The sequence below is a fragment of the Crotalus tigris genome, unplaced genomic scaffold (assembly GCF_016545835.1).
Source record: "Crotalus tigris isolate CLP2741 ecotype Arizona unplaced genomic scaffold, ASM1654583v1 scf7180000023829.5930981, whole genome shotgun sequence".
Taxonomy (NCBI): domain Eukaryota; kingdom Metazoa; phylum Chordata; class Lepidosauria; order Squamata; family Viperidae; genus Crotalus; species Crotalus tigris.
In genome coordinates, this window is record NW_024100213.1 from 3,161,956 (window position 1) to 3,305,024 (window position 143,069).

The 143,069-nt window shown below is 38.5% G+C and overlaps 3 protein-coding genes across 10 annotated transcripts; 1 reads left to right on the forward strand and 2 right to left on the reverse strand.

Annotated features, from left to right (window-relative positions):
• The first annotated feature begins 1,081 nt into the window (after positions 1–1,081).
• IGFBP2 (insulin like growth factor binding protein 2) lies at positions 1,082–74,375 on the forward strand. Its single transcript, XM_039321854.1, has 4 exons — positions 1,082–1,550; positions 58,703–58,893; positions 67,684–67,824; positions 71,645–74,375. The coding sequence occupies exons 1-4, from the start codon at positions 1,148–1,150 to the stop codon at positions 71,810–71,812; spliced, it is 903 nt and encodes a 300-aa protein (XP_039177788.1). The 5' UTR covers positions 1,082–1,147; the 3' UTR covers positions 71,813–74,375.
• A 6,706-nt stretch (positions 74,376–81,081) lies between these two features.
• On the reverse strand, positions 81,082–84,999 carry RPL37A (ribosomal protein L37a). The gene is made up of 4 exons (XM_039321782.1): positions 84,917–84,999; positions 83,375–83,503; positions 81,747–81,829; positions 81,082–81,412 (listed from the first exon to the last, which is right to left on the reverse strand). The coding sequence occupies exons 1-4, from the start codon at positions 84,917–84,919 to the stop codon at positions 81,349–81,351; spliced, it is 279 nt and encodes a 92-aa protein (XP_039177716.1). The 5' UTR covers positions 84,920–84,999; the 3' UTR covers positions 81,082–81,348.
• A 2,400-nt stretch (positions 85,000–87,399) lies between these two features.
• SMARCAL1 (SWI/SNF related, matrix associated, actin dependent regulator of chromatin, subfamily a like 1) lies at positions 87,400–121,275 on the reverse strand. Of its 8 annotated transcripts, none has more exons than XM_039321786.1 (18): positions 121,115–121,275; positions 120,519–120,641; positions 117,163–118,146; positions 113,499–113,549; positions 112,576–112,836; positions 112,293–112,343; positions 110,182–110,365; positions 109,922–110,072; positions 108,791–108,949; positions 107,045–107,110; positions 99,545–99,685; positions 95,396–95,614; positions 93,185–93,255; positions 92,068–92,170; positions 91,214–91,396; positions 90,109–90,209; positions 89,641–89,740; positions 87,400–87,790 (listed from the first exon to the last, which is right to left on the reverse strand). In XM_039321786.1, exons 3-18 carry the CDS (start codon positions 118,100–118,102, stop codon positions 87,599–87,601), a joined length of 2,973 nt encoding a protein of 990 aa, XP_039177720.1. In that variant the 5' UTR covers positions 118,103–118,146; positions 120,519–120,641; positions 121,115–121,275; the 3' UTR covers positions 87,400–87,598. The 8 variants fall into 8 exon arrangements, with proteins under 8 accessions (XP_039177720.1, XP_039177719.1, XP_039177721.1 ...); XM_039321785.1 differs by having other exon boundaries at positions 121,066–121,275; XM_039321787.1 differs by having other exon boundaries at positions 121,148–121,274.
• Positions 121,276–143,069: the final 21,794 nt, after the last annotated feature.

The window sequence follows — 143,069 nt, forward strand, 5'->3', positions numbered from 1 at the left end:
TATATATCATCTCAAGAAAGGACTCAGAATTACTACCAGGTCTGTCCTTGTCAAAGGATATCAGAGACTGTGCTCAAACTGTTTGATTCTGCCACCATCCCTTTAATCTCCTACATGCTGTTGTGGTGGGGACATCACCATAAGAAGCGTATAGTTTTCCAATGTAAGCCACCGAAGGTTACAAAACATATCTACAAGCTGGTAACAACCATTATTGTGTTTATGCTCATTTCCATCAACTGACTGGGGCCAAGGCTCCAAAGTGGTTTAGGATTTCACATTTTATAATCTCATAAATTACCTCTTGATGGCACTGTTCCTTAAAGGAGGTAAAAGCCCAGCTCAAATGAAGATAATGATGATGAAGATGATTATGATGACAACTAAGTTTTTTAAAAAAATGTATTTCCTCAAAAAATTAAGTCCTACGTAGACCCCCCCAACCAGAGTAAATCCTAACAGCACAATGCAAAACAAAACAACAACAAAAAAAGAGTAAGCAAGAAGCTCTTCTTTTAGTTCCCCAACTAAATATATTTATTTGCACATTTATTTGATAACCGGGATTTACAAGTAGCTTTCGGTCACTTTATTTCCATGGGGATGCTCTGAAGGTAGACTACATAAATTTTGTAGGAAAGCACAGTAAATGAAATCAAAACTTCAGACTAGCAGAAGATGAGCGAATATCTGGGTCAATCCCAGCTCGAACGGCCAACAGGCGACAATAGCTTAATGAAACGGGTATAGGAACCGGGGTCCCAATTCTCCTCCGGGGACCTCTTTGGCGAAACTATTCTCGTCATGCCCCTACGTGGGAGAACCAGCCGAACCTGGAAGAAACTCCCGGGGGAAAGCCCGGATATACTATATAAATGGTTGTCTCGCTTGTGGAATTGATGCCTGCCACGTAGGTGGAGGGGTGGGGGAGGGTTAGGGTTAGGGTTAGACAGGAGCACGCGAGGAGATGAGCCGGGGGGAGGGGGGCTGCGAGGGCGCGGCTCCCTCGGCAGGCCGCACCAGCTGAGAGGGTGGAGCGTCGCCCGTCCGCCTGCCTCTAGGACCCAGCGGTGCCGGGCTCCCTCCAGTCGCTCGCTTAGCAGCACCTGCCCAGCCGGCATTCAGTCAAGCGGTTGCCGCCGCCAGGATGGTGCAGCTGCCGCAGCTGGTCGTCGCCTCCTCCTACTTGTGGCTCGGGCTGGGCTGGTGGGCGTCTTTGCCGCCAACCGGACTGGCGCTGCCCGAGGTGCTGTTTCGTTGCCCGCCTTGCACCGCCGACCGCCTCGCCGCCTGCCCTGCCACCGGACTCGAGACCGCCGCCTGCCTGGAGCTAGTGCGGGAGCCCGGCTGTGGCTGCTGTTCAGTTTGCGCCCGCTTCGAGGGGGAACCCTGCGGGGTGTACACGCCACGTTGCGTCTCCGGGTTCCGCTGCTACCCGAGTCCCGGCGCTGAGCTGCCCCTTCAGGCGCTGGTGCAGGGACAGGGCACCTGCGCCCGATGGAGCGACGCGCCCGAGTACGGAGCCACCACCGTCGAGCACCCCGGGGCGGGTGAGTGGAGGGTCTCCGCGGGGTGGACTAAGGCTAAGGCGGGCTTCCGGGGAAGCGAGCGAGGAGCACCTTGAGGTTAGGGACCCTTGGCTAAGAATGACCCTTCTAGTCCTGTTTCAACTCAGGACTGGCTTTCTGAGTATGTGCCAAGTGCTTTCTCCCAAACTGGAAGGATGAAGGGTTTCCAAACTCTTAACTATTCCCCAAAACGACTTAGATCCGGACTAAACAATGATAATTTATTGAACCAAGTGTCAGGGCTGAGTAATCTCACTGTCCTCTTCTAAGATTGTAGGTAAGAATTTTAAGGCAAAATTGAGAGCCTCAACATCTCCGGAGGTAATTAAGTTAAATTCTAAGATTAATTACATGGGAGAATTTCCCAAATTTGGACTTGACATTAGGAAAAGCAAAGTGACTTGCCTGCCAAGGTGTATTGTAATTATTTAATACTGCAATTCCAGAGCTCAAGGTTGCAACAAGACTTTTTTCTTAACATTTGCAGTGTCAGATGAAGCGAAGAAAATATTCTCTGAAGACCCTGATGATGTTTTGGATTTTGCATTGTTGTGTCTTTCTTGATACAGAAAATAAATTATGGGGAGCTGGGCAAAAGTTGAGAATAGATCAGTTTAGTGGGACCTTGAGAATTATATCAGAGTTTTTGTGGATTTAAGTTACTGCATGGTTGAGCAAAAAATGAGAATAGAGTAGTTTGGTGGGAACTTAAGAAACATATCAGAGTTTGGGTGGGAATATGAATAACGTACTTCTTTAAGTACCAGAGACTACAAGTGGCTCAAGCAAGCTGGCTTAACTGAGAAGCAACTTGGGTGAGGAATTTAGGAGTGTGTGTAGAAGAGACCTCTGGAGCCTGTAGATAGAAGTCTGGGAGCAAAGAATGGTGATTGGATCAATAATGTGAATGTGGGGTTACTGACTGAGAGAACAGAATGGAAAGCAGGAGGGAAAGCCAATCTAAAACGAATAGGAGAAGAGAATGGAAGAGGAGATTCTAAGGAACAGGGCACAGTTAGCTAATGAGAGGATTATAATTGATGCAAATATTCAGGGAGAATTTGGTTTAAAAAAAAAAAAGCCCGGGAGTAAATTAACTGAGAATTTAGATGTGGTGTTAACTGTACAAATGGAAATAATTGAATGGTGAGAACTAAACAAAAATAATAGGGATTTGAAGAAGAGATATGTTTTGCTGGGAGACTGCAAGTAAAAAGTAAGGAAGTAGGAAGTTGGATTAGATAAGATACATAAGATAAGATAACCTTTATTGTCATTTTTTTACTGTGGGCACAACGGCACACATCAAAAATGAAATTTAGTTGCCCGCTCTCAAAGTGAAACACATACATGACACTCACCTAAACATACTATGAACAACTTATGTACAGACCCACATCTCTACATACCATATACGTAGCAAATAAATATTAAATACTGTCCATCTTGAATGTATAATGGAAGGAGGAAGCAAGGAGATTGATGATAAAATGGAAATTGGGTTTCTAATCTGAGAGTGCAGAGAAACAGATGGACATAATTATTTTATTTGTAGCTCTTTGCAGAGTTATTAATATTTTCACTTGCTTAAAATATATGTTTTTAGTGGGTCTTTAGAGTTTTTTCTGCTGTGGGGTCCTGGACTTCAATCACAAAGCCCTCTTCTGATGACAGCACAGATGCCATTTTGTGGATACAGCTTGTATGTGTGGATGCAGAATGAAATAATCGAATTCTCAACTATATCATGCTTGGCTGGAGAGCACAAGATTCTGTTTCAGAGAGGTCCTTTGTAAAATATTGCAATGAATTGCAGAAATGCTACATAACATTTTTTTGAGATGCTGGTTTATTATGCAGCTTTTTAAAAAACTATTCTCAAGAAACTGACAGTTTGAAATTCAGGAATCAGAATTCTGAACTGGGTTTCCAATACTACCCTTGTAAGTCCTTTCCCCTTGTAATACTTTTAATGATAAGAGCATTAAAAGAACGCTTCTGTAGTATTGGAAACCCAGTTCAGAATTCTGATCTCTGAATTTCAAACTTTATTTTAAGTTTCTTGAGAGTAATTTGATAATTACTTTATAGTGTTTTTGGTGTCAGTATATATTGTAGATGTGCTGAAGAGACATAGGGAGCCATGGTTTGCTAACTTATATCCCCAGTGGTATTTAAGGACATTTTTAATAGATTATGGAAAACACACTGTAAAATGATATATCCATGTCAAATTCAACTGCCTCATGAACTGTCTTAGGACACAGTGTACATATTTAATTGTTTGTAATCTCCAAAATCCATTGTGACCAGAGGGCACGGCAATTTACCATTTAAAAGCTTATCTTGACTGTCTTAGCTTAAAGCCTTTCAGCTCAAATAGTTAATTATAGTGAAATTAAAACTTATTCTGCCTGAGGTAAAGAAAGAAGAATGCTATTATGGCTAGGATTAGAAGAAACTCTGTCCCAAAACTATCCAGGCCCCTTAGTTGTATATACAGCATTTCTTTTACAAAATATTTATTCTATGTAATTCTCAAATTCTTCTTAAACTCTATATATCTATGTGACATACGGTATGTTCCTATGTCTCCATGCTTAGTCAAAAAGGATTCCTTCTAAATTTAGTGGGCCTTAAAGTTAGTTAGTCTCTTTCGGGTTACAGGTATAAAGGATATAACAGGTATAAAGGATAGGTCTTATGCGAATTAGGGGACTTTCAAAAAAATCAGCATCAGAAAGGGATCTAAAGGGAATTTCAAATATAGTTAACACTTGACTGAAATAATTCTTCTATAATCAGTGTTTTATACCAAACTATTTCATCAACATAGCTTGGTAGGAGTTTTTAAAAATACTTTTGTAATAATATTTACACTTGATTTTTATGACATAACTTTTGCATGTTTGCTGTTATTTTTTGTATTGTGTCAAGAGGTGATTGAAGAAGACACACAACATAACTTTAATAGTATTGCATTGCTTTAAAGTACAAACATTTAGAGGAAAGCACAGCTTGCTTAATTTTTTTTCCTGAGGAAATAGGTTAATAGATAATCGGATTATTTAAAAAAATTTGAGTAAAGAGAAATTTCTAAACAGAAACCATCTTTATTCATTACACATTCCAAAATAATGCTTGCAAAAGATGAACTAGTGATGAGAGTTTTTCTGTTATAAATGGATTGGAAGAATGAGAAGGAACCACTTTTGCTGAATTTGAATTTCAGTGTAAGACACAGAGGTTTAAGGTCCTTCTTTCAAACTGGGGAGAAATCAAGTTGAATTTAATATAATCTGAATTGAACATACTTTGGCAAGAGCACCCTTATCTGCCAAAATCCAGATGCTGATTTAAAGCCTTGAGTATATTCAGAATAAAAAAATAACAGAATTAGAAGGGACCTTGGAGGTCTTCTGGTCCAACTCCCTGCTCAAGCAGGAGACCCTATACCATTTCAGACAAGTGGATGTCCAGTCTGTTCATAAAAGCTCGTAGTAATAGAGCACCAACAACTTCTGAAGGCAAACTGTTCCACTAGTTCCGTGGTGGCGAACCTATGGCACGCGTGCCACAGGTGGCACGCGGAGCCATCTCTGGTGGCACATGAGCCATTGCTGGGCCAAGCTGCTCCCTCCTCCTCTCTGCGCATGCGCAGTCTGGGAATAGGCGAGAGGCTATAAAAGGAGCAACTTTTGGTGGAAGCAGAATTTGCTGCAGACAGTGAGAGAGTGAGCACGAGTCGGACTGGACAGCAAGCGAGCATGAGCTGACAGCTCGTGGCCATGCCCACTCAGTAGCCATGCCCACCCGGCACCTGGCAATGCATAAGTGGGTTTTGAGTTGCAGTTTGGGCACTCAGTCTCTAAAAGGTTCGCCATCACTGCACTAGCTAATTGTTCTCACTATTAAATTTTTTTCCCCTTAGTTCTAGGTTGCTTCTCTCCTTGATTAGTTTCTATCTATTGTTCCTTGTCTTGCCTTCTGGTGCTTTAGGTTGACCCCTCTTTTCTTTGTTGCAGCCCCTCAAATATTGGAACACTACTATCATGTCACTCCTAGTCCTTCTTTTCACTAGACTAGACAAACTCAGTTCCTGCAACCGCTCTTCATATGTTTTAGCCTTCAGGCCTCTAATCACCTTGATGCTCTTTCCAGAGTCTCAACATTTGTTTTATAATGAGGCGACCAAAACAGAATACAGTATTCTGTGGTCTGAGGCTTTATAAAGCAGTAGTAAAATTTCACATGATCTTGATTCTATCCTTCTGTTAATGTAACCTAGGATGGCATTGTCTTTTTTGGCTGCTGCCGCACACTGCTGACTGATATTTAAGGACTCCAAGGTCTCTATCACAGTTACTGCTATTGAGCCAGGTTTCACCTAATCTGTGCCTGTAAATTTGGTTTTTCTTGCCTAAGTGTAAAACTTTATTTTTCTCTCCATTGAATTTCATTTTGTTAGATAGGGCATAGTGTTCAAGTCTGTTGAGATCAGTCTGGATCTTGAGTTTATATTCTGGGGTGTTAGCTATTTCTGCCAGTTTAGTGTTGTCTGTAAATTTCATTAATTCCTCTTCTATTCCTTCATCCAAATCTTTTATGAAGATATTGAAGAATGTACTAGGTTGGAATTTCTCATTTTGTAGGTTGAGTTTTAGAGTGGCTAGAGTTGCCTCTAGACCCTTTACTTTTTCTTCCAGTAATTCATTTAGTTTATATTTGGTACATGTGTTGTATGTGGTACATGTTTATCCCATGGATTCTTGATTATTTGTACTGTATAGAGAAATTCAGGAGGAGTGAGCCTTTTCTTAATTGAGGACAGGAATGCAATTCCTAAAATAAGGAGTGAGTAGCTCATTTTATCCCTGATGAGAGTCAGGAAAGTTGCAGGAATCAAACAAGGAATAAGAGTGAATATGCATCTACTATGGGCTTTGGGGTTGTTTAATCTTCTACTAAAGCCTGTGCAATCCAGTCAAGCTTCATGTAGGAAGAAATGCAAACAATCTGTGGAAAGAATAAATGCCACTTACAGTCCAGGAGTATTCTCCTGAACTGTGTAATAGTTGTGGGAATCAAAATAATGGTTCAAGTACAATTATGACCCTTGGGGTTAAGATTTATAAAATTGTGAATAATTCATCTTGCTTCATAAAAGTACTTAATTAAAACTAGACTAACTTCAACAATCCCTAATTGGTGTTTAATTGGAGTTCTTGCCTCAGTTCTATTAAGTCAACAAAGATGACATTCTATTTACTGCCTCAACCCATGTCTATAGTCAAACACTGCCAGCTGGTCTCAATGTATTCTTCCAAATCCTCTGTGAAGTGACTTTGTGAATTTTATTCCACTTTTTTTAATAAGATAAATTTTAAATTGACCCCATTTCATAAAGATTTGCAATTGTCTTCCTATTGATATGAAAATATTTCCATTGTTCCTATTTCTAAGATATGTCTTCATACTCTAATAACTGTATACAAGTAGTTCTGAAAGCTCTTAGTAAAGAAATTGCTACAGTTATGTACATGGGCACTTGGGTCCACTAAGCTTAAAAACCCTTAACTGTTTATTGAACTGTCAAGATACTATGACTGTCAGCATTCTCATAAACATATTTGATGGAATTGCTTAGCATTTGAAAGAGAATGACATGCAGTAAACCTAAAAATCTTCTCCCAAAAAGTTTCTTCTACATACCATCTGGCATTTTTACCTTGTTTTTCCCATTTTTATTCTCTTTAGTCTTATTTTGTTAACCTACTGTACTTCAGTTCACTATCAACGGTGTGCTTTGGCTATCTGACAAAAGGAACCTACATGATTGCATGCTACAACAAATCTGATGTTTGCAAAGTGTCCTGGGACATTAGCTTTATTATCCTTAGTGCTAGTGAGTCTATAAAAGTTTGGGTTTTTCTGACTTGATTTTTTCCATATTTTTTTAAACTGCCTAATAACCTGAATATCACTGGTCATTTAATACTTTGCCAAGTGGATTATTGGCTCATCTGTCATAAAAATTGGACTTATCAGGCAGCCCATTTTACTTCCTTCCCCCATGTGACCAAAGAGAAGGGGTGGGTAGAATGGCTACTACCTTTAAGAACTAAATAATAATTTTGATAATATAGAACTACTGAATTACTAATACACATAAAGTAATGAATTTTATTTAGAAGTTATGATTTGTGTATTTCTCTTTTTCTATGGGTGATGCATGTTTGAAAAGCATTTACATACTTAAAACAGAATTATACTTCTAACATGACATGTGCTGTACAGGTACATAGCTTAGATTTAGAAAGAGTGGTTAAAGTGATCGCCTGCTCACTCTGTCCCTTTGGTCACAACAAAACAAGAATGAGTTTATGTTCTGAGCAGGAATAATATCAGGGTCAGAGGTCTGAATCTATAGTTCATTTCAAGAGGAAACAATTACAGAGTGCTAAGGAAAGATTGCAGAGGTTTGCTCTTCATTCTCCTGGGAAATAAAGGTGGAAGACATTTTCTTTGCAACCTTCAATCTCTTCTGGAATGAAGTGGTAGAAAAGTTGTGACCTTCTCTGGAATTTAGCCTTTGGCCTGATGCTACATTAGCTTTCAACTCAGAGGATTTTACAACTTCTGCTGATGTAGACTCCAGTAATTGCAGTGCCCTGTTCCATCAGATTCATGTTACAAAGCATGTTTAGACTCGGACTGGGTAAAGGATTGTTCATTTCTTTTAAAGCTGAATGGTTTTGGAAGCAAGATGGAAAATCCCTGAGTAAAACTTTGAATATAAGTTAGATTGCAATTTCGTTATTAAAATTAAAACGGGATTAAATTTAAAATGGATATTAGAATAACCTGTATAGAGTCAATATCGTTTCTTCCCGGAGTTACCCTGTGGTAAGATGGGCAGCCAATACATTTTATGAATAAATTATAAATAAATTTTGGATTTAGTATATGACACTTTACAGAAACCAAAACAGTATCTTCTTATCCGATCATCATTATATAAATCCCAGATATTTTAGGTCTAGTTTTTAAAATTGCTATCCATTTAAATAATAATTTAAACAGACTGGTAACACTAGGTAGAATTTTGACATCTTTTTTATTTTTAAGCCAAATATACTTCCAATTCTTTATCTTAATGTTATGTCCCCGATAGCTGTTTAAGTCACAACTACACTCAGTGATTCTCAGTTACATTACTCTTTATTTCCCCTATGCCAATTCTTCTACCTAGTTCCATGCACATCAAAATACTGTTTAGTCTGTCCATCTAATTGATTTTTATGGTACTCTAAGAACACAGTTATTCAGTTTGATATTGGATGTTCTTACGTATCTAGAAGCATTACAAAATTTAGTGGCCTTTAAAAAAAACTGAACAGTGAGTCTCTACTGTTGTGTCTGGAGAAAAGTTTTCTTTTTTATTACTTGGATTTGTGAATTGATCGAATGAGTTTATGAAATATACTTAACTACTGAATATACTCCAATTATATAGTACTATGAAAGTATAGTTATTGAGGGGCTTCTTTTTGTTTAATATATAAATTGCTTGGAAAGGGCAGCACTAAATGCATTTTGTGAGAGCAAATAGTGAATTGCTATTGAATTAGATGGAGCAAAAGGACAGCTCTAGCCACAAATACACAGACAATTGACAATCTGAATATAAACAGTTCCCACAGCAGTTTCAGTGTATAATTGGGCAATTGTATGCAGCATATTTGCAGGAGTCCCACAATGACATATAAATTCTTTCTTGCATTGATGCATTTCTAAACTGATATGCATTTTTGAATCAGCATCTTTCGCTGATTTGTCTGCCATGGCTATAGCTAAACGGAGATATAGTGGAACTGCTTTCTCCCAGGTAATATTTCATTTAAAGTATAATAGTGCATTGAGCCCATATTTAAAAATAAATGGCTATAGCATCATTTCCCATTTCATTACATTTATTTAATGATTAAATTTTAGGTGGTCCATAGCTTGCCTTCAGAAGTTGTAGGTATTTCATCGCTGGAGGTTTTTAAGAAAAGACTGGACAGCCACCTATCTGAAATGGTATAGGGTCTCCTGCTTGAGCAGGGGGTTGGACTAGAAGACCTCCAAGGTCTCTTCCAGTTCTATTCTGATTCATTATTATTGTGTAGACTGTTACAGTGATTTCTATGGCCAAATTATCTAAACTAACTGATTCTCTGAATAAGCTAGTCAAGCATCAAGAATTCTCATACAACTGTGGACTCTCTTGTATGTTTTTATTTTTTTACATGACATGTAAAACTGGTCTACCACGCCACGGTTGACAATTTCCAAAAGGTTAAAGACCACAACTCTTGTCCTATTGGAAAGCTGCAGAAATATACCCACTGATGAGACAATATCACCAGAAAGAACAGAGGTAATGTTCTGGCCCATTTTCTCTAAGAGGGAAGAACTGGTGTTTTAGAGGTGTAAATAGAATAGGGAGTCTACCTTTAAATCCCTAACATCCTTCCTCTAAACCAGTGGTTCTCAACCTTTCTAATGCCATGACCCCATGATACAGTTCCCCATGTTGTGGTGACCCCCAAGTGGGTGTGGCCACCAATAAGAGGGAGTAGGACAGCTAGGGAAAAGGGAAAAAAATGGCAGACAGCGTGGTTTGGCGACCCCCGTGAAATGGACCCCCCACAGGTTGAGAACCACTGCTCTAAACAGTCTCAAACTGCACTGCTGCAATAAATCCAGCTGTTTCAATGCCAGATTTCAGTGATATGAGCTGGGCTTAGTTTAGGAAGTTTATAGTGCTCTTTTAACAGTAGAAATGTGAAAGATTTCCCTCCCAGAAGTCTTCAATTCCCATTGCTAAATGTAGAAGATAAAATTATACTTCTAAAATTTTGTCATTTTCTGCTGAATTTCTATAGCAAAACCTTGGCTTGCAAGAATGTAGTAAATGTGGTTTTGGAAAGTGCATGTCTTGCTTATTCAGTGTCATGCATCTGATCCACCTAATGCCTTTGATCCATCTGATTTCAAATATCTCTGCAAGCAGTATTGGCATAAAGTAGCCTGGAGTGTGAAAAGGAAGAGAAAAGATCTCTTCTGAGAATGATTGACAAGAGATTACTCCTGCAGGAATGCATCTGTCAAAGAGAAGAAGTGTTCAGCCTTACCTATCAGATTTCCTATTGACTTCTAGTTTCTTATTGATCTAAAATATTTAATATTTCACATCTTCTGCCTTCTAAACCTCTCAACTATCACAGGACTGTAGATTTCAGCTCGGTATTCAAAACCATCATTCCAGATAGTCTTCACACTAAACTAAATCAGCTAGCTGTGTCTAACCACACTTGTAAGTGGATCATAAGCTTTCTAACAGACAGGAAATAGCAAGTGAAGCTAGGCAAAATCACATCAGATATCAGTACACAAGGCCCCCCCCAGGGCTGTGTGCTCTCTCTCCACTTCTCTCTATATACCAATGACTGCATCTCAAAAGATCCCTCTGTTAAAATACTGAAGTTTGCAGATGATACAACAGTGTATCATTGTCTCATTCAAGACAATGACCAATCTGCATACAGACAGGAGGTTAAACAACTAGCCTTGTGGTGTGGCCAGAACAATCTTGAATTGAACACACTCAAAACTGTAGAAATGATAGTAGATTTTAGGAGAAACCCAACTATTCTACCACCTCTTACAATACTAGACAACACAGTATCAACAGTAGAGACCTTTAAGTTTCTAGGTTCTATAATATCTCAAGATTTAAAATGGTCATCTAACATAAAAAATGTCATCAAAAAAGTACAACAAAGAATGTTCTTCCTGTGCCAACTCAGAAAGCTCAGACTGCCCAAGGAGCTGCTGATACAGTTCTACAAAGGAATGAATGAGTCTGTCATTTGCACCTCTACAACTATCTGGTTTGGATCTGCAACCCAACAAGACAGACACAGACTTAAAAGAAATGTTAGAACTGCAGAAAAAACAATTACTACCAGCCTGCCTTCCATTGAGGACCTTTATACTGCATGAGCAAGAAAGAGGGCTGTGAAAATATCTACAGACCCCTCACACCCTGGACACAAACTATTTCAACTTCTTCCCTCAAGATGACACTATAGGGCATTGCACACCAGAACAACTAGACATAAGGACATTTTTTTTCCCCATGCCTCTGCTTAACAACTAATTCCTACAACACCGTCAAACTACTTAGTAAAGCCGCATTACTATTATTCTCCTCATCTTTCCTATTACCTATTCTTATCTTCTTATGACTATAACTTGGTTGCTTGTATCTTACAATTTATATTGTTTTTGGTATCCTAGTATGATTTATGTTGTTTGCTTAGCTAGTATTCTATGACTATCACTAAGTTGCATCTTATGGTTTATGATGAAGTGTTATATTTTATGATTTATGATGAATGTATTTTCATGTTTATGGTCATGATTTATCACTACAGTATTACTTATATGTACACTGAGAGCTTATGCATCAGAGACAAATTCCTTGTGTGTCCAACCACACTTGGCCAATAAAAAATTCTATTCTATTCTGTTCTATTCTAAACCTCTCAACTATCACAGGAAGATAAAAAGTCTTCTCCTTTCTCCAAAATGAGTTCAATAGCAGACAAGTTCATATATGGCATCACTTTACTTTTGTGATAGTTCAGAATAAAGATCACTTTTCTGATATTGATAAGAGCAGGATAAGCACTAAGAAAAAGATAGAACAAGTTTTTAAGGACATTTTAGACCAGTGGTTCTTAACCTGGGTGATATCGCCTCCCAGGGGGCGATTTCATTTTTCAGGTGGGGCGAAAGAACGAAAAGGGGGCAATAAGGGGGCGATGGAGCAAGAAGTTTTGGGGATACATTTGAGCCTTCCCCTGCGGCTCCAAGCCTCCTCTGCCATTTGCAGAGAGAGACAGAGACAGAGAGGCACTTGTGCCTCCCTCCCTCTCTCTCTCTCTCTCTCTCTCTCTCATGCGGATTTGCCCCCTCGCAGGGCTCCTGATTGGCCCTGTACCCGGGTGTCTCGCCCTCTGGGAGAAGTGTGGCCAGGAAGTCCCTTTCTCTGGCTGGCCCCATCCGAGGTGCACATGGCCGGGGAACCGCGTGGTGAAGCCCCGGGATCCCCACTGGGAGCAGCCCATCAGAGCCTCAGCTGAGTGGGCCAGCCTTCCCGCAAGCCATGGCCAGAGGGAGAGCAGCCCTTGTGATCCCCAGCTGCAGGACCGTTGGCCCAGCTGGCCGGAAAGGCATGCCAGAGTCGCGGCTGCTTTGTCGGCGACGAATGTGAGGTGAGCAGAAGATGGGAGGAGAGAAAGGGAGGGGGAAGGCATTTTCCAACCAGCAGCAAAAGAGCCCTGGCCGGACTCATGGAAGCGCCTCCTCCTGGGGCCCGGGGCCGGCTTCCTTGCCCTCCTCCTCCTCCCCTTCTTCCTCCTGCTGCCGCCCAGGTGGCAGTCCCGGCTGGGGCGGTGGCATCGTTCCCTGAATGACGCTGGTGGGTCACGGATTGCTGGGAGTGCCGTGCGGTGCAGAGTGGCCCCAGCTCGACAGACCTACTGGCAGCACGGGAGGCTCCAGCATTGGTCCTGGCGGGAGGCAGATCATTGCTCCGGTTCCGACTGAGGATGCCGGAGGCATGGGAGAAGGTTTGGCGATGCAGCTAACAGAGAATGTTCTGCAAATGCCCTGCAACTTAAGCCTGGGGACGCCAGTGGCACGAGGGGAGGCTTGGTGATGCAGCCGATGGGCGGGGCATTCCACAGATGCCCCATGGCCTTGACTTGAGCCTGGGGACGCCAGCGGCACGTGGGATGGCCTGCCAATGTGACCGTGAGCTGGGGCGTCCCCGCAGTCCCAGCGGGCAGTGGAGCTGGGTGCCTCCAGTGGCAATAGGGGGTCTTCTGCTGCCTCCTGCCCCCCTCCCTGCACCTTTGGCACCCTCTGCCTTTCGTTCTCTCTCTCTCTCTCTCTCTCTCTCTCTCTCCTCACCTGGAGAAAGAAGGAGGAGGGAGAGGAAAGAGAGAAAGAGAGAGGGAGAGGGGAAAGAGAAAAAGAGAGAGAAAGAGAGAGGAAAGAGAGAGAGAAAGCGCAAGTGCCTCTCTCCCTCCCTCCCTCCCTCCCTCTCTCTCTCTCTCTCTGTCTCACACACACACACACACACACACACACACACACACACACTGAATGGGGAAGAGGACTGGCAGACCAAGGACAGAAAGAGGGAGAGGGAGGGAGGGAGGGAGAGAGAGAGAGAGAGAGAGAGAGAGAGACCCTTTTGACATCTAAAATGAAGATAACACTTCATTTTACCTTTATATAATAAAGGTAAAAAAAGGATATATGCAGTGTTATCTTCATTTTAGATGTCAAAAGGGTTTTGCGGCTCCCAGTGTTTTGTTTTCAGTGGTCATTACATTTAAGTGTCTTGAATAAATAAGATAATAATGAAACACATGTATTACGAAATTTGGGAATAAAGTGACGGGTGGCACTAAAATTTTTCACACAGTTGAGATATGGGAAAAAGATTGGAAATAAATTATTTGCATCATATGTCCTGATGACAATTTTAAAGAAAACAAAAAATGTGTTTGCATTATTTCCTATGTTGTGATTGAGAGGTTATGTTGGGGGAGGGGGGCGGTGACAACTTCCTCATTGGCTCAAGGGGGCGATTTGTTCAAAAAGATTAAGAACCACTGTTTTAGACCACTACATATTTTTCTAAATATTTTAATCTTTTTTTACTTATATAAACTAAATTTGGGTGCCAAATAACATGTGTAACTAAATTAAATCCCTTTTGCTGAATTATTATTGTTGCTTCTTCCAACCTTTTGAGTAGATAGGATATATGGGCAAATAAAGAGGCAGGCTTTATGTATAGCACCATTGGTTCTGGGTTGCACTACAGCTTGGTCCATAGTGTCTATTGAAGAAATCTCTTGGGTAAATAAACATAATGCTATTCCAAAGCATCAGTTGAATCAGAAAAGATCCCCCAGACTAAAAGATATAGCTAATTATTTTAATATCTATAGTGTAATCATTAGCTGAAGTGATGCAATCAATTTCTTAATTTAAGTCTACTGAAGCCAAAAATAAATCAGGTATCTGAGATACATCCTCTCATGCATACCCTCCTCAATGTTTATATGCCTTCTTGAGAGGTTTTTTTTTTTTAACTTGGGAAATAACTTATGCTACAAACTTATACAACATGTACATATTATATGAACATGATATGGCCTCCTGGTCAAAATCATGACTGACTAAGCCATCTCAAATTGTCTTATTTATTTGATAGACTTGTGTTCTATCTTTTCTCTAGGAGCTCAAGGCAACTTACAGGTGGTACAGTATTCCTTTTTGATCCTGATTCTGATCAAAGTAACATTTGATGAAAGGAAAGCTACTTTGAATTTATTCTCTATGTAAATTTGAGAAGTAGATGATTCCTAGACTATATGAATATTAGAACTGAATCTATCTGAGTAATTTTCCCTGCACAGTGTAGCTTGCCTCCAGAGCTCAAGGAAGTTTCACATTCTATGAAACACATGGCAGTCCACCCACATCCCTCCTCCTCCTCAGAGAATGTGCTCACACCTTGCTCTATTTAGTTGGCTTTCCACTCTTCATCTCCATCTGGTGCCTTTCTATTCCAAGTCTGGCATTGGGCCACTTAGAAACAAAAAGGCAAGTCATCGTAACAGGAAAGGAATGTTTAAAAAGACAGCTTTAGCACCCTCAGTTTGTCTTTATAAAAATCATGCATCCGGGACAACTCTTAAATCTTCCTTTATCATATTTATGTGGCTGCCCATCTCATAAGAGCATGACCCTGGGCAGTGTACAACAATGAATTAAAAATAAAAACAGTCATAAGTTATTAAACTATTAAAGTCATAAGCTATTTAATTAAACTATTAAAAAGAACACGAGCAAAGAGGATGATGTTAACCTAGTAAGGGAGCCATTGCAGGATCTTCCCAGTCCCCTGGGACATAAGCAGGTCTTGAGAGACTTGTGAAATGTTGAAAGGAATGAGGCTAGCCTCACCCCAAGGGGAAAAGATTCCATAATGTAGGCACCTCGATTTAGAAGGCCCATTTTCTGGTACTCATCAATTGCAATTCCCTATTAGATGGAATCTGCAACATGCCTTCTCTGCCAGATCTGATGTGACAAGCAAATATAGTTGGGGAGAGGTAGTCCCTCAAGATAACTTGACCCCATGCCATGAAGAGCTTTAAAGGTCAAACCAGCACCTTGAATTGGATCCAAAAGCACAATGACAACCAATGCATCTTCTAGAGCAGACATAATGTGTGCCCTTTTAAGGGCACATATAACTGCCCATGTTGCATCAGTTGAAGCTTCTGGATCTCTCTAAGAGCAATCCCATGTAGAACACATTACAGAAGTCTAACACTTTTTCAGTTTTACTCTTTCTGCCTTCAGCTAATCATCTTTGATTCTTGCTGTTGGTGAAGGTTTTGAGATGCTTGCTCCCACTTCAAGTGAGAATGTGTTGAAATATGCAAGCACAAATACACATACATACATATATAATCGATTTACTATATATATATCCATTTCATCCAATAGATTTTAAGGTAGTGAAATTCTGTTTCTATGATGCTAACAGGTTTTTTGAGGATAGACCTATGCCTTTATATGAAGTGTATAGCTCTACAGACAAGCCTTCAATAGCATGCTGTCTTTCTGACATGCTTCTATGATATATTTTGTTTGTTTCTTTGTTTTTGCCTGCATGTTGCCAATCCATATATATGTCCCTTAAGTAATAACATAGGCTGCCCTTGTTAGATTTGCATACCGTAGTCACCCATAGTCATTTTGAAAGCTAATGCCAAAACATATATTTTCTGTTAAATGCTTCCTGCAAAGGGTTGGGTGTTTTCTCTTCCTAAATCTGCACCAGATTAAAAAAAAAAATACAACAGCAAATCTGTAACTTTTTAATTTGATTAAAATAGAAGTGGTTTCCGCTAAAGGAGTAAATCACATGTTTCTGTACACATTTAATTAAAACAAATCTTTTATGCAGCTGGGATCTAATCCCAGAATAACTTTATAGTTAAGTATGTTGCATTTTTATATTAATTTCCAAGTTTACATCTATAATATTTATTTCTATATACCGATTTTATCCAGAGTTCTACTTCGTTAATGTGTTTGTGAATGTGAATTGCACCATGGGGAGACAGTTATTAAATTTTCATTGACCAAAACTTAGCTTTCAGTCTGCCTCTAATTCATAATGCATGATAATCAGGTTTGTTCTTAGGTAGGAAGGACCCTTACATCATCAAGTACAGCCTCCAGCATCCAGAATAAAGTATCCAAAATAAAGTATCATAGACTGATAGCTGTTCAGCCTCTGACTGAATCCAAATAAGAGGACTCTACTAGCCCTCTAGGTCAGGGCTTTTCAATCAGTGGTACGTGTACCACCTGTGGTACATTAGCACATGGCAGGTGGTACGTGGCCCTGCCCCGCCAAGTGTGGTGGGGGAGGGAATGAGCCAGCACAGTGCAGGACTTACTGTGAGAGAGTCCTCTGGAGCTGCAGAGTGACTGGGGCAAGGAAAGGCCCCAGGCTCATTTCCAGCTCACCTGGATGAAAAAGGAGGAGGGGGTGGAGAGGCTACAAAAGGAGGCAGTTTGGGCAGGAGAGGGAGAGAGAGAAAAAGAGGCAGCCTTGGGAGGAGGCAGAGTCAGCTCAGCTGCACCAAAGGGAAAGGAGGAAGAGGGTGGGGGTAGAGGAGAGGAGATCCAAGCAGGCTGACCATGAGCCGATCTACAACTTCTGTGGCAGCCACCTGTGCTGGCAGCAACAAACAGGCAAGAAACACACCAGAGGAGTGGTCGCCCTCCATGAGGAATGAAGAAAGGCAGCAATGAAGAAAGGCAGCATCAGCACAGAGGGAGGGAGATGGAGAGTGGAAGGATTCTTATGTGCTTTTGTGACTTTGAAGTTCTGGGATTTGTGCAATGTGGGCTTTGTGTTCTTAAGGAGTGTTTGGCAATTTCTATTTGGCTAATGGCTGATGTCTGGTGCTAGCGTCTATTGTTCTGCTATTGTTAGCTGTAAGTTTTGCTGCAAGGGATTTTGAAGTATTTTTCTCCTGAATGAATTTTGCCTGTAGCATTCCTTTACTTATGAATGGAGCAATTTGGGAAGGCTGCCTTAGCTGGCAGCCAGTACTTACTACATTTTTTTCTTCCTTAATTTTACAATAAAATAATCTGCCTCTCCCACCCACCCACAGCCCCCCCCCATCACCCTCCCCCCTCCTTCCCAGAGCTGAATACAGGGTTAATAAAAACTAGAAAAAACCTTACAACTTAAATAGACATCAAACAATTATAAATACATTCAAAGAAGAAAATTTTGAATACTTTAACTCCAATATATAAAAACAAAACAAAACAACAGTTCTAATCATTACCTTAAATATAAATTATTCAAAAGCTAAATAATACTTTCTAATCATATTTGAGCTGTATAAAATTCACCCATTTTTTCCACACCATAAAATATTTCTCTTGCGATTGATCTTTCAAATAAGCCGAAATTTTTGCCATTTCAGATAATTGAGAAACTTTAAGAATCCATTCCTCTAAAGTAGGCAAAAACTCCTTCTTCCAGTATTGCCCTATCAGCAGCCTTGCCGCCGTAATTAAATTCAGCATTAAAATAATTTCTTTATCATCACAATCAACAATAATGCCTAACAAAAACAATTGTGGTGTGAATTTTATCCTTCTATTAAAATTTTTTTGAATATTCCACCAAATCTTAATCCAAAAAGCCTTTATATTTTTACATGACCACCAAATATGATAGTACGTTGCATCCAAACAACCACATCTCCAACATTTAGGCTGCAGATTTGAATACATACGTGACATCTTTTGTGGATCAAGGTGCCATCTATAAAACATTTTGTAAAAATTTTCTCGTAAATTTTGAGCTTGTGTAAATTTAACATTCCTCACCCAAGTTATCTCCCATATATCTAATAAAATCGGCTCTTCAAAATTTTGAGCCCATTTAACCATACAATCTTTAACTAATTCTGTTTCTGAATCCAATTCCACTAAAACACCATAAATTCTTTTTATATGAGTTCGACTTTGATCTTTAATTTGTTTCAACAAATTCACATCCTCCCTAATCAAACCCACTTTTTGATCTATCCTCCACCTAGTTGCCATTTTTTATCCTGCTACTTTCAGCTCAATTCTGTAAGCTATCAAGATCATTTTAAAATTTATTTTCATCTTCTAGTGTTTTAGCTATCCTATGATTTTTATATCATGTCTTCATTAAAGTTGTTAATAAAATATTGAAGAGTAGAGAACTCAGGTCAGATTTCAGTGGAACCCAATTTAATATTAGTTTAGTTCATAGATAAACATTCACTGGATAAGATCTTCAAGCCAGATATTTATCTAAATAGATATGTTATCAACCCATGCTTAAATAATTTACTAAACAACATGTCATGGGGTACTTGTTAAATGCTTTGCTGCAGTCAAGAAATATAATGTCTTTGGCATTCTCCCAACCTATTAAAGAAGTTCATTTTATAAAGGCTTAAGATTAGATTGACAATATATTTTCTTCACAAATCCATGATAATGTTGGTATTGTTCCATTATTTTAAAAACACTTACAAAGCTATACAATCTTTACAGTTATCAATACGCAACTGATTAATGTACAGTTTGTTAGATCTTCATTTTCTTTATTTGATGCTAGGAACAACATAGGTCAAGGATAGGTAATCCTTTTGTGCCTTCCTCCACTTCTGAAAGAGAAAAGTTACAAGACAAGTCAGGAATTTCCTGGAAGGACCATACTTGTTGTTAGAATAGGCTTCCCAACATATGTCAGAATAATTAAAATGTCCTGTCACTACATGCTTCTTTGAAAGACCTATAGTTTGCTTTTGAAAGATATCATTTACACTTTCCTCTGGGAAAATGATGATAGAGGAATAGTATTATGTTCATTTGTTCTTCCATTTAATGTAATCTAGATTATAGTGTTACCAAGTTTTTTCATTTGAATTTCAGAGCAAGAATGGATATTTTTGGCAGGCACCTCAACACTTCAGTTCTTCTGTTCCTTTTGAATAAATACTTCAATTCTTTGTTCTAGTCATAGGAGGCTTCCAGCTATGTGTCTGTTTTACATATTAAATTATACTTGCTGTTCTGTATTAGAAATAGAGACTCATTTTTATATTCTGAGCATTGGTACAATCTTATTTGGAAGTGACCTCAGAAGTCATGTAGTCTAGCTCCTTGTTCAGTGCAAGACCCAGTACAACATCTTTGACAGAGGACCATCTGCCCTATGTCTGAAGACATCTAAAAAGGGAGAACTCACCACTTACTGTGATAGCCTTTTCTTAAAGCGAGGAAGGTCCTTATGTCTAATTTGAACTTGCTTTCTTACAGGTTCAACCCATTCATTTTGACACTGCCTTCTGGGGCAATAGAAATTAAGTCTAATCCCTCTTGTAGATTGTAGACTTGTAAATTACTATCATGTCCCTCTTTGGTTGTTTCTTCTGTAGGCTAAATATTCACAGATTCTTTAATGGTTTCTCTGGATCCTTCAACTTAGTAGTAGCCCACTTCTGAACCTGCTCTAATTTATCACTATCACTATTTTCCAATTTTAGTCTGACCAAGCAGAGTAGAATTGAACAATTAGATAGAATAGAATAGAACAATTTTTATTGTAAATCTCTCTCACTTAGATGAGATGGGTGGTGTAAACAATAGTGGATAGAAGATAGATAGGCAGGCAAGCAGGCAGGCAGAGTCCCATGATCTGAATTCCTAATTAAGTACCCTAAGACAGCATTTTCCACTTTAGCAGTTACATCACCAAGCTCTTTATAAACAAATGTTATTTCTGATTTAACAGTGTGATTTATGGGGACTTATTTCAGCAGTACTCCAACTCTGTATAATGCACAAGTGTTTATGTGAAGTCTCCAGTGTTCTGAATCCTCCCCAAAGGTTTTAAAACCCTACTAATAAAGTTCATTTTTGGCCACAATGTATCTTTACAATTCCTGGTACAGCTTACCTGGTTCCAACAGTCCAGTATATCAAGATATCACAATAAAAATCCCCCATTGGTTGAGGTTTGAAAGCCCAGAGGAAGAGAATGATTTTAAGCTTCCTCCTAAATGTCACCAGGAGACTATACTTATTTCATGGAGGGTAGACTCTTCCACAAAACTAGAGAAGCAACAGAAAAGATACTTTCCTTATACCCAGCCCTTTAGTTGCACAAAGAATAACATACCTGGCCAACACAAACATTAATGAGCATCTTCAACCTGGAGTAGACAATTCTATAGATTATGGAACCTAACATTAAGGGCTATATAGATGATAACCAGCACTTCGAATTGTTCCTGGAAATGTATCAGTGCAGTGACCAAAGCAGAGCTGTTGCTCTGCTTAATCCATTTTCACCAAACAGAATGAGCCATTGCATTTAATATTATTCTGAATTGTCATCCAAGCACAGCATGTTGCTGTATTCTTCATGTGAGGTTGTGAGAATATGAGTACATTCAGTTCAAGGAACATTTGCTGCAGGAGTTACATTTGTTACATTTGCTGCAGGAACCAAAGCTGGACAAATGTCTCCTGCCCTGACTTCCAGCTGCTGATCCATCAGAAGCCATGAAATTGCTGCAGTTTCCTTGTTAAACACAAAATACAAGGACTAGAGGCTTATGATCTCTCTTTTATATACAAGAATCTCAGCTAGTGAAGCCCACAGTGGGTGGAATGTCTGGCATCTCAACAATCTATATACTATTAAAACTCTTTTGTCTCTCTATTTGTAACCTTCAATTGGGTAAAACAGTTTTTGAAATAATGTAGCTTAAATGGGCTAACTTACAGAATGTGTCCAAAATGGATGGAAAATAAAGCAATGGATGGAAACAAATCAAAAAGAGAAGCAACCTTGAGCTAAGGAGAGATTTCCTGACAGTTAGAACAATTAATCAGTGGAACAACCTGCCTCCAGAAGTTGTGAATGCTCCAACACTGGAAGTTTTTAAGAAGAGACTGGACAGCCATTCATCTGAAATGGTATAGGGTTTTCTGCCTGAGCAGCGGGTTGGATTAGAAGACCTCCAAGGTCCCTTTCAACTCTATTATTATTATTATTATTATTATTATTATTATTATTATTATTATTACTATTATTATTATTATTGATCGCACAGTCAGCCAGATGTTCAGACTGGATTTGGCATTTTTGTCTACCTATCGAGTCCTTACCAAGGACCTGGGATAGGCAGATGTGGATGTTTGATGGTATTGCAGATATCGTCGCAAGATGGAAGCAGTTCCTAGTAAGGCCGCCTTTTGCAATTGACTAATGGCGAATTTGTCAATGCCAATGGTGTTCAAGTGGTGCTCCAGTTGTTTTGGGATTGCACCCAAGGCGCCTATTACTATTGCTTGCCTTTGCCACAGTCTTTCTATTTCTATTTGCAGGTCTTTCTATTTTGTTATCTTCTCCAGTTCTTTCTCATCTATTCTGCTGTCTCCAGGCACTGCCACGTTCACTATCCAGACTTTTTTGTCTTTCTTATCAACAATTGTTAAGTCTGGGGTGTTATGTTGTAGGTGCTTGTCTGTTTGAATTCTGAAGTCCCAGAGCAGTTTAATATTATTATTATTATTATTATTATTATTTATTGTTATCATCACCATCATCATCATTATTATCCAGGACCCATTATTCCCATAGGATTGAAATTTGGAAAATCTGTGACTGCTTCAGCACTGTCTCCATGCTTAGTGGTAGTTATATGATTGTCATTTCCAATGCAAGCTGGCAGAAAGTCTAATCTTAGTTATGATTATTGATGTTTCCTGCCAGATTCCCACAAGGAAAGTCATTGGGGAAGCCAGTAGTAAGTTTCATGTCCAAGGTCAGCAGACAGGTAAGTGGTTGCTGCTAGGTGGGGGAGAGGGTGTGTGAAAGAGTGTGGTAAGGGCACACTGGTGTAAGAGGCCCGGTGAGAGTCAGGGAGGGTACACAAGGGTGAGGCACAGGTCAGGGAGGGTGTGTAAGGAAATTGTGCAAGTGCACAGGGTACACAAGTGGCCAGTGAAGCACAAGCACGGACTGGAGAAGGGTACATGGGTAGAGAAAACTTACCTGACAACTTGCAACTTTCCCTGCTGGCTTCCCTATGGACAGCTTTAAAGCATAGAAAGTTTTTAATTTGCCCAAAAGCTTAAACCACTACTTAGGTTCAGGAGGAGGGGGAAGAAAAAAAAGTTCCACTCCCTCCCTAAAAGTAAAAGGCATGCTCTCAAGCTGTAAAGAAGCTATTTGCCAAACAGGAATCCACTTCCAGTGAGAAAGGAAAAGTATTCTTACCCAGCTCAACTTTTTGCTATCAGTCTAAGCTTCTTCTTCATCTCCAATGATCAGCTGGCAATGGCGGACTGGATAAATGCGGTCTGCCTTTCTTCTGCCGATTCCAGGGGCTCCTTTGGCTCCAGCAAGCCAGCTATCGCCAACCTGTGGTCCCCAAAACTTCACTACTTGGTGACCACCTCTCTGGGGCGGCTTTCAGTCCAAATGGACCCACCAGCAGGCGAAAATCGGACCTGGGGAGAGGAGAATCTTTCCCTTGGGTCTATTCTTCAGCTACGTCACCGGAAACTCCATGAGATTCTATTATTGTGAGGGACATTGCCATACTTCATAAGCATTCAACCTAGTATCTCTTTTATGGTTACATGAAAGTAAGTGCAATTTATTGGGGATTATTTCTAAGTAATTATACATAGAATAATAAATTTAATCTGGTCCAGTAAAAGCTGAACAAATAATTTAATAACTAGATTTCTTGGGGTTAAATTAAAGGCAGAATAAAAAAAATATTAAGGAATCATTTGTGAAATCCCTCATCTTGTCTAATTGAATGATATGATTCTAATGGATTTATAGGAAAACAGTATTTGTTTAATGTATAACTGCTTCTTGTTAGAGGGCTAGATTCAGCCATACTTTGAATAGATTCATAAATAGTTTAAGTCCATCAGATTTTGATGGATTTATTTTAGACATGACAAAAATCTGTATCCAACCTACTGTTTTCTATATTTGTTAATACAGTAATAAATTAAAATTTCCAACATATTTTCCACTGTCTTACTCTTCTCAAACAATTGCTAAATTAAGACATTAATTAAGCAAAGGCATTTATTTTAGCTGTCACATCCTACAGAAGCTTTCTCTATGTTTATGACCATAGCTGCAAGTATGTTTTTGAATACTACCCTCCCATCAGTTTTTAACCAATTCATCTTTTCATTATTCTCTCAATGCATGTTAGAACAGGACTTAAGGGGTTTAGTCAGTGCTGCATGACTGCCTATGCAGAATGAAGATACAACTGGTGAAGCTTTAGGTCATGTGGTTAATTTACAGCAAGGGCAAGTAGCTTTACCTTGCCTTCGGGCCACATCTTACCTTGATGTTGAAGAAAGGCAAACAGTATCCACTGTGAATCTGGAGCTGAGAAACATGATTCAGTGTGCAGATATGCCTCTAATGAAGTATATATATATATAGGTCTTTGGTTATTTGGGTTTTCTCCCACGTAAAATTGGAAGTGTCTTGTCGATGTTTCGACGAAGTCCCATTCGTCATCATCAGGCTGGTGTTTTCAGCTTCGTGCTTTGTGCTTCGAGGAGCATGAAGCTGATTGCTCCTGATTGCTCCTCGAAGCACGAAGCTGAAAACACGAGCCTGAAGATGACGAATGGGACTTCGTCGAAACGTCGCCAAGACACTTCCAATTTTACTGCGGGAGAAAACCCGAATAACCAAAGTCCTATATATATAAATAAATAAATAAATAAAACTTTTGGTCTTTTTATATATGAGAAAGTGCCTTATGTTAGCTGTTTTCAAATAAGGTAGTGGATTGTCTGTTTGTTTGGAAGATTTATATGGCCACCCACTCACTTTCAGTGACTGAGCAGCTTACAAATAATAAGTCCTTCAAAATTTAATTCTATGTATCTTAATTCTGAAATGTATTATCCTACATCCATCACATTCTCTGCTTGCCTAACTTTATTCACAATTCCTGTTACACATTGCCCAATGGATAGATTATGTTAGTATTCTCAGTATGAGAAAGAGAGGGAAACTCGGCCTTTCTAATATTTTTCTTTCTTTCTTAACAACCTGGTGGGTTTAATTGCAATTTGCACAATTCAAAAAGCCATGCTAACTAGAAATTGTATTTAAAGCTACCTAGTATGCTTTTCCACCAGATAATTTTCTCATAGAAATGTTTACAGAAGGATTCCTAAACACTTTTCAAAAGCTTTCAAATACATAATGCAATATGTCACAAGTCTAATAAATGCCAATTAAGTAGCCTTTTTCAGCTCTTTTTATGAAGCTGTACAGAATCTATTAATTGAAGCATATTTATTTTTCTTTTGCTATTCTAAGTTTGATTTGATGTTTTATGTATAAAGCAAAATATACTATTGTGTGCTCAATCCAATGTTTGACAAAATGTATTTAGAGTTGTCATCCTTAGTATTTGTTCAGTTTCATAGTTATATGTGCTCCAAGTTAAGCAAAATAATCCACAAGCTAATATGCTGTTCAACCACTGATTTGTTATTGATATATTTAATTCTGAGAAGAGTTTGCTTAAACTATGAGGTTTTTCCCTTCAACCTCCTATCCCAGTAGCAGTAGCAACACCAGACGTTTGCCTGCTGTTGAAATAGTTCAAAAACAGCATGGAAGTAAAAAGCATAGAAGTAAATATTTAACTTCCATTTTTGAATAGCTTTTTCTTTATGAGGAGAACAGGGTAGCAGGTCAGCCTCAACTATGATTATTTTTCCTTCTTTTGTTATAGTCAACAAAGATTAATTTACAGCAGGCATGTCAAACTCACGATGTCACGTGGCGTCGCGTGACGTATTGGAGCTTTTTTGCCATTGCTGACAATGGGGTGGGCACGGCTCAGGTATGATGAAATCTATTATAATCCCAATAGAAAAGCTGAAAGGTGTATAAAGAGCAGTTTAGATTTTATTTCACTAATAACTGCCCTTGGAGGGTGTCTCTGTATGTGCATATGTGTCCATCTGCGCACATGTATGCAAATGATATTTCCTACAGAACATTTAATCTAAGAAAGGTTGTTGAATATCACATGATTTTAACATACACAAGTTAAAGACCTTTGGCTGTGTCCAAGGTCATGCAAGTGGACATCTCTTGTTTTCCATGTATTTTCCAGGAAATCCCTCAACTCTCCAAAGAAGGCATAGAGATATGCAGAGTTAGGAAGCAGGAATCCTTTCTTTATAACAGTTTCTATTTTGCTGGTGAAAGAATACTAAATACAATCCATCATTACGTAGTGCTAAATGTATATTTGAAGGGGATACAACTTCTTAAAATGTACTTTTCCTAGTACACTTTGGAAAACCATCACAGAGAGTTTATTCTTGATTAAACTGTTCTCTGTGATTCTGCATTAGACCTTATATTGATTAATAATATTTGTTCACTTCTAAAAGGGTGTTCAGAAGTAACCTATTTGTAAAAGAATGATCCCTACAAAATGGATGAAGCTCTAGAGATCTCCACCAAACTCTGCTCCCCAAAGCTGCTTACATTAGGGTGTAAATAGGAGGCCTGGAGCAAATGATTTTCCAGCAGAAAACTGCAAATGAAGCTCTAATTTAAATGTTGAACTCTTCTCTGGCTGTGGCTGCTTTTACTTTAGAATAAAATGTCCCAGGTTAAGCAAGCTGTTTGACAACATGAAAATTGTTAAATATAGCTCAAACTTCAGTCATTTTAACAGGTATTCTGTACTGTTTATTGATTAAAATCTCAAGTTATAAAAATTATAAATATTTTCTACCGCTGCTTGAAATTTTCACTTCAGTGTCCAGCTTCCTTTGACTTCTTGATTTGGTTTTCTTATTATTCATATTCATTAAATACTTTATTATTCTTTTTCTTATGTATTTTTATCCAATCTAAATATTAATCTATTAAACATGAACTTTTAAAAATATATCGGTTATATTTGGCTATCAAAATAGTATCAATCAGAAATAATAGTGTAAGGATTAGCAGCTACCCGAAGAACCTGAGGTTCCAAAGGTCAAATCAGGAAACTTCCAAAGGAAACAGCACTTTATTTGAATGAGTGAAGTCGCTGGGTGGAACACTGTCTGAAACACTGGCAGCAATTGCGTTCAGAAGTGCCACACATTGGTCAGTCAGACATTTCTTTATATAGGCAGAACCACCCAATCACAAAGTTACGTATGTCAGTACACATAGTATCAACCAATCACATTTCATTCCTTTCCCGCTCTTTTTCTTGTCTCTGGGTCTGTGTACGTGTTCTTCCTGCCTACATGAAATGGCGTTGCTAATGCAAGCTCAGTTTACAGAAGCAAAATGGCAACAGTTAACAAGAAGAATAATTTTTCACCCATTTTTACAAACCCTATAATAGTTTGTAAATTCCTCTGCATTGTGGGTGCATCATCATATTTGTCCTGGCTGCTCCTTTTCACTGGAAATAAATGGGATCCTGGCTGAAACAAAGTCTGCATATGTACAGGATTGCGTCTAACACCTATATGTCTAATCCTTATGCTAGGCATACTTTATATCTCCCACTGCTCAGATTGATAACAAAAATAGGCTTTGCATTCAATTCAACCATTGGAAAGAGAGTTATTGTCAAAAAGGCTTTCATCTTGTTTCATAAATGGGCTTGACCGGAATTGTATTTGTGGGTGTAATAGTTCCTTTGTGTTATTTTTGATTTAAGAAATGTTTTCATTCTTAATAGGGTAATTCTCTACATGTCTATTATTTGGAAGCCCATGTTTCATTTACTGAAGAAACTTATTGATGGACTAGCCAGGTTTTTAATGTATTAGTAATAAGAAATCTTAGCAAAGTGCCAAGAAGAACAAATGTTGTTCCTATTTCCCAAAAATGAAAAGAATAATAATTCAAGGAATTAGGGGCCAGTCTGTCTGATCCATATATTGGATAATTCTAGAAGAATAATTTAACCCGTCAACTATTTTTGTCCAGAACAAGTCTTCCCAGATTAATTCCTTTCTTAAAACCTTTTAACTGGGAATGCTGCATGGCATTCTGATTAGCTACCTTTATTTGTTTGTTTTCTAGCTGCACCTCTCATACATATGACTCTATATAAGTGTTGATTGAATAGCATGACAATTAAGTGGCTATATAGCTGGCTTAAGAACTCTACTCAGGTATTCATCCATCTAGAGTGAGGTACCTAGGGTGTGCACCACTTCTAAGCCCTATATTCTTCAATATTTTTATGAATGGCTTAGATCAGGGGTAGGCAACCTTGGCTCTTTTATGACTCGTAGACTTCAAGTCCCAGAATTCCTGAACCAGCCATGCTGACTCAGGAATTCTGGGAGTTGAAGTCCACGAATCATAAAAGAGCCAAGTTTGCCTACCCCTGGCTTAGATGAAGAGATGCAAAATGCTTATCAAATTTGCAGATAATACAGAATTGGGTGGGATGATCATTATTCTATAAATAGAATTCTGAATGAACTTCAGAAGTAGAATTCTGAATGAATATTCAAGTAAATAGGCTGAGAATAAAGGAAGGAAATTTGTAAAAGATAGGATATGAGATATCTGGTTTGGTAATGGTACCTTTGAATAAGGCTTTAGATTAGTAATTGATTACTACTACTACTACTATTACTGAGATGTATGTGCACTGTACTGTATGTATATGTATATATATATTGTTTTTTTATAACACTAAAAATGCGAATCCTGGATGTGTTAGCAAAATTAAAAGGAAAAGCGAACACCAGGATAGGAATATAAACAAGACTGTTTAATATAAACAAGCCTGTTAGTAAAAAAAAAAAAATCACTTAGCTTTCATCGGCCAGACTGCTGACGTCATCAGAGTAAGGATAAAAGGAGATCTGAGAGTTCGCTTATATAGCTACTTGCTTCTGTGCTCTACTTCTTGAGCACGTCATCGGTCCATTCATTTCAATCGGCTGTAATGCATTGAGTCATTCTGCGCTTGTCAACCTGTCTGTGGATTCGAAAGTTATTTGTGTGTGTGTGTGTGTGCATAATAAAGTTTATATAAAGTTATAAAACAGCTATAGTTGTTTCCAAAACTTCTCTCATATTCATCCTCAATACAAAAAGTATGTTATATGTGTGCTCAATTGCTGCTAACTTCACAGCAAGTGATATGCCTTACTTTCAAATCTATATAAATAAATATGTAAATGTTAGTTTGTTCAAAATCTTAAATCTCTGAAGGTTCTTCACCGATTGCTTTGAAATTTTGACACAACATTGCATTTGAATATGTGCATGTTTTTATATACCTAAATTATATAGATGTCATACCTGTGACAGGTAAAAACATGCTTTTTTTGAAAAACAGATAAAAACATGCTTTTTTGAGAAACAGCGCCATCTGTTGGATGTAATCTCTATATCTGCACACACAATGGAACAACAAAAAATATTGTATACCCACAAGCATTGTGAAATTAAACATATTACAAACGTGCGCTTTCTCTTTTCTTCCTTGAGCCACAGCAACGCGTGGCTGGGTACAGCTAGTAAGAAATGTAAGTTCAAACAGACAATATTTGATTGGTAACTTGAAGGTCAAGTTAATTATGTAAAAGCATGTAAGGGTGAAGGTTGTTGTGTCTGTCTTCCTTACTGTCATTGTCATCATCTTCATCATCATCCTCTATAGTCTATCCATTTATCATCTATCTGTCTATCATCTATCTAATCAATCTGGGAGCAGTATGGTGGATTTCCGCCCAAAATAGGAATAAGGGGAAAATACAAAAGTAACTTTTTGAATGCCATCTGGATTTGTTCAAAGATTTGTGCCCCAATAGGAGCCATATTATGCACTTAGTTGTGAGTGAATGGATAGCTAAAGAATGTTTCCAGGCCTATTACCCATCTTGTTGAATTGCACTAAGAAACCTAGTTTAAAATTATCATACAAAAAATGAAGCATATGCTAGCCTAGCCTTCTTCACAGAATTGTTGTGAACCTAAAGCTACTATAGGGTGAAATTTCTTGAACTACAGTATAGCCCATACTTCTTGTAAGGAAAGTGGGGTTGAAAAAGTGTTACAATCTGGTACAAATAACATTTCCTTGTTTATTGGTATTTTTTGTAGCTTCTTCTCTTACTTAAACCATCATGCACATGCATTCATTAGATAAGATTATGATCTTTTGTGTTCAGGTTGTTTATAATGCAGTTTGTGTTGTTTTCCTGTTTGGAATCTTTGTTGGATAAAATTGTTTCTTTTTACTAGTGGTGAATGATTTAGAGATATGAGTGTGATGAGTTTCCCTTGGTTTTGAGAAAAAAATAACAAATATTTCCTTTTGTACTAAACAAAATCAGGAAATAATAAAAATAATAATAAGGAAACAAGGGTTTCTATTTCTACAAAGGCCCATGAAGCATCGCATTATGAAACTTATTCAAACGTACCTTATTAACCCTAAAAATTCCATTTTTCTCCTCCCCCATACACAGATAGAGATCTAATTTTCTTCCTTCTTAGTTTCTGTGTTCCCTTAATAGCTGTATGCAGTGTGTCCTTGATATGAGTGTAGATTCTTACTTTTTGCTGAAAATACTTCTGCTCCTAATATATAAATAATAGCCTTGAAAAGCAGTAGCAGTGGATCTGTGGAATGTGATGAAATTTAACCATTTTCCCTGCTACAACTCCACCCTATCAGCAACTTTGCACGGAAAAGGGGGGAACTTCTTTTGCTACCAAATCTTAGCATGTCCTGAGAAAGATTTTTTAGCAGTTGCTGTGAGGCTCTATAGTGAGGAAAATGATTCTGCTGAACTTTATCAATGGAACATTTTCATTTTGTTGTAAAACTACTTTCAACAAAGGACTCTCCGATGAGATGGTGATGCAGGAGGTTGCACATATGTGATTATAATTTTAAAATTTATTGTAAAAATATTGGGTAGGAGTTGTTGTTTTTTAATTGAAGCACATGCTGTCAGTATCAGCTGTGGTCTGATGGCAGCAAGCCAATTTTACTGACAAGCTACCTTTACTGAAGAAATGTGGTATGCCATTAACAAAGAGTGCAAACCAAAGGTGGAATTCCAGTTCCAATTCCAAAATAAAGGACTCTTCCTCACAGTCATGTGCTTTCCTCCCATCCTTGAATCATCACCTAAATTGCAATTACAACCTTTCTTTAGCATATTGCAACAGTGTGGCTGCATTAATTACTACAGGGTTGCTTCAGGACAGGGCGGGTAACTGATTCAAAATACAAAGCAGAGAAGCTCTTAGGTGTATTGAGCCTTTGGATTTTTCTCTCCTTTCTTCCTTCTGAAGCCAATTTCCCCTGTGAATCAATTTTAATCAGATAAACAGTTCCTTCTCCACCCCAGTTCCACATTTGTATTTATGTATGAGAGAATCTCATGTGCTTTCCCTACTTTACACTATACCCAGCACACACCTGAATGCATAACATGCATGCTCACCAATAGCAAGATTCATGAGTGACAGACCTATTGATCTTTGGGAGTTGGCTCTTCTAGTATGAAGAGAGGAAAAGACCTGGTGACCGGTCTCTCTTTCAGTTGAAGTCAAAATGGCCATGGAAGTGCAGTACCCAGCAACTGAACTGAAGGGGGCATTTTGCAAGAGATTGCTAGGCCAGATGGAGCTGAGCAGATTACTGGCTATGTCATCTCCAAGTTTATTGCTAAGGTGCCCTAGAAGTTTGTCTTGAGAGAAGAAAGGAAATAACACTTCCAATTTAGAATAACTGAAGATAGCTTTAGGCTGCCTGAGCAATAGACTGAGGATAAAATGGAGGTGATGTCCTGAGGACATATCCCTCCAAACATAGTTACTAAAGTATCAAAAGGATACCGTGAAGCAACTACATGGATATTTCTGCACTAAGGAAACTAACCATGGAATCCTTGATGCTCTCTGTGTCTAACGAATCAAATTAAGGGTAGTTTTTTCCCAAGCCCATACAATTTCTCTTGTACACAGACAACATCTTGTACATGAAGAGCTGTTTCCTACTAAATCGGACTATTTGTCCATGAACCCTTCTAATTATCTCTGGTTGCTTTTGGCTCTCCAAAGTCTCTGACTAGAATATATATTTAACAGGAGTAAATATCATCCATTGGGATTTAATTCTGAAGGGTTTAGGATTGTATTGTCAGCACTGATTCTAGGGATATATGGTTTTGCCTTCTTCCCAGTTACATTCCTGCTTCCCCAAAAATGATTCAAAAAGATTCCCACTCCCAGGACCAGTGCTTTTTTTCTAAAAAAAAAAAAAAAAAAAAAAGATACTGGAACTAACACACATCATACAACCCGCCTTGCCTACCCTACAAGGTTCCATTCAAAAAAGGTGCCGGAACTCCATTCTGGGCGTTCTATAACAAAAAAAGCCCTGCCCAGGACTATTAGTTGCAGTCCATAAACATAAACTTAGTGAAAAAAAATTGATACAGCCAAAAGAGGGAGTCAAAAGGTTCAACACAGATGGCTGTTATGAGTGTAGTTAGAAGCCAGGATATTCCAGAACTGTTGTGGAGTTCAAATTAGAAGCTGGGCTAGATCAGTGGTTCTCAATCTTCGTGTGACGCGCGGCGCGCATGCGCGGTGCCCCCCCATGCGCGTCACGCATGCACGCCGCCGCCCCATGCATGACGCACACACGCGGCAGCACCCCCATGCGCGGTGCGCACACGTGGCGGCGCCCCCTGGGGGGGAATGGCGGATCGCGTTGTTTCGCGACCCCTGTAAAATGGTCGATCGACCCCAAATGGGGTCACGACCCATAGGTTGAGAACCGCTGGGCTAGATGAAGGGAGCAGATTTTTCTCATGCATTCAGTTTATTAAAGTGATGCAGTTGTGCAATGACTGTTAGACTTAATCTATGGAACAAAATGAATATGGGCATTGATATAAGGCAACAGGCTTGTATTTACGTTTTATTGAGATTCTTGGATATAGAATTTGCTTTGCTCTTTTTTTCATCTTCCAAAAACCTTTGTGCCTTAGTTTTTGCAGAAACTTGCACAGAAAAAATATTGAACAAAGTATGTGAAAAAGAAGCCTTCAGTGGGGTTATTATCCACATGATACAAGTTTCTAATAAGATGGAGAAAGTTTGGACCAGAATATATTTCTAATCTGGAATGTTAATTGTATTTATTTCTGAACATAGGATAATCAATTATTCTGTATTCATCAAAAGGTGAAATTGCAAAACAAACTGGTAGTTAACAAACACCATCACCACCATTGTGCAATGCTTCCCTGGACTTTGCACTTTTTTTTTTTTGCTTGCCTGATTATCAAACCTTATAAAATTAACTTAATTTAGGGGTAGGCATAGGGTTGCATAAAATTATTTGGGGTTAAAGGGCAATAAAAACATTGCTTTGGAAATCACAACAGTTCCGGAGATTGTGAAGTTCTGAGAGTACAGAAATTTTGCTTAATCTCAGTAGCTGTGTTGATGTCCTTGAGTCTGGTTAATTATTTCATTCAGCAATTATTTTTCTTAGAAGGCTGTAGAATAAGCAAATAGTAACAACTTCATAGGAGCTGATTTTTCTATGGTATCTCAGATATCCCTGTGAAGTTTGCAGTGTTCTTTCAGTGGAAAGTATAATAACAGAAATGGTTTAAAAGTACACATATTTTATTAGTAGCTGGATATATCTGCTATCTATTAAGCTTTTTCATGCCTTGCTTTGCTTATTCTCTCCCAATTTCCACTGCTCTAGTTGTGGACTAAACTGCAAATGAAGTATGTTTCTCTATCCAGAGCTTACTATAGTGACAGCCTTTTTTTCAAGTTACAGAAATTCAGGAACATTGGTCCATCACCACCACACACAAACTTACAAATCTGGTATTGCTGAGATCACTGCAAAAATAAAAAACTTAACTCTTAGGTATCTTTGTTGCAACTGACTGCTAAGTTTTGCAAAACTGGTTATATACAAAACCTAAATGTTCTGATGTTGTCCATGAAAGACACAGCATATATACAAAATGGAATTTTGTTTTAATAGGCCAATGTTAGGTCTATGTTTTTATCCTTCATTCATTAGAAGGCTAATCTGGTAATAGCATTCATCTATCAGTTATGTACGATTATAGTGTCCACATAGTAATAAAATAATATTTTTCTCTTATGTTTAACAGTTTAGGCTAACAATTTAGAGCAGGTTTTCAAATAATATATGGCAAACTCTTAACTATTTATGGCAAAAACTCTTAAAATTATGTACTATCAGTAATTGGCTGCTATATCATGAAATGTTAAACATAAACCGTCGCCGTTTATGTTCTATCACCCACTCTTTAAGGCTAAGAAATTCAGTCTTCACTGATCGAAAATAAATGCTGTCCTGTTTTGCAGTTAAAAGTATTTAAATACTTTCTTCTTTTATATGAGATATTTTATAAATTCTCACTCCTTTGGTTTTCTGGTAATCTTTAATTAAAATAGAGGACAATAATTGAAAATATTAATGTTTTTAAAATGTTACTTCATACAGTACTTTAAATAAATCTGACTTTTATTTTGTTGGATATCAACATAATTTGTGAATATTTTTCTTCTTGTAATATCACTTTCATAGATGTGGATAAATGTATGAGAGTATACTATATACATTTTCCTGTAAGCAAAAGGGAAGTCCAGAAGACTAGAATAAATTGATGATATAAATGTCCCATTGATGATATAAAATACCAAACTAAAAAGTTTTTACCATGCTGATATGTTTGTTTTTAACATATATTTTGCACCAAACCTGTAGGCTGTTTTCCATTTAAATAGAGATATTTTCCTTTAACTTGAATTTGGCTTTTGATGATACCTTTATGAACACATCCATGCAATCTTTTTGACGTTAGTATGGCAGCTGTTTGCTATTGCTTTCTCATTTTTACTTAATAGCATCAAGCCTACAGTTTTGATCATGTTGGATAATATCCAAGTTCTAACCAGTAGCACCCCTGCCTTATTGCATAGAATATGTAGGATCTGTCACCTACTAAGGCTCCATGTTACTAGTTTTATAAGAGCCAAGATGGTGCAGCAGTTAGAGTGCAGTACTGCAGGCCACTTTAGCTGACTGTGTTCAACAGGTCAGCGGTTCAAATCTCACCGGCTCAAGGTTGACTTAGCCTTCCATCCTTCCGAGGTAGGTAAAATGAGGACCCAGATTGTTGGGGGCAATGTAAAATATATATACATTGCTTACTGGTGTACACCGCTTAGAGAGTGCTTGCACTTAAAGCGGTATATAAGTCTCATAAATAAATAAATAAATAAATAAAATGTCATTGCTTGTTTATTTTTAAACATAAGGGCCCTTCTTCATCTGCCATTCAAGGTTGTTATTCTTAGATTTTCTAAATAATTATCCATAATACATGTTTTGCTATGTTCAAATATTACATCAGAAATTCTTAAAGTTGTCACTGTTTAGATTAATTAACATTAGTCAGTATTAATTAACATTAGTCAGTATTCCAAGGAAAAAAAATAATGGCACTCAGATTATTTCAACTGTCATTGCAGGTGCAAAAATACTTTGCAAGGAAAGGAAATTACACATTATTCCCAGCACAGTTGCTTGACAGGAAGTGAAAACTACGACATACATTTCAAGCTTACTAACAGGTGGAGACGTATGATGCTTCTTTCCCTCGTGAGAGCATGCAGGTTCTATTCCATACAGTTGCCAAGGATATAGAGTAATATCCCAAAGGTGCTTTATTGCTTTGGATGAACAGTATGGTTGCATTAGGCTATAATCTCTTGGTTTTGGTTTTGATTTAACATTGTTGGTGAGACAAGTGAGTGGTTTATGGTTTAGAGCAATATATAAACATAGTATCTTATTTAACAAATCATAGTTAAATCTTGTTTTATTGTGGTGCCTTGATCACCTATATTTGCTGGAAACTAATTTTTAGACTCATGATTTCACATTCTGGTTTCAGCGTTCATATCAATCATCTGAACCTGAGGACAATAACAATCATTAGATTTCCAGCATTAATAAAATATATGTCTGTATATGTTAGAATTAATAAAACAGATACAGCGTTATGCTGAAACTGATTTACATTAAAATATAATTTAAAGGGATTCTAAACTTTCAACTTCTTTAAATACATCATCCTGAGAATAATTCTCTTTTATAATCAGATGTTTCCTTATAAGCATAAATTGCTCCTGAACATTTTCAGTGATGCCCCCTTGTTTACAGGTCACTAATGATATGAAGAACTACCAATACATAAAAATGGAATAATCTTGAGAATCATAGTGGCTGTTATATTTCAATCATAATAGTAGTATATTATTGCATAAAAGAATATTTTAATGTAAATCAGCCTTAGCATATGACTAAATCTTTTTTACTAATTCCAGCATACACAGACATATATAGTATGACTCTAGAAATCTAATGATAGTTATTTTCTTCAGTTTCAGACCATATAAACTATATGAGCAGCAGGAAATGATGTTTTAGGATTTGACTTGAGTAAAGCCAACTTGCCCAGACAAATCAAAATATTATATCTGCTTATTGAAAGAATGACTACATAGATGCTTTAATTAGGATCTATTTAATTAGGATCTATCTATGTTTGTAATTCTTTTCTCCTTTCTTTGGTAATGGATGTGTCAAGTAAAGGCTTGTATATGACCTATGATTACTTCTGGCACTGTTTTCTTTATTTTCCTTCCTTTCTTCCTTTTTGCTATATGAGAAAGAGATGATAGAAAGTCCTTGAGTTGAAAATTGTGCAATTGACTTTAGAGATCATCTAGTTTATTCTTCTCAGTTGCCACTTATTGCTTTCCAGTTGTGACTCCAATTATCTGCCAGCCTGCCCTTTCATAGTTCAAATCCACTGCAGGAATTAACCCACAATTTTCTAGACTGGAAACTCAATAGTACTTACATCTACCTCTATATTTAGGAGAAGGATGTATGTTAGATATGTTCACTGCCTTGAGTTATTCGTAAAAATAATAAAGGCAGGATCCAAATAAATAAAAATTAATTGAACAGTGACACACTCTGATTGAACCTCTTTTAAGATACCGTATATGCTGCCGTATTAGGCGACCCGGCATATAAGACGACCCCCATCTTTATAGCCGGGCCGCATTCCCAGAATGTCATCTTATACGCCGGAAACTACCAGTATTTCCGGCGTATAAGACGACTCGGCGTATAAGACGACCCCCGTCTTTGGCGCCGATTTCAGCGCTCGCGGAAGTCATCTTATACGCCGGCATTTACGGTAATCAAGGAATTATGGGTGTTCACTCTATAAAGAAAAAATGTATTTTCCAGTATGGGTGAAAGAAGAGAAAGTCTTGAAATGGATCCTGCTATCTGCAAATTTTAGAAATTACACTCAAACATTTTGGGGTGGCATCAGATCAGGGAGGAATAATACATGTATGGCTGAGCTAGATGGATGGGTAAGAGGCAGTTTCTACCTGCTTAAGACACTAGTGATTTTGCATCATTTAGTTCAGGCAGCATAGGATTCTTGCCATTTGTGCATGATGCCTCTTGATCTCCATTGGGATAAGCTCAAGATGCTTTCCTTAAGACAACAATAAATGCACAGGATTTCTCTAAAGGAAGAAGAGTTTAATCTCATGAGAGCAAAGACTAGCATGTTCCCTTATTTCAACATTGTAAACTATACTTTTTTAAATATGGTAGAAGCAGATTTCAATGTGATTGGGATTACATGGTTGACTAGACACAGCTATGAATTATGAATTGCCTGTATCTGACAATTTATAATCTGTCAAAATCTGTCATAGATTTTAAGGAATTCAAAATAATTATCAGAGTTATCTTTAACATCAAATCTGAGATCATGTGTGTCTTCTTCAGCAGGGAGACTGTTGAAAAATAGGGTGGGAAAAGACTTCAGATTGAATTTGGTCTTCCCAATTTGCAATAGTGGAGATATCTTCAACTTATGCATGTTTTAACAGATCAATGTGGACCAGATGCTTTAGCTGTCTCGAAGCACTTGAGTTGCTCTCTTACTCGGTTGAATCTAAAACCTATCAAAAGCTCAAATGTTTTGGAAAAGGCAATATTTTCTCTTAATTAAACGATGCAGCAATGTGTGTTATGTAGTAGAGATTTTGTGATACTTTATAGTATTTTATACTGATTATATTACAGAAATGTACTTATTAGTAATTCAACAACTATAAGTATAAAAGGTAGAGAGATTGAAAGCTCTTGCTCTTGTGTTCTCACCTCTGGCAAGACATGAAAGTATCAGAGGAAACAGATGGGTGAGTCTTCTGCAATGCTGGACATTTTGCTCTCTTCCGTTAAAAAAAAATTGTGAACTTTTAATACGTTCAATTTGCAAGAAATTAGGTGGGATAATTTGTACAAATATGACATCTATTTACTTACCCACTAAGAATCCATCATATCCCATCTTTAGTGAATTCTGTGTTAAAGAAACGTGTAATCAATATTGAAATCTTGGCTGCTATGCATGACTCAGCTCATTTCTTCTTAAGAACCCTGCATAAAAATGCAGGCAGGAATTTGTAGGCCTGGCAGCTTTGCTGGCGTCTTTTGACAATTGCTGAAACGTGACTAGAAAGTAACTTGGAGCATGTAATATACTGGGCTGGTTTGATGGTCTCCTGGATAAATATCATGGTATGTAGGAATGACCTTGAGGGAGGAGCTAAAGAGATACTGAAAGAACCCTCAGTTTTTAGTGGTCAGAGAAAGAAACTTAGGAAGGACCCACCCTAATTGATCAGGTGGTTAAAAGTGATTGTGGTATCTTCAGACTTGCAAGATTCTGTTAATGTAGCCTTACAATAAAGTAAAATTAGCTCATCTACCATAGTTGTGTTTCCTGTCTGGCTTACTTGGCAGAGCTGACAAGAATTCTGACAAGATCCACTATTGCTCTAGCCAGCAGGTCCCTAAACTATTCTGTTCATGACATTCTGCTTTGAATTAGATCTTGTTTTAATTAAATCCCCCTTGAGTTTATTCATGAGAAATAGGATTATTTTATTTCTCATCCTTCTAGAGCAGCCAAACCAGTGGAGATTTTTAATATGGATTCTTATAAGAATTGTGGAAAAAGCTGAAATGCTTTTTGAAAGGAATGGGAAGACCCTTCTTATACAGCCTGCTTTATTAGGAAAATTAAAGTGATAATTCATCTTCACTCTTGAGTTGCCTTTCATTGTCATGCTGGAAAATTTCAGATGTCATGGTCATGTTCATGTACTATACCAGGAAGAAAAAAAGGTTCATGTAAAATTTATTAGCAGTATTACTGATCAAAAGAGGTTAAACACAAGTGGATAATTTGAAAATCTTCGTAAGGGAGTCTGCCTTATCTTGGAATTCTAAAACCAAATTAAAAACATGTTTTTATTTTTCAGAGTTTGTTTGGTCCACATCTGGTATTACAGATAAATATAAAAAGGCACATAGACAATATTTTTCCCTAAATGAGCATCTATGTGTATGATTTGCAGATAGGGTGGGGATGATTCCTCTTTTTTTTTTTTTTTTTAAACAATGTAAGCATTGTTGGAAGTATTGAAGGAAAGATCTGAAGGAAAGAATTCCCCAGGTCTGATGGTAACTTTTAAAAAGACCTATTCAATTTCTGTTGGTAGGGGAACAAGAAGCAGAACTGCAGTGAAGAAGAATCCATAGATGGGCAATTTTGCACAATTGTTATCCTGAAAGTACAGAGACAAGAATTACCTGTATTCAGGATTTGCAAATCAATAATTGCATTTTAAAATTAGATCTGGATATCATCAGGGAACCAGTGAAGTTATGATAGTTGTGGAAGTGATATGCATTCTTGAACTCCAGTGGGGCAATCACAAAAGAAATTCGCTACTGGACGTAGGTATGCTTGTTTATTCATCAAGTCAAAACTGCAAAAGTAAAAAGGAATTAGTATGGAGAATGGGCAAAGGGGGTAGTCTTAAGTATCTTGATAATAAAGGTTAAGTTAAATAAATATTCTGCTTTAAAGAAATGTTTTTAAAAAGTTGTTCCTTTATATGCACATTTGTTTATTTAATTTTATTTATTAACAGCCCCAGTCAAAGGACAGAATGGTCTAAATAAAACCAAACAGCAGCAAAACCATATAAAAATAAATTTTGTATGAACAAATATGTTTGTGTGTAAATATGCAAATTAGTACCCTTATCTAATCAAATAGTACTGAATTTGTAATGAAATAAAAAAAGTTTCCTTATGATGGGATTTAATGTTATCAATTATATTGTAAAAACTAAATTGTGCTTTGTGCTTTGCTAAGGGTTACTGAATGAATTAGTGTTGGTTGCATTCATTCAACATGCCAAATTGGTTGCAAAAATCATGGTCAGACATGTTAAGCCAAAATCAAATACACCTTATAATGTATGAAACCAGGCATCATTTTATTCATTATATTTGGCACCTAGCATAAATAATTCTAATTAAGTGTCTTCTCTTCCTAGAGTTCAAGGCAGAAATCTTTTGTATCTCTTAATAACCACTGAACAACTAGTATTTGAATATGTGGCAATGTACAGTATGTGTCATACCATTGAATTATGAACCCTCTTGACTTTCTACCTTGCAAATTGTTAGGCACAGCTTTTACTATGAGCCTTGTCCACACATGTTTGCATTAGTCATTTATGATTTATTATCTCTATGAAAGAGTGCAAGCTGTAGTTTGCTGCTGATTGACATAATCCCTTGTGGCAGCTTGCATGCACTTCAGGACAAGAAGAACATGAGGCTGTCAGAACTATTTCTATGACAGCTGATCCCCAAGTGTACTAATTTGGTGGGCAGAATAAGGGGAGGGTCACAAAGTACCCAAGGAGTAGCTGTGAAGCATTGTCCAAAATTATGTTCCAGCTTACAAACACTCCCCTTGTTGGTCCTCTTAATGGGAATTTTACCTTCAAGAGCTGGTTGAACAAAGTAGTAGTTTACAGCAAAAGGAGATCCTGATGTTACTTTGCAACAGGGCAAAGAGTGCCTGCTGCCAATCGATGGTGCCCCAACAAGAGTCACCCTGTTGGGGAGATAGGCAGCATATATATTTAATAAATAAATGAAATAAATAAGCAACATGTTGCCTGAAAAATATTTGTAATGACGGTTTTCTATGTCAGAACAAGATTTAAAGCACCTGACTAAGTGCTAAGGGAGCAGCTGTCGATCTGAAGAGGGTGAGGTGAGTGGGGAGGGATGGCAAAATCATGATACATATTCTTGAACCAACTACTAGCCCGTCCATCCTTCCTTCCAAGCAATACACTACATGGTACAGTAGTTGCCTAGATTTCCAGCGTGCAAACACTTAAAAATATTGTTTTGATAAATAGTAGTATGGTTCTTTCTGTTAAAGTACTGGAGTTCTATTCTCCTGGCTTCTTGCTTCATCATGTTATTATAAATCAACAATAATATATTTTGAAATGTTTTTTACATTTTTTACAACAATATCACCATTTTAAAAACACACACAAAAAAGACATGTTAGATTACTGTATTGAAAGAACCTTACTAGTGAGTAGAGATGGAACAGAGATTATGACTATCCCTTGTGGAACAGTGTGCCAGGTCTAGGGGATGCTGGCCCAAGTTTGGGGTGATGGTGTTTGTTTATTAGTGGATCTTAACTGATGTGGCTGATTTATAGTTGCAGCCAGTGTACAATGGTAACTGAGTCTAGTTACCATTTCAACTTCCTGTCAGCTGTCTCAACAAATAGAGCCAAGGATTGTTTCTACTTAGAGGTTTAGGTGGCAGCAGGTCTGACATTCCCCCAATATAGTGTTCTGCATTGCTGTAAATATACATGTTATTTCCTGTCTCACTATATTATTTGAATGATATTCTAATAGTGTGCAATTACAATTTCTGAGAGGTGTTACTCTCTATAGATGAGGCATCTGTTCTTTATTCTCAGGGAGCATGAGAATGCCTTTTGACTTTCTTTAGGTGCTTTTTCTCTTACTGCATTATTAGGGGGCAGCAGGCTTTGGTGTTGATGTCATTTTCTGCTAGACATCTTTCAGATCCTCTTATTTGGCTACTCACAATTCCCAGCCTGAAAAGGTGAGGGTGATGGGGCAGTAAAAGGAGCTGGTCTTTAAAGGAAGGGAGGAAAGTCAGGAAAGCTTTAGACCTTTGGAAGGATAATTGCATGGTGAAAAGCTGGACATCACTACAGTCTGAAATGTTTTTGCAGCTTACCAAAGCTTTACTTTCTGATTATTGGACAAGAATTCCATAATTAATCACTGACTGAGCAAATGGTGATCTTAATATTGTGATATTTGGAATAAGACTGAAATTGCATTCACTTGTTACTGATTTTTTTCATCCTCTTCATTTATTTCTATAGCATTCCATTAAATTGTCAGAAATTGAAGGATTAAAGTGTGATGAATTAATGGAATGATTGCAAGGTAATTTTCAAATCAGTAAAAGCATGCAGTATTATTTTAATGCTTCATTAAGGTCAATGTATCACTCCCTTGAAATGCTATAATTAAATGAAAAAGACAAATATAGATGCTCAAACTATATAATGTTGATAAATTTAGAGAAACTGATTGCACTCCATAAATCTTGTTACTTAGAAATAAAGAAGTGTTGATTTTAATAAAAATCTATTATTGAGTTGAATTCTCAATTTGAATATTGATATAGCTCTGGCCCCTTAGGAGCTTAGTTGTTGCTTTAGGTGACTATTCTAGCTGTACAGAGGCAAATTTTGGCACGTAAAATGAAGTTTCAAAATGCACTATTTGTTCATTGATTTTATAAAATCACTCGTCCTGTCCAAAGGGCACTCTTGGGTACTTAACATTTAGTAACAGTCATATGTTGCAATTTGTTTTTGTAAGACGTGTGTGTGTGTGTGTGTGTGTGTGTGTGTGTGTGTGTGTATTAACAAATAAAAGAAAAAACGAACACCAGGATATAATAAACCAACCTGTTTAATATAAACAAGCCTGTGGTTAAGAAAAGTCACTAAGCCTTCGTCTGGCCAAAAACTGCTGTCGTCATCAGAGTTAGAATAGAAGAAGATCGGGAAGGCAGCTCATATAGCCTCCTGCCTCTGTACCCGGCTCCTTGAGCGCGTCAATAAAAATATAGAAAAACGAACACCAGGATAAAAATAAACAGGACCGTTTAATATAAACAAGCCTGTAAGTAAAAGAGTTATTGAGCTTTCGTCAGCCAAACTACTGTTGTCATCAGAGTTAGAATGCTAGGTGATTAGGAAGCTTGCCTATATAGCTGCCTGTCTCTGCACTTGGCTTCTTGAGTGTGTCATCGGCCCATTAGTTGTGTTAATCTGCAACGTGCTAAGTTGATTCGCATCCGGCAGCTTGTTGGTGGACCTGATGATTGTATTCCAATCCTCCATCGCTTTTCTAGCGCGCGTGCTGTCTCTGCTCCTTATCTCTCCTCCCTCTCATTTTGGGGTGATCTCTCAATCTGCATTTCAAACGTCCTGTGGGGCTGTTATCTTCTCCTAAGGCCGTCGTTCTTTCGTCCGTAGCTCCCTCTCCTCGATCCTGCAAAAAGCCACTATTCAGATGTTTCTGCTTCATATTCCCCTTTTGTCTCTCCTTCCGAGCCGCTTCCGCATTTCCGTTTCCAACACCCGATCTTGACACCTCATTAGTTTGTCATCTCCTCCCAGCTCTTGCCGCCTCACCTGCAGCCCTGTCACTCCAGTCCTGCCAGTTGCTATCTTATTGTGGTGTCACCCAGCCCCCCTCCTCTTTTGCTGGTTCGCTGTCCTCCCTAGGGATCGCAGCTTCCCCATTTGTAAAGCCATGGTCTTGCTTTTGCACCATGTGGGGTGGCCATTTACTCCATGGATTACAATGTTATCTCTCCCACCTTCTGAGAGTTTGGTATTCTGGTAGGAGGTCTATATGCCGGTTGATGGAATTCTCATCCGAAAGCCATGCTTTTTTAAGAAGGTGGCCACCCTTAGTGGTCTCACGAGATATGGTCTGTGTGTTTCCAGATCGAATGTGTGGTTCAGATCGGCCATATGAGCCCACACTTGTGAGCACTGCTCCTGCCTTTTGATTGCTAGTTCATGTTCGTGGACCCTAGTCCTGAGCCTTTTAGCTGTTTCCCCAATGTAATTGCAGGGGCAGTTCCTGCAATTAATTCTATAGACTATGGAAGACTGTTCACCATTGGGGAGCGGCTCTTTGGGATGCATGATCTTGGTTCTTAGGGTCTGCTCTGGTCTATAGGCAAATATTCATGTGGTTAGTAAAAGTAATGGGCTATGTTACTAGGAACACAAACGCACAATTTAAATAATAATAATAATAAACCCTTTATTATCAAAGTATAACATGTATACAGTGAAATTGGCTGAGCCTCCCTCTGTGCCCCCCCTCACCACAAACTCATGGTGACTACAAACCCCCAACTTATTTCACCCTGTGAACTAATTGCACATCACGCTGGCCTCACGAGTCTGTCATGCATAAAGTTATAAAGTTATGTCCCATTCAGAAGCCTGACAGCCCATGGATAAAAGCTGTTCTTTAGTCTGTTGGTATGGCTGGTCATGTTTCTGTATCTCCTACCCGATGGTAGGCGAATAAAAAGGTACCAACCAGGGTGTGAGTCATCCCTGAGAATTTTCCTCATTCTGCCAAGGCAACGAACCCTGGCGATGTCATCCAGTGGAGTCAGGGAACAGCCCACAATGTCTTGTGCCGTGCTCACCACCCTCTGCAATACCTTCCTGTCCACGGCTGTCAGGCCAGCATACCAAATGCTGTCAGGCCAGCATACAATACAATATGTGAGAATGCTTTCAATAGTAGACCGGTAGAAGAAGGTCATGAGTTGTCGTTCTACCCTGTTCTTCCACAAAACCATGAGGAAGTGGAGTCTCCGTTGGGCCTTTCTGGCCACCTGGGCTGTATTAGTTTTCTAGGTAAGATCTTCACAGAGGTAGACTCCCAGGAATTTGAAGGAGGAAACTGTCTCCATACAGTCCCCTCCGATGTAAAGTGGAGCAGGTTCCTCTCTTTTTCTCCGGAGGTCTAGCACCATCTCCTTCGTTTTGCCAATGTTCAAGTGCAGGTTGTTCTCTAGGCACCATGAGGATAGTTTTTGTACCTCCCCCCTGTATGCTGTCTCATCTCCACCTGTAATGAGACCCACCACAGTGGTGTCATCTGCGAACTTGATGATCGCAGTGGATGATACACAATCATATGTGTACAATGAGTACAGGTAGGGGTTAAGCACGCAGCCCTGTGGCAAGCCAGTGCCAAGCTTCAGGGGGGGTGGATAAGACAGACCCAACCCTCACTGTTGTAGCCGGTCCCTCAGAAAGTCATTAATCCAATCACAGATAAAGGGATGGAACTTCAAGACAGTCAGCTTTTCAATAAGAATAGCTGGCAGAATAGTATTAAAAGCCGAACTATAATCAATGAAAAGCATGCTGACATAACTTCCAGGTTTCTCCAGATGACTTGCTACCGAATGTAAAGCGGTAGCTATGGCAACATCTGTCGACCTATTTCCCCTGTAGGCAAACTGGTGTTTATCAAAATCTGGTGGGAGGCATGTCCTAAGATGTTGGAGAACCAATCTCTCAAAGCATTTCATCACTACAGACGTTAGTGCAATAGGTCTGTAGTCATTTAGGCAACTGATTGCTGTTTTCTTTGGAACTGGGACTATGGTAGCTGCTTTCAAGCATGATGGTACACAGGCTGTTTGCAGGGAGATGTTAAAGATCTTTGTCAGGACCACTTCTAATTGGTCAGCACAATTCTTTACCACAGTCCCCAGTACCCCATCTGGGCCTGCATCTTTGCTGGGGTTCACAGCCTTCAATACAGCTCTCACCTGATGTTCGTGCAAGGTGAGTGGCTGAGAATCAGAAGGCCGGCCAGCAGGGGCTACGTGATATGCTTCATTCACCTCATAACGAGCGAAGAAAATGTTCAACTCTTCTGCCAGCGAGGCATCGGTGTTCACTGTGTTCCTCGTATTGCCCTTATGGTTGGTTAAACGCTGCAGTCCCTGCCGCACTTGCTTTGGATTGTTATCTGCTAGTTGGTTCTCCACCTTGCACTCATATCGTAATTTCGCCATCCTAATGCCTCTTCTAAGATTTGCCCTGGCCTCTCTGTATGCGTCCCTGTCCCCTGCCTTAAAGGCCGAGTCTCGGGCTCTCAGGAGTGATCGTACTTCTGCAATCATCCGGGGTTTGCAATTCCTGTAGACTCTGATGCACTTATCCCTTGTCACACTGTCAGTGCACACTTTGATGTAAGAAAGTACAGAGTCCACATATACATTCAGATCTTGATGTTCGAAAACGCTCCAGTCAGTGATTTCAAAACAATCCTGCAACTGACTGAGAGCACCCTCTGGCCAGGTTTTGACCATTTTTGTGACTGTCATTGAAGCAATGGATGCAGCAATATCCCCCCCAATCCTTCACACACATTAAAATATTACTGTATAATTTCTTAGATTAAGGTTACTGTATTGAAAAAGCTTTTTGTACCAATGGAAAATATTTCTTTGAGTAGACAGAGGATCAATGGCTTTCTTCTATGATGATGACAACTACAAAAGTAAAATGCCCTTTTAATTGGGCTCTGCTAGTGGTATTTATATAGTTACCTCCATATAGTTTTCTTACAAATAATTAGTGGTTTGCCCTTGCCATCTTCTGGGATGTTTTTTCAACTTTCTTGTCTACCCAAGGACTAACCAGGCCAACCTTCTAAAACTACATTATTGAATGCTGCTCAGAAAAAGTCTCTGGTGCTCAGGACAGGCTTTTAAAGGGTGAGTGAAAGTTCTGAAATTCAGAAATTATTTGGATCATCACATCACAGGTAACCTTCTGAACCTCAGGTGCAAAGCGTAAATGTTTCTTTAATTTCTCATAATTTGTGGACATCTTAATATTCAGCCTTTTCTAGAGGTAGAAATTTTAAATCTTTGAGCTTAAGATTACAATTATGAAGGTATATTTGGAGCCAATAGAGCAGAGCTTCTCAACCTTTCCAGCTTGAAAATGTGTGGACCTCTGGGTGGCTAGGGAATTCTGGAAGCGGAATTCTGGAAGCGGAAGCCAATACATCTTCAAGCTGCCAAAATTGAGAAACACACTGCTATAGAGAGTTAATGGCATTAGTTCATTTGTTTTCCACTTATGTACTTGTATGTTTTGATACTACGCAAATACTCCAAAAGGCGACCCTGCATCTTGCCTAATGTTGATGGCCCATTTTTTTTTTTTTTACAAAGGTTGTTATATAGAGAGGGGAGGGTTTTTTGTAGATTTAATAGTATTGATTTTTTGCAACCCTGAAACTGTTTTGTGTATCCTGGGGAAGGAGAGGAAAGGAGAGAGAGAGAGAGAGAGAGAGAGAGAGAGAGAGAGAGAGAGAGAGAGAGAGAGAGAGAGAGAGAGAGAGAGAGAGAGAGAGAGAGAGAGATTTCTTATGGTAAAAGACCAAATATTTATCATTCAGCACATTTATTTTTCAGCAAAATCTTGGAGGATGGGGAGAAATGTCCAGATTAATGTTTCTGGCTTCTTGTGCCTCTGAGAAGAAAACCAAAAATAATTTTAGCAACTCTTAACAATATGTGATCAAGGTGTAAATATATAGTGTTTGGGGGATAGCTAAATGTGCTATGGAAATGTTTTACATAAAGCCCTGACTCTTGCAGAGGTGAAACTCATTAAGGTGGATGGTTGTGGTTCTCCAGAGGAATGGCTCCTAGGGCTACCAATCAAAAGGCATTGTGTTGAGACTCTCGTTTTCCATTTTAATGGGTTTTGTTGTAAAAAGGCCAAGGGGAAAAAAAGACCAAAAAACTGGTGGGAGAACAAGGGAGGTTGTTGAACAAATGAATGATGACATCTGTTCGGTGGTAAAATTATGTGCCAAGGCAGGGCTATTGCACCATAAAAGACTCATCCGGAAGGAGCCTATATTACTCATGAATCATAGGTACTATTCATTAGTTGGCACTGAAATCTATTCAAACCCTGGCTTTCTGCATACTGCTCACACAAGCAAGAGACGTGCTTAAAAGACAAGACACTTTTTCTGCCAAAACACAACACATTTTGAGAGCTAGAAATATGCATTTCAGAAACAAACATATGAATTGGAGTAACAATATCCAAATATTGTTACTTAAATATTGTTATTTATCAACAAAAGTGTATGCAAAAGATACTCTATGGTCAGAACGTCAGTTTTGCTCAAAATTATAGCTAGATGAAGGAAGGAAGTGGGCAGAATCTTGTTTTTTTTCTGACTCCATTTTAAAACATTCTTAAAAAATATAAAACTCTCAGTTTACATACCACAGCTCTTGTCCATTTAGGCATCCATTTCTTTATAGTTAGTTTTAAATTTTAGTGAAGTAAATGTATGTTTGCAAAAGCTCATGCTATCAGTAAAACTTTTGGCCTTTGAGAGATCACAGTGCATTAGTTTCTAATTCACTGTAGTAAAACCAGCAAATCTATCTGGGTAAAAATATATTTATTTAAGTCCTGAAATATATTTATAATTCAATATATGGAATACTTGAAATTTGTAGAGTAAGGAAGCCAATTATTATAGGAAACACTTTCACATTTATCCTGGGTGGATTATAATGTTATCCAAGTTATCACTTGATTATAGTATAATGATAACTGGAGCACAATGCTCCAGTATTTTTTTATTACGGTCATCAAGCAAAATAGCAATCATAAGCAAATTTAAAAATAAAAATAAAATGAAAATGAAAGAAGCTAAAATATCTTGATGATGGTGCATGTATCAGGGACAATTGAAGTTTCCCTAATTTTACAGACAGTAGAACAAAATTTAGCTATGGTCAAGGACAGTGAATCGTATCAATCTAAAAGAACAATTGGACATAAAAAAGATAAGAATTTCCTGGGTGATTTACTAGGTAAGGATTATAAAGTGGGTCCTTGGTCCCTTATAGAAGATTCAATGTAGCAAAACATGAAGCATAGTTTCAACAGTGCCTTGTTCATACAAACAGTCTTAGTTCATATCACAGTATCAGCCTTCCAAAACTGATATATTGTAGGGAGACCATTGATGTACGCTAAAGTTGTTATTCAGAATTTGGAAGCAGTTATGTGGTATGAGTATCTTGCTGGTTTGTAAAAAGGGACTTGACTGTTCAGAAAAATGTTCTTAAGTAGAGCAAGATTGGTCCTGTTGGGCTTCCAGGTCTCTGATATATTGTTTAAATGCTCTGAGTGCATTTAAAGAAATATGATCAGTGAGTTTAATGGATTTACTTCAAGTAAATAAAGGATTATTGGTTTAATAGTACAAGGAAACAACATTGTTTGCATTAATTTACTTGGTTGACATTGAACCGATGCAATAAGATGATTATTGGAGGTGGGAAATTAATTGCTTGTTTATCTCTAACAACGAACAAGATTCCATTGAATGGCATTTTTGAATTTCCTCTTAAATATTTTAACATTCAGTATTCATTGATATTTTAAAACCTGAACTCTCCAATTTGAAGGTTCTTTATTAAAATAAAAGTTTCTCAGAAGAATGATATCATGCAGCATAAGGGTGATGGTTTCAAACCATGGAGGCATATAACACAGATGTTTTATGTTTTCCATTTATTACATCACCTTTTAGTCCTCACTGTTTTAACATCCAAACCACTCTTCTGGGTAAGTAGTTACCTTTTTTTTTTTTTTTTTTTGGTCTACATCAATATTTTTTTTTTCCCATGGCATCTTGGCCAGAGTCATTCCCGTGTTGGGTAAAAGGAAGAACACTTGAAAGCATTATTTGAGGGTTTAATGGATGAAGACTTGGCCCAGAATCCAAGAATGACTGTGCAAGAGTTTTCAGCCGCACAAGAGAGATGTGTGTGAAATTTGAATAGCAGCAACTCCATTTCAACTAACAGAAACTTACATTGCATCTGAGCACAGAAAGATATTGATACGTAGCTTCAGCAAATGAGAGCTACTAAAGAAATGGTTTTTCTGTTTAGTACCTTTGGCTGCATTCTTCAGCCCAACATTTGCAATAACGTGTCAACCTGCTGAATGACATTATGTGCACGAGGTGGAGAGCCAATGCACGGATGTTTCATTTCTCCTCATGTTTCTTGTATTCAGTGTCTGGAGAGCACACCGAGTCATATCAAAAGTTATATCAAAATTTTAAAATGCTGACAGCGGGCCTCAAAAGAGCAGAACCAACTTCCTTTCATTCCATTAAGTTACTAGGAATATAATTATGTATACATTATCCAAAGTATGTTTTGTGATTTTTGTGCCATTCAATTCTTTCTTTTAAGCTAATGGCAGACTCTAGATAACTGGAGTTTTTAAAAAAAATTGCTGAGCAGGAAATTTAAACAATTGAATTGGGGAAAGGACAAGAAAGTAGAATTGCTTGTATTCACTGGCTGAAAGACCTTTAGTTTCAGCATCTCTTTTCCTTCCGGAAGCTAGCATTGGTGTGCTTCCAACATGCACTACAGTTATTTGGGATCTATTTCAGAGTTTAGATGGGACAGGAGGACTTATTTGAATGCCTGACTCAGGATGTGACAAATGATCACAGCTTGAGCTTTTCATTCCTGCCTGGGGTGGAGTTTGCCATAAAAGAACTAATAAACCTGTCCAGCAGATGGAAATAGAGAAGTTATAAGCTTAGCAGTCTAACTAACCTAGGCATGCATATTTTTGAAACAGCTGCAGATGTAGGAGTGTTCACAACACCTGTAACAATGCAGCAGAACAGCTTTCTTATTAACAGAGCAGTGGAAATTAATAAACCTGTTTTAGAACATTGCTTTATTTCAAGTAGCCAGGAGAAATTTATATGGTAGCTGCAGGTGTTCATACTTCAAGCAGCTTTATTCAGTCATTTTGCTGCTTCACATTTGCTAACACTTGGATATACACATCTATAGAGAATTTAATATTTCCAGAATAGGATCATATTGTGGTAGTGGTGGTTTAGAATTGCCATAGTAGTTTACTCTTTATTCTTTCATTCATCATCAAACATTGTTCTCTGCTTATGTAAAATTTTAAATCAGCTTGACTTGTTGGATTTGGGTTTGGTACAGCAAAGGCCAATTCAGAATATTAATTTATCTTTTTTCTTTGTACTAAATGTGATGTTACTTATGGATTGGTTGAAGAATATCTCTTGTGCATTTCTTATTCCCTTCCTTTCTGCCTTTCCTTTTTATTATCACATTACTGATGTTGTCAAATAGCACACAAATTTCATTTTCTTTCTTTCAGCTAGAAGAAAATTTTCTGTCTTTTTAAGGCTGACCCCCCCCCTTATTTTTTAAATAAAAAGCTTGATTTTAAATTGGTTGAAAATTGAATTTTAGAGTTGGCAAATGAGATCCCTATTAGATACTTGGTTCAATGTTCTCCTGAACTGTTATTTGTTTTTAGTTCTATATGCTATACCAGGGGTGTCAAACTCGCAACATTTTGTGACGTGTCACGACGTATCACAACTTTTTTTCCATTGCCAGCAATGGGGTGGGCGTGGTTTCAGCATGACGCATCGACCTGCGGGTCGGCATTTGATACCCCTGTTCAATATTTTATCTCTTTCCTGAAGCATTTACTTTGTTTCTGTCTTCATTAATAGGAACAAGAGGTGGTAGTTGTATATCTGTCTGGTAGGGCTTAGTATGAAGGATATTTAATTAGATATTTACATACCATAGTTGATGTTGAAGCTTTCTTTGTGCTTTTGGAATCTCTCACTATGTATGGGGATATAGGAATCCGTCAACTTCCTTCATCTTTCCATAGTCTTTCCTTAAATATTTTTTTATTTAGGATAGAAATTAAGGAATCTGTCTAATAGAGATGAGACATATTAAATGGAATTACTACTCATTCTTTCCTTGGTAGCTGAGACGAGAAATGCCTGAATAGCAAGATACTGCAAGATACTGCTAAAATGACAGAGTTTTCTAGGGTTTCAGCAAAAGCATAAGAGAACTGAAATTAGCATTCTCTGGAGGCAGGTTTTTTTTCTCTAGAGACCAGTGCTTCACAATCATTTTGATAACTTAAGTCAGGGGAGTGCAGAATATGCATTATCTAGAGTCTAAGTGGTGATGGTGGTGATTAAGACCGTGATCTCAAGAATTGTTTATTTATTTTTATTTATTTACTTAAAACATTTATATAGCCACCTATCTTACAGCAAACTCTTGACGGCTCCTCATATGGAAAACTAAAATGACATTTAAAAAAATCATATTTAAATTATTCAATCCAAATATATAAAAACAAAAACCTGACACCAAGCCAAGCTTCCAATGTGCAATCGCCTCGTCTTATCCTAGTGCTTGAGGGGAAACTCAGATCTTCAGTGCTTTTCACAAAGTTGGGAGGGGGGGCAGACCAGAAGCCTGCCAAACTTCAGGGAGAAGGGTGTTCCATAGGGCAGGGGCTGCCACGGAAAAAGCAAATTTCCTAGCTCCCATAAGATGGCAATGTTTAAAGGAAGAGGCTAGGAGCATGCCCACCCTATCAAACGTGGTAGAATGGGTAGATACCCTTAGGGAAAAGCAGTTCTGCAAATAACCTGGCCCTGTGCCATGTGGGGCTTAAAGGTGATGACCAGCACCTTGAATTGCACTCAGAAAGAAACTGAAAGCAAGTGCAGCTCATGCAGCAGAGGTATTACATGGAGAAACCTAGGGATACCCTTCACAGTGCAGGCTGCCACATTCCAGATGTTCCCTAGTTCTGATGTAAATGCAAAATCCCATAAATGGTTAATGCAATTGATTCAAATGTTATGGAAGATATAATTAGAATAATGTCACAGTAGTTGTTTATGATCTTAGAAAAGGCAGACTAAGAAAATAAGACCAAGATAAGAAAAGAAACCTGGGGTGTTAACGCCCTGGGTGGAGTTACTGTCTGGAAAATACAGAATGAAAAAGTGTAATAGGGCGACAAAGCCAATCATATTTAGACATGTTGGCTTGAAGCCATAGAATTCAAAAGCAAAGTCGGACAGGCAAATAGCTCTAAAGAGGAGAGGAGAACTCATATTTGATCTTTTTGTGTTTTTATTTTATTTGCTAAAGTGAAGCTTTGGCATTTTTTCCTTAGGGGTTTAGTTTTTTTAATGTAAAGACAAACTTTTGGTTGCAGTACATATGTTTACTTCCCCAAATCTTCAAAAACAGTCAGTTGGGTGTAACTGAGGTCAGATTATATTACTGAAGGCATTTGTTTTTCCCTAAAAATGATTGTTTCCTCTCAGAATAGTAGCAGAAGTAACAAAATGACTATTACTATACTTGATTGATTACATTCCATTAAATCAGAATAATCTTTTAGTAACTATGTAGATTTTTCTCCAGGACACTCTGTTCTCAACCAATTCTGCTTGTAATTTAGATGTTTGTAATAGATGTTATGCCAAATTACCCAAAGGAGATTCTTTCTAATCTCCTTTATGTGAAGTCTGCAACTAGTTGCACGTCACAAACTATACAAGTACTTGAAAATGATAATAATAATCCACTTCAAAGGTGAATTGAAATAGAAAATCCATTTCATTTTGTAAGTGGAGTGGAGGGAACAATATATTTTAAGTCTGAATTTTAAACACAAACAGTATGACATGTTTCTGGAAGTATGTGACTGTAGCAGGCTATTTAAAAGATACATATATGTGCATACACGCATGTGTCCATAACATGCACTGATTCCATCCATAGACTCCACCCACCTGTGGTCCTTGAATCAGAAAGGGTTGGACATTCTTCACATAAAATCCTGAAAAGCCATTCAACAAGCTAGCTTCTAAAATCCAAATGGCTAAAATCCAAATCATAATGGGAGGATATCATGAATTGCATCTAAAATGTATTAAGGTGTTTTCTGATTTAGGGGATCTTGCTAAAGAAAGAAAATCATCGTGGAACATGAGGAAATAGTTTACTTCAATTTGCTCATTATATGGAGCTAGAATGAGAATTACAAAAATGTCCATCTCTCCAAACCCACTTAAGTTTTTATGTCTCCAGTGGAAATTTAGAAAAGGGTGATGTAGCAATTTTGCCACAACAAGGGCATAACACAGCTGAGACCTTTATCCTGCACTATAAATTGAATAAACGATGAGGATTGCTTGTCATTGACCTAGAGGAAGGATGGGGAAGAATGAATCCATTGTTCACCCCCCAATCTGTACCTTCAGCAATGGAAAGAAAGCAAAATGAACAAGTAGGGCATGCTGCTAAAGCTGGACTTACTCAGGCTGAAGAGGGATTGTCAAGCTGCTATTTCCGTGTGCTTTGAAGGGCTTGAAAGCACTTCCTGGGGAAGGTTACAGCCAAAGGAGGTCACTGGATGCCCAGTTGGATCATCCCCTTGCCAGCAGCAGTCCAGGAGAATAAAAGGAACTTGCTAAGCAACCACCCGTCAGAACACCCTGTTCATCGGCCTGTTTAGCAAGCGCTTCCTTACTCCCACCATCCTGCTGAAAAGATTGGGTAAGGGCAGAAGATAATGTATTGGGGAAGTAGGGTTAATAATGAGCCACAATATCTGAAAGGCTATCCACACTCTTGGACCAGTCTCAAAATCTAGCTTTCCAACATAGCCATGATTAAACCACAAATTCTAAAACTAAAACTTGCTGCAGAGTTCCTTTTCGATTTCAACAGTATGCGCTAGTGAGGTGTTCTTGACACAGCTGTGCTGACTTTTAGTGAACTCAACATCCTTTTTATGGTATGGATACTTCAATTACTTTATAATCTGTTGTAAAATTCTCTTGAAATCAGTGGGAGGCTAACTGGCCTCTAATTCCCCAGGATTCCTTTTCCCCATTTTTCAATATGGGGACAACCTCTTAAGGATTTCTCAAAAATAAAAGAGCAAGTTCTGACAGTGGCTTAGGATACAATCTAGTTGACCTAGACGTGGGATTTTATTTAAAGTCATTATCCTGACTATGTTTATGCCTTGATCAAGTTGGAATTTCATTCCTTCAATCAATTCTGCAATAATCAAGAACATTACATGACAAAACTGCTAAAGTTATCTGTGGAGCGGATGTTTTATATGATCAATAGCCTGGGACGGTAAGAGCAGAGCATTTTATTTTTCTAAGAAACCACACATTTGCATATGGAATTCAAGTTGACAATCTGCTTAGGAGTCATTTGCTTAAAGAATTCTATAGTCGCAGAAGATGTAAGTATGGTTGACGTAAGTCTATGAGGACTTCATTGGCCGAATATAAAACCAAAATTGTCCTAGCCTTATGGTTTAAGAGCTATGTCAACTACATGACAAGTCCTATCTCAATATAAGAATTCCAGAATACACTGTCAGTCTCATACCGAGTGTAGTCACCAATAGCACTAATTCTTCTTTGAGAAGTTAGCTGGTGAAGAAAATACTACTTCATCACAAAAATAATAGATAATGTGTAAAAAAAAAATCTGAAATATATCAAATAACTCAAATTTATTGCAAATTTGATTGACTTCTGTTGCTCTCAGACCTAAAAATGCTAAAAATTACTATGTTGTCAGAAGTTTTTTTTTCACAGTGTTTCTGTTCAGATGATGCCAAATGTTCATATGTTCTGTGGATCGGTTTGTAACTTCAGTGGAATGAAAATCTGTTTTATTTATGAATCAAAATTAAATAGCCACCCTCTCACTGAAGGTAATGCTAAAGAGCTCTCCTAAAAAATACAAACAGGACTCACAAATTAAATTAAAGAATACATTACTGAATAAACATTTTGTGCTGCAACTGAGACATAAACTTGTTTATAAACCATGCTACTATATTTATATGACATGGCAAACTAAAACCCAACACACCACATTGCATCTTATCATTATTATGGTAGGCTAGCTATTGGGACTTTTCTCCTTGAAAAAATATTCTGGTTTTATTTCACTGTTTCTGCTTTTCCAACCTTTTACCTTCTTGAAAATGTGACAATAAGTTTGGTTATAAAGAATGCAGATCCTTTTATTGATTTTTTATTTATTTATATACAATTACAGGTACTGTATTTCTTTTTAGATTTTATTATTTAAAAAAAAAAACCAGCAAATTTGTGGAAAACCCTTAAAGCTATCACTAGCTACAGCAACTCTCCTTCCCATGCTGAAGGGAATCGACAACTGGCAGATGACCTGAATGTGTTTTACTGTAGGTTTGAGAGGAAACCACTGTCAATTATCACCACTCTCTCCATCTCAGATACACCAACAACAGCCAAGTCTCCTACAACTGACTCCATCCTGCTTGGCCTCCCACCTCTGGTGATCACAGAAAAAGCTGTGCAAGATCTATTTTGCAGACAAAAGCCTAGAAAAGTACCAGGTCCAGATAAGGTAACCCCTTCTTGCTTGAAAGTTTGCGCTGACCAATTGGCCCCCATCTTCACCTGCATCTTTAATAAACCTCTAGAGCTGTGTTATGTCCCATCTTGCTTCAAATGCTCTACTGTAATCCCAGTGCCTAAGAAACCCTTCCTCAAGGAGCTGAACGACTACAGACCAGTTGCTCTGACACCCATAGTTATGAAAACCTTTGAAAGGCTAGTGCTGGCCCACCAGAAAACCATCACTGATCCACTATTAGACCCATTACAATTTGCCTACTGAGCAAATAGATCGGCAGATGATGCTGTTAATGTGGTACTGCACTACATCTTACACCATCTTGAATCTCCAAGGACCTAAGCAAGTATCCTTTTTGTAGACTTCAGCTCGGCATTCAATACCATCATTCCAGATATTCTTCTTACTAAACTGACTCAGCTAGCTTTGCCTGACCACATTTGTAAGTGGATCATAAGCTATCTAACAGATAGGAAGCAGCGGTTGAAGCTAGGCAAAATCACACCAGATACATGTACAATTAGCACAAGGGCCCCCAGGGCTATGTGCTCTCTCGACTACTCTTTTCTCTTTATACCAACAAGTGCATCTAAAAGGATCCCTATTAAAGTACTGAAGTTTGCAGATGATACAATGGTGATTGGTCTCATTCGAGATGACGAATCTGTATACAGATGGGAAGTTGAACAACTGACCCTGTGTTACAGTTGGAACAATCTTGAACATGCTCAAAACTGTAGAGATGATAGTAGATTTTAGGAGAAGCCCTCCTATTGTACCATCTTTTACAATACTAGACAACACTGTATCGACAGAGTTTCAAGGTTCTATAATATCTCAGGACTTAAAATGGACACCTAACATCACAAACGTCATCAAAAAAAGCACAACAAATAATGTTTTTCCTGTACCAACTCAGAAAGCTCAGATTGCCCAAGGAACTGGTACAGTTCTACAAAGGAACCTCTATAACTGTCTGGTTTGGCAAAGCAACCAAACAAGACAGACACAGACTTCAACAATTAGGATTGCAGAAAAAATAATTTCAACCAGCCTGCCTTCCATTGATGACTGTATAATGCATAAGCTAGGAAGAGGGCTGTGAAAATATCTACAGACTCCTCACATCTTGGACACAAACTATTTCAACTTCTTCCCTCAAGATGACACTATAGAGCACAGGTGTCAAACTGCTGGCCCCTGGGCCAGATGCATCATGGCGAAACCGCACCACCCCATTGCCGGCAACAGAAAAGTCATGATACGTCGCAACATGTCACGTGATGTGACGAGTTTGACACCCCTGCTATAGGGCATTGCATGCCAAAACAACCAGACACAAAGACAGTCCCCCTCCCCCAGTGCTATCACTCTATTAAACAAATAATTCCCACAACATTGTCGATACCCTGGATGTCAAACCTCCTGGGAGGGTTGTATTACTTATTAACCTGTCATCTGTCCTATTACCCATTTCCTTATATTCTTATGACTATAACTTTGTTGTTGTATTTCATAATTTATATTTATTGCTTAGTATCCTATGACTGTCACTGAGTGTTATATCTATGATTTATGATGATTGTATTTTATGATTATCACTTGTTGCTTGTATGTACACTGAGAGCTTATGCCCAGAGACAAATTCCTTATGTATGTCCAATCACACTTGGCCAATAAATAATTCTATTCTATTTTCCAAAAGAGTTTTTATGAGACCATGGAGACAATCTGTCTTCTTCCTTTATTTGTTTGCACACACACACTCCCTTTTGCTTTATTCTGCTTCAGATACTATGTCAGCTTGAGAATGATGAGTCAGGTGGTAATATGATCTGCCATATCTTAGGAAAAATGGATCCATAACAAGCACCATGTTAAGGCCAGGCACTTAACAATTTCTGAGATATTTTTTGTCCTCTTCATAGTACAAATGGTATATTACATCTTGTGTCTTTAGCTAAATTTTCTCCTGTGGTTCAGACATGCATGGCTTTTGATTTGAAATGAATGTATTATTAAAAACCTTGTTAATTTGTTACAACCAAAAGCATTTCAGGAGGAATGATGGATTTGCCTCCTCAGAAATCTATTTAGCAGCAAGGAATTGTCTTCTCAGAAACACATACAAACCCTTTATGATTTCCATATAAGAATGCCTTCACATGGGGACATCTCCAAATAGTTTTTCAAACTATCATAGTTGGCTCCTCCCCACCTCCCATAGTTTAATTAGAGGTATTATTCCACAAATTAATCTATGAGAACTTTTTCTGAGGCTGGGTAACTAGTAGCTTGTCTTTATTTTACTTTATTTCTTATCTCTGTTAGATAATGAAGAACATCCTGAAGGACCTGCTATGGAAAACTTTGTAGATGGTGCTTCTACTGTGGTGAATGGAAGGATAAAGCCTCCTGTGAAAAATGTCAAGGAAATAGCCATACTTCGTGACAGAACGAATGAGCAGCAAAAGCTTATGAGACAGCTTACAAAAATTGAGATGCGCCCGCAACCTCTTAGGGTGAGTTGATAAATGCTAGTATGAAATTAATTAGTATGAAGTAGCTTCAAGGACCTAATCATTCCATTTAAGATACGAGTCCTTCTCTGAATGGCACTGTGTAAACTGAAGGTTTTTCTAGGATTATGTCTCACCCTTTCCTAGTTTAGGGATGCTTGAGTTAAAAGATTATATATAAAATTTTACTAAAGATTTTAAGTACAATAGTAAAATCTGATATAAACTAAAAAGAAGAATAAAAGAATGAAAGATGCAAAGGAAAAAAATATAAAAAGTACAAAAAGAAAGAAAATAATAGTATAGTAAAGAAAGAAAATATATAAAGAAGTGACTTCCAACCTTCATCACAAGTATAAACTGTCAAGGCTGCTAACATCGGATGTTCTTGCTCGACAATATATGAAGAAGCAGACATGTTTTATTTAACCTGAGTATCACTTCTAGAGTTAAAGTCAGACAATGTTAGAAGGGAGGGGGGAAAGTATGTACTCGGGGAATAGTTGCCATTACAATATTTCAGTACAGTATTTCCAAGGTCAGTTGTAACCAGAGGAGATACGGGAGAGAAAGTTCACACTTCAAACTAATTGGAGAACATGATTGATGACTGTTAAATGAAGGAGTGAGTTATGCTTTGTTATGCGTGATTGGAGGAAGGAGTATTCAGTTTTTGGCTTCATTATGTATGTGCCAAAGCTATGTAGCAATAAAAGGATTCTTTAAGGTAAACAAGGCCTCAAAGTTCTTTGAAAAGCTTCTTCTTTTGGAACCATTACATCAAGCCAAAAACCACAAATTTTTAAAACCATTTAAGGGGTCCCTTACCCCAGTCACTATCCCTAAACTAAAGGGATGGACTGACAAAGATTTGGGGAAGATCTCATCATGGAAGAGGAAGAAATGCCTGAGGCCAGCACCCCCGCAGCCGCAGCTTCCCCGGGGGGGGGGGGAAGCGACAGCAGCAGCAGCTTGTCCAGGGAGGGGAGCAACAGCTAGCCAACCGGTGGAGAAGAAATTCTTGCAGATCCCCCATCTGGGAACAAGGCCCAAACCATCAGGAGAGCTGATTTGGTCATCAGACTGGGATAAGCTGAGCGGTGGCTCCGGAGGCTTCGATACAGCTCTGCCAGCAGATGAGTGGGAATCACGACAAAAGGATTCTTACATATTGCATCCCCCACCCCAGTGGACAGCTGCCCAGCTGTCTGTCACCGAAGATTCAGGTGAGTGGAAATACTCACCTGCAGCTCACAGTGGGTCAGTAGAATACTTGGCAGAAAGATTTGAAGAACTAGAAGTCAGAAGCGGAGAGCAGCTCCCATTGAGAGAGGCCCCCAGCCCCTCTCTCACAGATCAAACAGCCTTCCAGACCCTGGGGTCCCCTGCCACAGCCTCCAGCCCCACAGAGATAGAGAACCCCAGCCTGGGCCCTCTACAGCAATGGGGAATTTGGCAGTCCCCACAGATGAGTGATCAGCCATCTCTGAGCTTACATCAACTAATAGAGGCCTTGCAACAGCTTGGGGTGGTGCAGAAGCCAGGAGAGCAACAGCTGGTGGGCCCACAGATGAGGGAGGTCCAGCAACAATCCCCACTCATCCAGCAACCATGAGGGGCCTGCAGCAGCAGAGGGCGCCACCAGCCCCTGCAGTCCAACAGCAGAGAAGACCACTGCAATCCCCACTTGCACAGCCACCATTGAGAGGCCTACAGCAGCAGGGGGCACCACCAGCCTCTGCTGGCCAACAACAGAGAAGACAGCAAGACTGCAACCTTTGGAAGTGACTCAAGAAGCCACTACTACCAGTATTGCAACCACAGCAGGGTGGATGGCCACAGCCCACGAACATGCATTCCCTGGGCATGCACCAACAGCCCAGGGTGGGGCCAACTGCAACTGGGGGTGCCACTTCAACAACAGAGGGATCAGCAGCCAGGATGGGGCCAACATCAACTGGGAAGGCCACAAGCGCAGAAGGCAGCCCAACAGCCGTGGCACCCGCAGCCAGGGTGGGGCCAGCAGCAATAGCCCCAGTGGGGGTAGCAACAGCCTGTAATTGCTCCACCCTTCAGAGCAACCTTCGATGGGATCCAGAGAAGCTGATTTTTTTTCTCAACCAAGTGCGTTCTCACTTGAATCGCTGGGCCTATCTCTACCCATTGCCATGGTTGATGTTATTGCATCCAGCCTAGAGGGAGAAGCATCTGAATGGCTGAACAATTTATATAGTGAACAAGCCCGTGAACTAGAGGACTTCCACCTCTTCCTCCTGAGAGAAAGATTTGAGGACCCATCCATTGGCCTCAAAGCAGCAGAACAAATCCACAAAATAAAACAAGCCGGCAGGTCTGCCCTGGAGTACATGCAAGAGTTCTGCAAGATAGCAGGTCGAATAGAGGGGTGGCCTGAGCAATCCCTAATCCATCACTTCATTGAGGGATCAGACGATCACCTTTCTCAGGCCTGCATCTATCGAGCAGTACCTGATCAGCTACAAGAGTGGTACCAGACAGTGGTGAAGCTAGACGTTAAGCTCACTCGCTATAAAAAGCCTCCCTCACCTGAAATTGAGCCGAAACCAGAATGACCCAGATGACAACCACCCCCCTGGAAACCCCCAACAGCTACGTCTGCTGAAAGACCCAGGCCACCTGCAGGCCTGCCAATCATGTGCTTCCGATGCGGACAGCAGGGACATCGAGCAGCAAACTGCCCAATTCCCTACCCTCAATAGCAGAGCAGACTGAGGCCTGCAGCAAAGAAGAAACCTGATCAGCAACTAGCGAGAGGAAAATCCAACTGGATCACACAGGAACTGGTTTCCCAAGTCACATTCTCCCCACAGGAGAATGCCGAGACTAAGGCTGGATCCTTTCCCACTCTATCCTCTCTTGACAGCGATGACGAAGGAGAGAATGACCCAATGGTGAGTCGACAAATCCTGCCTTTTTCACTGGCCACCAAATTTATAATCCCTAAATCGGGGGTACAAATGAACTTAAACATGCTAATTGATTCTGGATGCACCCAATGTATTATTAGCTTACCCTTTGCCATGAAATTGGGTATACGAGCTCAGTTAATAGCTATGGACGTTATAGTAGACCTACCTGAAAGTAGAGGAAATACTGTCATCTGGATTGTGATAGACCTGTTCTCGAAGCAGGCTCATTTCATCACCTGCAAGGACTCCCATCTGCCCAACGACTGACCAAATTGTTCCTGAACCATATCTACCAGCTGCATGGCACCCCTAAGCAAATAATTTCGGACAGGGGGGTGCAGTTCACAGCAAAGTTTTGGAGGAGTTTTCTTAAATTAATTGGATTATCTCAAGGTTTATCATCTGCTTTTCATCCGGCCACCAATAGGGCTGCAGAATCTGCTAACAAAATGGTGGAGCAATTTCTTAGATGCTATGTTTCTTACCAGCAGACGAATTAGACTGACCTCCTCCCTTTTGCAGAGGTGGTGTACAATAATTATGTGCACAACAGCACCGACTACACATCTTTCAGAGTGGCCACAGGAAAAGAGTTCAGCCCAATACCTGAATACCCTCAGGTGCCCTCCACTTCCCAGACACTTGACCAATGGGTGAAAAGGTGGGAAGAAGTTTGGAGAACCACAAAAACTGCTTTAAAAAAGACTTTTGAAACCTATAAAAAGCAGGCTGATAGAAAGAAGGCTCCCCAAAGAACATTCCAAGTTGGGGAAAAGGTTTATTTGTCAACTAAATATTTACGCCTCAAATTGCCCAGCAAGAAATTGGGACCAAAATTTGTGGGGCCTTTCCCCATAGTAAGGATCATCAATCCAGTCACTGTAGAACTAAAACTCCCTAGACATTTAGGGAGAATTCACCCAGTTTTCAATTGCAGCTTGTTGAAACCTTATCGGGGCTCCACTTTAAGACCTCCCCCAAAGAAGGCACCTGGGCCCCTCATAGTTGCGGGACAGACCTACTATGAAGTGAAACGTATTCTTGACTCTAGAATTGTTAAAGGGAAATTGCAGCACCTAGTACAATGGAAGGGATACCTGTTGTCTGAAGCCACCTGGGTGAAATCCAGTGAGGTGAAAGCTGACAGACTCATCAAAAGGTTTCATGTGAAACACTCCAACAAACCAAAAAATAATCCTTAACATATGCTTTTGTTTACATTGCAGGATCTGTCCTTTTTGTAAGGGGGCCGGATGTCAAGGCTGCTAACATCGGACGTTCTTGCTTGACAATATATGAAGAAGCAGACATGTTTTATTTAACCTGAGTATCACTTCTAGAGTTAAAGTCAGACAATGTTAGAAGGGAGGGGGGAAAGTATGTACTCGGGGAATAGTTACCAATACAATATTTCAATACAGTATTTCCAAGATCAGTTGTAACCAGAGGAGATACGGGAGGGAAAGTTCACACTTCAAACTAATTGGAGAACGTGATTGATGACTGTTAAATGAAGGAGTGAGTTATGCTTTGTTACAGGTGATTGGGGGAAGGAGTATTCCATTTTTGGCTTCATTATGTACGTGCCGAAGCTATGTAGCAATAAAAAGATTCTTTAAGATAAACAAGGCCTCAAAGTTCTTTGAAAAGCTTCTTCTTTCGGAACCATGACATAAATAATTTTAGTACCTCTTCGCCCTTTCTGTTTACAGCCAGTGATCATTTCATTCCATATCTTATCTATAAACAAATCCATAATTTTTTTTTCAGTTCTGATGCCAGGAGGAAGTCCATTGACATTTACTATAAATAATAACATGTTTTATTTTAACCCTGATCAATTAAGCCAGCTTTATAATCCCTTCTTTTACTTCTAGTGATCTAAAAGTTTAATCCATTAAAATAATGTCATAGAATTTTATTTCTTATCATTTTTTTCTCACAAGATATTTCCAAGCTTTAATAAGTTTCTTTTGTAAATCCAACATAAAAATAAAAAAATTATCCAGGTCACTGTTTTGGTTTATGATTTGTATTATCCTTTTAATTTTTGAAACATCACATTTCTTTTGTGTATGCAATGAGATAACCTTTTCTATGTCATTCTCATAGCCTGTCATTTGTAGATCCATTTTTGATGCCATCTCTGTCCTTAGAAGCAAACATCACTATTAACATTGTTGATACTAAATTCTAATTGCATTTTTCAAAAATATCCTTCAGTATTTGAAAATCTTACTCCAAATTTATCTATATCCTTAATCCATTTATAACTTTCTAGAATCACAGTGGTGTTTAGCCTTTTGCCATTTATTTTAATTTTTAAAAATTCTTAAATTTATTAATTATTGTTTCTTTCATTAAAGATATAAGGCAAACTCATCCAGTATTTTCAGATTTATCAATCCAAAAGTCTCTAGTAGTTTAAAAATAGTTAATTACCAATTTCTGAACATGAATAAAAAAGGGAGATTGTGAACTTACTGTCTTTTGAAAGGTAACAACTGCAACTGTGAGCTAGATGGCTATTTCGGTCACTTCCGAGTGCTCAAAACCCACCATGGACCACTGACCTGCAGTCTCCTTGAGGAGCAACTGTTCATAGGGCATATGGACAATCTCTTGACCTTTCCTTGTGTTCACACTTACAGCCCTTGCAGCATCCCCATAGTCACGTGATCAAAATTTGGATACTTGGCAACTGGTTCATATTTATGATGGTGGGGTCATGTAACCAATGGGGAAGCCAGATTCACTTAACAACCATGTTACCAATTTAACCACTGCAGTGATTCACTTAACAACTGTAGCAAGAAGTAACCAGATCTTTACAACTATTTTCACTTAACAGTTGTCTGGTTTAGCAAGAGAAATGTTGGACTCAATTGTGATTAGGCTAAAAAGTAATTTAGTTGGTAGTGGCATATGATGGCAACAATAGAATGAAGTAGTGGTGTTGAATTGGGTGGATAAAGTGATAACTAACTTCTAAGTGAGAGTGTTTTGTTGTGCAATCAGCCTACCACTTCACAGAATTTTATGGGGCAGGCAGAGGACCAGGTGATTTTAGTCTTTTGGAAAGCTGTGAAGATCTGGTATTTTCACAGGCATTGAGTCAGCATGGGAGTGAGCCCAGCCAATATAGGGGTGTTATGGCAGTGTCACGGGAAATGTGATGTTCCCTTGGACCACAGAACTCTAGAATTCTATGGACCCACATAACGCCTACTGGTTATTGAGATTTTTTGCAGAAGGCGATGAATTAAGTGGATGCTAACAAGGTATCTTAAGTGATGCTAATCGAGCAAGGCACTTCTGTTTTATCTATTTATTCCTTTACTGTTAAAGAGAGCCTTAATATACACATGCTCTGCAAATTTAATATACTTTGTAGCTCAGCAAAAAAATTATCAGAAACTACAATAGGTCTCTCAATTTACCTTAATTAAATAGGGGGGCAAATTTTAAATTGGAACTTAGAGAAGACAGCCAGGGAAAAAGAGAAAATTATACTTAACAAATCAGAACAGAACATTCCTTTCCATAAATTTGAAGAATTTTGGCATGGCCCAGGAGGATTTTGGTATACAGTTGTCAATCAGGATTAACAACTGTATGGTGTAATGTACTATAAAAGGATTATTTCTAGTTGTAGTTTTCTCATTCAGTCTTTGATCTTTTCCCCTCAGGTAAAATTGATACCAGCTAGCTGCCCTTTAAACCATCCCTCTTGGTTTGCTATACTAGTAATATATGAAGTTTTCCCCTCTATTACTCTGTCCTTCATAGGGCCATATTTAGGCTGGTCTAATTGGCTTCACTGTTTTCTAACTGGCCCAAATCCAGGCAGAGTCTGAGTAGCTGAAGACTATTCAGGATGTTTCTTGGACAGAAACTTTCAGGCTCTGAAATTGGTTTTCACAGTCTCTTGAAAGCTTTTAAGGCCTCTGTGTGTGTGAGTTAAAAACTTGGCATGTGGTGCTTTTATATTCTTGGAAGTTCAATCAAGATGGATTGAAGAATGAGCACTGATAAAACAGGCATACTCTGATTATAATTTATTAAAGTGATAGTGGTGGAGCCTTTGCTATATAAAAACCATCTCCTTGCTACCTAAAGAAAAAAGAATCATGGCAAAGTATTTTCAGGTGATCATGGGAGGTTAAGTAGTTAATTATTACTCAAATTTAAATATTCATCCATCTAACCAGTGAAACTCTGGGTGAAGAACAGAGATAAAAATATAATACAGATGGTTTTTTTTAAAGTGACAACCAGCACATTGAATTGCACCCAGAAACCTACCGAGAGCAATTGTACTATCTGTGGTAGCATTATTACATGATAACAACAACAACAACAACAACAACAATAATGTTGGAAGGTACCTTGGAGGTCATCTAGCCCAACCCCCTGCTCAGGCAGGAAACCCTATACCATTTCAGACAAATGGCTGTCCAGTCTCTTCTTAAAGACTTCCAGTATTGGAGCACTCACAGCTTCTGGAGTCAGGTTGTTCCACTGGTTAATTGTTCTAACTGTCAGAAAAAAATCTCTTTAGTTCTAGGTTGCTTCTCTCTTTGGTTGGTTTCCATCTGTTGCTTCTTGTCCTGCCTTCAGGTACTTTGGAGAATAGCTTGACTCCCTCTTCTTTGTGGCAACCCCTGAAATATTGGAACACTGCTATCATGCCCCCCCCATCCTTCTCTTCATTAAACTAGACATACCCAATTCCAGCAACTGTTCCTTATATGTTTTAGTCTCCAGTCCCCTAATCATCTTTGTTGCTCATTTCTGTACTCTTTCTAGAGTCTCAACATCTTTTTTATATTGTGGTGACCAAAACTGGATGCAATATTCTAAGTGTGGCCTTACCAAGGCATTGTAAAGTTGTATTTACACTTCATGTGATCTTGATTCTATCCCTCTGTTAATGCAGCCTAGCACTGTGTTGGCTTTTTTGGCAGCTGCAGTACACTGCTGGCTCATATTTAAGTGATTGTCCAGTAGGACTCCGAGATCTCTCTCATAGTTACTACTATTGAGCAAGGTACCTCCTATACTGTACTTGTGCATTTGGTTTTTCTTGCCTAAATGTAGAATCTTACTTTTTTCACAATTGAATTTCATTTTGTTAGATAGCACCTAATGTTCAAGTCTGTCAAGATCCTCCTGTATCTTAAGCCTGTCTTCTGGAATGTTGGCTATTCCTGCCAGCTTGCTGTCATCTGCAAATTTGATGAGCTCCCCATCTATCCCCTCATGCCATAGCCTGATTGGTTTTAGAGAAAGACTACCAGTGAAATACATCCCACAGGACATTGTATTAAGGAAGCTTATATTAAATGCAAATAGCTATGATAGTATATTTTTCTGAGGGGGAGGCAGAGATTGATCACATTTTGAAATTATATCTATATTATTAGATTCAAATCTATAAAGTTATGTTAAGCAAACATCAACACCATTTCCATAGCAATCCATATGGCTCGTGAGGGTGTTCCATAAGTATTTGAAACTGGTTTTACTCTCAGGTCTGGCAGTTGGATGATTGTGAATCCTAGCCAGTACATGGATTTTTATGGATGTTCATGAACTTTTCCTTTGGTTTTTATAGTTCACTTCTTTTAATATATAAACTGCAGAGAGTTTCTTGGAGTTTGGCAGCTTCTAAATTCTAATACAAATTCAAAAATAATAATACAAACTTAGCAAACACATGACAGATCTTGACATAGCTATCTCAGAAAAGCTAAAAGCAGTTGTTCTCTCTTTCTTAAAAAAAACCCCAGAACTTGAACTTTTCTGTTCTCTTTTCTCTTTCTGCACTGTTGGTGCATTGCAGACACCCTGTCAACAGGAATTGGACCAGGTTTTGGAACGTATATCAACCATGCGCCTGCCAGATGAACGTGGTCCGTTGGAGCATCTTTATTCCCTGAATATCCCAAATTGTGATAAGCAAGGCCTTTACAATCTCAAACAGGTAAGAAGAGTACTTGGGAGATTTCGGAAAATATAGTAAAAGGATCAGTGCATAGCTCCACTCTAAGCAGATTCATGTAAAACTGAACATAAGACCATGCAGTGGTGTACTGTTCAGTTGTTATTAGTATATTGATAAACAATTATTTTATATCGAAAGAATATATTATAGGCATTCAAGAGAAAATCACGGAAGAGGGGATGTTTTCCCACTCCTATTGTTTTCCATATCCCCAATGGGCATAAAATGCCTACTTTCCTTTAAATATTTTAATTTTATGCCCATTGTAGATGTGGTAAACTATCTCTGGAGCATGGGAAAGAGGTTTTCCTGCTTCTATGTAATTAGTGAGTTGCCCAGATAAGAGTCTACCTATTATCTCTGTCTGTAAGTCCCTCTTCGTGTTTTTATTGTCTTTAAAACAACTTTATATCATAAATATTAAGAGCAAGAAGCAAGCTTTAAAAAAATGAGTGGAATTAATTAATTTTAAAAATGGCAAAAAGAAATCCTGTGTAAAACTCAGAATTGTTGATATTCCACATCTTTGACTATCTCCATGCTCATTTGGGCTTCTTGGAGAACAGAATTCCACAATATACAGACTTGCTAGACACCTTGCTATATCTCTATATCCAGAAGGAAAAGAACTATATTATGTCAAATGTTTACTTTTCTCATAAAATTACTGGGGATATTGATACATCAAAATGGTGAGTTTGTAAAGGAACAGATGTTCTAGTCACTAGACAGGAACCATGTCCTAATTTTAGTTGCTGGCATGAACTATATTTCTGGAGGTTATTCAAAAATACATACCGTAAATGCCGGCGTATAAGGCGACTTCCGTGAGCGCTGAAATCGGCGCCAAAGACGGGGGTCGTCTTATATGCCGAGTCGTCTTATACACCGGAAATACTGGTAGTTTCCGGCGTATAAGACGACATTCTAGGAATGTGGCCCGGCTATAAAAACGGGGGTCGTCTTATACGCCGGGTCGCCTTGTACGCCGGCATTTACGGTACTCTGTTTTCTATAAAGTGTACTTAAGGATCCTAGGGAAAACATCAGCTCTTTGTCAAAAGATCTCTAGGCTCTTGAATTTGAATGCCAAATTTCCTGAGAAAATAAAATTTCCAGATTAAGTCCTAGAGCAAAGGTTCCCAACCTCAGGCTGCAGCGTTAGGAACCAGGCTGCACAACTGGCAGGTGACTGCACACACACCTGCAGCTCTCCCCCTCCCTGCTGTCTGCCAGGCCAGAAAGGGTGAGGACCACTGCCCTAGAGCAGGGGTGGCAAACCTATGGCACGTGTGCCAGAGGTGGCACTCAGAGCCCTCTCTGTGGGCACATGCACTGCCGCCAGTAGCTCGTGCAGGTCCATTAGGCCACCAGAGCGGCATGAGGCAGGACCAAGGTGCGTCAGGTGCATGAGGGGAACAGGCTCCATGCGTGGGCCAAGGGCAAGATCTGCGAGGGAGCCAAGATGACCAGCAGTGACCTGGTCTCCAACTGCAAGCAAAAATAGATGGGTCAGAGTAGGCGCATCTGGCGGTCTGCATCACGTGCCTCCCCCCTCCCCTACTCCGCCTGCTGCTGGAGGGCTGGGCCTATATTGGCAGCAGACTGCAGAGCCCCAGAGTGTGCCGGTTGAGAGACCGGCAGGCTGTGGCTGCTGGTGGACACCATTGGCCCCCATGCACTTGCTGGCCTCTGTGTGCGGGGGCTGATGGTGTCAGGCAATCCTGCCCGGCACCCACAGGCGTCCCTCCCACGAGCAACATCAAGGTGGCCATGCCCACCACAGTTATGCCCACCCAGTGGGCCATGCCCCTCCCCTTCCCCCCAAGGGCATTACAATGCTGATGTGGCCCTGGCACTTCGCAATAAATAAGTGGGTTTTGGATTGCGGTTTGGGCACTCAGTCTCTAAAAGGTTCACCATCACTGCCCTAGAGGAATAAAGGATGGAGTCCATGTCCACAAGGTTTATTCGCAGAATCATAGGGCAAGAAGCTTTTTCTCATTTGAGATATCCTAAGTGAGCCCATTTGCCATTGTTTAAAGATACATCAATAATCCATCCAATTTTCCCTTTTTAAAACACATTTTCTTTTCTTAGAACCTCCTGCTAGACAGAGTATGAATATTGATGTAGCGTGTGGTTGCTTTGATGCAACTTTCTTCTTTGTAATGCCTTCAGAGATCTCGTTATTTTGGACGGCCCCTCCACCTGTAGCTGTGGACAATGTCCTTTCAATTGATTAGTGCCCTGAAGGAACTATTATGTGCTCGTTTTATATCAGATCAGATTACAGGCAGATACATGTGGACTTGGACAATCTACTTGATACTGCAAAATAAAATAAGCATTGCTAGAGAGTTTGACTCATATTTAAGTTAGAAATACAAAAAAGTGCAGACTGTATGGGCAAGAAGAAGAATTATGTGACTGGCTGCTTTGCTCATTTGTTTCCCATTGGCAATACATTTTCTATTTGGGAGGTGAGATTAATACTGGATGTAGATTCAAATAAATTTGTAATCAAGCCACTCAGAATAATTTGAACAAATCTTTGATGATTCACTCCTCCAATCGTTAAATCAGAATGGCAGGGTGTATTTACAGTGTTCTGCTCGTTGAGCCAAACAAAAATGCCCGTTTTGCATTATTAGCTTGGGAAGGCTCTAACAATTTGTTTATGGATTAAGTAATTAAGCCCGCACTATGGATTTTCTTTTATGTTCTCAAATGTGCCATACTAATGACATATTTGTGTCACATTAGATTGTTCCAACCAATGCATGGCAGAGGTTGAAGATAAAGATTACTGAAAAAGACAGTAACTCTCATTAATTTACTGTATGAGGCCAAGATTTATTGAATTGACTGAAATTATACTGTATGCTAAGCCATAAAAGTTAATTTCCATACAGTAATGCTTGGTTCACATAACAAACTAAGCCATTGTCTGAGAATGGCTTGGTGCACAATATAGACATAAAAAATTCATTGTCCCCCCCCCCAAAAATCTGCTTTCCTATCCCTTTCCTTCCTTTGTAGTTGCTTTGTATAAGCTTAAAAATTACCCATGATGAAATATATTGAGTGTTGCAAAATCCTGTGGGAATTCATAGTTCTCATTGAAAGTGAAATCTACTATTCCAATTTTACTTCATGCTACAAAACATGACATTCTGGTTTATCTGCTGTTGCTATATAGTTTAAATGAAATACAAGAAAGCAGTTTCTAACTGATAAAACTAGAATTTCTTCAGTATCTCTTCCCCAATTACATGTGATAGATTTTGTGGTATATAATTTAAAAAGGAAGTATCTAATTTGTAAATTTGGCATGCTGGTGTTTTATTATCAAATTGTTAATCTCAGACAATATGACTGCAAGTAAGTAATTTGATCCTCCAAAGCTTGTAATAAATCAGCGTTTTCCTGCTTGATGTTCTAGTCCAGGGGTAGGCAACCTTGGCTCTTTTATGACTTGTGGACTTCACCTCCCAGAATTCCTGAGTCAGCATGGCTGGTTCAGGAATTCTGGGTATTGAAGTCCACAGGTCATAAAAGAGCCACGAATGCCTACCTCTGTTCTAGTCTATAGAATTGGCTTTAAACATCCTAAGAAAATGGAATGGTTTGAATAGGTTTCACTATTCAGCAGATATTATAGTTGAATAATAAATCCTGGTGACTTTGGAAGACTGAGCAATCATTTGCCATGACCATAGTTGACCATGTCAACTGTAGAAGGGTCTATTTAGCCAACTGAATTGTCAATTCTTCTGCTTCCCCTCTCTGTTTTTAGTGCAAAATGTCAGTGAATGGCCAGCGAGGAGAATGTTGGTGTGTTAATCCCAATACTGGGAAAACCATCCTGGGGTCACCTACCATCCGTGGAGATCCTGAATGCCACCTCTTCTATACTGGCCAAGAGCAGGAAGATAGGGGAATCCCAGCCTTTCAAGTGCAATAGATGGACACATTCCTACTCGCTGTTGTGTGGCTTGGCCTATTCTCAGTGCTGGATTTTACATGGGTTTTAATGCATCTTGATTTTTTTTTCTTCGTATTGATATTCCAGCAAATACCCAGAGATTTTTTTGTGGGGGGTGGGGGTGGGGTGGGAAATCTGGGCTGTAAATTTATCTCTGTTGCTTGCACCATTGAGAACATACAATAAAGGTGGTGGATAGAAAGGTTTGGTATCTCAGGCTTTCCCTTCTCCTGCTTCTAACTCTACCCAAATGCTTCTAAATCACTTTTACTCTTGCCAGAGGAGCAAAGAAACCAAGTTCAGATTAAAGAGTTAACTTGACCTCTTCACCCACATGTGCTCCTGCTCCGACCAGGCTGGATGAGAGAGTCTTTACGCTAATTCTTTCTCACCACCCAAGCCAAAGACCAAAGAATGTAAATACTACATTGTGCCTGCTACACAGAGCCCTGCAGTCTGACCATGTTGGTCCCATTTGATTATTAGGTGTGTTATAACTCAAGGACTAAAGAGAATCTTTGCTTAGGGTCAATATTTCTTGGAAGGCATGGCCAGCAAGGAGCTACACCATGCCACCATGCTGTCCTAGAAGGCACTGCACTTAATATAAGGTTTACAAAAGTGCAAATCCCTGCTACCACCCCACCTCCGCCCCCAGCCATTAAATGTTAAAGCATCAATGTGTAGCCTTATTCACTGAGTATTCAGTGCCACGAATTATTATTCAGCATCCTGCTTCCTCTTAGATAAGACTTCATAACCCGTAAGAAGCAAAAACCCATTTAAAACCCATGAGTAGACCAGTCATTCTCCCTACCCCAAATGACGTAGGTCCTAGATGAGCAGTGCCTATGTCTCTTTAAGTAAATGACACTAAATATAGTGCTTTGTAAACCTTGAAAAGTGGACAGATTATATGTATATGTTCATTGATATGCATACAAGCCTGTATAGAATAATCAAGTCTGGGAGTTAGGAGAGATATGGAGTTGAACTTTCAGTTCTTATTAATGAAGTTTCTTGGATAACCATTTCACCCTCTTGAGTTTGATTTTGCTTCTGGGTGGATCATGGAAATATTGAAAAAAATGAGAAGCAGTTGCATGTATTATGTCTTCTTGTATTATATATGCCAATTTATATTTACTGAACAGTTGCTATTAGTGTAATTGTTGAAGACAGGTTTTGTGTGTGTTCCTTTTTTTAAAAAAAATGCCATATATATTGGAAGAGAAAAAATGAAACATTTTCATCTTTTTTCTGTACGAACACAGCAGAAAGGTGACAGTAGAAGATGACTGGGCTTGTCTCTGGTTGAAATAACAAGAGTTCTCCTTTGGTCAGTTTGCCATTTCACTGCATCCTTTTTACACAACTAACTCTTGTTGTTCTGTCATGGTTGATGCCTTGAAAGAATCTCCTTCCTTCTCTACCTGCCTCTCCTCCCAAAATTGCAGCACTCTATGGCAGTTCATTGTTTGAAACATACTTTTGCATTTCCATAATCTCTGTGAAAATGAGGGGACAAATTGTGAGTTACTGAGAATGTCAATACCTCAGACCCCTAGGCAGGTAGATAGATATACACACCTGCTTCAAGAGAGAATATAAAAAAAAAATCAATGTTTCATGTTGCAAGACAGAGACTGATAGATGAAATGAGTTGAAATTTAAATATTAACTTTGCTATTTAAATGTTAACCTAATTAATATTCAATTTAAATAAAACAAGTAAATATTTTTCCAGAGCAAATTATAGACAGTGGATTATTCCCAGCAGGAAACATGCTAAATAATTAATATGTTTTTGGGGATAAGAGGCTCTGTGGAGAAAAAAAGGCAATGCTGTAAGTGAATGTGATGGAGTAAATCTCAAATTGCCCTGGAGAAGTTCTCCCAGCAGGCACAGTACACAAGGAATAAAACCACTATGATAAACGATGGCACATTCTTATTCATCGCAGTGAATGAAGCCCATTATTTTCTTATCAGGCAAAATCTTGATTATTTGTGTTTTTTAAACATGTATGCTTGGTATATTCCAAACCCAAAATCATCAAACAAATATTCTTCTCATTGGGAAGAAAAGATTTGTTTCTTTTTATTTACTTTTCACTTCCAATCTAGCAGTTTATAAACTAGTATCGGTGCCTTAAAGGGGAATATCACCCGCCCCTTAAGTTTATACTCTTAACTGTAGATATTTCTTCAGGAACAAACCTAGAAATATGGTGATAAAAACACTGAAAACACTTCATGTTCTGGGAATATAAATCAACATTTCTGTTTTGTTTTATCTTTCCTGTGGGAGGCATCCAGTTTAAATACTGCCACATTTAGTAATTAATAATAATTGGTGCTATCTATTTTCTATCAATACCCATCAAAGAACAATTCAAATACTTTCCATGTAAATACTGCCATTGGAAGCTGATGCTTACAATTTATTCCTGTTTAGAAATCACAATGCTGTTTTCTTTATTTTGTTTGATTGCTAAACTGTAAGAAATTTGAAATAAATTAAATGGGATGCCGGAAAAAACATATTGTGATGGTCTGGTTATTTGTAACATGCATACCTGAATGCAGCCACCCAAGTCCTTTTCTAACGCACACAATATTCTTCCTTCTCACATGTACACATACAAGACACTTGTTTCGCCAGTTATTAGCATAAAGTACATCTGACTGTAATTTTTTGCATGGATAGAATTTCTGTATCATGTCTGCTGGCATCATTCCACAGCACACAAGAACCTTCAAACAAAATAAATTGGATTGAGCTCCAAGCCCTCAAATACTCCTGAATATCTTCAGTTTTGACACATCTTCCACCACAAACAGCACTTTGGGAAAAGTAGTACAAAGGCAGCTTATTATTATTCCTTGGAATGCTGAGTATTCTTATTTAACAGATTTAAATCCTTCCTCCAGGGCTGGCTCTAGACATTTTAGCACCCATGGCAAAATCTTATTCTGATAGCTCCTGTGATTACTGCATATTTAACCCTGAAATGGGCATGCTTATACACAGAGTGCAGTTACCACTTTTTGAGCTATAACTTTAATAAGCTGAGTCATGTGACTCATTCAGTTCCTTCCTATCAGATCTTTCTCTTTGTCAGTAATCTTATCAACTTCCTTAGTTATAATAATCATTTCTTTTTTGTGACTCACAACATCTAGTTAAGAATACTATTCATTGACCACTCAACCAACTTTATAGGTGTTTTTGAAAAGTATAGAAAGAAAAAGTTATAAAGCAACAATGAAATATTATTAAATTTTGTACTCATATTGTATACTTCACTAGGTTTTTTTTAAAATGCTGTTGCCCCCCCCCCCAAAAAAAAATTTGGTGCCATAAGCAACAGCCTGAAGTTGCTTAGCCTCAGAAATGGCCCTGTCTGCCATAATAAAAAAAGGCTTCCAGTAGCTCACAATTACAATTTATAATAACAAAACATATATTAAACCCAAAGCAATTCCTAGAATCAGATCACAAAAGCCCTTCAGAAAGGATGTTTTTAGCTTTGTCCAGAAATCATATAATGTTGGAGGCAAACCTATAGTGAGACCATACATCACACAACACACACAATTCTTTCAGACTTTGATTCCCATATGCCAAAAATGGGGAATAACCACCTAATTCTGCCTTTGACTGAAGTGTTTGGTCTAATGAGAATGATGTTCCTATGAGCAACTCAGTGCCAAGCAAGTGGGTTAAAAACAGCCATTTAATTTGTACTTAGAAGCTCCCAATAAAGGAGAATATTTGTAGCTCATAGCTGAACTACAGGGTCTTTGGTGCTGTCTGAGCTTGGCTGTTTTCTTGCAGACATTTCATTATCAAACTAGGTAACAACATCAGTACGGTACTAGTAGGGAGTGGGATTTGTTCTATTTGATTTGCTCACCTGGAAACTAACAGGAATCTCATGCTGGCCCTGCAAAGGAATAGGATATATCTAGTGACCTAGATACTTACAGGTGCTTGAGTAGGATATACTCAAGCACTAGGTCAATGTATTTTATACGAAATTAGTATTTTATACTAATTTAAACTTCCAGGTAATCTTTAATAGCAGTATCATCATGTAGCATGTGTTGCCATAGTCCAATGAGGAGGGCAGATACCTATTATATTGCAGTCAGAGAAAGGCATTCCTTGGAATTAAAGGAGGCTTCTTATTTATTTCTCTCCTTTATTATTTTTATAAATAATTCAAGAAAGCAAATATACCTAACACTCCTCCCTCCTCCTAGTTTCCCATAACATCAGCCCTGTGAGATGAGTTGGGCTCTAAATAACATTCCTCTGTATGTTCTTTATGTTTCTAAGTTCCCTAATCAAATTGACTAAAATTCTTTGCTCAGAAAGCCATTTAAAAAGTATGCATTGTTTTATCTATGTAAAAGTACCATTTCTGAATTAAAAGTATTTGTCAATAGATTACATGTACGTGTACATAGTCAAGTATTATCCAGTTCCAGTCTGGATTCATATAGGATTTATAACTTAGGGCAGAATTTTTTCCCCCCAAAATATATAATGGTATCCATTATGCTGTTGTTATTGTTTTTTTGTCACATTACAGATTTTTGTAGCAATTCACGAAAAGGCTTCAGTCTTGCAATTCTTGGGATAATAAACTAGTCATTGCTCAGGATTTGTGATATTAGCATTTGAGACTCCTAACTTAACTATTGCAAAAGCAAATCACATTGGCCACAAGTATCGATCTGCATGATCTGCTCAACAATAGATCACCCAGACAGGTTTGTTTCTATTTGGATGGTTTAGTCTTTGGGTCTTTTAATAGACTATAAGTATGCCATTGTAAGAGATTTAAAAATCTTTGATTTAAGAACCCATAATTGCATTTAAAGTTGCTATAATAGGCAGAAAGGTAATCACTGAAGGAGGAGGGTAGTCCATGTTAGGATTTATTCAAAGGGCCACTGCATTTTACTTTAAAAAGTTGTTATCTGTATATACATTAAAGCCATGCATCCCTTTTTCCATGCGGAAGGAAGCAGTGAGCAAAATCTTTAGGTCCTCTTTAATATTTTTCCAAGAAACTCCTAGTTGTAGTGTTAGAATTACACATTATATATTGTCAATATTCATGAACCCAGATGCCACACCTGAAAGTAGGGGTAAAACTATAGCGAGAGAAATGGATTTGGTAGAACTACAGCACCCACATGAGGCCAATTGTAAAACTGAAGCCTGTCATTGCAACTCAGCATTCCCTTGTATGTTCTCATGTAAAATTGATCATTATGAAAATGCTAGTATTCCATAACTACCCACAGTGTGCACTACCTACAAAAAAAATTAAGCCCATAATCCTGATATAATCAGTTTATCATCGTAACAATCATAACAGAAACATCTGCCTAGTCCTGCTTCAATCCTCAGATATATACTTTAAATGCACTATTTTTTAATTTCCAAATTAAAAATGAGAGCATGATTTTTTTTTCTGGTGGAAAGGCATGCCACTGGAGGGGAGCTGCTTCAGAAAACACTTCCTTGCTATTGTACCTCACAAGGGAAGAAGGTTTGTAGCAAGCACTCCACCGGTATTTTTTGGCTGGGCAAATAATTGGCGGATGTTGAGTGGATTATTTAGCTCCTGGCCATAATTTCCACCTTTCATTTATGTATGTAATCAGTGTTTGCTACAAAATATATCTAGGGTTTTTTCCCAATAGCAATAGCACTTATATAAGACTCCTATACCACTTCATAGACCTTTACAGCACTCACTAAGTAGTTTACAGAGTCAGTATATTGTCCCCAACAATTTGGGTCCTCATTTTACTGACCTCAGAAGGATGGAAGAATGAGTCTAGTTCTAACATTTTTATAAATTTTTATAAGACTAGCACATTGTCAAAATTAATTCATTTTTTAAAAGCTAATTTAATTTACTACTAATCTAGGCAACACTGATAGTTTTATGAAATGAACACAGCATTTCATACCTGGAAAATGCAACATTTGGAATCAAATACATAGGCATCACTGCTGTGGGAAGTGGCCATTTTCATGGGCATTAGGGGTATGCACAAAGTGGAACTTGTTTTAAGTTTTCTTTCAATTTTGGAATAAAAATGACTATTATTCCCCTCTCCCCCTAAAAACTCCCAGCATGGTAACTCTCACTGGCCTATCCACTTCCAACTTACCCAACAACATGGCTTTCCTTCTTCACCTCAATCAGCCATGTTTTTTGGCTTTTTCTTTGCTCCTTGCCTTTCAAGCAGTTCTGGCTCAGCATGCTTGTTTGGGAACGAAACTGCTGTCGTAGGTTGTGCACAGAATGTTTTGCATATCCTAATGCATATTTATTAAACACTCTTCTCTCGTGTCCATAAGTACCCTACATAGTTACATTCTTCCATCTAACCAAAATTTATGAGTAAAAACTGCCTTTCTCCAGGCTACTATTCAGCTTACCTCCTGGGTCATCACCAGGGAAGCACTTAGTGCTGATTTGGTGGTCAGTACCTTCTGTGTAGGACCAGAGGCCATGCTGCTGCTGCCATCTCTTCTTCTATTTTATAGCTTTGCTTTTGCCAGCACAGGTGGGGAATATGTTGCTCTGCCTACACTAGGGTGGCTTGGTGAAGCTATTGCTAAAATGGCAACACAAGGAGGTAATGGACACTCTTTCTCTTGCAGGCCAGGTAAATGTGTTTCTTTTGGGGGCCATGAACTGGATGATTTCAGGTAGCAGGCAGTATCCGACCTGTGGGTTGCTAATTCCTGTGCTAGATCAACAGCTGTAGCTACTATGTTAAAATGCAACGATAGGTTTAAAAAGATATTTTCTTAACAGCATTTTCTCATTAAACATCAGAAATTACCCACCAGAAATGAGTAAGCCTTGCATCCTGAAACTATCCACTGTAATGGAAACAAATGCCTTCCATCAGGGTAAGTACGTAACACTTACAATCATATTTAACAACTGGAGCATGCCTTGATCTTAGAACTGAGCTGACCATATTTGAAAATCTTCAGTAGCCAGGGACTATTTGATACCTGGTGTTTTAAGATTATTTCTATATGAAACCTAAGGATAGGGAAAGCATAGTGAAATCTGCTTGAGCATTTCTTTCCAACCCTTTTACCACCAGCAGCCACCAGAGATATTTGCATTTTTTGCTGTGTGACACATTTGCTGTTTCTGGTCTCCTTCCCTGTATTGAATCTGCATAGGTAGCCTTCATTTAATACCGACTTGCTTGCCACAGCTCTGAAAAAGTACTTACTGCATCCTCATGGTTGCATCCCGTTACATAATTGCAATTGGCTACAGGCTTGCAATTTCATCCCGGTTACATCATCACTTTTTGTAACCTTTACTGCGGGCTAGTAAGCAGAATCAATGGGGAAGTCAGCAGGCAGTTGGAAACGTTGATCTTGTTAACTATGGGATGCTGCAACTTCATGGGATTTGCCTAATGACTATTAGTATTACCAGAATTCCCATTGTAAGCCAGTATAGTCCTGCAACTTTGCACCTTATGATTGTGTTGCTTACTGTCAGAGTTCCCAGCCCAAATTACCACAAGTGAAATTTACCTATAGTAAGTTTCCTTACCTATAAAACTGCATCTTACATGGAGGGAAATGTGTAGGGGGGTGCCCCAGGGCTCTGTTCTGAGCCCAATGCTCATCAACATCTTCATCAATTATTTGGATAAGGGATAGATGGGGAACTCATCAAATTTGCAGACACCAAGCTGGCAGGAATAGCCAACACTCCAGAAAATAAACTTATGATACGGAAGGATCTTGACAGACTTGAACATTGGGCACTAGCTAACAAAATGAAATTCAATGGTGAAAAAACATTCTACATTTAGACAAAACTCCAATGCACAGGTATAGTATAGGTGGTACCTGGCTCAATAGTAGTAACTGTGAGAGGGATCTCAGAGTCCTAGTGGACAATCATTTAAATGAGCCAAATGAGCTGCAGCTGCGAAAAAAGCCAACACAGTGCTAGGTTTCATTAAGAGAGGGATATAATCAAGATCACATGAAGTGTTAATACTTTACAATGCCTTGGTAAGGCCACACTTGGAATACTGCATCCAGTTTTGGTCACCACGATGTAAAAAAGATGTTGAGACTCTAGAAAGAGTACAGAGAAGAGCAACAAAGATGATTAGGGGACTGAAGGCTAAAGCACATAAGGAACAGTTGCTGGAATTGGGTATGTCTAATTTAATGAAGAGAAGGACGAGGGGGGACATGATAGCCGTGTTCCAATATCTCAGGGGTTGCCACAAAGAAGAGGGAGTCAAGCTATTCTCCAAAGCACCTGAAGGCAGGACAAGCAATAGATGGAAACTAATCAAAGAGAGAAGCAACCTAGAACTAAGGAGAAACTTCCTGACAGTTAGAACAATTAATCAGTAGAACAACCTGCCTCCAAAAGTTGTGAATGCTCCAACGCTGGAAGTTTTTAAGAGACTGGACAGCCATTTGTCTGAAATGGTACAGGGTTTCCTGCCTGAGCAGAGGGTTGGACTAGATGACCTCCAAGGTCCCTTCCAACTTTATTATTAATGTGCACCAGGAAACATACTGTTGAGATGAATATGGTATGCTTTACATCACATAATCAGGAGGGAGGCTTAACAGCAGTCAACAGCATCCAAACTAGCACTGATCTTTCTTAATAGAACATTTTTTCTCTATATCCTCCCCCTCAACCAAGCCCAGCCAATTTTCAAATTTTCTCCCTGCACCCCCAGCTTCCCTGCTATACTACATTTGACTTAATGCTGTTTTATTTGGTGATGGGCAAAGTTCCGAGCCATTTTACGTAATGTCTTTTCAATATTCCATTTACTTGGAAAAATAAGTGGACACCAAATACAAACAGCATTCCTAGATTTTTCTGAAAACTCAAAAATCATCCTGTAAGAGAAACAAGAAAAAGGCTTTACACTTCTACCACCACCTGTGTCTACTTTTCTCCCACTTTCCTCAAAACAGTAAAGCTAAATGAGAAAATTTTTATTTGTATCTCTTCAAAAGCAAACAGAGTTAATAGGAACCTCTTTCCAAATATAAAGGACTGCAGATTAATGATCCTGAAAATTATATTCTGCAGGTTATTTCCAAGGCCATACCAATAATCTACTCATTTTTGAAAAAAATACTTCTAAGGATTTACAGATTATTATAAATAAAACTGAGGGATCAGTACTAAACATTGATTTCAATGTAATAGTTTAATTCAGTATAACATGAGAGTTCTTTAAGTGTTTAATTTTGCATTTTTATTACTCCAGCATCATTTATGTGCTGACTTCCTATTTTGGATTAACTGATCTGTAATGATTAGAAGGAGCACATTTACCCTAGGCTTGCAGAAAGCCAGTATTGACACAACTGCATACGGATACATTTTCACAGCCATGTTTAATTGGCAGATAGTATGACTTGAGATAAAAGATAGCATTCAAACAAGAATATATTTCTACTGGTCTTTTAGCTCCTTCAGTCTTCTAATGGCAGATTTCACTGTCACTGCTGAAGTGGTGCTGGAAGAAACAAAAGTATTGTTGTTATTAGAGTCAGGAGTTTGGCCACAATTCAGAGATGTACCTACAATAATACTCATCCCAGAAAGAGGCAAGAAGACTAACCCAACAGACCCCTTAATCGACTAAAAGTAAAATACTTAATTAAAAATATATACTTCTACTATTGCCACTATTACTCTGTATCAGGTCATTTCAATTCCAGTCCAATTCCAAAGAAAAACCTATTAATTGCATTTGAATATTTCCCTCAGTCTATACAGCACATCCCGCCATAAATAAAAATGGAACATTCACTCAGAATTAAAATCTAAACATCACGCTGTTCTCTTACTTGTAGGTCCAAGCTCCACCAGCTACTGTTTTCATACATGAGCCACAATGCCAAATACCCACTGCTTTCCTCTTCATTTTGGTCTGTAAGAAAAATATTTCCCCACTTGGCTAAATATTCAAACTACTCAATTATTCTAATGCACATTTTCTAACCACACACGTTTTCATAAATTGGTTCACATGGTTCAACTGGCAATACATGCATACAAAAACATGGATAGCACATCTCGGAGTGCAGCAAGCAAGTTATAGGAGTTACATAAAGCCCACCAATGCTTTCGGCAAAGGACTTACCTGGATTACTGCTCCCCTCTTTTAGAAACTATTTTTGAAGCTGTCTTATAAGAACTGCTCCAATAAGGCACAGTACAATGCCTTGTTTATTTTTATAGAGTAATGTGGATCAGTTTTATTATTAAGACAGCAGAAAGGATTTTGCTAATTCCACTTTGAAGAACATAAAATTTCCTCAAGCAGATAGCCAATGTAAAAATTCCAAGCACGATAAATGGTACGATTAAGCAGGTTTAGTTCATTCAAGAGTCAGCAATTAAAATTAATTCTAGGTTTGACAATAAATTAGTCATAACTATGGGGAGTCTTTTGTTTTGCAGGGGTTATTTTTCAGCACATCTGCAGCAATAAAAATAGCCCCAATTAAATTACGTCTCATCTCTTTAAAAGACATTTTTTTTTGTTTTTTATAACATCCAAGTAGGTTTCCTTAATCTAAACAATAGTAAAAAAGATGGTATACTTATGACAGCCATCTGCTAGGATTTTATACAAGTAGTCTGTACGCTGAACAGAAGACTGAAGCAAAGCATTTTTCCAGATCCTTCCTTTTCCATAGGAATTTTAGTTCCTAAATTACCAAGACAGGTCTTATAAACCTCAGTCCCAATACATATGGGAAGAACCAAATAAAAAAGAATGGATTAGGTTGAAAGTCCAATTCAAAGTTCTTCCTTGTAATTTAAATCCCCATATAAAACACAAAATAACTATTCATACACTCTCAAGGTTTCATACAGAAATGGTCTTATTTCATTCTGGAGGTTTCAGAGCATCTTCAAATCTCATAAAAAAAAAAAAGAATTTCCAAAACTGTGGCATATTAGCATAGACATATTTTTTAAATTAAAAAAAAATCAGCCCCTAAGTTTTATAAATGTATATCTAAAGCAGTGGTTCTCAACCTTTTTAATGCCACGACCCCCAACCGGTCGTAAGTCGAGGACTATTCAACTGGTGCAGCACCGTTTGCAGAATGGGACTTTTGGCGGGCTCAGCAGGGCAGAGACAGCCTGAACAATTCCTATTGGCTTTTGAAAGCCAATAGAATTAGACTCTATTCAAGAGAGCCTATTCTATTGGCTTTCAAAAGCCAATAGAATAAAAGGGAGTAGCACAGCTAAGGAAAAGGGGGAAAAAATGGCGAACTGCGTTGTTTGGCGACCCCCCGTGAAATGGTCGTTCGACCCCAAATGGGGTCCCGACCCACAGGTTGAGAACCACTGATCTAAAGTCTCTCAGGAATAACTGATCCCTTAAAACTGAAAAGACACAGACAGCCTTTAATTAAAAATATTTTCATACATTTGTTGCTATAAGGTAGAGTCTTACCTTTCCACAGAAGGAGCATGTATACTTAGCGTGTTGGCTAATTTCAATCTTCTTCACCATCTTCCTGAGGGAAGCTCCATATCTTGTACCATATTTACCTACAATTCCAACCTTCTTAGTACGCTTGGCCTGTTGCAGCAGAGCAACAAAAGTGTCACATTTCATTTTTTTTTACAATTAATCTGTTCTCATCAAGATAAGTACATAGAGCAAGAGATGATCTCTAGGGAGATCTAAGGTCAAGTTTTCACTTGATTATTGATTTCACAATAAGACTTTGGGTTCTCCATTGGATGCATTTGTATGCCACATTGGATTACAAATTATGCAGGTATATTTTTGTCCAGTCCGTTTTAATTATTCAAAGCATAGTTCATTTATGTGTAAGTCTCTTACAAACCAATATTCTCAACTTAATCCACTTCAGAGTTGAGGGAAAAAAATGAGGCAAGAACCCAAGGAATTTTAAGTCTCAAGAATACATGGAATACAAATGAAATGTATTTTAAAGAAGCAAACAATTACCAAGCTAAGCACATTTAAATATTGGGGAAGATAATATGCCTTACCAGCCTAACTCTCAATTTGCTTACTTCGGTCTCAGTGAGTTTAATATAAGTTTCATTCAAATCAATATGAGATTCTAATCACAGTAACCCAAGCAACCAAGTGGCACAACTAACAGGGTAATTTTTGTTGACTAAAGGCGACAAGTCCCTAACAGTATTAACATATTAATTATATAATTATTAACTGCATATTAATTACATAGTTAACATATTTGCACTAGCCACCTTGTTATCCAAAATGTACTGAATGTTATATGTCAGTTCAACTTTTATCCCTAACTCCAGACCCCAATACAAATGCCTCTGGATAATGAGTGATCTGTCAGTGTTATAAAGCTGGCAGTATCATGTACAGGCGCCCCGAATATTACAAACTTTTATCTCCCTGTAGAAACTTTAAAGACTTAAAACTTGATGGAAAATTGTCAGAAAAAAGGGAGAGCGGAGAAGGATGGAACAAACAAAAGAGTGGCTGGCAAAGCACTTAACCTATACTTGAAATTGGAAAGCTTTAGCCCCAAATAATCAACTATTTTTTTTAAAAAGTGTAAGTGGCTGAAATGCAAATATAGGCTACCTTTTCCAACAAGATCACCCTTGTACAAAAGAAGGACCTCAAATCAATCAACAAGACTTGTAGCGTTTAATTCCATGCGAGGGAAGAAAACAATGGAAAGTAGGGGCTTTCCATTCAAGCGCCAGAAAGAAGCAATGGCAAAAGCTTGATGTCTTAGCTAACACAGACTCTACGCATTCATTCACACAACGCAATTCTTACCGAAGCCGGCTCTACCCGGGAGTCTCTGGCGAGTCCGCCCCAGGATCATCCCCAAATACGCCCAATATCCCCAGATATTGTTTCCCCAGATATTTCATCCCACATATTTCCAGATGCTGGTCCCGCAAAATGCGAGTAAAAGAAAGATGGCAGCAGATGAAAACGAATATAAATGAAATCTGCAACTCCACTCACCATCTTGCTCCTCCAACAGGCCGCGGAGAGAAAGAAGGAAATGCCTTCTGCGCATGCGCACTGTCGGCAGAAGAGACCGGAAGAAAAAGTCTACACACGTGACTAACGATAGAGTCTGGCCTTTCCTTTACGCTCCATTAATTCTTTGGTCAGACTATCCCGTTGGACCAACTTTTTTTTTTTTTCAGTACTTGCGAAAATAAGCATCCCGTGTTTTCGATTTTTTTCACTCCGCAATATCCCCTTTTGCTGTTCATGCAAGCGTAATTAAAAAGTATTGTTCGACGGGTGAAATATTTTTTTTTTAAAAAAAATAAACGATAGAACACATCGTATTTATTTATTTATAAACAATATTTTTACTATAGAAAAATGGCTAGGATTGTGCATAACACTCCTTTCTGGAAAAAATGGGTGCCGATACATTTCTTTACAGCCCTGTTTCTTAAACTTTTTGTTCTCGGAACCCTTTCCTCTTTTAAAAATTACAGAGAACTCCCAAAAGAACTTGTATCAATGCTCACCATATTAAAAATTGACACATGTATAATATTTATTGTATCATGTAAAAATAACCATTAAGCCCATAGATATGAACATATTTTTCATTTAAAAAAACCTGTATATTTTAATAAAAAATGAGAAGACGAATGTTTTACAAGTATCTTCAATATCTGGCAGCATGACTGGATTGCTATAATTAGCTCCATAAAGGATATTTTCAAGATAATAAGCTTTTGGCTCAGTCTGATATGTGAAGCCATCCGTTGTACACCACAGTGGAGCAGGAAGATGAAGACATCATGCTAGTTTTGGGGCTGTTAAAGGGAAACACTGAAATGAGAGAAATGAGTGGGGATTCCTAAAAAGCAGTGATGTGATGTGCAGATATTATCACTGAGAATAACATTCTGGTAGAAGGTATTCTATAAGCTCACTGATCCCAAATTCTAAAAAAAAAAAAAAAAATGGCTATCAGAATGCCTCTGCAGCTAAAGGAGACATGATCACAGAGTCCAATGCCAAATGGAAGGGGGCCTTTCTTCAATGGACAATTGGAGCCTCAGATATCATTAGCTTCCCTGGGTTCCTCTCCTCCACATGGAACAGATACACTAATTTACATATTGAAAAAGCTGTTGTAGTTTTCAAAGCATGACACTAATTTTTTGCTGGATCACCTTGATCTGCTTCACCAGGACGTACGCTCAGGATGGGGCATATGTCCTCAACGAACAGCAAGCACAGAATATCTTGGTGGTGGGGCAGGAGAATGATGAAAGCTGTAAAGTTGAAATTGCAAACATGCTCTGTCCCAAAAAGAAAAAAACATGTAGTACATACACATGACCAATAAACAGATTCATTTCAAGTCATTGGGATCATCTGACTTCCACTGAAGCTAGTAGATGACAAAGCCTAATAGATTTTACTGTCTATACCTTGAGGCTGGCCTTGGGCTATATTTGAATAAAGGGGAAACTGTTATTTCAATGCTGGTACAGCTCAGAATGATTTAAGCCTGTCACTCACAAGCTGAGACCAAGATGAAGGCAACATCATAGTCACAGCAATTGACTGTGCCAGATGTTTTATTATATATAGAAAAAGGACCTAAACTATCAGCTGTAAATTGGTTTTGGTTTGGGCTAATATTTGTTCAGTTAAACTCAAAATTTATACCTTTTTAAGTAAAATTTTAATTAAGGTTTTAACTGCAATCTTGTGCTCCATTTTCCAAGAAGCCTATTAAAACATGTTTCCCCTTCCAGTCACTCATGTCTGATTCTTCTTGGACTTTGCTTGCACAAGTCCCTGTAGTTTTCTTGGCAAGGTTTTTCAGAAATAGTTTGCCATTGCTCCCTTCCTAGGGGTGAAAGAAAGTGACTGGCCCAAACTTATCTTTGAGGCCAAGTCAGGACTAGAACTTCTAGCCTCCTGATTTCTAGCCTTAACTACTACTACAAACTGGCTCTTCTATTCAACTTAATATGAATTAATAAAAGGAATACACTTTTATTCCTTTTCTTGGATGTCTATTATATATTTATTTATTTGCTTGATATTTATAATCTTTAATATTAACTTTTCCTCTCACTGAATGTTCCTTCAAAACATTTTACAGATCCACTAATTGTTCTGAAAACACCTAAACAAACATTCAGGTATTGGTTACTTTACTGATAGAATACCAACATTTAAAATTTGAACAAAAATCATAGTATTCAAATTTTGGCCAAATTCCAATTTCCACTGGCAAAAAAATTTATTCCGGTTGAGCCTCTGGCATATCCTGAGAAAAAAATATTGCTTTAAAGTAAATATTTGGATAGATGACCCAGGAACCTTTGCAATTCTTATGATTGCAGCTTTGTCTTTCAATAGTTGAGAGGATTAGAATTTCAATCTGAAAACACAGTTACCTGAGACTCGGGTCCCATTATGTTCCAGCATGCAGAGCTTTGAACTATAAGTGACTTGAGTAAAATAAAGATTTGTTTTATTATATAAAAATAACAATATATCATTATCCTTAATACAAAATTCAAGAACATATTTAAATATAGTTTATTTGAACAACCAAATAATTCACTGATGGCACTGATTTTTTTTCTCTTTAAATAACACTTTTTAACTAACAAAAACAGCCGTAATTCTATAATATTCATACGTCCATGGAAATTATTGAGTACGCTTTTTTTTGCATGGGCTTGCTGAGAAAAAATGTCCTGCTCTATTGTTCAATGGGTTTTCCTGCCCAGAATCTTCACATGTCTCCACTATCTCCCCAAGGAAGGCTTCATCCATGTCCTCTATATCCTCTGAGAAAGTCCTCTGGAAAAGTTCCAACATGGTCTGCTGTTTGGGGTCCACCTGTGGAATTAAAGAGAAAGCCTTTGTCGAATTCTTGTTAACTTATTTCTTTATAACAAAATAGCTTCGTTCATCAATAAGACATAAGTTCAGAAAATTAACACTGGAAATGCAAAGCGAAGCAAAAAGCCTTCAGATATTAAAATGAGAACTGAACCATATAATTGTTTATTTCTCCCTGCCATCTGAAATAAAATAAGAGAGACACAGAAAACTAGTGGTCAAATTCTCCATAGCAAAGGAACAAGTTTGTCAAAAAGCACTGCATATGAAGAATGGTTACAAGAACTGGGCCTGGCTAGTCTAGTGAAGAGAAGGACCAGGGGTGACATGATATCAGTGTTTCAATATTTGAAGGACTGTCACAGAGATGAGGGGAACAATCTATTTTCCAAAGCGCCCGAAGGCTAGACAAGGAACAATGAAAACTGATCAAGGAGATTCAACCCACAAATAGGGAGAACTCTCAGAACAATCAACAATCAATGGAACAACTTGTCTTCAGAAATTGTGGGTGCTTCATCACCAGAGGCTTTCAAGAAGAGACTGTACAGCCACGATAGAAATGCTATAAGGTCTCCTGCTTGAGCAGGGGGCTGGAATAGATGACCTCCAAGATCCCTTCCAGTTCTGTTATTCTGTTAAATATGGGCACTAACCTCCCCAAAATAAGTAATCTTGCAGGTACACGTAATCCTCACTTAAGACTGGTCACTTGGTGATTGTTTAAAGTTATGACTGACCCCCAAAAGTGGACATACAGGCCGGATTCGAAGTTCTGATGGTCAGGCCTGCTCCACAGTCATGTGATCGAACTTTAGGTGCTCAACAGCACGGCCACATTTATGGCAGCTTGCAGCATCTTGTGGTCATATGAACCTCATTTTATAATGGTTTTGCCAAAAATTGGCATTTAATTCATTTTTTCAGCAAAACTGCACTGATAGCAAAACATTGGTTTGATTAACGATTGCAGCATTCGCTTAACTATCACTGCTGTCACTTTATAACTGCTGCAGCCACTTAATAAAGTTGTAAAATCTTTGCCTTATGACATATGAACATAATGGGCGGGCTCCATTATATCATATGTCAAGCATTACTTGTAATTACCTTTCTAAGTGTGGTGTATTCCTAGGGAAAGATCAATTCACTCGCATTGCACATACAAGCTGACAAGTTTTATTTGAGTAAATCCATAAACTTTACATAGCTGCCCTAGACAGATGAGTGGGTGTGGCTATAAGCAAAAATGGATGAGTGTGTTCCTTCTTTCTCTGGAGCACACTTTCTTTTCTGGCCTTTCTCTTCTCTCCTTCTCAAGCATCAGGCTATGGGAAAGAGAGAGATAATGCTTAATAGAGCTTTGAATTTATTGCCTGTGGAAGTCTTCTGAAATTAGGCTGAAGTGCATTTGTGCCCACAGATCTGCAAGCCACCAATTTTAGGCTCAGTAAATGTTTAGTGTCTGCAGCTGGCTTTACTTCAAAATTGTTTCACATCATTTTGGTCACATCAGAAATTTTTACTGTTGTTGTTTTAACTGCAGCCCCCACATGTCTCTGCTCTTTCTCCCATAATTAGTTTTGCTTCTCTAAAGCAAGAATAGGGAACTGTGGCCTTCTGGATTTATCCATCAGTCACAGCCAGCACAGGCAAGGGTGAAGGATTTTCTAAAGGAATCAGTCCTGCTCTAAAGGATTGTTATAAATGTCTAAATGTCATAAATACATTTGGTATGTATTATAATCCCAATTTTCTTCCTCTTTTAATGCTCAAAGTATTATTTATTTTAAGAAAAACTACTTTACATTAAACTATGAAACACTGTTTGCCATACAGTAGTTTACCTTGCAGGTATAGTAATCTGTGGTTTCTGCTGTCTCAGAGAATTTGGCTTCTGATAAACCAGCTTCACCTAACACCCTGATCTTCTTTTCAATCAGTGGCCTATTGGGAAAAAAGTAACTTCAGTTATCAACAACTACTATTACTCATGGTTCATCCAGTTTCTAGCCTGGAGCTTTAACCACCTGGTTTCTAGGGGTAACCACTTCAAAGCAATTTCAATTTCTGCAGCAAAATCCTACAATTGCATGTTTCTAGAATCCAAGTACTTTATCATTATCTGTCATACTGATGAGATCAGGATATGGAAAAAAAAGACAGCAAGAAGAGGATCAGCAAACAGTGCTAATGTGCCATCTTATTATGATAGAAGTACAAATGAACTCAAGATTCCTAATGAAGTACCCTTTATTTTTTCAGGATCATAAGTCATAATCTATAGTAGCATAAAAACACTTTCTTTTCCCTACCATAAGTAATCATCTGCTGTGCCCTTTGCTACCAAATAATGGATATCCACAGAATTAGTTTGTCCAATTCGATGTGCCCGATCTTCTGCTTGCATCAAAACCTAATATTAAAAGTAGAATATATAAATTAGACAAAACAAAGGGAACTGCTGTGATCAATAAACCAATAAATGAGCCAATAAACCAATAAACAATACTCCAATAAATAATATACAATAAACCATTATACTTCCATTTCAAGTGGGTGACAAAAATTAATTGAAAAAAGAACTGCTGGCTGAAATTCCTAATGTTTCCATTTTAGGGAACAAGATTCAGAGAGTATGTAGCTAATCCACGTTTACATGATTAGTTGATTATTTGGTTTGCACCCATTTACATTAAAAGAATGATTCATTAACCTTCTTCAGACTTTATAAAATTGATGTTTTGCATGCAAGAAACAAACATACTAATCCTATCCCTTCCTTTTTTTTTCCATATGCAAAAAACTTCTATCAGTGAAGACTAACAAGTTAATTTCCAGCATATTTTTCATCATTTAAGTCACATGAAGAGATTCCAAGGAAGCTTTTTGGTCTTCTCTATGCTAAGAGAAGCAGACCTAGCATGCCACTATTTCCAGTGGATTTTTTTTAATAGTAAGAAAGCTTATAAAGCAAACTGGTTTTAACTTTTTAACTTTGACAAAAGAACACTAACATAAAATCAATAAAAGAGAGTGGGACGAAAGAATCCTACAAACGATACTTACCTGCAGGCGATGCTTTTTCCCCTAACTTTCATCAATGACCATAGCTACAAAGCAATTCTCCTAGAAGGCTAATGTCAGCATTAAAGAATTAGAGCTACTAGTTTATGTAGAAAATTATGTGAAGTGAAATTACTTCTTCTGTGTAAATTCTTCCTTCTCTGGGTGAAATAATCTTATATTTTCTACTTTAAACAGAATGATAATATTGTTTTAATTTTGGGCTATTCTGCCTTGTTTTTTTAAATTGTTAGCTGCACATAGTCATGAATACGAGATGGGGGGCAAGGTAAATTTATTGGATGGATGGATAATTTATTTTAGCAGAAGCAGTATTGAGCAAAGTCTTCTTACCCCAGGATTCCAGAACAATTCAGTAAATACAACTAAGTCAGCAGAGGAGAGGGTAAGCCCCATATTAGCTGCAGTCAAGGAGAGGACAGCCACAGACAGCTTCTCAGACAACTGGAATTCTTGACTGAAGGACTGACGTTCAGCTGAGGGAGTGGAACCATCAATACGGATGAAGCCTACATTCTGAAAGAGAAGGTGAAGAAACAAAGACTAACTTATCATCGGGGTTTGCTTCTTTCTTAGTTCCTGTCCGAAAATGGAAAGATTTGCTCTCACTATGCCAAGTTGAGCTTTTTAGAACCAAGAGATTACAAGTCACATTGCTACACTTGTACTTAGATAAATTCCATTTGTGTCCCAAATTGTTTAGACTCAAGGAAAGAGAGCTTCTAGGTGGCCCCATAGTCAAACATTAGGCAAAATCTATATATGCTCATTTTCAGTCATTATATCACCTAGCAATCAAAATAACTACAAACTATCGGACTCAGTTACATCAGCAGAATTAAAATGTGAGGAATACTTGTGTAAAGTAGATTATTTAGACTAGTGAGTCCAACCTCCTGCTTAGTGCAGGAATCCAAATTAAAACATTCCTGGCAAATGTCTATCCAGCCTTTACTTGAAAATATCCAGCAAAGGAGAGCTCACCAGGGGAGCTTTAGTATAGGATCCTCTGTTTTCCTTATATTCAGTTACAGCCTACGTCATTGGTTTGTTGTCAGGGTAAAGTAGGAAGAAATCCTTTTCAGGTCTCAGGAAAAACAATGATTAGCTAAAGAATTGAACTAGGATCAGGGATATCCACCTTCAAGTCATGACCTGACTATGGAGTTATGTACCATCAACTGTACCTTTTTTTCCAGTTCCTCACTGATTGCATCCAAAATTAGTTTGTGATGAGCAAATACCAGAAATTTCTGTCTTCCACTTTCCAATAAATCTAGGATATATTCTCTGCAATTAGAGAAAGCTCAATAAACAGAAATATTATTGTTTTTGCATGCACTTGAGATTCGTGGAAACAAGATAATTTAGACCAGAGCTTTTGGCACCACAAAATCAAAAGTACTAGCTAAAAATCTATTACTTGCCTTCAATCAACACAAAGGTAATGTTGAATAAAGTCAAACTGAGAGTTGACTTTAAGTGTTGTCTCCAAAGGCTTGGTCAATAGCTAACTCTAGCCAATAGCTATCAATCTTCCAAAACATTGAAGCAACAACAATATTGTGGATACGATTGCTGGCCTTGAAGTCATGAGCAGGCCATGGCAAAATTTAAGAAAGGCTTTTGGATTTCATATGAAACTTAGTCACACTTCTATAAATACACAGGAAAATCAGATCTGTTTTTTAGGATACCTTGAGGAATTCACCTTTCACAAATACCACAAGACATTTAAGCCAACACAGTTTGACATCTTACTGTTAGCAGTTCTTGAGGGTACATACAGAAAAATTCCTTCACAAAGAGAGGTCTGGATGCTGCTGAGTCCCGGGCTCGCATCTTACTCTATTGTGACTTCTACAAAGATTCCTGTAACACCTAACATCTCTTCTTATGCTATTTCCCAAATTCACAGCCTGGAGAATTCAAAGCCTATTAGCCATATGTTAAGCAAAGAAAGGCAGAGCACCTCTAAGGTAAGGAAACAGTTACTTTAGTTGATTGGTAGTTCATCTTACTGTTAGCAATCTCTACATAAAAAATTGCCTAATCAAAATGATTAATAAATGTTAAGTAAAAATAATGGGAACAATTGATGTTTGTATCACTGAGCACAACTCTGATAAAATTCATCAGACTGTCTCACTACAGACATTTCCATTATAATTTTTAATCTTTTAACACAGACATTTCTCTAGGATCCCAGCAAATCAAGCTTATCTTGCATTATCTTGCATCTTTCCATTATAGCCAGGAGTGATCTAGTAATTTGTTGCATTACAAGCCAAAAAAGCAACTTACAGGATACAGTGAATTTTGGCTTCTGCAGTCTTGTTGTAGAAGATAATGAGTGCGTCCTTCTGTTCTTGCTTCTGAAAAAGTTATTTGAAAAACTCATTGGTGATACCTGCAAACTCAAAGGGTAAGAAAAATTCACAACTTTTTTGAAGTACCATTTTTTTTTAATCCTAGAACTTCTGAATTGCATATTCAACCCAATGCAAATTAATTACTACCCCAGCCTATCCTCCTTTTGCTTTTTACTTTTAGGTGAATTAGGATTAAGAATGGTGCTAAAAACTAGTCTCATTAAACCAAGAACAAAAGGCAGAGTTTTCAGAAATTTATAAACCCAAATTTCTTGCCCCCAAACTAGTAGTACTTGCTAAATTTGACAACTGTGAAATTCTGAAAATGCTTGGCACCAATTTATTTATTTGTTGAATTTATATGCTGCCCATCTCACTATCGATGAGTTAATGGGGAGCTACCATAATGTGAAACAGCAATCTGTTTGGAAGTCCCTTAGTAACTTCCTTTTTTCACTATAGCTAATATCTATCTCGTGGTTAATGTATAACTTATATATATATAATGTATATAAAGTATATTTCCCATGGCTAATGATACATGTATAATGTATCAAAATGGATACATTATTTGAAACAAATTTATTACATAGCATATTTCTACAGTCACAGTTCTATAATTTATCATAGATTCAACAAAATGAATATCAGTGGATTTCACATCATCTATGTATTATTTATCAGTTTTGCAACTCAAAACATTTTAGAAATCATAAGGCTTTGATTAAAGCACCAAAGAAGTCCTAGGAACATTAAATAACTCTAATAGGAAAAGAAATTCTTCTTTGACTATTTATGAAACTCATTTTCTTTTATTCTAAAGTAGTGGTGACCAAGAACATGCAGACTTACAACATTTCATTATTTAAGTTTCTTAGGTGCCATCCTCCCTACCCGGGTGCTTTTGACCTAGATCCATTTAAAGATACATTCAATGCATAACATGTGAAATGGGCCTGACTTAAGGCAGTGGTTCTCAACCTTTTTAATGCCGTGACCCCCAACCAGTCGTAAGTCAAGGACTACCCAACCAATCGTAAGTCAAGGACTTTCCCTGCCCGGGAGCACCGCGCATGCGTGGTGCTGCCCCCTGCGCCAGCCGAAGCGTAGCTGGCAAGCAGCAGAGATGGCGCAGGCCGACCACTGGGAGATAAGGCACCCGCCGGGCCCCATGCGCACCAGCAACCCTCCCTGCATCCGCTGGCCTCCCACCTCCCACCCCTGGCCCTCTTTTACTTACATTTTTAGTAGTTGCTCAGCAGGGAGGGGTGGAAACTTCCAGACAGCTTGCCTTCGCTGCAGACAACTTGCAGCACTGTTTGCAGACTGGGGCTTTTGGCGGGCTCAGCAGAGCAGAGACAGCCTGGACAATTCCTATTGGCTTTTGAAAGCCAATAGAATTAGACTCTATTCAAGAGAGTCTATTCTATTGGCTTTCAAAAGCCAATAGAATAAAAGGGAGTAGCACAGCTAAAGGGGGAAAAAATGGCAGACTGCGTTGTTTGCGACCTCCATGAAATGGTCATTCGACCCCAAATGGGGTCCCGACCCACAGATTGAGAACCATTGACTTAAGGTTTTCCACCCATGAACTTTATCTTCTTGTAACTGTCTCTGAAACGATGGCAGCACTTAACCAAAGTGACTCTGTTTCCTCTCCAATCTGCCAAATGGGAAAATCTTCATTAAAATCTGCATAGTCGGTGATCTTGCCTCATAACAAGCCTATTCAAACAGAACCACCTCTTACCTGTATAGAGTCATACAAACACAAGCATGTTGTGCCAAACCCTACTTTATGCTAATCTTCGTTATGAATCAATACTATGGTTTGAGCTTTCATAATTATTACAGAGAAAGCACAGAGTGGATTTGTTTGGTTTTAAAGAACTCAGCTTTAGAAATTTATTGGATATGTCCTTTCTTCATGGGTTAATACTATTCTGAGATGTGACGTTCTAGAATTATAGTTAGCAAGCAGACATTCATTTAGAAAACAAACAAACCATGTTTTGCATTTTCAAACTGTTAGCAAGCAGACATTCATTTAGAAAACAAACAAACCATGTTTTGCATTTTCAAACTGTTATTTTAGCATTCTAATTAAATACAGCCATATTCTAGACCAATATATTCAACTTACACTTTTAAAAACCCTTGCCATTTCCTTTGCAGCCGCTGCCAACTCAGCCTTGGTTCTTGTATTAATCCTTTCAGGAGTTACCACTACCATTTTGCGTTGCTTTGCAGGAAGCTGAGAAAGCACATCAGATTTCAGGCGACGGATCATGATAGTTTCTTCTAATAGGAGTTTCAGTTCCTTAAGGTTGGAAGATCCAGAATAATCCCATCCCCAAGGCCGCTGAAATTCAAACAGAACATTAATGTGAGTTGCAATGCAAAGCAACTCACAAAACACATCAGCACAATAAACATTTTAAAACACCCATTTCAGACTCTTATGGAACCTTTGCATAAAAATAAAAAAAAATGAACTTTTGATTTATGGGTTTGATTATTAGAATGGGTAGATTATAAAAAGAAGAGCAATACGATGTAACTTTAGAGAAAGATCAAAATATATTTGTATTTATAACTGCTGTAAAAAATACCAGAAGCCACTTCTTTATACATTTTTCTTTCTTCTTTTTCTTCAACTTTTCTTCTTTTCTTGTATTTTTTTTCTTTTATCTTCTTTATATTAGTTTTTATCTTCTGGTTTAAAACTTTTAATAAAAATTATTAAATTATTCCCAATTGTAAGGACTTGCATTTTAATTGTAAGGAGATCTTCAGTACTCATTTGTCCTTTATGGCACCCTAAAAATATCAGTCTCTTTGTAGTCCTGTTGGCAAGTCTAATTCAAATAAATCTCTGGATAAGTGCAGTGAGATTACTAACTCTTTAGAACCAGCAACAAAAAAGCTTCTTAGTTAAAATAAATAGCTGAAAACAATAAAGGAGGAACAGCTTTTATGTAAACTAGGATTAGATACAGGTCACAAATTTCTAAGCATCAGCTTGAAGGTACCCAGTGTCTCATTGAAGCTGTTATGTTACATTTGATGATGGGTGGTAGAATTGGGTGCTAGTAAAGATTCCACAAGCACAAACTTGGCCATCCCTGTCACAGAGTGCTTTCTTTCTGCTTTGTGTTCCTACTTTTTTTTTTTTTTTACCAAAAGCTGCTGACCCTTTTGAAACTATCAGAGCTTCTCTAAGTGTACCATTTCATATCTGAACAAGGAAACCTTTATTTCTGACAGTTATGAAAAATGACTCCAAAACACCTACTATTGCAAGGCTTGGCTCATAAATAAAAACAGGCAATGCTTCTTTTGTGGCGCTTGCCAAGGAGCTGGATTATAAACCAATAAAATAATTCTGCATTTTGCTTATTGCTTTTGCTGCTGATTTTGTGGTTTTTTGCCCTGAAGTTAAATCAATTCCTTTTAAATAGATTTTTTTTAAATAAATGTTATTTAGGTTGGAAAATTTTTGCTAAACCAAATAAGGAGGTTGATAGTAAGAATATCTTTTTTTTATTATAGCAATGATTTTTAAGCACCTGTAGTCATATTGGGGCAGCATTATTATACAGCAAAATTGCATCCGCCTTGTATCCGCCTATTGCAAGAATACAATGGGAAGATATTGAAAGATAGAAGGGAGGGTTTTATGATGTTCTGGTATCCAACAGTTCTCTCTTACCTACTTCCCACACCAGTAACCTGAACACTTGGGGCAGCAGGCAGAAGACAGATGGAGAGAGACAGAAAAGAAACAATGGTGGAAAAATAATCCTGATGTCCACCAAAAAACGCCTCCAAAAGCCCCACAACCAGTGTCAGGGCTTCTGCAGTCTTTCCCAATTGGGGAGCCCTGCAGAAGTATATCTTTGAACTTCTGAAATTGTCATAAAAAAAATCTATTTGGAACTTGAAAGCCACACATCTGGAAGATGCCCAGGTTGGAGGATCTGGCATGTTTTTTTTCTATTCTAGAAGTGCCTTTTCCACTCACGTCTCCCACTAACTAATGGCGGGCCCATTCTGGGAAGCATGCATTTTGTTTGTTTCCTTATTTATTAACTTTTTATTCCGCCTTTCTTATTTTTATCCATAAGAAAGGTGAACATACTTAATACTCCTTCCTCATCCTGTTTTCCTCACAATAATCCTGTGGGGTGGAGGTGGGGGCTGAGAGAGTGTGATTGGTCCAAAGTCAACCAGTCAGTTTCATGCCTAAGTCAGAAGTCCTAGTCTTTTGGTTTCTACCCTGGTGCCTTAACCGTTAGACCAAATTATTATTATATTATTTATAAGAGCTGTGGTGGTGCAGGGGTTAGAAGGCACTATTGCAGGCTAATTCTGCCGACTGCCGACTAATTCTGCCAGCAGTTCAGCAGTTCGAGTCTCACCGGCTCAAGCCTGACTCAGCCTTCCATCCTTCCAAGATCAGAAAAATGAGGACTCGGATTATTGGGGGCAATAGGCTGACTCTGTAAACTTCTTAGAGAGGGCTGTAAAACACTGTGAAGCGGTATATAAGTCTAAGTGCTATTGCTATTGCTGTATTTTCAATATATAACTGAAGATGTGAAGCATACCTAATACTCCTGCTTCCTGTTTTCCCTACATCAATAATCCTGTGAGGTGAGTTGGGCTAAGACGGTGGTTCTCAACCTTTCTAATGCCGCAACCCCATAATACAGTTCCCCATGTTGTGGTGACCCCCAACCACTTATACATCACCGGGTGCCAGGGGCGTGGCCAAAGAAAAGGGGGAAAAATGGTGGACAGCCTTGTTTGGTGACCCCCGTGAAATGGTCGTTCGACCCCAAATGGGGTCCCGACCCATAGGTTGAGAACCACTGGGCTAAGAGAATGACTGGCCCAAAGTCATCCAGCTGGTTTTCGTGCACAAAGCAGGTCGAGAACTCTTAGTCTCTAGGTATCTAGGGCTGCACCTTCACCACTACACTAAACTGGCTCTCTTCTATGAATGTATCTATGAATGCTGACATAATGTTTAGATCCTGATATCCTGAAAACACTTGTAACTATGCTTGAAATTTAACCAAAAACTCAGTAGCAATATACCCTCATCTATTCAAGGTATGCTATTCACATATTTTTTTGTTAACATAACCTAATATAACCACAAACATTTCCATGCCTGATATTTGGAGAAAGAGAGTTAAATCAATAAATTCTGGTGTTGCAGGAAACTAGGGGAGCAAATTATCTGCACTGGGCACCCATAGTAAGTTCTTCTTAATTTTTGGTCCTATTTCAGAAAGATAAGAGGCCTGGCTACAGTACATTCCTTTTCTACTTTGTTCATTCCATGCTGTGGGTTACACACAGAGATAACCTATCAAACAAATCACATTATGTATAAACAAGGTGTTGGAATATTCATGAGGAGGAAGAGTCATGTGGTAACTCAGTCAGCCAATGTGAAGAAAGTGCTACTGAGTCTGTGCAAAAGAGTATTGAGTTAGGAGCTGGATTTCCAGTCTCAAAGTTTTGTCTCTGGTCTGTCTCTGTAAGAAGTCTTCATTAAGCTATGTTGCTGTAAAGAAGAATGGTATTATAAATATTTTTATATAAATATAAAGTTATTTGAATCAGCTAAATGCAGTCAACTGTAAGAGCTTCTGATTTATTTTTCACCAATTAGAGAAATAAAAATTCTCTAACACAAGGCTGTAACACTTGATCAACAAACAATAACTAGAAAATCCTAGCTAATAATTCTGTGAACCATGCCTACATGTCTATAAATTACATAGGAAGTCGTTACAGTTAATTTTGGAATGAAATCGTTCTGTAGGGTAAAGAAATGAATATTTATATGAATATGAATGGTCAAAGAATTTTGGGAACAACCTGTGGCATTTTACAAAATAAAATGGTAATATTCTTTAGGGATGCTATTAAAGAGTCATTCTGGATAAAAGGAAGATTCTGGGTAAAGAATTTAACAATAAAGTCCACATACAAGATGTATGACCATGGCAACAGAAGATCAGATTCTCCTAAAGCTTCTCAGCTTTTATCATTTGCGCAAGAAATACTGAATTTTATTTTCATTAAGGGCTTCATTTAAAAAAAAAATACAGGTGCATGCATTCTACAAGCCAGTTGGTGCTATAAAAAGTGATTCTCTCTACAGAAAGGAATCTGCAAACCAAATCTGCTAAATCTATATAGAGCATTTCAGCATGGAAGATTATTATTTCCGAATAGCCTTTTTCTGGCAGATATACAAGTATACCTAGATTACCTGTTTAGCATCACAGTAGCGGACCCCAAAGGCATGGAACTGAGGGACGAAGGTTGGTCGGACCACTGCAATCTGTGTGTATAGCTCTGCGGGACGTGACATGGCAGGGGTTCCTGATAATAAGATTACTCTTTTGGCAGCCTGCATGGGAAAAAAGTCACAAAAGTGAATTATACCAAGCAATGAGAAGGGGAAAATCCTCCTTGGTCAGAAATGGTGGACCTAGGTGCCAACTTGCTTTAATCTCAGCTCTCCTGGCAACTCAATAGGTGGCCATGGACAAGACACTCCTATTCAGATATGGAAGCAATTTAAGTCTATTTGTAGCATCATACTTTGAACATTCAAATAACATGCTGGACAGCAGTCAAAACAGAGAGACTAGCAATAGCAATAGCACTTAGACTTATATACCACTTCACAGTGCCTTACAGCCCTCTCTAAGCGGCTTACAGAGTCAACATATTGCCCCCAACAATCTGGATCCTAGCATTGATGATGTTACCTAGTTTGGGTAACGAAACGTCTGCAAGAAATCAAGCAAGCTCAGAACGCACCAAGGACCCCTCATATCAACCCTGAGCTACAAATATCCTCCTTTATTAGTAAAACAGAGTACCTGAAAAAATTTTTTTCTGGTTAGCTGATGCTTGATTCCAGTTAAATAAAGAGAACCCTAACTAATTAGTGTTATTCTTAGTCCAGCCATTTCATGTAGGAGCTTCCCTTTGAAATGTTTCTGATGAAAAGGAGCACTAATCAGATCAACAGGAAGCATATCCAAGAAAATGGAAATGGTCTTCCTTCCTTTTTGAATATTGTTATTTCAGTGTACAGGTAGCCCTTGCTTACTGACTGCCTTGTTCAATAATCATTCAAAGTCACGGTGGTGCTGAAAAAATAAATTTACAATTTACATGATCTTCACATGCCTCAATTGCGTGTTCACCATCACAGCCAGTATGTGTGTTCTGTTTTGTCCTTCCTCCCTCTCTTTGCAGAGTGAAGAGGAAGGGTTTACAAAAAAGTAAGCACACACATAGGGAGTACATCAGCTATTGTAATGTGTTCTAGGCTGCCTCTGGGATTGCATTGCTGTCTATGTGTATTTCCCACTATGAGTCTGTTTACTCTTTTATAATCCTTTCCTCTCCCATGAATGTAAATAGAATTGATAATTACCCCACTGCTGGGATGAGCATTCCAAAGGGCTGGGGAGTAGAGAAAAGGAAAACACAGCTATGGTCATGTGATTTTTCCACCTAGCGATGGATTTGCTTAATGACAGAGCTGCTAGTCCTAATTATAGTCACTACACAAGAACCAACTATACACAAAAAGACTGATCTACTTGTCTTATGGAGGGGCAAGCAACATGGTGACTTTCTGGCATCTTGTTTATAACTCTCTCCTGTAGCCAGGCTAATCACAAATGCTGGTAACTGAAGTCCAAAGCACTTATAAAGTTCCTCATTGTTTATCTCATTTATAATGAAATAAGGCAGCCACTGCTAGCAAGTGATGGCATATATTGCACTGAAAGAAGAACTGAAGGAAAATTTCAAGCTACATAAAGGGACAGCAAAAATTGAATATAGGAAATAGATAGAATCTTTGTTTTTGAACCTGTTTTGCAAATAGGTTAGCTATAATATCAGGGGTAAGAGTTTGCATAAAGAGATTGAAAGGGCTAAATGAAGAGCATATGAAGACCATTTTAAAAAGTAAAACCACTGATTATGCAAAAGTATCCTATTTCTAAGCAGTGATTTATTGGGTTTTAAAAAATATTTCCATAGCCTGTGGTTGCTATGCTATTTGCTGTGCTTTGCACCAAGGTGATTATTAAAATCCATATTGTACTGGAGATACAGTTACAACCATCCTCCAGATGCCAACCTCTCCTGCCTTAATCAGCTGCTTCGCATTTAAAGTCAAGGGTGTTCTAATCAACAAATTAGATTTGTGTGCGAAAAAACTTTCGGCAGCTGCAATTCATCACAAACTGTGTAATGTTTACGGACCTAACGTGATGAGTGAAGGTGTCGTACGTCAATGGTGTCGCATGTTTAAAGATGGACAAACTAACGTGCACGATGAGGCAAGTAGTGGCCACCCATCTGTAGTCAGCGATGAACTCATGCAGAAATTGACAAAATAGTCCATGAAGTCTGTTGGTTCCCGATACCTGCAAGCGTCAGGGCATGATGATTTCCGGTGTGGTGTTGGTTCACGATAATGCTCACCTGCACACCACCAGATGCACCCAAGAGCTTCTGAAGCAGTTCCGTTGGGATGTTTTTGATCATCCCCCCCATACCCCAGATTTGGTGCCGAGCAACTGCCACCTCTTCAGACAATGGCTTGTGTTGCACCACTTTAACAATGTATCTCACAATGCTGTTATAGGGTGGCTTCATAACCAGGTGGGAGATTTTTTTTGCAGAAGGAATTTCAAACTTTGTAAGACATTATGACAAGTGCCTCAGATTAAATGGCGATTATGTCGAAAAGTAATGGGTCAGGTCCCCAAATCCTTATTATCTTCCTTGCATATTTACTCTTGTGCTTTCCTTTTGGGGGCCTGCCATTCTGCTGGGGGGAGAGGAGATATTAATTTTTGCTTGGGATAACTTTTGCTTTCTACTTTTCTTCTCCTGCCTCTATCCACTTAAGAAAGGAATGTGATAGGGAGACGGTCGAAACTGGAGAAGACCTTGAGATGCACGCCAACTGTGCCAGTTACCCGCACATTGTCGCCACCTGTGGATTGGCTGGATTTCAAATGGACATTATGACTTTGGTGGGAGGAGGAATATTGCTAGTTTAACTATACTGTTTAAGTGGAATTTTTCTCAGATCTGACCTTGACTTCCCCACTGTCACTGACCCCTAATAAAAGTTTCCTTTTGAGTCAATGCCTTTTTCAAGAGTTCTGCTTTCTTGGGTGGTTAGCTGAGGTGGGTCCTTACATAATGTAATGTTGTAGTTTTCTAATGTGTATAATAAAAGCTGTATGTACGAGTGTTTGTCATTGATAACCAAACAGAGGTTTATTTCCGAATTGCCCTCGTATATTCCAACTTTAAACAGAATAAAGAGTATTGAGAGTATATAAAAGTATATAAGAATAAGCACTTAACTGTAAGTAAGAGAAAAAGAAAGCCACGAGGAGCAGATCTATGAATACATTGGCTAAAAAAAATTCTGACAAAATCTGCCCTTAAAAATAGTAAAGCCCCAGTTCTCCAACAAAACAAGTGGTATTCTGATAGATGAAACTGAGCATTAAGTTCTCAGGTTACCAGACAAGTAAAAAATAATACTTCTTGAAGCCCACACAGGAAAAAAAATCATATTCATGCTAGTTCTTACTTTCAGAGGTAAACCAAAGCTGCAAACATTAAACTCATGCTCATATCCATCACAATTGTTTAGGTAATTCAACTCACACGATTATAGCTCAGTGATAAATGATTACAGAATAAGAATTTCAGAACTTCTACCACCTCTGTGTACCAAGGCAACAGAATCCTATATTTCAATGGTCTGTTTTGTACTTTGTCTTAGGAACAAAAGAGGAAGTCAATATATTGGCTTTAGATATGCCATTAAACAGGTTGCATCCAAGAAGGATCATTGTATCTAGAGAAGAATCTTGAGTAGATGTATTTGTTGAGATTAATTTAAATTATGAACAAAGGGCATTCAGTCAAATCCTCTACATAACAAAGCAAGTTTAACTCACTACAGGAAAAATCAGTTATAGAAAGTTTGAATATAAATAAAAAAGAGTTATATTGGATATCCTATTGTAAACTGCCATTAAAAATGATGGTGATGATGATGATGATGAATGATATCATATCATGGTGTATATTGCTCCCTCACCCAGTATGTTTTGTTTTTGTTGTTGGGATAAGATAATTTGTTTTTATTGTTGTATGCTACCAAGAGTTGTATTTTTGGTGAATTGGGAGGACACGTACTGTAAGTCTTGAAATAAAATAAAACAAAATAGGATACAAAAGTGGAGGAGATAAACTCTGAATCTAGATGATCTGGAAGTTACATAGTTACTTTTGATAGTAACTGTTCTAGAGATGGAAAAGTAGTAGATAATCTATGGATGGTCTAGATGTGCACTTTAGAGCATTTGGCTGTTGCCAACCCCAAATTGTGCAAGTTGTATTTTCAATGATAAGGGTGCATTTATTTATTTTATTCAATTTGGATCCTGTCCAATTCTAACTGTTTTTGATTCATATTCCAATTTGGGATATGAAACCAACTCAGAAGACTATATTATACATTCATAACTTCCAGATAGCTGCCTAAATCTTTAGCAAGGGAGCATCAATACTTTATCATGGATGATTGAGAATTCTACAGTGGATATACCAAGAATATTTCTGTTCATAATTGCTTTTGAAACTTATGGAATTTTAGACTTTGGGCCCATGTTTTATACATGGGCCTGTTTGAAGTGTCTATATATCACTGCTCTAAAGTCCTTTCCTTAGCAAATTATATTTAAAATGGACGGTAAAAAACACCATTTTATCTTAAGAAGCTATTAAAGTGTAACTGATACTGAAGTTAAGATAACCTTTTAATATTACAATGGTGCCAATTTTCCTTTCCCCAGTGCAATTTTCAGATTTGCTCTTCAACAGTTTCAATTTGAAACTTCGACCCTGCTTTTTAATCAAGTTTTGATTACATGTCATCATTTTCACTTTTTACTTTTGATACTTACAAGGCCCCTATTAAATATCCCTAGAATAGAACTCTTGGTGTTTTCATTTTAATTGGTGAATAATAACATAGTGAATACTAACATATCAATATTTATAGAAAATAAACAAGAAAATACAAAGATCCTCTCTTGTCGAATTCAATTTCTGATGACTACTTAAACACAAATATGCCATTTTCTTGACAGCTATACAAAGGTTGCTTGCCAAGGCCTCCTGGGAAGTCAAAAAACATTTCAATCTAGGCTACAAGCTCTGAGTAGCCTCCCATGCAAATAGCCAAATCCAACCCACCTTAGCTTCAAAATCCAGATAAGATGGGCTAACTTTGTTAGTGACTAAGATAACCAGTACAGGTGGATCATTATTTTCCAGGTTAATTTTGTTGGAAAACAATACTCAGTGACTGACTGTCTGTCCAGGAATTCTTCAGTATCTGAGGAATGCTTACCATATCTCAGTACTTGATAATTAAATCTTTTTTCTTTTAATATAAATGAGATTTTTCAAAGTAAGTGTATACAATGGTACCTTGGTACTTGTCTGTGATTAATTCCAGGACAAGCAACAAGTACTAAAAATGGGTACCAAGCAAATTATGTGACTTACCACGTGACCTTTTATTTTGGCTGGAAATATGGTTATTACAAACAAACAACCTTCTGATTCACAGACTTGCCAAACATTTTAATGGAGTAGGATCTCCCCATACATTGTCATTCACAAATAAATCCAGAGGAAAAGCTGTCACATTCATCTTCATTAGAGACCCTATGCAAATCTAATCCTGACATCAGTTTTCAGCAGTGACTTCAAGGACACCTAACCCTAGCACTAACCTTAATTTGAATTTTACTGGATATATGATTTTCCCATGTATTTTACTGTATTTTTTTATGGACCACAGTAACATAACGTGTTTCCCAAAAAGATCTACCCCAAAAATAATCCCTAGCTTGATTTTTGGAGGTGGGCCTAATATAAGCCCTACCCCAAAAATAAACCCTAGTTTTGGGGCGAGGTGCATGCCTAAAATCAAGGTAGGACGTGTAGGGGGGGTGGAGTTATCATTGCAGCCAGGCCTCCCATGGATCGACACTTGCCTCGCCAGCCCACTTCTTCTGCAGCCAAAGGAGCAGCTTCATTCTACAGCTGAGAATGGAGCTCGGGCCTGCATTTTGCCATCAGAGGCCTTTCTGGAAGGCCTCTGCAGCCGAGAAACGAGCTATGGTTAGCTCTCCTTGGAGTTAGGACTGAAAACTTATGATAGAAATAGATTCTTAGAGGCTCTCTAAGGAAATTGGAAGTGACAGTTTTCTGTTTGGATCTTTTTATGGACCACGGTAAAATACATGGGAAAATCACTTTACCAAATAAAATGAAAGTAGGGTTAGGGTTAGGTCTCCTTAGAGTCAGGGCTGAAAACTAATGTGTGGATAGAGTCTATAAGGAAACCAGATATGATATGTAGTCGTTCGGACTAATTTGTGAACCACAGTAAAATATATGTGAAAATCCCATTCCCAAGCAAAAATAAACTAGAGCTAGGGTTAGGGTTAGACTTAGTGTTAGGTCTCCTTAGCATCACAACTAAAATCATAAGTCAGTGATAGATTTGTAGATGTTCTGTAACTTAGGCAAATGTGACACTTTTTCCTTTGGACTTATTGGTCGACCACAATAAAATTGAAAAATCCCATTACTATTTAAAATTAAACAAGGGCTAGGATTAGGATTAGGATTACACGTCCTTGGAGTCAGTACTGAAAACTGCCATCAGGGTTAGATTCGCAGAGGTTCCCAAAGGAAAGCAAGAGTGACAGCTTTTCTTTGGGACTTATTTGTGATCACAGTAAAATGCCTGGCAAAATCCCATTAGCAGTGAAAATTAAACAAGGGCTAGGCTTGGGTGAGGGTATGGTTAGGGTTACGATTAGATTTCCTTCGAGTCAGGGCTGAAAACTGACATCTGAGAGGATGAGACATTTTCATTTGGCCTTATTTGTGGAACATAGTAAAATGCATGGGAAAATCCCATTGGCAGTGAAAATTAAAAAGGAGTTAGGGCTAAGATTAGTGTTAGGTTTTCTTGGAGTCAAGGATCAAAACTTACTTGAGGTTTACATTCATAAAAGTAAACTTTTCTTAGAGAACTTCTTGTTTCTTCCAAGGAAATCTAAACCTAACCCTAACTCTAGTTTTATTTTCATTGGCAATGGGATTTCTCCATCCTCACTTCTCTTTTAGACTCAGATTTCTTTTATCAGACTGTAGTTTGTGGGTCTTCCTTCTGTCTCCCAAAGTCACTCTCATACTACATCATCTGCCTAAAACCTTTCCATACTGGATACATCTGGCAAAAACATATGCTGTTGTGTTAATCACAACATAAAAACCGGAGCTTATACCTATTATTGTTTGCCCACAAGAAATAATCTTTGATTCTTTTCTTTTGAGCCAAAGAATCATAATGAGCATCTGTGAATAAAAATGAAAAAAGAAATCTGGTGTCCTATTTTCATTAGTTCACAGTGAGAAGTATGATGACATAAGGCTTTGAGACAAGGCCATTACAATATATTCTTCAGGGAGATGTTTAAACTCTAACTCTTGAACTGTCTGTCTCTGTAATGTTGCTCCTTAATATCTATAACTTTCTCATAAGTTTTTAACCAACACACACACCAGGCCTTTTGAACACATAGGGCCTAACAGTCTCTACATTCAAAATTTGTATACTAACCTTCAAGAGAGGCATTGCAGCCCGACATCGAGCCGTTTTACCGTTCTTAAGAAAATGGGATTCATCCTGAAATTGGAGAAATGGAAACACAATAAATTTTGAACAGCTTTTGGGCCTGGTTCTGAATAAAAAAAGCTCTGATGTATTGTATGCACTGTGTGTTTTGAGCCCAGAAATAAACCAATCTCAATGGGCACAGCAATACACGGAATGAAAAACCAACCCAACCCAAGGTAATTTATTGGAAATGTAAATTATTGATAACAATCACCAAAGTCTATGTTTTCCAATCAACAACTGCAGCCAGACATAACAAGAGAAGTGGAAGAAAGACCCTTCTAAACTATTCCTCTTCTTTGATTATCACAAGACCCCATCTTATATGCAGATAACTGTCAGTCCGCTACTATGCCAATCTTTCCAAATGAAGGGGTTAATGAGAAATATCAGAAAGGAGGAAATCTAATTAGGAACCAACTGGTTTGCTGCTAAAGGCTCACCAGGTAGATAATAACCTACCATTTGAAAGCTCCCTTTCAGTAATGAATTCTCTCTTGAGTGCTGTTAGGAGACGGAGCTTCAGGAAAGGAGGAAATTGGAAATGTCTCTGGAAGTGTACTCATCTTGTCTGCATTTCAGCAAGTAAGCAGCCATGCAGAGAAAGGATAATAGACCCCCCTTCAACTCTAAGATGATGCTTTCTCCAGCTTGATCGGTGATAAGATTATGCTAATATCAGTCACCAGCAGAGGGAGGATTGAAGGCAGGAAAGGCAAAGCAGAACACCCCATGGGGGCTATTTCATGTAAAATACAAACTTAGAACTCCGCAAGATAGTCAGCAAGAACCGTATTTATTTATATGAGAGATTCATACACTGCCCTAATTACAGGTAGTCCTTGGTTAGCAACTGTTCACTCAGTGACTGTTCGATGTTATTAGCAGTGCTGAATGGGGAGATGCCCAGTCCTCAAAGTTGCAGCCGTTGCAGCGTCCCCGCAGTCACATGATCTTAGATCATGATTCGGGCGCTTGGCAACCATCCTGCAATTATGATGGTCATAGTGTTCTGTGATCATGTGATCACTATTTATGACTTTCACTGGTGGCTTCCAACTAGCAGAGAAAAATGGGGAGGCCAACAGGAAGTTGCAAACAGTGATCGTGTAATGCTGTGCCTAATAAACTGTACAAGATTAAGTTCCCAGTCATAACTACCATTGTTAACTGAGGACTACCTATATTTATTCTGTATTAACATGAAGGTAGTGACGGAGAAGGCAGCCAGTTTCTAAGAAATCATGATTTGATTGTAAGACAGAATAATTCCTGTGCACCTTTTGTGAGGATCAGGACACACTTGTAACATGCAAGATCAACAATACAAGAACCCAGTTCATGGTCACCCTTTATCTACAATAGATTGGCCTTATTTTTTTGTATTTCTAAAGATACAAAAAGAATAGTTTACAGTTATTTTTTCAGCAATAAATTTAAGCCATTTGTCATGATCGTTTAACTACGTTCCCTGAAGTGGGGATTACACAGTAATTCTAATCTTAACATAGAACATTACTGTATCCTATGCAAATATTAGCTTGCAGGTGAGTTATCAGCTTGGACAAGTTTTAAATCCAGATTATGCACAGGAAGCGACTGCATGTTAGTCCCATTATGTTGAACAGGTTTCCCGCCTCTGTCTGTAACAGTCCACCAAAATTAAGTCACCGCCTGAAGGCTACTTACAACAATCACAACTTGGAAGGTGGTTTTGAGCTGCTTCTCAGTCTTGCTGAGAAGGTCAAAACTGACAATGTTAATCGGTTTTGCCGAGACTTGGTCTTTGCCTGTTGCTATGACTGTGATGGTGTCTGGGCCGAGGGAAGGAAGCCATCTATGGAAAGCCTAAAGAAGTAGAAAAGGGGGGGGGGGGAATAAAGGGAAAGAATTTTTTTTTTCATCTGAATAGCTTAAAGCAGAGGTTCGCTTTGTGCAACTGGTCCGCACAAACAAGCAAAGACCCATCCGCAGGATGCCGGCAGCACACAAAACCACACACCCTCCAGTCCATGGAAAAGCCTCTCACCACAGAATTGCTCCCTGGTGCCCAAAAGGTTGGGGACCTCTGGCTTAAAGATTATAGCTAATTAAAAGAAAAACTTGATACAATTTATATAGCTCAGTTTTAAGTCTACAATCTGCTATGCAATTCTTAACTACATTTACCTTGCATTATACAGGGGTCATTGCTTTTTACTGTTTTTTATATTAGGTTTTTATCTCTGTAAGCTGCCTGGAGTCACTGAGTCACCACCATATAAATTTTCTTCTATAAATAAATGAAATAAATAATAGCTGAGCCTAGTCCAAAATATAAATAGGGAATTGAAACCAGCAAAATTTAGAAATAATAATACACTTGCATTACTTTTCAGCTGGTAAGCTGGTTTTGATACTCCATTTCTTGTTTTTCCCACCCGTCTGAAAAATAAGTATTTCCTTAAAATATCGCATTCTCTTGTCTTAAACGATGCCTTACAATGCAGACATTTTCACAGAAATGGCCCAATCTGCATCAGGGTTGAAAGGATGTGTCAGGGGCCCCATTGCCATAAGCTGCTCTTAAAATGTACCCCAAAGGTGAAATAGTTTCCTTTTACTTCTCAAACATCTATTTCGAAAATCCAAAATAAAATTACTCTCCTTTCCAAATAATTAACGAAAACAAAACAGCAATAAAGGAACAGACTTCAAGGATAACAGTTTCCTAGAGTTTTATCATATTTGAAGCTAGTGGAGAAAAAAAATCCCACCACCTCTTAGTGTATAGAAGCTAAGCACCGCTGATAAGCAAAACTCTGCAAATAAAGACTTTACCTCAGCCCACGTATATCTCACTGAAGAAGGAGCCACCACCAGCAAGGGCCACTCTTTTCGGTAATAGGCAGCAATGCAGATTGCCTGGATGGTTTTCCCTAAGCCCATGTCATCTGCAAGGAGCAAACGACCTCCCCTGGAGATAGCAAAACTGTAGGTGATAAAACAAAAAAAGGCAAGGCTGGGTGCTAATAAATCTGCCGGGGTCAACATTTCCAGCATAGGTTGTGCTCTCTCAGAGGGCTGCAGACTTGACTCACTTTACACCTTCTCTCTGGAATGGCAGGAGGCTTGTCACAAGTTTAGGATCCACTCCTACAAGGTCTGCTTCCGGGGCATCTACTGATTTTAAGAGAGATTTCTCAAACTGTGTCACAAAGGCCATTATTACTGGCTTGGGTAGTGGTTTCAGCTGAAGCTCCGGAAGGCTCTTTACTAGTTCCACTGGAAAGAATATAGACAGAACAAATTGATTGATTTAGAAAGTCTATATAGTTACCCATCTTACATATCAACTCTGGTCAGGTAACCTGAGCTTAAAGGTTGTTAATTTATGAAGTGAAAATCAGCACATAGATCATGCCTGTTCACCTCAGAAATTGATATATATGTGTGTGTATGTGTGAACTATAAGTGTATATGTACATACCCAATTAAGAAAGAAGGATTCCAGTTCACCCCAAATTATTTCATGAATAATATTGCTAACTTCGGCTAGGCAGCTATAAATAAGGAGGAAAACACAATTCGCCAGAAAGATAAATAGTAGGGTTTGAGTTTATACTAAAATTCAAGCATTATTTTATGTCGAGCCCTAATTCTAGCAATTTACTTTTAAGCAATGAAAATACTGCTTTGCTGTATTAGGCCTTACAACCAATGAACATTTCTCAACCTTTTTTGAAAAAAAGAAATGAAAATCCTAAAATACAGATATTGAAAAATAAAATGTAATTCTTACAATTTGTTCAGGAATTCAAATCTGTACTCACTTTGTTCATCATAAGAACTTTAGTGCAAACTACAGGCTGCTTATTTCTCCAAAGTAGCCTGGTTTGATCTCCTACTACACGGACAAAATCCTTTATTCCAAAAGCACAAAAATATATGAAAGGATTTATATTTGTAATTGTAGGTTACATATGCTAAGCATTAAGTATGCTTCCTTTGCTTTGATCTATACTATACCAACAAGACAAATAGGCTGTCTCTGCTGAAACATAGGGTTATGCTGCTCAGAAAGCCACACATTAGAATTATATGCCAGCAAACTACAGCTATTACACTATTTTTACTGCTTTGCAAAAGAGGAGGAAATTAGAATGTCTCAGTAGCTGGAGTCATTCATTCAGGAGATGCTTTATCTCTTGTTCCAAACGATCTTTTATCTTAATACAATGAAGCAATTTAGGTAATAGCTAAATGTGCATATAGAGAGAGAATGTGAATATAGAGACAAAATGGAGGGAGGAGGGAGAGAGGGAGATTGATGGATGGATGGATGGATAGATAGATAGATAGATAGATAGATAGATAGATACCCACAGTAAAAGGATGAAACATATCCAAGACAATGCATTCAAGCAACCAAAATAGATTATCAAACCAATTTCCCATACTTATATCCGTAGCTACAAAGAAAACTGCCTGCTTAAATAGATGATGTTCATGCAGTTACTTACTTAAACACAGCATCTAACGCAATATGTGCATTGGTTTTGAACTAATTCTCAATAATTGGGCAGATAACATTTTCAAGAAAACAAGGAGAGCCTGAATAGTGTGTTGGGTTCTCTCCCACATCAAAGCAATATTTGGCATATTTCTATCAAGTTCAGCAGCTTGAGTGCTCTAGAAGATCATCTCTCAAGACTTCTGCAATAGTGTCCTTCCAATCAGCCCACAAAGAAGCAGAAATTCATTAGCAACTGTGCCAAGTGACAGACAACTGCATTGTTTTTAAGACATGTTTCAAGGTGATGTACCACCTCACTTCAAACTGAGCTGAAGAGAAGCAGAAACTTTTTGACTTTAGAATAAAGGTTAGTCAAAATATTCCGATCAAAATCTTCCTACACAGGATTCCTATGTTATAAAGTAGTTTTTAAAAGTGAATCTCAAATCATAGTGATTGCTTCTAATGCTATCATGTGAAAGCTGTAAGCAATCTTTCTCAGCTAAAGAATCAGAGAATCCCAACAAAATTCATTACTATGTCAGTTATCTCTATTTTAGAGACAAATGCTAAGGTGTATTTTGTGAGCTGTTTTGTGAGCTGACCAGAGTTGTGGTACATAAGATGGGTGGTTATATAAGTATTTTTAATAAATAAAATAAAATAAGCCTTTCAAAAATATGGAACATTTCTTACTTAGTCTTAGGTAATCCTCCAGTAAGAAATTCCATTTTCTGGCCTTCATATCTGCAAGGATGATAGTAAAGAATCTGGCTTCAGGTTTCAAAGCAGTAAAATGAAACAAAAACCATGAGAAATAACCAAACTTCAAAAACAGTATCACAAATGCAAACTTAAACTAGAATTTTCATATGGCTTAATTCATTCTTGTAGCTTTCTTAAGTATCTGAAGCAAAAACTAAATCAAAATATAGTAATGACAGCTGCACTGCTCAAGTTCAGATCACAGTGATCTCACCATAAATCCTGGAATTCACTTGCTTGAACACTCCTACGATGCTGGCAGCATAGCCAATATCTACTTCAAACCGAGAATAGGAAATCAGAACGCAGCTTCCTGTGACGGTTGCTGATGGTTTCTGCCAGCTGGTACATGTCTGCAAGAGGGATCTCAGCTGAGAACTTTGACCAGCAGAAGATGACTCTCCACCCCCAGTCATTTTCTCCATTCCTTCCAGGGATGTCAAAGAGATGGAGGGAAATTGCTCTACTCTTTCCACTGGGGGATAAAATTCAGATTTCAAAGAAGAAGAAGAAAAGAAAGACAAAAGAGATAATCAGAATAAAACCATCAACTCCCAGGAAGAATGGAAAAGACTCAAAGAAACATGAGAGACTTTCAAAGGTGGAAGAAAAGCAAAAGAGCACTGACATTACTACCAGTGCCCACCACTGCCCACTGAGGAAGCTAAGAAAATGTATCACAATCAATTACTCCCCTCTGAATTCAACCTTGTTTTATGATTTGAATAGCACTTAAAAATAAACCTTTACAGCTAGTTGAAACTTTCCAATATTGCAGAGTTGCCACTTTGAAACATAAAGCTATAACATCTGGGATTGTGTTTGGGTTGTTTTTGTTTTTTGTACAAGCCTGGTAAGTTTCCAACTGGTTAAACAAAACTGTTGAAGTCATTTTAAACTATTCATTTTTCAAAACACTGGTTCTGTTTCTTTGAACAGTTCAATATAACTCATTTACGAATAAAAGTATTTGTATGTGTCCTTGAATAAATAAATTTATGAATATAAACTATTTCCACCACTAAGTAAACAAATAGTATTAATCATCTCATAGGCTTTCCAAAACGACATTTCTCTGCTGAACTCTTCCGAACCTGGAGGATTTCCAAACAGAATTCCAACTGACTAATTACTTACTGAGATGGCCATAGTCTTCAAGACTGAAATTCCATATCCTTGTTTCTGGATCTGAAATAAAAGAAAGTTTTAAAAAATAATTTGAAGTCAGGAATATTCCATTAGAATATTTAAAAAGGCTAAAACATATCAAGGTTAGTTTGGGGTACTAGTGGGGATACCAGGCTAGATACTGGAAGACTGCAAGTTCTTGTCCCACCTTAGACATGAAACCACTGGGTGACCTTATGTCAGTCAGTCCCTTTGTGCCCTAGGAAGTAGGCAAGGACAAACCACTTATCAAATCCTGGCAAGAAAGCTGCAGAGACTTGTCCAGATAGTCGCCAGGAGTGAATACTGACTCAAAAGAACAATAAAAATAAGACCACTGGCATAAGAAATCCTTGTATCAAGATAACTTATCTAATTTATACAGAATTTACAGGGAATATAGATCAACCGTGTACCAGAGTTGCACAGAGCCAGAGACTAATTATTATAATTTATGAGATCCCTGTAAAGAGATTATTTTAATAAATGCAGAGGGTCCTTTGCACACGAGTTCACAATTGGCGTGCCAAGGCACAGAAAGTCATGCATTTTTGGCATATCAAATATATATAAGACCAAATACCGTGTTTCCCCGAAAATAAGAACCAACTAGAACAGCGGTTCTCAACCTATGGGTCGCGACCCCAGTTGGGGTCGATCGACCATTTTACGGGGGTCGCCAAAGAAGGCGATCCGCCATTTCCCTCCCTCAGGGGGCACCGCCGCGTATGCGCGCTGCATATGTGTGCTGCGCATGCGTGCCGCGCTGCGCATGCGCGGCACATTTGTGTGACAGGGGTCGCCGTCACACAAACGTTGAGAACCACTGAACTAGAAAATAAGCCCTAGCATAATTTTTCAGGATGCTTGTAATATAAGCCGCATCCCAAAAATAAACTCGTCAAGATCATCAGCCAGATGGACACATTTAGTGCTATATTGCCCTGATAATAAGACCTAACTGGAAAATAAACCCTAATGAACCTTTTGGAGCAAAAATTAATATAAGACCGGGTCTTATTTTCAGGGAAACACAGTATAAGACTGTAATGATAAATAAGGTCTCTTATATATGAGATCTTATTTTATTAAATGTTATTATATATGACTCTTTAGTTGTAGTTAAGTTGAATAAAAAAAATTAATTTCACATAGAACTCATCATAAAAATATCAGATATAATAGTGTCTTACACCTTATTTTCATAGGGGATATACACACTAGAAAATGACATGTATTATCATGCGAACAGTCTAATTTTGTGAATAGAAGTGCCATTTAGAAAAGACCCCTGTACTTTGAGCAGAAATACACACGTATCTCCTTAGTGGAGACATAAATGAATCATCATTATGTCAGCTCTCTTTGCTGTCAAAGTGCTACTTCTTGATGGGCTTCTCCCAGGCCTCTGCACTCCAATCCATATTTCTTTGTTAACAAAGTTTCCTATTACACCAGAAATATGATTCTAATTTTTCCATCTTTTACAGATACCAAGAACGGTAAACAGTACAGATCTTTTTCTTTTCAAAAAGCTAGAGATGCCTCAAGCCTTGATTATTATAAATAAACATCATGAGTCCATGTAGATTTTTTTTTTTTTTTGCAACAGTACAGAAGTTATTTGCCATTACTTCTGAGATGTTTTTTGATTTCCTAGTCCAGCTTACAGTTCTGCTTTCCTACTCAGGAAGGAGTCAGCAAGAATAAAAAATAAGATGTATATAGATATACATTTAGATTAATAAATAGAAACTAAAACTATTTAGTGCATTAAAACTAATAGAAACTAAAACTATTAGTGCATTAAAACTAATAGCAGTGATATTACTAATAAAAATAGGCATTCTGAAATGGGAGAGTCACGGATGTTGGGCATCATTCCAATTAAGGAATCAGAAATACGAGTAGAGTAGAGTAGAGTAGAGTAGAGTAGAGTAGAGTAGAGTAGAGTAGAATAGGAATAGGAATAGAATAGAATAGAATAGAATAGAATAGAATAGAATAGAATAGAATAGAATAGAATAGAATAGAATAGAATAGAATGAACCTTATAGGTCATCTAGTCCAACCCCCTGCTTAAGCAAGAGGCTCTATACCATTTCTGGACAGATGGCTGTCCAGTCTCTTCTTGAAAGCTTCCAGTGATTAAGCATCCACAACATTTGATGGCAAACTGTTTCATTGGTTGATAGTTCTCACTGTCAGAAGATTTCTCCTTATTTCTAGGTTGACTCTCTTCCTGATCAGTTTCCATCCATTGTTCCTTGTCTGGCCTTCAGGTGCTTTGGAAAATAGGTTGACCCCCCCCCCTCCCTGTGACAGCCCTTCAAATATTGGATCACTGCTATCATGTCTCCCCTGGTCCTTCTCTTCCCTAGACTAGTCATGCCCAATTCCTGCAACCATTCTTCATAGGTTTTAGCCTCCAGCACCTTAATCGTCTTTGTTGTTCTTCTCTGCATTCTTTCTAAAGTCTCAACATCTTTTTTATAGTGTGGTGACCAAAAGTGGATGCAGTATTCTAGGTGTGGTCTTACTAAGGCTTTATAGCAGCGGTTCTCAACCTGTGGGTCGCAACCCCATTTGGGGTTGAATGACCATTTCACGGGGGTCGCCAAACAACACAGTCCGCCATTTTTTCCCCTTTTCCTTAGCTGTGCTACTCCCTTTTATTCTATGGGCTTTTGAAAGCCAATAGAATAGACTCTCTTGAATAGAGTCTAATTCTATTGGCTTTCAAAAGCCAATAGGAATTGTCCAGGCTGTCTCTGCCCTGCTGAGCCCGCCAAAAATCCCATTCTGCAAACGGTTCTGCAAGTTGTCTGCAGCGAAGGCGAGCTGTCTGGAAGTTTCCACCCCTCCCTGCTGAGCAACTACTAAAAATGTAAGTAAAAGAGGGCCGGGGTGGGAGGTGGGAGGCCGACGGGCACAGGGAGGATTGCTGGCGTGCATGGGGCCCGGCGGGTGCCTTACCTCCCTTTGGCTGGGCCAGCTGGTGGCCCAGCTGGTGGTCGCCTTGCGCCGTCGCTGCCCCTTGCCAGCTATGCCTCAGCTGGTGCAGGGAGCAGCACCACGCATGCGCGGCGCTCCCGGGCAGGGAAAGTCCTCGACTTACGACCGGTTGGGTAGTCCTCGACTTACGACCGGTTGGGTAGTCCTCGACTTACGACCGGTTGGGGTCGTGGCATTAAAAAGGTTTACACAGTGAGTTTAACAATAAGAGCAGCGAAGGCGAGCTGTCTGGAAGTTTCCACCCCTCCCTGCTGAGCAACTACTAAAAATGTAAGTAAAAGAGGGCCGGGGTGGGAGGTGGGAGGCCGACGGGCACAGGGAGGATTGCTGGCGTGCATGGGGCCCGGCGGGTGCCTTACCTCCCTTTGGCTGGGCCAGCTGGTGGCCCAGCTGGTGGTCGCCTTGCGCCGTCGCTGCCCCTTGCCAGCTATGCCTCAGCTGGTGCAGGGAGCAGCACCACGCATGCGCGGCGCTCCCGGGCAGGGAAAGTCCTCGACTTACGACCGGTTGGGTAGTCCTCGACTTACGACCGGTTGGGTAGTCCTCGACTTACGACCGGTTGGGGTCGTGGCATTAAAAAGGTTTACACAGTGAGTTTAACAATAAGAGCTATACTTACCATATTTTTTGCTTGGTAAGCTTCTAAATATCTCAATGAGCTCCGTGTTGTATCCAATCTCAACTCTGAATCTGCCTTCAGAATGTTTTACACATTTTCCTTTGAGAATTTTGTGATTTTTCGGTACAGACGTCTCAGGAACATTGCCTGAAACCCTAGAAATAGTTGAATTTTGTTCTCTTCCCCCCTTTACAGGAGCCAAAAGGGGGTTTGTACCATAAAACTGCAATGCACTACTCCCTTCCTTCTTGGTGGAGTCTAGATTTCTGGTACCTGCCTGCATTTGACAATCCTTTGCAGCAGTTCCAACTGCATCCAGCAACGTTGCCTGTCTAAGGAGACCCCGCTTGCCGACAGATTTGCTCTGCATCTGTACATTCTTAACAGTGTCTGAGTTCATATTAGCATCCAAGATAGTCTGATACTGTCCTCCAATATTCTGGCCCGCTGCACCGTATATAGGTGGCTGCAATGTATCAGAATTCCATTGGATTAGCTGACCTTGTCTGCAGGAACTCTCAGGAGAATAGCAATGAGAATTACTCAAAGAGCCTTGCACTGCTGATGAGGGCTTCTTAGTGCTAGCCAACTGTCTGTATAAATTTGGGCTAGAGTCCACTGATTCATCTTTTTGTTGGACTCCATACAAAATAGTTGCCTGTTGATTTGAACTACAGTGATCAGAACGGATCTGAGGACTTTTCTGCACCAAATAGGTGCCAGGGCCCTGGAGGGGATGGTTACCAAGGATGGGGTGATAGCTTTGCTTCTTCAAAGGCTGCTGCAGGTTTCCTTGACAGCTATCAGGATTCTGCATGTCAGAGTGCTTCATAGCAACACCGCCCTGCTGAGCTGCCAGTCGCTCTGCTCTCCTTGCCAAAGCCTTTTGCCTGTTCTCCTCAATCTTCCTGTTCTGCTCTTCAGTAAGCCCAGGCGACATTTTCTGTGGGTGCTTACCAAAAGACGCCAGAACTGGAGGTGAAACTACAATAAAAACCAGCTCTGTTAACAAATTAGAGAAACCTCAACTAATCATAGATGTTTACAGCATCTATTAAGTGATTCATTGCACAACAAAATGAAATCAACCTTTTTGAAGCAAATAGCACACTTCATTAATAGAAGATGTAGGCGGGCAATGTAGCTAACCTCATCTTTAAAGAAGTAGCCTCTCCTGTTGATTAGAAAAGAGAGAAGATATCTCTTCTGAGATGGTGCTTCATACATTTCTTTTCCATTTATTTATTTATTCGTCCTTTCAACTATCTTGCAAAAATGTATGAAATGAAACCGAAAACAAACAAAAAGACATTGAAACTGTAAAATAGATACAACTAAATAAAAAGAGGAAAAAATACTGTATTTTAACTGAATCCAACATTTTTTTTTCTTTTTACGACCCTGACATCTGTTAATTTGGTGTAGATTTGGGGTGACTGAATGCAACTGAACCTTTACTGGCAAGATGCCCTTCCTGATGCCTATGTGGAGTTCGCAACAGATATTTTCTCTTTGTGCCCTGAGAGAGAAACATGAGCTGCTACCTAGGATTGAACTCTCAACCTTCCAAATGGGAAGCGAGTGTCACTACTAGGCCACCACACCCATCACAACTGAATCTAGCCGTAAAAATATTAAAATGTCAGTCCTATAATTTATGAAGGGCATTTCAGTGAGTCTAGGATATTTTAAGTCTCTCCCTCCAAAGATAGAGGGAGGCTTCAATTCTAGAAAAGGAATGGCAGTCCAACTAGCTAGACCAGACCACAAAATCTACCCTGCATGAAAGCTAAGATTACTTTTATTAAGACTGGCTACAATAACCATGTCAGATTGTGCTGTATCTTCTCCCCTTTCACTCCAGTGAATCTCCACTGCTGGCAACAGGAAGGAACTATTCACCAGATAAAATAAGCCACAATACGGCTTAATGTAATGCCCCTTACATTTATAACTGAGATAGATAACTCTAGGTAAATTTGGATAAAAGGCACAAGCATTTTTTTCAAATATGGAATTAAGAAAAAAAAACTGACCCCAAATCCAAAGGAGGCAAGTTTGCTACAACTGATCTACATATTCTGTTAAAAATCTCAACTGTGTTTCAAAAATTGAACATTTATAGGAATATTAGCACTTTACTGAAAACTTTATCAGAGTGTAAAGAAATCCAGGATTCATAATATATGGAAATCCCCCAATAATCTCCCCCGTTTAAAAAGGTTCATTATTAACAATTCTGTATCAATTTATTTTATAATATAATTTTTTTAAATAAACTAATGTCAAGTCAGGTTGATTTTCTTTTGATAAACCATATGAATTATCCTTTTAAATAAAGAGTACATGACACTGCCAATGTAACATACTTTCTTATAGAGTACTAGTAAGAATATGATAACAAAACCTACTCTACATCACACATCTGGCAATGGACAAACAAATTCCATACATCTATCAGAGGAGAGGAGAGGAGAGAGGAAGAGTACTTCCACAGTTTTATAAATCAAAGCAGTAGTTTTCTTAACCACACATCTGACCTAGAAGGAAGGTAAGATAAAATGCTAAACAACAATCCAACTCATTCCACAGGGTTATGGTTATGGAGAAAATAGAAGAAAGAAATATTAGGTATTTTTGCTGCCTTAAATCATTTATAAAAATAATAAAGGCAGGATAAAAATTAAATAGCTTTAAAAGAAAACTTTTCTAAACGATATACTGTTGATATATGATAGTGGTTAAACTGTCAAACATGTATAAAGGAATATTACACCAGCATTGGAAGAGTGAAAAGGAAGAGGGAACTTTTATCATGCATAGTGAACTTGTGAAAAAGCAAAGAGAATTTGGGTGCAAATTCATGCAACAATACAAAAAAATATGGATTTTTATTGGATTTTATGGCCAATAAACTAGAAAATAAATATGGGAAACTAATATTGTATATGGAAACTGTGGCAAGATTATTGCATGCATAAAGATGGAAGAACAATGAAATACTCACAGTATACAACTGGATTATAAAAATGATAGAGCTTGTGGAAATGGCAAAGCTGACCAATTTGGTCAGAAAAAAAAAAGATAAAGACTTTCTTAAAAGACTGGAAGTTTTACTCAGACTTTTTGCTGAAAGAAAAAAGGACTGAATTCATCAGTTATGGATTTGAACTAAACGGAAATCAAATGCAAAACATTAAAAGTCAGCACTGACACTCCAGACTGAAGCAAAGGCTGATGTAGAAAGGGTTTTACATTGTAATTCAACTTCTGATAGTGCTCCCCCACCACAAAAGAAGAAAGGGGGGGAAACAAGCCACAAAATTCTGAAATATTTGTAAACATTAAAAATGTACCTTATACAATCTTAAAAGGCTAGCACAAGCAATCAGTTCTTCAGTCAATTTAAAGCGATCTGAGTAAGCTCAGCCTTTCTTGAAATAGTGCATCTTTGTTTTTTGTTTTTCTGCAGTGTCACCCTGCAAGCCAACAAACCAGAATAAATTTTGAAACAAGACTTACAATACCAACATGCCAAAGGGAAGAGCAGTCTATGAGCCTTATTGTTGCAAGCAATTTTCTTCTTTCAAGCCACTTTGAAGTGTCAATGGACTTTGCTTGGTTTTGGCTTGCTACCACTGTTAAGCTCAATACGTAAATATATCATCCTTGCTTAGTTTAAATGAAAGCTCTTTATTTTCAGGGTTACATCCATCCAAGCGCACTGGTTCACGAAAAAGTGCAATCCGATTGTACCCAAAAAGACATTATCCTGACCACCCAAGCAAAGGCAAAACGACTTCAGACTCCAAAAATAAACTTTTAAGGGTTTACTCCGGACTTTGCTTGCGTCCCGTTAACTCTATCTAAAGCATTGACCCTGATTCCCCCAACCCCACTCACCCATCCACCCTTTTAAGCAATTAAGCAACATCCAGCTGCTACATCACACCAGCAAGGAGAAGCTGCGCTGCCCGAAAAATACCCGGCAACTCTTCATGGATCCATCTCTTCCGGGGGGAGTGAGCCTTTCAAACCTCCTACCAGCCGTTGACTACAATTCCCAAAAGAACTTCACAAATCTCTAACCCTCTCGCGGAGACGTCCATTAAGGAAAGCGTCACGGAGAGAGAAAAACAGCCTCAATGCATCATGGGAAATGAAGTTTTGGTTTCAACTCAGACGCTACGATGAGCCACGTCCTGATAAAGTTTACGGACCAAGCAAGGAAAGGAAGGGATTGTTATATGTAGGGAAATCAAGTTAGGACTAAAGTTAAAGGTGGTTGCTGAAAAGTCGCGATATCTGAGGTTCTTAATCTACACCACGTTCGTGGAATAAAACGGTTTTCCATTTATTTTGCTTTATACAACCTTTATTCAATTACAAGGATTAGGGCAAATAATTTGTAAAATATAGTATGGATTGTAGAGGTGAGGAATACTCAGAGAAAAATTTTTGATTTGAGCACTTACCCTTCTCCTAAACATTTGTTTTTGCATTGTGTTTTATTTTGTGAAAAATGTCTACCACCTTTTACAATGAACAAGGCAGTAATTATAAAAGTTAATTTTTATAAGTGAAGGAACTAAGAGATGCGAGCTTCCATTTAGCGATCTAATTCTTCACATTTCAACTTAAAACGCTTCACTTAAAATGCTCATTCTGCACTGTCAGCAAGGCTATATATGATGGGAATTCATGTGTTTGAATTATCCTGCACAGGAGACATAAAATAGTAAATCTGTAGTATATATATTGTAGGAATGCATTTTATCCATAGAATGATGGGTTTTCTTCCATCAAATCAGGGAGAAAACTCAGAGCTTATATCTGACATACCAGTAGCAAGGATGTCTCTTTTTTTTATTTGCAGAGAATTACTGTACTATATGAAATTACAACATTCAACCAAGTGAACTCACACAAATGTTCAGGAAACAGTTATGTTTCAACAAATTCTCAAATTTTGTTATACATGTGTAGCACAATGTACCACAATTATTTTCATTTAGGACAATTTGTATTTAAAATATGATCCTATACATTTGTAAATAAATCTGTGGAACACATAGTTATCTTTTTTAAAATGTATAGGAGAAAATCTCACAATTGATTGGAAGGAAATTAAACAACCAGATCCACTGTTGAAAGTATCAGACTTTATAATAACCGTTTCTCTGCCCACGCAAATATGCAGCTTGGATAATTTTTGTCAATAGATGAGTGAACAAGTAAATGTTTTTCATCCATTTGTTTAATAGTGTGTAATTCTTATGTGGAGAACAGATTGTGTTTTAAGACAGGTTTATACAGAAATATTGAAAATTCAAAAATATTCATAAACTTTTAAGCACTACTGTATTTCATTGACTTCCATATGGTTGATCTTTCCTTCCTTCTTGAAATAAACTAGTCACCCCAAACTGACACATAATTAGAATTCTTCACCAGTTTTGGAGAGTTTTTCTTTTCTTTCATTCTTTATTTGCCTCCACTTTACAGTCTTATGGTTTAAATATTGAACATTGCTTGCCAAGTGTTATATTAGTCTAAATAATAAAGATAGGGGCATTATTCATTTCTTAGCTGGCTTTTCATTGCCAAAAGCAGAATGTCATAAATCAGCTAAGATGTTTTGTTTATTTGTTTATGTGTATCCCATCTTTTTTGACAAATACCTCAAAGCAGCAAACATACCAGACACAGCTTCCTCCTCCTAATTTTGTCACAAAAACAACCCTGTGTGGTGGGTGGAGCTAACACAGAGAGACTGGCCCAAAGGGAATGTGGCTTCCCCTCATTGATTTTGCTTGTTGGAAACCAGCTGAGAAGATCTTGCATCACTATCGCACTACTACAGGATGCTACAGTCATAAATGCAAGCCAGTAGCCAAGCACCCAAATCCCAATTACATGACCACTGAGGTTGTGTGATGGTTACAACTTTGAGAACAGGTCATAAACCACTTTTTTTCATAGCTATCTTAACTTTAAACCATCATGAAATGAATGATTGTTAAGTCAAGGACTACCTATATACCTTTTTTAAAATTAGCCTTCAGCTAGAAAAAATAATGGTTCAAAAAAGTCTTCCTCCACAGGAATGGCCCCAAGCTTCCCCCTTCTCTCTCTCTCTCTCTCTCTCTCTCTCTCTCTCTCTTTTTTTTTTTTTTACAAGTAACTGAGTTAGGAATGCTTTAAACTGATGGGGAGGAGGGAATCATAAGAGAGCTGGTTGAATAACCACGTTTGCTTACTTTATAGACCCTGTTCCTGTGGTTTCTTTTATCATGATGGATCAAATCAGCCACAATTGTTTGGGTTCATGCAGTCAGCCTAAATCAAAACAATAAGAACAACGGCCCAAAACCATCATTATAGCTGAACAGAATGTGTGGATTCAACCTATTTGTTTCTTCCAAGGAAAAGATTATGCGCTCCCATCAGCTGCTGCCACATCCTTAAACTGCCAAGGATTAAACCTAAGTCTCTTATGCACACACTTTCTGAATTCAGGTCCCACTCATGCAGCCTATCTGATAGCATTTACACATACTATATTTCTATATTCCTGCTACAGGAGCCAGAGTTACGCCATGCTTTTTATGTGAAATGAGACACTGTCTGCTTCTCTTCTGCCCATGGAGTTTTCATAATGAGCTTGCATTAACTTAGCTTCCCTATGTGCTTCAAAGCACGCTTTTGCCTTTGTATGCAAAGTACAGAGTCCTGCTAACCAGGCCTGACCCCACTGAATTTTTGAAGAGGGATTAGCTAGGTGCTGTCACCTGCTGAGTCCATCTAAGATCTTTGCTAAGATCTCACTAAGATTTTGTTAAGCTAACTCTGTTTTGCCTTCCCTGCCATTCCATGTTACCAGCCAGCAAGATCAATCTTGCCCACAGCAGATAAAACTCCGAGGGAACAGAGTGCAGTCCAAATCTTTCTACTCACTGGTTTTGGTCTGATATGCTCAGCTTAATTAGCACACTCAGGGTTTTCCTTAAGAACATCCTTATCCAGTGAAAACACTGAAAGTCTTGCTGTGACACAACATGAGCTGGAATCCTGATGGGGCTCTTGATGATCAGGAGCCTTCAGAAGAGTAACTCTAATGATGACATGCCAGGGGGATGTAGCTGAGAACAAAGCAATCAAGACTGCCTCTCTCCCATTAAGGGAAACCTAAGTGGAACAGAAACTCTCTGGGTTGTTGAAAGTCAGGAGGCAGCACAATGGTCTGAAACAAATGTTTCTGGCATACCAAATAGAGGACTCAAGAAATGGAATTCTTGAGAGAGTTCTTACAGTCAGCCCCGGACCATCAGATGAGACTATTTAGTTTGGCAATGGATTCATTCTTTCATAGGGCTGGTTTTAAATAATAGCCATCTAGAGCAGGGGTATCAAAGTGCCGGCCCGCGGGCCAGATGCGTCATGTGGAAGCCACGCCCACCCCAACTCCAGCAAGGAGAAAAAATGATATGTCACAACACATCACGTGACTTGGCGAGCTTGACACCCCTGATCTAGAGGGATCAGTACATAAATAGGCTCAGTACATAAAGGACTATGGGTTTTAATCAGTTTGTTGAACAAACCTCCAAGGTTCAGTTCATATAAGTGTCTAAGCTATAACCCACAAACCATGTTATGGTTCACTATAACGTGTTCAGATGAACATATTAAGCCCACCTGAATAACAGAATGTCCATTTCCATTTTAGTTCATGCTACAAACCCCTTTTATGCAGCTCTTTAACTAAGGCCTTTAGCTGAGGTTTTCATCACTTGGACTGAGAGACAATGCTTATTTAGGAAAGAATCATGAAGAGGATGCAAATCCTTACATCCAGCCTAAGCTTTATAGAACTCTAGAACTTTACATAATATTGAGAGGATGGAGGGAGAATTTGGCAGGCATAATCTGGTCATACTCCCCCCACCCCACCCCGCAACCAGTAAGGATGACAGTTAGGACCATAATATTAGAAACAGCTCATTAATATCTCCTCCTTTTTTGTTGCCCTTTCAAGTTGATCATTCTTCAAATTAGTCTATCTAGAACATTTGCATTTAAAGGAGTTCATCTAATTAAAGTCAGTGGGATTAAAGGAACTTCATTCCAAGCTGTTAGTTATACAACAGTGAAGCAAGCTGCATTAGCACAATTGAAAGCGAGATCCTCAGCAGGTGGCAGCACTTGCTGATTTTGGCTGATCTGGGAGCTAAGCAGGCTTAACTCCGATTAATACTTGGAAGGGGCTACCTGAGAATTTCACCATTGTTGGCTAGATGGGGGACAAAAAAAATAATAATCCAAAAGGCAGCAACTGCAAGCCTGTAATGAAGTGAAGTAGAATGCATAGATGCATCCAGGATTCTATTCAGTTTGAAGGCAATTTTAGCATTGTTGTTTAATTTGTTACTATGAATTAACTACTATAGAAATTAGTGTGATACTTGATAAATAAAATTTATGGGAATCTCCATATTTTTAAAAATGTAATTTTTAAATAATAGGACATGGTTGGGTCCCACTAAACACTAATGTGACCAGCATGCTGTTACCAACAGGCCAGAGAGACATTTTTCCGAAGTAAAGCAGGAAATCAATAGCTCTTCCCTGCTGTTTTTCTCTCAGCAGCCGTGACTGAAAAAGAGATGGCTAATAGATGTTCATAAGCCGATCCTTCATTAATACTCTATTATTAGTCTAATCCTCTTTTGAACTCAGCTAAGGTAGTGAATAAATATTTCCCCATCTATACAGTTAGCAAATTATACTTCTGGGAAGACTGCTATCAATACACAAAACCAATGATTCTCCATCCTCTTTTTGTTGCCTCTCATATTACTATATAAAGATGTGAGCAACCTTTGGGAGGCTAAGACCACCTAACATTTAGAAAAATGGGTTTTGAAGAACTTGGAGTTCCTATTTTAGGGTATTTATTAGAAGCTTAGTACATCATTATCACTAGATTTGTACCATGGCTTTATTAATACAACTGAAGGTGATGTATATAGTAAAATTGTGTCTCCAATTTTCCCCACAAGAGCAGCCCTTTAAGGTGGGCGTTGATTAAGACGGAGCTACTGACCCCAAATCACCCAGCCAGCTTTCATGCCTGTGTATCATCCTTGTAAGGTACTCCAGACAAGAAGCACATCAAGAAAAACTAGCTTTATCTTATTGTAATGTTACAATAACAGAAATTTGCAGGTGTGAAAGTACATCTCTTCCATCTTGCCTATATTGTCCAAGAAACTAGAGAGATATTCTTCTGAGATGTTTGTCACACCCTTCTATAAGTTCAATTGCCTGTTATGTAATTGTTGTCTAGTCTGTAGCTCTTCCTTTTGTCTCCCAAGGAATTCTACATATCATTATACTGAGGGAGGGCTATAATTCTCAGTGTCCTGATTTCTAACTGAGCACCTTAGCCACCACAGGTGACTGATTTCCACTTCATAAGGATAAAAGATCACATTGTCATATGAAGCTGGGACTCCAGGACTGTAAATAGACACTTCCTGTTATCCACTCTACAACAAAGATTGCTTCCCTCTCCTATAACCAACATGATGAGTGTGGTGGCTCATGAGGTTAGAACACTGGGCTGATGATCAGCAGCCTCACATTAATAATGATGATGATGATAAAGTTGGAAGGGTCCTTAGAGGTCATCTAGTCCAACCTCCTGCTCAGACAGGAAACCCTATACCATTTCAGACAAATGGCTGTCCAATTTCTTCTTAAAAACTTCCAGTGTTGGCACATTCACCGCTTCTGGAGGCAGGTTGTTCCACTGGTTAATTGTTCTAACTGTCAGGAAGTTTCTCCTTAGTTCTAGGTTGCTTCTCTCTTTGTTTAGTTTCCACCTGTTGCTCCTTGTCTTGCCTTCAGGCGCTTTGGAAAATAGCTTGACTCCCTCTTCTTTGTGGCAGTCCCTGAGATATTGGAACACTGCTATCATGTCCCCCCTCGTCCTCTTCGTTAAACTAAACATACCCAATTCCAGCAACCGTTCCTTATATGTTTTAGCCTCCAGGATCCTAATCATCTTTGTTGCTCTTCTCTGTACTCTTTCTAGAGTCTCAACATCTTTTTTACATCGTAGTGACCAAAACTGGATGCAATATTCCAAGTGTGGCCTTACCGAGGCATTGAAGAGTGGTATTAATACTTCACGTGATTTTTCTTCTATCCCTCTGTTAATGCAGCCTAGCACTGTGTTGGCTTTTTTGGCAGCTGCAGCCTACTGCTAGCTCATATTTAAATGATTGTCCACTAGGACTCCGAGATCCCTCTCAGAGTTATTACTATTGAGCAAGGTACCCCCTATACCATACCTGTACATTTGGTTTTTCTTGCCTAAATGTAGAATCTCACTTTTTTGACAATTGAAATTCATTTTGTTAGATAGCGCCCAGTGTTCAAGTCTGTCCAGATCCTCCTGTATCCTAAGGCTGTCTTCTGGAGTGTTGGCTATTCCTGGCAGCTTGGTGTCATCTGCAAATTTGATGAGTTCCCCATCTATCCCCTCATCCAGATCATTGATGAAGATGTTGAAGAGCACTGGGCCCAGAATAGAGCCCTGGGGCACCCCACTACACACTTCCCTCCATGTAGATGCAGTTCCATTGAGGACCACACGCTGAGTACTGCCGGTCAGCCAGCTATGAATCCATCTGGCAGTGATGCTGTCTAACCCGCATTTTTCTATCTTCTCAAGTAGTAGGTTGTGGTTTACTTTGTCAAATGCCTTACTGAAGTCCAAGTAAATTATATCCACAGCATTCCTCTGGTCCACTAATTTTGTCACTTGGTCAAAGAATGTAATAAGATTTGTCTGGCATGATCTGTTTTTGACAAACCGTGTTGGCTTTTAGTAATGACTTTGTTTGCCTATAGGTGTTCACTGATTCGTTGTTTGATTATCTTTTCCAGAATCTTCCCAGGTATTGAGGTCAGGCTGATAGGTCTGTAATTTCCTGGGTCCTCTTTTTTCCCTTTTTTGAAGATGGGAACTACATCAGCTCTTTTCCAGTCCTCTGGTAGTTCCCCAGTGCTCCAGGATCTTTGAAAAATATAGTTCAGTGGTTCTGAGATCACATCTGCCAGTTCCTTAAGAACCTTGGGGTGTGATCCATCTGGTCCTGGTGATTTGAACTCGTCTAGGCTGGACAGGTGTTCACTTACCATTTTCTTGCCTATCTTAACTTGTATTTCTATTTTGTTTTTTATGGCACTATTTTTGATAGGTTGATCTGTTTTTCCCTTTGTGTAAAGACAGATGCAAAAAACAAGTTAAATAGTTCTGCTTTCTCCCTGTTGCTTGTCACCTTCTTGCCACTTTCACCCACTAATGGACCAATCGTTTCCTTCACTTTTTTCTTGTACTTTACATGTTGAAAGAAGCTTTTTTTGTTATTTTTTACTTTGGTTGCAAGCCTTACTTCATTTTGAGCCTTAGCTTTCTGCAGGCTCGGGCTATTTGCTGATATTCTGACTTAGTTATGTGTCCCTCTTTCCATTTTCTATATTTGTCCTTTTTATCTTTCAATTGATCTTTATGCAGCCATGCTGGTTTCTTTTGAGAGCTGTTATTTTTCCTCTTTGTTGGTATTGTGCTAGACTGGGCTTTATTATCTCACTTTTCAACATTTCCCAACCCCCTTGAGTTGTTTTCCCCTGGAGGATTCTCATCCATGGAATCCTTCCCAAACCCTCCCTAAGTTTATTGAAATTAGCTCTCTTGAAGTCCAAGACTCTAGTTTGCCTGTGTTCTATTGCTTGTGCTTCCATAATGTTGAATTCCAATATTGCATGATCACTTCCTCCCAAAGTTCCTATGGCTTCAACACCTTCTATCATTTCATCTCTGTTAGTAAGAATTAGGTCCAAAATGGCTAATCCCCTAGTTCCCTTCTCTACTTTTTGGAAGACAAAGTTGCCTGCTAGGTTTGTCAGGAATCTGTTTGATCTTCCACTTGGTGCAGAGTTTGTCTCCCAGTTGATGTCAGAGTAATTAAAGTCCCCCATTACTATTGTGATATGGTTCCTACATACCTAAGTTAGCTTACTAGCAAAAAGTTCATCTATTTCCTGTGTTTGGTTGGGTGGCCTATAGTATATACCTATGGCAATGTCATTTTCCCCCCTTTTATATTGACCCAAATGCATTCAAGACAGTTTTCATCATTGTTGTGCTCTATTTCTGTAGAAATGTAGTTATTCCTTATATAGAGAGAGCAACTCCACCTCCTCTTTTATTTGGTCTGTTTCTTTTAAATAATTTAAATCCCTCTAGCTGTGTGTTGCATTTGTGGGTTTCGTCCCACCATGTTTCCATTATGGCAACAATATCATATCTGCCCTCATTAACCTGAATTTGTAGTTCACCCTGTTTGCTGTTCATACTCTGTGCATTTGTGTATAGACATTTGAGTCCTTTATGACCGACCCTGTGTTTACTTCCTACATAACCTGTGTGGTGCCTAAGTTCCCCTAATGTCTTACCACCTATTTGGTTAGTGCACTTTGTGTGGCACTCGCTATTAAAAGCTTGATTTTGCTTGACAGCAAGGTTGATGTTCTTGTCCACACACACATCTATGTTACATGCACTGATAGCCCTATAATTTTTAGATTGCTGGGGACAGGGATGTTCTGTATCAGTTAGCTCACTGTCCCTGCTGTTTAGTTTAAATATTCCTCCAGAAAATCTGTGAATTTATAGCCAAGTAGCTCAGTCCCTTTCTTTGATGGATGCAAACCATCTCGTTTGTACATTTCTTCATTGGACCAGCTGCTGACATTGTGACTAATATATCCAAAGCCTTCCCCTTTACTCCACTCCTTTAGCCACATATTGAATTGTGCTATGCGCTGGCCTTTTCCATTTTGGTCCTATTGTGATGTGCTTCCTACATACCTTAGTTAGCTGACTAGCAAAAAGTTCATCTATTTCCTGTGTTTGGTTGGGTGGCCTATAGTATACACCTATGACAATGTCGTTTTCCCCCCCCCCCTTTTATATTGATCCATTCAGGGCAGTTTTCATCATTGTTGTGCTCTATTTCTGTACAGATGTAGTTATTTCTTATATAGAGAGCAACTCCACCTACTCTTTTATTTGGTCGGTTTCTTTTAAATAATTTAAATCCCTCTAGCTGTGTGTTGCATTTGTGGGTTTCGTCCCACCATGTTTCCATTATGGCAACAATATCATATCTGCAAATCACATCACATCTATGTTACATGCACTGATAGCCCTATAATTTTTAGATTGCCGGGGACAGGGATGTTCTGTATCAGCTCACTGTCCCCGCTGTTTAGTTTAAATATTCCCCGCTGTCCCCGCTGACATTGTGACTAATATATCCAAAGCCTTCCCCTTTAGCCACATATTGAATTGTGCTATACGCTGGCCTTTTCCATTTTGGTCCTTATACACTGGTAAGACCTCTGAAAAAAATAAGCCTACAGCCTATTCTGCAAAGTTCCTGCCCAGGCTCTGGAAGTCATTCTGCACAGTGAGTACATATTTTCAACCCAGCAGTTTGAAAGTAGGTGACTGCAAGTAGATAAATGGGTACTACTTCAGTGGGCAATTTCACTGGGATTCAAAAGGACCCCAAAATGGGCATCCATCAGATCCTTTCACCATGGAAGCAATCAGTGCTTACGACTCTGATTGTAGTAACCAACATGATGTGCATCATGTCTAATGGCCAAACAGACTGAATGTCAATAGGGAAAGTTGAATGTCCAGGTTTAAAACATGTGCACGTCTTTAATATACACAAAATGTATGTTCCCACTTCAAACCCTGTAGAACACACTTGCTCAGTAAGGATCACAATAGTTCCAACTATTGAAGAATCATCATGTACCTGCCAGATTATGTATTTTTTTAATCCCTCCGTGGTTTAGTGCACTTATATGTCTTCTAGAAAAAGAAAGTCCAGCCAAAATTATTTTAAGTTTTAATTTTCTTTAAGCAGAAAATTTATAGAATCCTTGATATATGTTCAATGTGAACAACAGGCTGCCAGGAAAATCTATTACAAACCCAATGGCTAATTATCGCTTTCTTACTACATAGGTTGTGGTAGCACTGTTTGGTCAACTTTCTGTCAAAAAGTGGATTTGAGAAATGAAATAAATGCTTATGCCAGAACTCCAGCAAAGAGGCAGGACCCTCACACTCCATATTCGGTTGTCAATATGCTCTTTTCAGATAAGCAGCCCCAAAACAGATTTTGCAACACTTCTTATATAAAGAATAAGATGATTCTTAGATTGAGAAATTCTGACAGTCTCTCCTTTTTTTTTGTAATGTTTTTATATGAAGGAATCTTTCTTTTATCCATTTTGCACATGTGAAAATCGGTGAGTACAGGCTGAAATAGCCATACCTAAAATTCCAGAAATATCTTGCTAATCTCAGCTGCACATATACTAACCTTGCATTAACTGAATATATCCTGTTGAAGTATTTCCAGATTTAAATATGAACTCTATTTCATTTAAGACCGTAAACTAGCAGGCACCCTTAGCAGGAGAGAGAGCAATTAATTATTCTACCAACTCTGTTACAATGCCCAAGGATGAAGGATCAGCAGCTGAAGTTATTGTCTAGAATTCAAGGCCCTGTACAAGCTATGAAATTAGCTCACGGGACAACTCTACTGCTTAGAAACCTCCTGAACCTCAGAGAAAACCCTACATCTGCTTAGGCTTGCAAGCTGTTCTCAAAACTTCCAGAAAACAAATAACCAAAAAGTACACCTTCTTTGAAAAACAGACTATCCCAGACTAGCCTACGGTGCAAGCTGTGGTTAATATTAATGCATTCCTGATCTCATCATTGGTAAATCTCAGTTCCAGAAAACATGGTTTTAAACCCATATCTGCCTTTGACAATGGCAGTTCTTCAGAAAAAATGTGGGCTTTCCTACATTAGATACCCAACCACATGTCTCCTAACATCAGATTTTCAGTTGGCTGGTCATTATCTTTTAGATGCCAGGCATCCTCATTCTATTCCACTCCTTGAAGTGATTATCAACCTGCCCTAAAGGTAACAAATCACTGCCTTGGGCACTTTGTAGATTGACCAGGAACTAACCATGATGGATTGTCCCTGGTTTCCTTCAATATTATGGAACGGCAGATCAAAATGAATGACCACTCATTCTTGGATTTAATTTGTACCTGTTGCAGAAAGCGTGGCCCCCAGAAGACATTTTGGTGCTGCAGAGTTTCATTGTATATTCTCTTGAAGTCACAAAAGAAGTCTCAGAGTCATCGCCAAGGGACTTTGCCCATTGATTTCAAACAACATTGAGCCGACAAATATCGAGCCTGAATCTTGTGGAGAACTTAGTTTTAGCATCTATAATTAAGTTGCCTCATCAAGAGCTTCTGCTTCTTAATGTCTGTCTTCCATCTTGTAGACTGCTTTGCTTACCAAGGACCATTGGGGTGAATTGGAAAATTATATCTCCAAGCTCGGTCACCCAAATGTGACCATAGTAATAGTAGGTAATATTAATAGATTAGCCCCAGTGACTCGGTTCTCTTTTCCTGCTGTGGCAGTTATTTTTCCCTTCCCAAAGGATATTCTGATAGTAGGCTTTATCATTCCAAGGACCCCAGAATCCATATGGCAAGCTGTTGATTAGTACAGAACAGCTCGTCAGGAGTTTCCACTTCTGAGTATTAAATGGTGTGGCAAAGCAATTCTGACATTGAGCTCATGGACTGAAGATCTGAGGGTTGAATACAATTGATTTCAGGCTGACCTCTGTTTAATAAAATAGACACATTTAAAGTTGGACTTTGGCCATATGGTGACCCTCCCTTTCTGCTTCTCCTGAGCTTGAGCCCCCGCTCATTTTGCTCTGTCCATGTTAAGGGTAATGAGGAGAATTAGCCACTAAGTTCAATGGACCACAAAGTGGGCACAAGTGATACAACGATCACTAACTTAAGTTGAGCTCTCCCTGCTTTCAGGATCGCTGGTGATCAACCTCAAATCCAATAGTAGCCCTAGCCATATATAAAGACCTCATAAGCTTTACCCAGCCATTATAAATATCCTACCAACATGCTAGGACAGGGGTGTCAACCTGCCAGCCCTCGGGCTGGATGCGTCACGCCAAAACTGCGCTTACCCCATTGCCGACAATGGGAAAAAAGTCATGATATGTCGCAACACGTCACATGACGTCGCGAGTCTGACACCCGTGTGCTAGGAGAAGACCAGCTTATATTCCCCAAACCCCTGGTTTGATCAAGCTATATAGGTCAGGATTAATGATAGCTTTTAAAGCTTATAGACTGAGCAATTGTTTCCATGCTAGACATCAGTTAATTGTCCAGAAGAAGCTTTATAAAATTTTAATTAAAAGGAAAAAAAAACCCTAAAACTTTTGCTCAAGCAAATTAAGAGTGAGTTTTCAGGCTGTAGAAGATAAGAATGCCTTCCTATTTTGGAAGCTAATTGCTTGCTTATTGCATGAGGAGGTTTAGAGACTAGGACTCCAGCTGCTAGATGGGAAGAATTATATAGTACAATGTATAGCTCCTCTCTTTCTGTTTGCCAATCAGCACATGATACACTGCAGGCATTTTTCCCTGCACCTCCCCTCTGCCCCAATCTCTCACACACACATTCTTAAACCAATTAATCAACCAAAAAGTTGGAAAGCCCCAGGTTGTGACCTAATACTACCAGTTATTAAAGGGAAATGTTAATCAATGGGCCCACTCTCTTATCTTCCCTTTTCACACATATCAACAATACACTCCAAATGCCAGATGGCAGGATCTGATCTATAACTAAGAATGGCAATAGCACAAGTCTTTGACATTATTATCCAGTTAGCTTATTAAGCATGCCTAATAAGCAATATGCTATTTGTCAAGAGTGAGAAATCAGGAAACTTAGGCAGATCAAATGAATATAAAATAAGATAAGAACCTTTATTGTCATTTTTTTTTAATGTGGGCACACTGGCACACATTATAAATGAAATTCTGTTGCTTGCTCTCAAAAGCATACACATGCATAACACATATAAACATGCTATATACAACATATGTATATACCTACACCCTTACATATAAATACATATAAATATTAATCACTGTTCATCTTGAATACATAGCAGAAAGAGGAAGCTTGAGAGTTCCAATACTGTATGGAACAAAATTGTGACTGAATCTGGATGTTCTCCTTTGGATACCACTAAGCCTCCTCCCAGAAGGTAACAAGGAAAACAGGTTGTGAAGAGGATGTGTAGTGTCCCAGACAGTCCTGCGAACCCTGCTCAAGCAACACTTATATGCTATGTCCTGATAGAAGGGAATGAACTGCCAATAATCTTTTCTACCATCCTCACCGCTGTAAATATGATGGAATAGAATAGAGCTGGAAGGGACCTTGGAGGCCTTCTAGTCCAGCCCCCCACTCAAGCAGGAGAACCTATACCATCTCAGATGTCTAGCCTCTTCTTAAAAATCTCCAGTGAGGGTGCGCCCATGATTTCTGGAGGCAAGCTGTTCCACTGGTTAATTGTTCTCACTGTCAGAAAGCTTCTCCTTAATTCCTGGTTGCTTCTCTCTTTGATCAGTTTCCAACCATCGTTTCTTGTCCTTTCCTCTGGTGCTTTGGTGAATAATGTGGCCCCCTCTTCTTGGTGGCAGCCCCTCAAATACCAGAACACTGCTATCATGTCACTCCTATTTCTTCTTTTCTTTAGACTAGCCAAACCCAAGTCCTGCAGCCATTCTTCGTATGTTTTAGTCTTCAGGCCTTTGATCACCTTAGTTGCTTTTCTCTGAATTTTTTCCAGACTATCAACATCTTTTTTGTGATATGGTGACCAAAATTGGCTGCAGTATTCCAGGTATGGTCTTACTAGGGTTTTATAAAGCTATACTAACACTTCGCATGTCCTTGATTCTATGTCTCTATTTATACAACCCAGGATTGTATTAGCTTTTTTGGCTGCTGCTAAATGTAAATGTAAATGTATATTGCAAACTTAGGTTTTCTATAAGAATCTGAATTACTAACAGTCAAAGCAAATTAGCAGAAGATAATAGAAAATGGAATTCAAGGTGGACTGGACATAAATCCCTTGTGGGCACAAAGTGACCAGAGACTGATGATGCATTTGACCCCTCCTCCCTCGGTCTCAGTTTGGTCATCTCCTACGCTACTTCTTATAAGTTATTGGATTGGCTGGATCAGAAGAAACTCCTAGCTGATGAGCAAGCAGGATTTAGGGAGACCCAGATCAATGGTAGATCAGTGTCATGCTACTATTTTTTAACTGGCAATACCACCCCTCATAGGTTTCCTATTGCTGATTTAAAATCAGCATCTATTGCTATATTATAATCAGTATTTGATGCTAAGGAATAAATTCTGGTGGAAGCTATACCACACATTTATTGATTGGCAGCTATTTTTTCTAAATTGAATGCTGTCTGAAAATACAGTTACCCAAGTTAGATGGGATAGAGCTGGCTACCTTATTGCAGACATAATAGCCCATCAAAGAGTGAAACAGGATTGTAGCCTGGCCAGTGGTGGGATTCAGCCAGTTCACACCACTTTAGCAGAACTGGTAGCTAATTTTTTGTTGCCCAGGCCCAGAACAGACTTCCGGAAGCAGCATCCACACAGAGAACCGGTTGTTCACATATTTGAATCCCACCACTGAGCCTGGCCCACATTTTGCTTAATAGCTATGTGAATTGGGTAGTAGCTGCTTAACCAAAATGAATTCCAACCTCCTAAACTTAGGTGGCAGGCACTGGAAAATATTGCTATATGCTAAAGATACAGCAGTTCTTTTGCTTAGATAATTGGGCCTCAGCAGAAGCCTGTGGTAGATTTCTTAGCAGAAATCTGAACTGAGGAAAAGCTTACGATCACTTTAAGATCAAGATGATGATTTTTCTTGAAAAGACTTAGACTCCACCAACATCAATGGCAAACGGGAAATAATAAAACTGAACAAATTCCAGTTTTTAAAAAATGTTGGTGGGATTTTTCAAACCTCTGCAGCTTGATGGGGACAAATTAGAGCCATTTCTGCCAAAGCTAAACCTTTCTGTCAAAGGCTTTTTTTTCCCTTGTAAAGGAAAAAGAGGCTTATCTGCCACCATCACATTTTTTAAAAGCTAAAGATACAGTATATCTCAGATGCTGTGTGTTTCACGGGTATGCACATAAAGCCCTCAGATATGGTCCAATTTAGGTTTTTACAAGCACTCTCCCACACCTCATGCTGTGTTTCAAATGCTTTAATCCACATGGAAACCATTCCATTGCAAGAGAGAGTCTGCATTTGTGCTTGACTTACTGGCTTAGTATAAGTCCTGTGTTCCCAATGGCTCACTGATCTCGTTGATTCTTTATTATGGCCTTTTCATCAAATGGAAAGAAAAGAGTCTTAGCCGACCAGCCTTAACTGTTGTCTTTCTACTTTCTGCTGCTTGTAGGTTTACAGGGAGTTAAAGCCAAAATCCATTGGAAGAGTCTTTGACATTGTACATTAGACGGATTCGAATACGATAGCCAACTCTCAGATGTAGAAATCCAAATTGGAAATCATTTATACCCATAAACCACTTACAAAACTTCGTTTGCTTAGCAAACTGTAGAGCCTTGGGGGTGAGAGTGGAGAATTATTTCAATGTTTTACCCTCAGCAGTATTAGTACAGAGATACAGTACAATCCCATTTATGAGAGATCTTGTCTGTTTGGTCAAAATGAATCTAATGCATGTATTTTTCCACTGCATTTTTTACATCAACATCTGTGCAGACACACACCTTCTGACAAAACCTGAATGTACTGTATTATGTGGAAAAAGCAGTTTGTTTCCAACTCACAGATCAGATTTCTACAATCACCAGCTATATTTCTACAATCACAGTTGTTATATTTCTCTCTGTAGTTTAGAAGAATAGAATAGAATAGAATAGAATAGAATAGAATAGAATAGAATAGAATAGAATAGAATAGAATAGAATAGAATAGAATAGAATAACAGAGTTGGAAGGGACCTTGGAGGTCTTCTAGTCCAACCCCCTGCTTAGGCAGGAAACCCTATACCATTTCAGACAAATTGTTGTCCAATCTCTTCTTTAAAACTTCCAGTGTTGTGACATTCACAACTTCTGGAGGTAAGTTGTTCCACTGATTAATTATTCTGTCAGGAAATTTCTTTTTAGTTTTAGGTTGCTTCTCTCCTTGATTAGTTTCCATCTGTTGCTTCTTGTCCTGCCCTCAGGTGCTTTGGAAAATAGATTGATTCCCTCTTCTTTGTGGCAGCCCCTGAGATATTGGAACACTGTTATTATATCATCCCTAGTCCTTCTTTTCATTAAACTAGACATACCCAATTCCAGCATCCATTCTTTATATGTTTAGCCCCCCCCTCATCCCCTGATCATTTTTGTTGTTCTTCTCTGCACTCTTTCTAGAGCATTTAATGCTATGCAACCATGCTGGTTTCTTTTGAGAGCTGTTATTTTTCTTCTTCATTGGTATTGTGCTAGACTGGGCTTTTATAATCTCACTTTTCAACATTTCCCAAGCTTCTTGAGTTGTTTTCCCCTTGAGGATTCTCATCCATGGAATCCTTCCCAAGCTCTAAGTTTATTGAAATAAGCTCTCTTAAAGTCCAACACTCTAGTTTGACTATGTTCTTTTGCTTGTGCTTGCATAATGTTGAATTCCAATATTGCATGATCACTCATGCAAGGTTCCTGTTCAACACTTTCTATCACTTCATCTCTGTTAGTGAGAATTAAGTCCAATATGGCTAATCCCCTAGTTCCCTTCTCTACTTTTGGGGAGACAAAGTTGTCTGCTAGGTTTGTCAGGAATCTGTTTGATCTTCCACTTGGTGCAGAGTTTGTCTCCCAGTTGATGTCAGGGTAGTTAAAGTCCCCCATTACTATTGTGATGTGCTTCCTACATATTTTAGTTAGCTGACTAGCAAAAAGTTCATCTATTTCCTCTGTTTGGTTGGGTGGCCTATGGCAATGTCATTTTTCTCTCCTTTTATATTGACCCAAATGCATTGAACCAGTTTTCATCATTGTTGTGCTCTATTTCTGTAGAGATGTAGTTATTTATTTATAGTGCAACTCCACCTCTTCTTTTATTTGGTCTATTTCTTTTAAATAATTTAAATCCCTCTAGTTGTATGTTCTATTTGTGGGTTTCATCCCACCAAGTTTCCATAATGGCAACAATATCATATCTGCCCTCATTAACCTGAATTTCTAATTCACCCTGTTTATTGTTCATACTCTATGCGTTGTTGTATAGACATTTGAATCCTTTTTGACTGATCCTGTGTTTACTTTCTACATAACCAGCATGGTGGCTGAGTTCCCCTACTTTCTTACCACCTGTTTGATTAATCTTGGTATGGCACTCACTATTAAAAGCTTGATTTTGCTTGACAGCAAGGTTGATACTCTTACCTGCACAACCATCTATGTTACAAGCACTGATAACCCTATTAGTTTTAGATTGCCTGGGACAGAAATGTTCTATATTAATTAACTCACTGTCGCCATTGTTTAGTTTATTTCCATAAGAAGACATAAGATGGCCAAATCTAGAAATAATTATATTATAGAGTATTTCTTCTTTTTTCTTTTAGTCTATATTTTTATTTTACTTCTGTTTTACCTTCTGTTTTAAGTTATTGTATATTAGTCCATTTCCCCCTTTTTCATTTTTAAATCTTAATTTTTAGCTTTTGTATTATCTTTATGCTGCCTTAGTTGTATTTGGTTATTGTTTTTGTGCTTTTTTAACCTTACCAGTTATTTACCAAAATAAATTTGAAATACTGTACTTCCAGAGGGCTTTTGGCAAAACAACAGTCAAATGAAGATAAGAGTTGGATTTTCAATGTTTCTAGCATTCTCAATGATGAAGCACTTCAAATTTTTCAGCATTTTAACATATAACACACTTGCAGTAAATTAATAGCAAATGTAGATTTTAGTTAACTATGCCAAGCAATTGATGATGGTGTTTTTTGAATCTATTTAACCAGGCATGAGTGCAGTAGCCTCAATGGTTTTCATGGTTTTCTTCATCAAAGCCTATTTATTTTTTTTCTTAAATCACAAAGGAAAATACAAATTCTAAGTGATACTTGAATCTTATCTGTCTTGTTCAGCTCTCTGTGATATGCATGTTAATAGCACCCATTATGCATTAGTTATTGAATTCACTTTGGAATGCTGCTTCTCATATTGAGAAGGTTAGTTCCAAATACAGTAGTGTACGACTAATTAAATACACAATCAAAGTGATTAAACAGTCAAAGCGTTCAGATGCTCCATCACTCCCAAAATAAAAATGCACTCCTATCCAACACCCAGACAAGGATTTCTTGATGAAAATATGAATCTTTCATAGGAACCTAGAGATACTCAAACTGGTGCATCCCAAATAATCAAACTTCAAGAGCAACGCCACATAATATCCTAATGCAGCTGAGAGAAATAAAAAAAAATGCTGATTTGATCTTATCTTGCTTTACTTATATAAAAGAGCCATATTCCTTCAAAAGGAGGTAACGACTATTCTGTTTAGCCAAATAACTGATACATTTTTCGTTAACCTTTCTTTTAAAGCTTTTTGTTATATTTCTCTGCACTTGCTTCCCCCCACACTCTTTTTCAAATGAATTTTCATTTAGTTCTTTTTCTAGTCACAATATTGAAGGTAAGCATCTATGAAAGATTTATGACTACCTTTCATCCTCAACTTATTGCCTCTTCTGGATAGACAGTGAGATAATTTGATATATTTGGTTTGGGCAGAATGTGAATTTTATTGATTCTTCATTAACTTGCATTCTTACATACCCATTGTAAAAATGGCATTGTAAAGCAACCACATGACATATTTTGCTACCACATTTTTTTCATATATTCAGTGATCAGATCATACATCTATTTTTTCATATATTCTCACCACCAAAATCAGTATCATCAGGTTCTGTGATAAGGAAATAAAGTTTAAAAGGATAGCATCTTTAAAATAAAATAAATGCCTTTATTAATGGCCAAAGTATTTCCTGTCTTTAAATGGAAATTATTAAATTATATAAATAGATCTTTTTGAAGTCTTCTAAATTATTAAATCAAGTCCTGTGATTTAGCAGAATCCTAAATTACTATCACTTACTGGGATTCCACTGTTAGAAATTAAGAAAAATATCCTAAGTTCTAGCAGTATATATTTTTCAAGTATAATAACATATCCATGGAATAATTTGTAGCAGCCTTCATGATAGAAGTGTCAGTCTTTTCTTTTTTTGGAAAAATATTTCTGAAGTTGATCAAGGATAAATGTACTACAAAGACTGCTAGCCAATCAAGAATAGGGGACACAGTCTCACAAAAATAAATACAAGATCAATACTCTATCATAGTGAAAGCACTAAGCCCTCCTGGCCTCATTAATGTCCATTTATCTTATCCAAGCATAATTTGTGCTCCTTAACAGGACAATAACCTCCCTTCTGCCTGGGTGATGAGATTGACAATTGGTGCTACCCTTAACATTTTAAACCAGGACAGTTTAAGGGCAATGATTGTTAAATTCTTTGATTCTGTTTCCTATCACAGAGCATTAGCTTACCAAGAGGAAAACAAGCATCAATTACTATAGTTGCTATGCTTCATCTCAATTTAAGGGGCACTACATACCCCTTTTTTTCCTTTCCACTTCTACAAATGTTTCTGGATCTCATACTGAAGTACAACTGTTTAACCCAGCATGGAAGAATAGCATGTTTAATGGCTTGGATCTTTCAAATACTGTAATTTTGCCCTCTGGAAATGCCACTGTTAAAATGGAGCTGAAGAATTCTGGAGATGTTGCCATCAGTTTGGCCCCGAAATATCACAGGGACACTTCTAGTATCTAGTCTTCTACTCTGATTATTAGAGCTATATTCCTATCAAATTTGCCATAAGATGCAGTATATAGGTATCTCAATGACATGTTTTATTTTCTGTCTGTCATGGTCATGCCAAGTTACACCCCTTTATATTATTTACGTTAAGTCACGGCTGTCAAACTCACCGTCATGTGACATGTCACAACGTATCGCGACTCTTTTTGCATTGCCAGCAATGGGGTGGGCGCGGCTTCGGTATGATGAAACCGGCCCGTCTGCCAGCAGTTTGACACTCCTAATGTAAGTGATGTGCATGAGGCTGAAGAATAGGACCATATTTCTTGTTTCTTTCTGTTGAATAAGAGATTACAAAACTGAGCATTTGAGGTTGGCTGTATGATTACAAATCAGCATCCTAATCTAAGGAATCAGAAAGGGAAAGAAGAGAAAGAGGGATAGTAGTAAGAGATGGGGAAATGTCTCAAAAGAGAGGAGGACAGTGGTGGGATTCAAATATGTGAACAACCGGTACTCTGTGTGGATGCTGCTTCTGGAAGTCCATTTTGGGCCTGGGCAACAAAAAATTAGCTACCGGTTCTGCTGAAGTGGTGCGAACTGGCTGAATCCCACCACTGCAGGAGGAAAGTCAGGTTTTGCTAGCTATATGTTAGAATAAGTAACACACAATTGTTAGAAGCATTCTTTTTTTTCCCTTTTAAATCCATCTTCCTTTAATTATAGGGCTGGGCTCTACCAAAAGTGCAATAGTTCATTATTTTTAGACACAGGGAGCTCCCTCCCATTTCATCTTACATTCTTCCTCTGTCCGCTGGGCTATTTCTGAGTAGAGCTTTTATGATTCTTGACTGCTAAATCTGTGTCCAGCAGCAGCCTAAGGAAGAGAGCTCACAGATACGGTGGAGGTGTTGCATTGGGTGTACCCCTTTCTACTTCAGTCCATCTCCCATATATCCCAAATCCCTAAGAACTGCGGGAGAATGTCAGCGTTCCCTAATTAGTCCAGTTTTTGCCCGATCACCTGCTCCTCAAATTAATTACAGCCAGTTAGCAGAACTCATAACTTCCTAAAGAGACGCGCGTGCAAAATGCACTCCTTCCACGGGTACACGGGTGACCAGACGTTGAGAAACATCATTCCGAAGTCGGAGGCCGAAGGTAAGTCCTGCCACATATTAGCAGCAGACAGAAACCAGATTTAAAGGGCTGTAATAAGGCACCACCACGGAGAAAATTCCATCCACATATAGGCAAATACTTGCCTATATATTTGCCATATCAGCAAATACTCGCCAGTTCTGCCTCCTAAAAGAACACGCTATAAGCAGGCGGAAATCTGAAGTGTAAACAATGTACGTTTAGCTTGGACACAAGCGACTCGCCGAGAGGAGGGTCACCCGGGAAGGCTTGGCCTCTGTCTGGCCCTGCCCCTTCCTTCTGGCTCCGCCTGGGCTGGTTGCGTCAGCTCCCAATAGCTCGAGGTGCTGAGCGGTGAGGGGAGCTGTCCAGAGGCGTTGAGTGCTGAAATCGTGGCCGCTCGAGTCAGCTGCGCCCTCTCCCCTCTCTTCTTCTCTTCCCCCCCCTCTCCAATTCTTTCCGCTACTGCCGCTAATTTCTCGGGCCCATTTTCTACCGGGGAAGATGTTTCTTCCCCGCTCACACCACAAACGGCTTATTGACAGTGATTGCCGGCGGTGGAGATGGCGTGGGATGGGAGACCAAGACTGGGTTGCAACTTAAATTTATCCTCCTCCCCTTGCCTTTTCGGTCTTAGCTTTATTTATTTAAGGATTGGACAAGAGGTGGAGGAGGAAGAGGAGGCGGAGAAAGAACCACGTCCCACCCAGCCTCCCTCACTCCCGCCCTTCTTCAACATCCCTATTTGCACCGCAAAACTATCCTTTCCCATTGCA

Bases quoted from the DNA above. Each gene is read 5' to 3' on its own strand.
- RPL37A (XM_039321782.1), bottom strand. The intron at 81,830-83,374 runs GTAAGACTCTAC...TTTTTCTTACAG, and splicing joins CATGCTCCTTCTGTGGAAAG to ACCAAAATGAAGAGGAAAGC. The intron at 81,413-81,746 runs GTAAGAGAACAG...TGTTTCTTCCAG, and splicing joins GGTGGAGCTTGGACCTACAA to CACCACTTCAGCAGTGACAG.
- SMARCAL1 (XM_039321783.1), bottom strand. From the start codon at position 121,096: ATGTTGCTTAATTGCTTAAAAGGGTGGATGG. The intron at 110,366-112,292 runs GTAAGAAATGTT...TATTCTTTCCAG, and splicing joins GGAGGATTACCTAAGACTAA to TGGAACTAGTAAAGAGCCTT. The intron at 93,256-95,395 runs GTAAGTTGAATA...TAACTTTTTCAG, and splicing joins TGGCAAGGGTTTTTAAAAGT to AAGCAAGAACAGAAGGACGC.
- IGFBP2 (XM_039321854.1), top strand. From the start codon at position 1,148: ATGGTGCAGCTGCCGCAGCTGGTCGTCGCCTCCTCCTACTTGTGGCTC. The intron at 1,551-58,702 runs GTGAGTGGAGGG...TATCTCTGTTAG, and splicing joins CGTCGAGCACCCCGGGGCGG to ATAATGAAGAACATCCTGAA. The intron at 67,825-71,644 runs GTAAGAAGAGTA...CTCTGTTTTTAG, and splicing joins GCCTTTACAATCTCAAACAG to TGCAAAATGTCAGTGAATGG.